Source organism: Neofelis nebulosa, chromosome 6, assembly GCF_028018385.1.
Source record: "Neofelis nebulosa isolate mNeoNeb1 chromosome 6, mNeoNeb1.pri, whole genome shotgun sequence".
In the NCBI taxonomy this organism is placed as follows: Eukaryota; Metazoa; Chordata; class Mammalia; order Carnivora; family Felidae; genus Neofelis; species Neofelis nebulosa.
Window position 1 is genome coordinate 127120908 of NC_080787.1, and position 144179 is coordinate 127265086.

Sequence of the window (144179 nt, forward strand, 5' to 3'; positions counted from 1 at the left end):
TTCTGCTAAAAGTCACAGTAAGGGAATATTTTGCAGCCTTAAAAAAAGGAAGAAAATCTTATGATTTGTTACTTTATCTAACTGAAATAAACTAGGCACAGAAGGATAAATACACATGATCTTGCTTATATGTAGAATCTAAAATAGTTGAACTCATAGAAGCAGAATAGAACGGTGGTTGCCAGGGGTTAAGGTGGGGAAAATGAGGAAATGTTGGTCAAAGGATACAAAGTTTCAATTATGCAAGATAAATAAGTTCTGGAAATCTAATGTACAGCATGATGACTGGTAGTTAACAATATTGTGTTGTATACTTGAAACTGACTAAAAGGGTAGATTTTAAATGCTCTTACCACCTACCTTCATCTACCCCATACCCACACACAAGGTAACTATGTTAAGTTTGATTGTATTTATCCTTTCACAATATATACATATATCAAAGCATGTATAAATGTATACAGCATCTGTTTATCACTTACAGTCCAATAAAGCTAAAGAAAAGACTCATGCACAATAAGGTATGAATGATAGACAATAACTCTGTGCCTTAGTCCTCTTGGCTGTGCAGAACCTTAAGGACCAACTTTATAAAACTTACAAACTTGTTCAAATATTTTTCCTCCATAAACTCAGAAGTGTCTTGATTTCCTAAGTGGTCATTCAGAAATTAATATCAATAGCAGAGAACCAGTTTATAACCATATAATTTGTAACAACCTTGCATCCCTATAATTTCAGCCTAAAACCAAAGAGATTTAGAATTTTAGGCTGGCCTCTGCTGCAGAATTATGAATGTGCGATTCTTGTTTGGCTTTTGAAATATTTAGACATCTTTATCTAATCTTGTTATAGTCTCCCTCCCTGCCCCCCCGCCCCCCCGCAGCTAGAAATGATTGATGTAGTGGAAACTTCCCGTTTACATAGGAAGAAACAAAATTCCAGGGAAAGTACAGAACTGAGAAGTAAAAGACAAATTGAAATTAAAATTCAGTATTCTTTGTTATATAGCCTACTTGCATTTAAGAGAAGAATTTTCAAGTAATCATGTACAAAATTCACTGGGAATAAATTTCTTGTACTGGAATTTCAGGCAGTCCTTAACTCAACTTCCATTGACACTTTTAGCAAACCTGGATTCCACTTGAATGGCGAGGGGTATGAAGAAAGGGAAGGGGTGGGATAGGAGAAGATAAGTATTTTACGTTTCCTATTCCACTTCTCCAATTCAACTTCAGTTGTCAACATTTATAGAAGGTTTATTATGTATTGGGCATTCTTTAAGGTGCTGGAGATCACGCAAATTAGGCCTGGATTTTATTTCAAAACACCCAAAATCCGGTATTGGAGTGCGGTTTGTTGAGTGATTGATTGATTGATAAAAATTTTTAAATGTTTTATTTTATTTTTGAGAGAGAGAGAGACAGCGCTAGTGGAGCATGGGCAGAGAGAGACACAGAATCCAAAGCAGGCTCCAGGCTCTGAGCTGTCAGCACAAAGCCCGACGCTGGGCTCAAACTCACAGAGGGCTAGATCGTGACCCGAGCCCAAGTCCGACGCTTAACTAACTGAGCCACCCAGGTGCCCCTTCATCATTCTTGAAAACCTCACTGGTGGGATGAAATAATTTTATAATATTACAGTCTTGTAATGCAAGGAAAGGAGTGGCTAATATCTCAGAGCCCCTCAGATTTTTTTCTGTGGTCAGGATCACCATAAACAGTTTACCCCAGCTGGAACCAGCCTCTGTCCTTCCCAGAGAGACCACACTATTTTTAGCTTACATTGGAAAAATCTTCTTGCACCACTCTTTGTCAAGGTTCCAGCTGCTTTGTGTTTGCTAATCTCTATTTAGCATTGCAAAAACTCCAGAATTTTCTCAGCTTACCCTTTACAATATTACAAAAAATACAGTGAGAGTTTAGGTTTGTATTATATTGCATTCACTCAATAATATGTTTTGAATGCCTATTTCAGGTTCCTGGGATATAACAGTGAACATAACAGGCAACGATTCTTGCCCTTATGGAATGTATACTCCAGTTAGTACGTATAATAAAAATCCGAAATTATTGAGGTTCAAAAAAGATAGTACATTTTTCTTGCCTATAAAATAAGTCCGGATTTAGTTGGTCCAGGACTTGATTGGTGGCTTCATTGTCACCAAGGATCTAAACTCCTTCCCTGTTTCTCCTTTCTAATCCCCATCTCATAGCTAACACCTTCATGATTAGAAGAAAATGGCTGTTGTAATCCAGCCATCACATCCATATTCCAGGCAGCAGGAAGGAGGGGAATGCCTGATTGCTAATTAGCTGTTTTAAAACAGCTTTCTTCAAATCCTCACCCATTTATGTCCCCTTAGAGAAAGGATATCTACCAGGGAGGCTGGAAACTGTAACTTTAAACCCGGGCACATATATGCAACCACCATTTTCGTAGTTTTATTACCAGGGAAGAAGGGGAAAATGGATACTGGATAGGCAACAGTCTTTGTCACAGATATCTTAATATTCAATATGAATTATGTATGCATGTATGTGTATCTATCTATAAATAGATGATAGATTTATAAGGAGAAATTTCAGATTATCACATGAAGGAATTATATATATGCATACATATATATATACGTAATATATACATGCATGCACACATGTATACATGCATATACATGCATATGCATGTATATATTACGTATATATGTATGCATATATATGATAATTCCTTCATGTATATATATGCGTATCTATGTATATATGTATGTATATATATGTGTATATATATGTGTGTGGGGGGGTTTAAGCTTTTAAAAAAAATCATATATTAAACTTTTACCCATCTATAAATTTGTAGAGTGCTGAGTATCCCACCTAGACAGTTATTATTTAAGGAGTATGGGTTATGGGCTGTCACCCATTTCATTTAGTAAAATGCACCATTCTTGGTTCTCAAAATAATCTGCAAATTCCTTAATGTATTTATAATTAAAATAAAAGAGATCTCCACTGATCTCCTAAATAAGAAAAAAAAATCCTTCTCTGAGGGGTTCTATTTTGGGTTCAGGGAAGATAGCGTGTGTCCCTAAGTCCTTGGCCTCTTAGTGGTATGACTGGGCATGAAACTGTAGTCAGTTGTCCCCTGCCCCCCTCTTTCCCATGCCCTGAAGCCCCAGGAATGAACAAGGCCTGTGGCTCTAAAGCAGCAGGTGTAATGGGAAGAGCTCTGGGCACCTGATTAAACTCAGTTCTGGCTGAGTTGTGAAGGAGCTGACTTCCTTTCTTTTGGCCTCAGTTTCCTGATTTGTAAAATGAAGTTGATTAAATCAGTGAGCATCAGAGCAATTTATTTCACTGCTAGAGTAATCACTAACTTCTTGAAAGGTTTCTGAATTTGTACTGTCTCTATCTTTTTTTTTTTGTCTTAGAAATAATTTTGAGTGAAGATAGGCATATATATCAATAAAAGCAAAAGCACATTTTCCAGTTGTCCTGACAAAGAGGAAATTCCTTCAGTAGTGCATGCATCTACTCTGGCTGCCGTAACAAAATACCTATAGTTAGGTGGCTTAAACAACAGACATTGGTTTTCCCACAGTTCTGGAGGCTAGATATCCATGATGAAGGTGCCAGCAAATTCAGTTTCTGGGAGAGGTCTCTTTTTGTCTTGTGGACAGTCACCTTCTTTTTTTTTTAATTTTTTTTTTTTAACGTTTATTTATTTTTGAGACAGAGAGAGACAGAGCATGAACAGGTGAGGAGCAGAGAGAGAGGGAGACACAGAATCTGAAACAGGCTCCAGGCTCTGAGCTGTCAGCACAGAGCCCGACGCGGGGCTCGAACTCACGGACCGTGAGATCGTGACCTGAGCCGAAGGTGGACGCTTAACCGACCAAGCCACCCAGGTGCCCCTGGACAGTCACCTTCTAGCTGCACCTTCACATGGCCTTTCTTCTGTGTATGCACAGGAAAGAGAGAAAAAGGTCTGGTGTCTCTTCCTCTTCTTATAAGGACTCCAGTCTTATTGGATTAGGGTCCCACCTTTATGAATTCATGTAATCTTAATTACCTCCCTAAAGGCTCTGTCTCCAAATATAGTCACGTTGGGGCTTGGGGTTTCCACATACAAGTTCAGGGAGAGAACACCACCCAGACAATCTATCACAAGTAATAACAGGAAGAGCGGTGTTCTACAATCATTTCTGTGTGATTGTGGTGACATACGCAATAAACTACCTGTGTTGTATGTTAAAGTCTCAGATAGCTTCCTCATTTTTGGCCTAACTTATTCAAATTGTATAGCTTAGCTGACAATAAGACTGGATAATTTCTCCATGGCTCTTTCATTTTCCTCATTTAACTGCCTGAGAAAGAAAAGACCAGCTTCCTTTCAAAGGGTATACATTTATTTTAACATTTACTCTTCAGTGTCTATGTCTTCAGAGCAGAAGTCTACTACAAACAACATAATTATAATTAGTAATAACAAAAAAACACACCTTTGTCTTTCTATTTTAGGCATTTAATCAATTTTTTTTTTCCAGTAAGCCCAGAGAGAAAAAAATCTAAACTTCACTGCGTGCTTACTCTGTGTTGGACATAATACTGGACCCTTTGCATAATTTGCTAGTTAAATCCTCACAACAGCCCTAAAGACTATTACTATATCCGCTTACAGAGAAGGAAATGAAAAGTAACTTGCCCACGATTGTATTCATAGTTAGTAATGGAGCCTGAACTTCAGTCCTGATCTGCTTAGTGCCAAAGCCTGTTCTCAGCAATATTATTTTGGGTAAAGCTGAATATATATGATTCCAAGTAGATTAAGAATCCCGTCGGGGCGCCTGGGTGGCACAGTCGGTTAAGCGTCCGACTTCAGCCAGGTCACGATCTCGCGGTCCGTGAGTTCGAGCCCCGCGTCAGGCTCCAGGCTGATGGCTCGGAGCCTGGAGCCTGTTTCAGATTCTGTGTCTCCCTCTCTCTCTGCCCCTCCCCCGTTCATGCTCTGTCTCTCTCTGTCCCAAAAATAAATAAAAAACGTTAAAAAAAAAAAAAAAAAAAAGAATCCCCTCTATTGTTAAAAAGCCTGAACTAGAACTATGTGTGGATATGGAATGATTTCCAAGATGTATTGTGGGGACTTTGAATTGATACTTGCATATGGTATAAAATTAGAAGTTAATAAAAGTATAATAGTGACTAGTAAGTCTTGATTCCATCTTATTGCTTTAGTGTCTCCATTTTTCTTCCCAGTGGCAACCACTATTAGCAGTCTCCTTGTATTTTGTTCTAGAGATAATTCTATGAATTTACAGGCAGGAGATAGACACGCATACATGTATTCTGAAAACACAAATGGTGGCATATTATAAGCACTGTTCTGTACTTTTCCCCCCCAGTAAACAATATATTCTCTCTGAGGAAAGAAATTGAAAAATTAAACGGTCTGGAGTGAGAAGGAGACTCACTTCTCGCTGCGCACTCTATGAATAATTCTTTAACCATGTGCATGTGTTAATTTTTTTTCAATTATAAAGTACACAGCAAGAAAACTTTTGCATATTCTTAACCTTTGGATGAAGATCTTAAAAACAAGTGGTTAAATTTTAAAGAAAACCAATTTGTTGTCCTTTTACTTCTTTTAATTTTGTGGCACCATTAACTTTCTTGTTGAGGAGCATGATTTTCAGCAACATTTACTTTCTGAATTAAGCTTTGGTTTGTGATGCTACCGAAACTCACTACGAAAAGGAAATGTTATTGTGTGTGAAATACAGAATCCAGGTTTTGGGATAAAGCCTGGCCACCCTCTGGTGGTCTTAGTTTGAATAAAAATAGCTTTCAACTATAATAACTTTTCTTTATAGCAAGTCTTAAAATCATGATATTAAGAGATAAAAAGGATCAGAATCTATCATACTTACTTTACAGATGAGAAAATAGAGTACCAAAGTGGTAAAGCAATATGCCTCAAAACATAAAGCAGAGTCCTGACATTCAGTCCGCTGCTTTCTGCGTTAAAAAAATACCTTAAAACTGGGGCGCCTGGGTGGCTCAGTTGGTTAAGTGTCTAACTCCGGCTCAGGTCACCGTCTTGTGGTTTGTGAGTTTGAGCCCCGTGTAGGGCTCTGAGCTGTCAGCACTGGAGCCTGCTTCAGATTCTGTCTCCCTCTCTTTCTGCCCCTCCCCCGATTTCTCTCTCTCTCTCTCTCTCTCTCTCTCTCTGTCTCTTATTCTTTCTCTCTTTGAAAAATAAAAAGCATTAAAATTTTTAAAAATACCTTAATAATTACCTTACAAATATTTTATTCACTAAATTTGTAACAAAAAAGATATGACCTGTATAACAAGAAAACAAGAAAAGCAATTATAATTCTTGCAAATTATATTAAATGCAAGCTCCTTTCAAATTTGGAAGTTAAATTTTAGAGATGAGTTAGAATTTCTGAAAGAAGTCAAGTTTTAGGGATGATTTAGGATTTCTGGAAGAAGTCAACCTTAATGGAGAATTTGAGAGAGGACAGAGAGTTGGCTTGTGGGATAAGAAGGTAAAGATTTTTCTTGCGTAGGGGCAGCATTAAAGAACACCCAGAAATGTCAGTGGGTGTAGGGAACAAAAGAATCTTTCAAAAGAAATCTGTAGGCAATGCACGTTAGTGAGATGAGGAAGGGGAGATTTTTCTTTGTTATCTTCTTGAAAGTTTTCTCTTTGAAGGATAGTCAAGAAAAAACCAAATTCTAAAACTTTTCAATTTATTTTTGAACATTAACTACTCTTAAGGTTTGTTTTTAATGCAGCAGACTTTTTTTTTATTAAGACCATTTTTTAAGAGCAGTTTTAGGTTTGCAGAAAAATTGAGGGGAAGGTACAGATCCCATACCTACCCTGTCCCCACACATGCATAGCCTCCCCCATTATCACCTGCCCCCACCAGAGTGGTACATTTGTTACAATTGATGAACCTACATTGACACATCATAATCACCCAAAGTTATAGCTTACATTAGGATTCATTCTTGGTGTTGTACATTCTGTGGGTTTAGTCAAATGTATAAATGACATGTATCCATCATTCTGGTATACTGAATATTTTCACTGCCCTAAAATCCTTTGTGCTCTGCCTATTCATCTCTCCCAACCCCCACCATCCCCACCACCACCACCATTCAATCCCAGGCAACCACTGGTCTTTTTACTTTCTCCGTAATTTTGCCTTTTCCAGAATGTCATACAGTTCAAATCATACAGTACGTAGCCTTTTCACATTGGCTTTTGTCACTTGGTAATATGCATTTAGTTTCTTCCATGTCTTTTCATGGCTTGATAGCTCTTTCTTTTTAGTTCTGAATTATATTCCATTGTCTGGATGTACCACAGTTTATCCATTCACCTTCTGAAGGACAACTTGCTTCCAAGTTTCGGCAGTTATGAATAAAGCTGCTATAAACATCCATATGCAGGTTTTTGTGTGGACATAAGTTTTCAACTCCTGTGGGTAAGTACCAGGAAGCAAGATTGCTGGATCATATGGTGAGTGTATGTTTGATTTTATAAGAAGTCACCAACTGTCTTCCAAAGTGGCTCCATCAGTTGCTATCCCACCAGCAATGAATTAAGATTTCTTGTTGTTCCATATTCTCCCCAGCATGTGGTGGTGTAGGTGTTCCAGATTTTGGCCATTTTAATAGGTGTGTGATGATACCCCAGTTCTCCTCAACAATTCTCTCAGTCATGTGGTTTCTAGATCCCTCACTGTTGTGCTTGCCCTTCATAGAAAGCTCTATTTATGAGGAAACTGAGGCTCAGAGGGAGAAATTATTTGCTGAAAGTCATATAGTCAGCAATACTAGAGCTGAAATTTCTATTCATCATTATTTACAGTGAATTGACTCATAATATAGTGACTTCTTTTTTACTGTGAATAATACTGTATTACAAACTATAATAAAGGAAAAGAAAAGAAAAGAAAAAAAAGAAAAGAAATTCAAACACCATAGCAAGTGCAAAGACTCTGAGGCTGGAGACAGATTGGGTGTTTGAGGAACAGCACAGCAAAGAAACAAACAAAAGAAAAAATACTGTATTAGAAAATATCAAGGATCTCAGGGACTCTGAGAAAAAAGCCAGACAACTTGTAAGATTTCATTTTTCAGATGAAAGCATTCCTGCCTTTCTGACTAAGAGGACTGAACAGGTTTGAAGGAAGCCAGTATTGTTTTTATTTCTTAGTCAATGAAAATGAAATGATAGCTTTTGAAGAATATGCTGTCTTCCAGAGCTAAGAAATTCAAGGCACATAATGAGCATACTAGATTTTTAATGTCTGATGTTCAGATTTAAGATGATCATACATATTCCCTATATACCTGGTAACTTGTTTCTCTAGCTAAACTTCTCTTTCTTAAGAATATATAAACAACATGGGGCACCTGGGTGACTGTAGGTTAAGCATTGGATTCTTGATTTCGCCTCAGGTCATGATCTCACAACTGTGAGTTTGAGCCCTGCATAGGGCTCTGTGCTACTAACACAGAGCCTACTGGGGATTCCCTCTCTCCCTGTCTCTCTGCCTCTCCCCTGCTTGTGCACTCTCTCTCTCTCTCTCAAAATAAATAAAAAGTAAAAATCCAAATATATAAACAACATATATAGTTCACAGAAATACCTTGGTACTCTATTGCATATTTATTCAAAAGTGAAATATATGTACTGATCTTAGAGGTTTGTGCTTATTGTAAATGGTAAGATTTATGAATTGCTGAGTAAACCTTACCAAGAATCCTAGAAATGAGTGATCCTGCTTTGATTTCTCTCTCGGGTCATTTCTAGGTCACTGTAGTCAGAGTCTTTACACTGCTTAGTCATGATGGGAATTATAGTTGACCTGGATTTCCCCATTGACTTTTCTGCCTGATGACCTCTGAAATATAGTGTGAGCTCTGTTTCAGTCTCAACTTCAGTAGCAGGAAACTTCTGCTTTTTTCCCAAACATACTCCCTCAAACTTATACAAGTCAGAAGCCACAGATCACACAACAGATGTTTCTGGCATATGATGCACCAATAGAGACTCTGTGGGCACCAGTCTAGAATTTTTCACCTGCTCCCAGGTACCACTTAACACATTAGAACCATTTCCTACTAATTCAAACTAATTAGACAAGAACAATCTGAATGAGTAAAATCTTTAGTCATATACTTAAGAAAACCTTTCCATTATAATAATTTTACACTTATAGAAATATTACAAGAATAATTCATAAAATTCCCATATATCTCTTACCAAGATTCCCAAGTCCTTTACATTTTTACCATATTTGTTTTATCAATCTGTTTGTACATGTCCATATTCCTTTTTTTTTTCTGAACCATTTGAAAGGTCATTCTTTTATAATTCCCTTTACCTTACATTATTTCCTATGTATTTCTTAAGAATAAGGGCATTTTCGTACATAACCACAGCATAGTCATAAAATTGGAGACACTTAAATTTTGCACTTAATTTTATCTAATCAACCATTCATATGTTTTCAGTGATCCCAATAATATGTGTATAACAGCCAGCAACTCTATGCCTTGCAACTCCTCTTGGGCTTGGTAAACTCCTGTTGCAGAACCTTAAAGATCAACCCATTTAAAACCTACAAACCTTTTCAAATTTTTTCATTCATGCACCCCAGAAATGTTATGATTTCATAAGCAATCAGAAGTTAATATCAGCACCAGAGAACAAGCATAAGCACCTTGCATCCATATAATTTCTGGCTAAAAACAAACAAAAAAAGTTAGAATTTTAGGCTGGCTTCTGCTGCAGAATTACAAATGTGCAATTCCAGTTTGGCTTTTGAAATATTTGGAATACTTCATTTCAGCCTGTTATAGTCTATAAGGCCTCCTAGCTAGAAATGATTGATGTAGTCGAAACTCTTCTGTTTTACAAAACTTTAGGGAAAGTATTGTAAAAGTCCAAGTGTTGTGTGACCTACTTGCATTTAAAAGATTAATATTCCAAGTGATCAATTAAAAAACCCACAAGGAATACATTTCTAGTCCTGGAATACAGGCAGTTCTTAACAGGCAAAAAATCAAATCAGTGGTTGATTGCGGACAGGGATAGGGATGAGTTTGACTAGGAAGGAGCACAGAATTTTTCTGGAAGGATTGAAATGTTCTAGATGTTGATAGGGGTGTTAGTTCCATGGATATACGCACTTGTCAAAATAGACTGAACTACATACTTAAGGTCTGCTATGAATAGGCCTTTAGTAATGTAGTGGTAAGGTGTGGGGACAGGGGAAGCATTCTATATTCCTACAATTACATCTCAGTCTTAGCCTAGTTTGTGTCTCTGGAGTGTGAACCTCCCCAGTGTTCCTCAGTATTTTTCTCCCTTAAGTAGGACAGGATGTCTAGAATGGGCTGGGATTGGCTATTTCCCTTCTTTCAGGTCACTTAGTAATCAGCCTAAGTTAGGCTAATTAGAATTAGCCTAAAATTCTAATGTGGTTAACTAGTTTTCTCTGAGGTCAGGCCTTGTTAAGAACAGAGTACTCTGGCATGTTTCAAAATGGTTCCTTTACCTTCCACCTACCAGAAGCACAATATGATTTTTCTCTGATATTTACTGTGGGAACCTAGTTGGCCTCATGGAGGTAACTCACAATATTTTGGGTCCCTCCCTATGACTACATCCCCCCTGGGGTTTTTAACTCTAAGATTTCACCACACTGTGCCTCCAGTAATTTATTAATCCTAGTTCATGATTTCCTACCTAGGCGCTGGTTCCTCTGGTAGTCTCCACTGTTGAGGCTTGACTCTGATAAGTCGTGTCTCCCTGTATTCATCTGTCTATCTCTTCAATCTGAGATTGGGCAGAGGTTTGCTATGTGTCTTCCCCTCTCTTAAAAGTCCAAGAAGAGTAGTTAATTTACAGCTTTTTAGGACAGAGTATTAACTTCCAAGCTCCTTACAGGTAAAACCAGAAACCAGAAGTTCAGGCTTTTTTTTTTTTTTTTTTAATTTTGAGAGAGAGAACAAAAGAGAATGTGCAAGTGCACATGCAGGAGAGGGGCAGAGAGAGAGGGAGAGAGAGTATCCCAAGCAGGCTCCACACTCAGCATGCAGCCCGACATGGGGCTTGATCTCAACAACCCCGCAATCACGACCTGAGCTGAAATGAAGAGTCCAATGCTCAACCGCCTGAGCCACCCAGGTGTGCACCCACATTCAGTATTATTTTTTAATGTTTATTTATTTTTGAGAGAGAGAGAGAGAGACAGAGAGAGAGAGTGCAAGGAGGGGAGGGTCAGGGAGAGAGGGAGACACAGAATCTGAAGCAGGCTCCAGGCTCTGAACTGTCAGCACAGAGCCCCACGTGGGGCTCGAACTCATGAACTGAACCGTGAGATCCTGACCTGAGTGGAAGTCCGATGCTTAACCGGCTGGGCCACCTAGGCACCCATTATAATACTCTGGAAATTTATCCAGAAAACTTTTTGATACAGAAGATCTTTTAGAATGAAAATTTGGTCATTTAATTTATCACGCTGGAAAATTCTGATGGTTCCCCATTGTTTAAATTACAGTCGAAATCCAATTCCATTGGTATGGCAGACAAGACTCTTCATGATCCAGCCCCAGTAGGACACTCTAGTCCCTCCACTCAGTATCCTTCACCATACCCCTTCTATCTGGTCAGGCTGAGTCCTGGCAGCTACGACCTCCTATGGATCATGCTTTTTCTTGTCTCTTGGGTTGCTCATGTTATTGCTGACCCTACAATGACCTCCACCTCCTTTTCTATTTAAATAAAACGTCATCATTTACACACCACAAACATTACCTTCCTTCTGAAGTTTTTCCTTCCATTCTTCCAATCCTCCTGAAAGCAGTGACAACTTTCTTTTTAAACACACACATATACTTATTTATTTATTTATTTATGATAGCACCTACAGTATTTTCATTACACTTAATTGTTGACAAGTTTATTATACTAATCTCTTGAGGGCATGGACTACATCTCATTGCTTTTGAAATCCACATGCCTAAAATTGTACAGTTAAGCTGGCCATATGACAAGGTTTGTGCTGGTTTACCTGGCTTCATTATTAACTGCACTCCCTTTCACTCTCAAAAGTGTCATATTTAACAGATTATATATAGTCACCTTCTGCATAGTACATGTTTGGTAAAGTTTTGAATGAACGGATGAGATTTAATTTGTCTTAATTAGCCCCATATCTGAACACTAGTATATACAATAGACTACATATACACAATATACGTAGTGAGAATTTTTAAAAAGTTAATTGCTTATGATGTCTTTTTTCCTTAAGCTTCACTCCCACCTGATTTAATATTGCTTCAAGTTACCTTGGGCAACACAGCATCAATTGCCTGTTTGGCTCGCTGCTTGGTTTCAGAGTTGCTGTAACTTGTCTTATTTTTTTTATTAAAAAAAATTTTTTTTAACATTTATTTTTGAGACAGAGAGAGACAGAGCATGAACGGGGGAGGGTCAGAGAGAGGGAGACACAGAATCGGAAACAGGCTTCAGGCTCCAAGCCATCAGCCCCCAGCCTGACGCGGGGCTCGAACTCACAGACCGCGAGATCGTGACCTGAGCCGAAGTCGGCCGCCTAACCGACTGAGCCACCCCGGCGCCCCTAACTTGTCTTATTTTATAATCATCAGAAATACCTCCTGATGCCAGTCTTCCAAAATCACAAGGAATAAATAAAACCCCCAAAACGCGCAGTAAAGGCTAACATGCTAAAACAAAAGTTGTCACCTAACCCTACAATCACACTGCCTTGTTAGGTCTAGTACAAGATAGGTGGCGCAAATCACTTTGTTTTGCCCAAAACAAAGATGGACTCCGTCGGAGTCAGAGCCCTTTCCTTTCCGGACCAATCGAAATCCAGCATTCAGGGCACTGGGTGTCCTCACTTCCGCCTCGTCTTCCTGGGTCTCTAATTCGGCGAGGCGGGACTGTCCGCCTCTGATCCGAAACGGCTGTGGCAGCGCCAGGGCGGCGAGGCCCAGAAGCGGCGGGCGGGATGAGCGGGGCGCGCGTCGGAGCGGTGCGGACGCTGCGGGTGCCGGGCCGCCATGGCTATGCGGCCGAGTTTTCCCCGTACCTGCCGGGCCGGCTGGCCTGCGCCGCCGCGCAGCACTATGGCATCGCGGGTGAGGCCGCGCAGCGCCGCCGGGGCGGGGGCGGGTTCCAGCCGAACCCCAGCTTCACCCTGTGGTGGGAAAGCACTTCCGACAGTAGACAGTGCCACAAGTGTACACCAGGGGGAGCCGAGGAGCGCGCGAATTCTGGCTTCCTCCTTTGTCCATTGTGGGGGGTGGGTCTGGGTCTATGATCCTTTCAGTTACGTTGCGGAAGTAGCATCTGGGAGGTGCCTGCTGGCCCATACCCTCATTCCTTAGCGCACCTCCTCCACCTCCACCTGACCCCCCACCCCCACCCCCAGGCACACACTTCCTGCCTTGAGCGGGCTCAGCGGATGTGACCCCTCCCGCCATTCGGACGCGACAGACAGCACTTGTAAGGGGACGGTCCGCAGGGTCACCTGAGTACCTTGCTTATGGGTCCACCTTCCTCACAGTCTGCATCCGGGCTGTGGGTCGTAAGAAGGACGGCCTTGAGCGGACGCTTGGAGTCTCCCCACAATTGCCATCATGAAATTGATCAAGTTCTGCCCCTACCTCTTGTTGTCTCAGGAGGAATACACACATTTGCAAGTAGTTGGAGGTTCAAGTTAACTCGTGCGCGCTCTCTTTCTGTCTCTCTCTTTTGTAATGTTTATTTTCAACGTTTTTTTTTTTTTTTTTTTTTTTTTTTTGGGACAGAGAGAGACAGAGCATGAACGGGGGAGGGTCAGAGAGAGAGGGAGACACAGAATTGGAAACAGGCTCCAGGCTCCGAGCCATCAGCCCAGAGCCTGACGCGGGGCTCGAACTCACGGACCGCGAGATCGTGACCTGGCTGAAGTCGGACGCTTAACCGACTGCGCCACCCAGGCGCCCCTGTAATGTTTATTTTCGAGAGAGAGAGAGAGAGAGAGAGAGAGAGAGAGCCCCTGAGCAGGGGTGGGGGCAGAGAGAGAGAGGGAGACTGAGGATCCTATAAGCAGGTTCTGCGCTGTCAGTGCAGAGCCCCATATAGGGCATAAACCGGGAGATCATGACCTAAGTGGGATGCTTAACCAACTGAGCCACCCAGGGACCCCAAGTTCACTGTCTCTTTTCAAGGACTAGACTGGAAGGTGGGATTCCATTCTTAAAATTTCTTCTTTTAACTTAAAGCTTATCTGTTATTTATGCGCAGAAGCTCTGTGAAATAATTCATTGCATAACGTCAGCTTTTGATAGTTGTTTTTCTTTGGCCCTAGGGCGGAAAAAAAATGGTATGATTTCTAAAATTCAGAAGGCAAGAAATATTTACTTATATTTTCACCACTTAGCTCTTACTGCTTGCACTGGTACATTCAAGTTTACAATACTTACCCACCAGTTAGGTTGAAACTCATGAGTTTGATACTTTAAATTAAATCCTTTGTAAAACTTACAAGGAGGTGTTTTTTTTTTTAATCCTGTTTAAATTGAGTGTTTTTCCTCCCTCAGTCTATATGACAAATACATCTTTTAAAATATGCTTGTCCGTTAGAAAAATAATTCATTTTGGGTAGATAACTAACCTACTCAGCACTTTACCATCTAGTATGTGGTAAATTCCACCAGGTATTTTGTTTTAAAATCCCATGCTGAATGTATTTCACATTTATTAGCAAGGCAGTGTGATGCAGTAGAAGGAGCAGAGCTTCTGGAATCTGTAAGCCAAAGGTTTCTTGCCTGGAAATAGGGATTATGACACCTATTTGGGAGGTTTATGTGCCTGACAGCCTGTCTGGCCATAGAATATTAATTCAGATATCCCCCTCCCCTCCCCCCCCCCCCCCCCCCCCGCGTTTAGGGCTGTGTCTGGATCCCAAGCATAGGTGAGATAAGTTTAATATTTCATGGTTGAGGTGCAATATAGAAAAACAGGAATGGAGCACACAGTCCTGATCAGTTTGCATGCACGGTCTCAATAACTTTAGGGAGAAATTTGTGGTAGTAAAATTAGGTACTCATTCCTCAGCAACCTCCCCCCCCACCCTTCACCTTAGCTGTTCCCCTGGCAAGTTCAAAAGCATGATCTTGATTTTTTTTTTTTTCTCCTTAGGCTGTGGAACCCTTCTAATATTGGATCAAAATGAATCTGGGCTTAGACTTTTTAGAAGGTAAGGTGGCTCTAATGATTAAACTTACAGGTATTCTCTTTTGCTACCAAAGCCTTAGTATAATTAGATTTTGAATCTTTTTGATCAGTAAAATATTTTTTCATTTTTAAATTTGTGGTAGAAAAGAAACTTCAGCATGTGCATATATAGAACTTATTTTTGCCAGTAAACTGTGATTATGTCATTTTTCTTCTAAAGCCCTTGTCTCTTAGTGTTCATTTATAAAGTAGAAAAGTTAAACATAAAAAAATGTAAACTAGTTAGTATACTGTGTGACGTTTCTAACGTTGCTGTCTTTTTCACATAGTTTGGGTTAATTCATTCAGGAGCTAATTATCCATTTTGTGAGTTATCTAGCACTGCTTTCCGTTTCTTGTTTCTATGGCTGTCTTGACTGTTGGACTCATTAACACCTCCATCTGGGTTAGTCAATGTCAGAGAAAGGAAAGGAAACTCTGTCATGAGATCATGACCTGCTCACAGCTCAGGCGAAATTTTATGTGGGAAGTTGAAATTCTTGGTCTAAATTAGTATTGTGAAGTGCTTGCTGCTCCCTCCTGTGAACCACACAAAAAACCCCAAAAAAACCGCAAAACAGTGAGCACCCAGGTATGGCGTCCTGGCCTCATAAATAGCGCCAAATTTCTAAATGGGAGACCGAATTTTAATCCAGCTCCACAGTTTTCTTGCTGTGTGACCTGGGATGTTCCTGTCACATCTCTGAACTCATTTCTGGGTCTGTCAAGTTCTAGCTCTATTTCTCTTCCATAGTTGTGAAGACCGTGTGAGATAATGGGTGTTAAAATATGTGATAAACTTGAAAGACTGTAAAATTATGGTTCCTATTTTATGTTCAGCTGCCTGTGCAACCGGATTTTTTTTTAATTTTACTTATCCTGGTGTAGCTTTGACTGGAACGATGGTTTGTTTGACGTGACCTGGAGCGAGAACAATGAACACATCCTGGTCACCTGTAGCGGCGATGGCTCGCTGCAGCTCTGGGACACGGCCAAAGCCGCAGGACCACTGCAGGTCTACAAGGAACACACTCAGGAGGTAGGAAGGCAAGTCTTTCTGGGCTGATTGGTTTTGTTTTAGATGAAATCCATTTGGGGATGGAAACAAGGGGACTGGAAGTTTAAGCGTTAGTGTTTCTTGCATATGGTAGATGTCATTTGTTATTTGATTATTCCGACATTAAGTACATCTTGCCCTAAGGAGCTAAGAAAGAAGGAAAGGTCAAGCTTCTTCTTAGGCAGTACAAACGCCCCCAGTAGTAGGTATGCTGTAGCGCTGTTTCCTCCAGAAGAGGCCCATCTCTTTCTTCCCGCTGTAGGGTATGCTTGCCCTATACCGCCGTAAGGAGGAAGTAGGCAGACTTTTCACCAAGGCGCCACAAGATCGCCTTTAGGGCCGCAGTAAGGTTCCTAGGGATTTTCAGAATATAGTGGAGCAAGAGCATCAAATGCAGATTATGAGACAGAGTTTACTGAAGAAATTTGAAATCTAAACCAGTTCATGTATCTAGGTTCTGCGTGTATGTATACGGGTAGCACAGAAGATAGTTTGGTTTTCATATCCTTTAGATAAATACCTAGTAGTGCCATTGCTGGGTCGCAGGGTAGTTCTAAGTTTCATTTTCTTGAGGAACCTCCATACTGTTTTCCAGAGCGGCTGCACCAGTCTGCTCTCCCACCAACAGCGCAAAAGGGTTCCCCTTTCTCTGCATCCTCGCCAACATCTGTCGTTGCCTGAGTTGTTCATTTTAGCCATTCTGACAGGTGTGAGGTGATGAATCACTGGGTTCTGCTCCTGAAACCAGTACTACACGGTATGTTAACTAACTTGAATGTAAATAGATAAATTAAAAAAAAAAAGAAAATAGTTTGGTTTTCAGTCATATAAAACTACAAAGGTATTTTTAATGAATGTGATGGGAAAGACATTCCCTTACGGTGTTTTGCCTAAAATGTTTCAAAATTTCCCTCAAGGTAGCCGTAGATCTTTCAATTTTACTTTCAGATTTGTGTCTAGCACAGTACCTGGCCCATAGAAGGCCTTCAAAGGATGCTTGTTAAATGCAAGAATATTAGTCGTTTGTGATAAAAGGATTAGTTGTGTGAAGATTCCAGAGTGTTAAGAGAGTGGGTTAGGAGTGACATTCAAGGTGACATATACTCAATTTAAGGTTTACATCAACATCTAGTTCCCAATGTGCTCATTACAATTTTTGAAAAGTAGTTAACATTTGTCTTCATTGTCAAATAATAGGCTTATCAATTTGCTTACCTTTTTTGAAAAAAGATTTGACCCACTTCAAGTTCTTGGTTATGAAAACTTACCTTTGAACTAAGTATGCAGCTATTCGTATTTCATTGTGGAGGAAGTGTATTTAGCTATACATTTTGTAGTAAAAATGTGCCATGTGGTTAAGACCTTGCTTACTTTAAGAAAAGCAATGAATGGAGTGTCTGAGTGGCTCAATTGGTTAAGTGTCCAACTTTGGCCCAGATTGTGATCTCACGGTTCGTGAGTTTGAGCCCCTCGCATCGGGCTGTGTGCTGACAGCTCAGAGCTTGGAGCCTGCCTCGCATTCTGTGTCCCCTACTCTCTCTGCCCCTCCTCGCCACCCCCCTCAAAAATAAATAAACATTAAAGAAATTTTTTTAAAAAATTAAAAAAATCAATGATTAACTCTTGTGATATGATAGAAGCTGAAAAGTTTACAATGATGGATGCCCATAAAAAATATTAATGCAGAATGACAGTGAGTCATGCATTTAATACCAGTTTGTTCCCTTTAGAAATTGCATTTGTGTTTATTTTTCCAACTTTTTTTTTTTTAATTTTTTTTTTATTTTTGGGACAGAGAGAGACAGAGCATGAACGGGGGAGGGGCAGAGAGAGAGGGAGACACAGAATCGGAAACAGGCTCCAGGCTCCGAGCCATCAGCCCAGAGCCTGATGCGGGGCTCGAACTCACGGACCGCGAGATCGTGACCTGGCTGAAGTCGGACACTTAACCGACTGCGCCACCCAGGCGCCCCTTGCATTTGTGTTTAAAATGGAACAACAGACTTGTCAGCTGAAGGGATCTATCTTTCCTTTTTCCCTCCCTCCCTCCCTCCGTTCCTTCGTTTCTTCCTTTCTTCCGGGGGCACAATTGAACTTGATATATTTCCTTGTGTGTATTTAGTCATGCTTAGCCATTTTTTCTGGATTAGGTTACTGCAATAAGATTTTTCTTAAAATTTAGAATAAATTTAAAGCATCCCCTCCCCCATAGAATTGTGATTATGGGGAAAAATAATTTCCAGTTATGTGTCAGTGAGTTGTTGGATTTTACTATGAATAGGATGTAATATCCTTCACTACTTTTCACTATACTATGTTTGAAAAGCATTCACTTTTTTTTTCTTTTTCTTTCTGTTTTTTGTTTTTTTTTTTTACCTTGTTTAGTATTTTAAAGTTTTAACTTGTATTTAAAAAGCTAGATCTGTCCGTACTGGTAGCACATGTTTTGTGCCAGGCATATGCTAGTCTTCAAAGTTGCAAATATGAATAAGACTCAGGTGCTAATCTCTGGTAGTAGATCTGGGACATGCAAGCAAACTAATATAATGTGATCATGTTGAAAAGAAGTGTCTAGAAGGTGCAGATAGAGAAACCAAGGACCGTCACAAAAGAGATGCCATTTGAGCTGAGTCTTGGACAGTTAGCAGGAATTCACTGGCAGCCCAAGGGGAAGAGGGCAGTTTTAGTAGAAAAGAGCATCTCACAGGTGCAGATCTGTGAAAGAGCATGACATGTTCAAGGCAGTCACAGGTCCTTTGGTGTGACTAGAGCAGAGTGTCTGTGTGGGAATGGTGGGAGATGAGGCGGGAAAGGTGGGGAAGGGCTATATCCTGATGGGCCTTAAATGCCTGGTTGGGGTTGCACTGGATGCTTTGAATATTCAGGGGAGAGATGGATTAATTTTGTAGATTTGGGGCCACACAGTATGGGCAGACAACAGGACATACACGGATGTGTAAGTATTAGCCATTTTCCACTTAATCCAACTTTTCCAGATGCTAGGTATGACTAGACTGTAATTTAGGTACTAAATTTTACTATTTGAAATGAAAACAAAGTAGAAAGTGCTTGTCTTAACTCAGTGGTTTTCAAACTTTGCCACATATAGAATCATGTAGGGACCTTTTAAAAATCTTCATGGTGGTTAGAGCCAGCCATCAATCGGCATGATTTAGATTCCCAGATTATTCCAATGTACAGTAGTGTTTAGAAGCCACTGCTTTAACTTCATAGGCATTCAGTTCTGATGACCTTATTATGTATATTGTCTAATATTTTGAGGGTTGTAGATTCAAAATGGAGATTTTAAAAACTACGTAATAAAATGCATCTTTTGATTTACCTTGTGAAGTGGTAACCTCAAAGCTTTAAAACTTTTTAAAGAAGAGAAAGTGATAGTTTTAAATAGATGGAAACTGTGATGGAATATTTTTGGGTCAAGAATGACCTTCACGCATGAATATGGCTACTATATATGTAGTCTCTCTGTCATACACTCATTGTGGGTCTCAAACACTGTGCCTGTCTCTAAAGCAGGTTGGTGAGTGAATCATATCTAGAAATTAGAATCCCATATCTCCTAATTTAGATCTAGTAGGAAACTTACGTAGGAGAATGATGCAATCTTATTTGATAATTTTAAATCATGTGAAACTAGAAATTTTTTTTTAGTTTAGCTATAATCTGATAGTCTATGAAATTATCCTATTGAATTATTGGCAGAGCTGTTTAAATATATGTAGAATTTACATTTTATGTAAATGTAATGTGAGACAGGGAGGAATTTTATATATATATCTGCATATATTTCAAAAAGAAACAATGGAAAGAGAATCCAAAGCCAATAAAAATGGTTACCTTTAAAAAGGGTGGGGAAGATATCAGGGGAGGCAGGGGACAAGGATGGCTAATTTTCCAAATATAATTTATATCACAGTTTTGGCCTTGGAAAAGTTGAAATATTTTACAAAGTTAAAAATCACTGTTTAATTAAAAAGGAAAAAAAATTGCTAAAAATTGAGAACAAGCAGAAAACACATTCATCTAGTGATGTATCAAATTGGCATTATAACCAGGTATTGAAAATAATTATTTCAAGTGACTTTAGAAATACAGTTTAGTGATTGTCCATGCCTAATAAGATATTTCTGATAAACAAAAAGAGTTGCAAGGAAGTTTTAAACTGCATTCAGAAAGATAAGTATTGTTATTTTGAAACTCTCATATCATGTAGGTTCACATATACCAGTAATTATGTTATTAGAAACCAAAACTTTTTATGTAAGAGAAAAGTAATATGAGAATAAAGAAGTTAAATAGAGACATTTAATCCTAAAACTGGGAAGTATCTGCACAGACTCATGATTTATTTTTCTCTGTTTAAAAAAGTCCATTTGTTCTGGTTCTTTGGACTGTAAAGACTGAGCTGCATTGACAACTCAGTCTCAGTGATATCCCTAGTGCCCAGATTGTTGCCTCTAAATACCATTTCCCACTAAAAGGATCTGGGGATCTTTGGAGAAATAGTTGATTCCAGGACTGGCAGGAAACGTACAAGGTGAATCCAAAACATCTTCTTGTGCCAGAAGACTGTGAAAGTCCACTGGGATCACATTAGACGTTTGGAACAGATAACCTGAAAAGGCTCTCAGTGGCCAATGATGGACAATTTCAACATCAAAAAGAATGACAGCAATGAGTTGGAACACTATACACACAGAGAGATACACACTTATATGTATATTTCTACCCATTACATGGAGTTGTAAACATTAAAAAACAACAGCTGGTCATCACTGAAGATTACTAGGACAATGGCCTCATTCTGAAAATTGATAAGCAAATATGAAGAATCAAGGCATTTATCCTGCCTTTCTGATGTGAATTTTATTGTGGGGTAGTTGAATGGTTGATGTGGAAAATTTCTCATAACTGAATTCTGACTATTAAATGCAGAAGGAATAGCACAATTATAGAGTCACCATTTAGTAGCCCGTAATGAAATAATGAGTGTAGGCAAAGATTATCTATGAATGCTAAAACATTAATTTAATATTTATACATCTTTTGAACAATTTTGAGATCACTAAAAGTGGGTCAGCCAGCAATTATACACCTAATGTAATAGGAAGCTTAAATAAGATTGAACTGAATTGAACCAAACCTCTAGACCTAACTTCTAACTTAAAGGAAATGGGAGGAGTAGAGGAAAATGTTGACACCAAGAGAGACAATTAGCCAAATCCAGAATGCAGAAGATTCTATGGGACCATTAACTTTGTTTCTTCAACAATTATAAATGTCATGGGAAGGGTGGGTGGGGAAAACAAGATGGGAGAGGAGGACTTTCCTAGATTAGATCTAAGAGACATAACAACTAAGGGTAAAATATGGATTTTGTTTAGTTTTTGATTCAAATAAACCACCTGTAAAAAGACATTTTTGAGACAGTCAGGGAAATAAGAATGTGGACTGAGTTTTGGATGATATTAAGGAACTGTTATTCATCTTGTTAGGTGTGAAAATGGCCTTCTGCTTATATAAAAAAGAAAAATATCCTTATCTGCTTAAGTATTTATGAGTGAAGTGGTCTGATGTTAAAATACTCCAGCAGTCAGTCAGTCAGTCAGTAAGTCAGTCAGTAACAGGACAGATGAAGCAAGGTGGCAAAATGTTGATAATTCTGGAAAGTATGTGATAGATACCTGGGGATTTATTATGATATTTTTTCTTTTATGCACATTTTAATGTTTCTATAATGATAAATTTAAAAAATTGTTTCACATTAAAAGAAATATGTAGCCTTTTCTAATCGCTCAGTAATTAAAAGTCAGTGTCCCTTTCCTTTGTATGGATACAGATAAGTATGAACATTCTGGACATAGTTTTTATTTGATGATTTTTAATTAAATAGACCAACTTAAAAAGGGCAGCACTATACAGTAGATTAAAAGCGAGCTCTTTGGGAATTGATTTCAGTAATAAAATTTGTTCTCTCAAACTGTGGTTTTGATGAGGTTCAGATTTCATAAAGCAACGCAAAATACTGTTCAGTGTGTTTTTTTTTTCTTTTTGCAGTTTCTCAATTTTCTTCATCACTGCCGAGAGTAATTACTTAAGATAGGCCTTTAGAGGACCCTGCTTTTAAAGCACAACTGCATTCCTCTCTTCTTTTTTATGCTTAATTGGGCCATTAAGTCATGTCCACTGTTTGAGTGGGAGTGGACAGGGGAATTGGAAATAGGAAAAGGTTGGAGGACTGGACTGATGTGAGGTGTGCTTTTCATGCAGATTTCTCTGCACCTTCATTCATTCTAGAAACTTTGATTAACCCTACTGTCTGCAAGGGACTGTGTGAAGCCTAGTGGGGAAGATGAGTGAATTGGGAATGGTCCTTGCCTGCTGGAGTCCTTGTCCTCTCTAGGGAGGGAGGCTTACGCTGCTGGTTATCTAATTTATAATGTGATAAGTGCTGTGAATGTAAGGAGTACTACAAGAGGAGAGGATCTTCTCTGCAGGAAGGGACCAGGATGGCATCCTTAACTCTGAAGGGAGAGTAGGATTTAACTATTCAAGTGGAGGGGCGCCTGGGTGGCTCAGTCAGTGGAGCATCTGACTCTTGATTTCTGCTCAGGTCATGATCTTACAGGTTAGAGAGTTCGAGCCTCACATCTGTCTCTGCTCTGGCAGCACGGAGCCTACCTGGGATTCTGTCTCTCTCTTTCTCTTTCTCTCTCTCTCTCTCAAAATAAATAAATAAATAAATAAATAAACTTTAAAAGATAACTATTCAGGTAGAGAGAGTCCAGAGGAATAGGGTTAGAGGCAAAGGAAAGTGCCCTCTTGAAGGGCGGGTACTGAGCCTGTGTGCCTGGAAAAGTCAGCATTTTGGCTGTTATGCTAAGACCAGTGGGAAGACATTGAAGATTTTGAAAAATTTACCATGAAAGATTTCATGTTTACATGAATATATGTAAGAAGTAAACATGTATAATGAATGCTTGCATATTCATCATCTAACTTAAGAAATAAAACATTACCTATGCTTTTGGAGCCCCTGCTTACAGATGCTATCTTCTATCTACTTTTTTCTGATTCCACCCTTCTTCCTCCTCTTTTCTTTCCTCCCCTCTTCCCAGAAGTAACCACTAATTGTGAATTTCTATTTCTGTTTTCTTTTCTTTTTCGTTTTACTACATATGTATGCATCCCTAAATCACTCATAGTTTTGCATGATTTCGACCTTTGGGTAATAAGCAGCAGCATGGATGAATGTCAATGTGGAGTGAAGATGGTAAGTTGCAGGAGCCACAGAGCATGATACCATTGAAGGGCTTTCTGTGGGGGAATGACGTTTGTGTTTTTATGCAATGCGGATAATGGATTGGAGGTGAGCCAGGATGGATAGGAAGAGCAGTTGAAGGATGCTATGGCCTAGGTGGTAGGTAGCTGAGGAGTTGATGGCTGTAGCCTCTTAAGAGAAATTATGTACAAACTTGGAACTATGGTCTTTTGGGATCCTGTCTCTCCTAAATAGTTGGCCTTTCTGTTCCTCAGACGTGACAAGCTTGTTTCCTGCTTCAGGGTCTTTTCCTAGTCTTCTGCCAGAGCCTTTCTTCTCAAACGTGCAGAGTTCTGTCTTTCCTGCACGCAGGTCCCTGCTCAGAGAGATCTTCCCTAACCACTCTACTGAGAAGTGACCTCTTAATTCTACATTGTTTCCCGGTCTCCTTCCTTTGCTTTATTTTGCTCCATAGCTTTCCTTTAAAATCGCATTCTGAAATTATTTATTTATAGTCTGTCTTCCTCTGCTAAAATACATGACCCATCTGGACTGAGGCTTTGTCTTGTCTAACATTGTACTCCCCTTCCCCTTGTGCCTTGTACACTGTAGGTGCTTAAGAAATACTTGTTGAATAGATTAGTGAGGTAACTTGAAGTTGGGATATTGGAATCTACTCATCCTTTTTCAACTGTCTCTCAAACATCTCTCTGACTGTAAACTTTTTTCAGAGCCTGAGGTTAATGCCCAAACCCTGCTCCCACTAGACATTTCCACTTGACTATCTTGCTGTCACTTCAAAGTCAGTATGTCCAAAATTACACATTATCTTCTTTCCTCCAGTCTTCCCATTTTGTTAATGCCACCACCACTGATAGTCCCCAGGCACAAAACCTTGGTGTTATCCGGCAGTATTCCCTAGTCCTGATCCCTTGGGTGCTGTCTATGCCTGTATATGACTTTGTGGAGTGGGGGGAGGTGCAGTTCTGATCACTGTTTTCACTTCTGCTTTCTGCTATTGACATTTTAGCCAGGCCTCAAGGTCCTGCTTGGATCCTCTCTTCTGGGCATCAAGCTGAATTTTCCATCCCAGCACCCATGTTGTACTTATGTCTGTAGTTTTATTATTATTATTTTTAATATTTATTTATTTATTTTGAGAAACAGAGAGAGAGAGAGAAAGAGAGAGAGTGAGCGAAGTGGGGGGGGGGGCAGAGAGAGAGGGAGAGAGAATCCAAAGCAGGTTTGTACTGTCAGCACAGAGCCCGACGTGGGGCTCCATCTCATGAACCGTAAGATCATGATCTGAGCCACTCAGGCACCCCCCCCTCACTGTAGTTTGTTTGTTTATTTGTTTGTTTTTTTAAGTTACTTTCCTGTATCCTAATATTTTAAATACAGTCAAATAAAATATTTTTTGAGTTGCCTTTTTAAAAAATGTTTTTAAACATTTATTATTTTTGAGAGAGAGAGAGAGAGACAGAGAGAGACAGAGCACGAGAAGGGGAGGGGCAGAGAGAGGGAGACAGAATCCGAAGCAGGCTCCAGGCTCTGAGCTGTCAGCACAGAGCCCGACATGGGGCCCGAACCCACAAACCGCGAGATCATGACCTGACCCAAAGTCAGACGCCCAACTGACTGAGCTACCCAGGCGCCCCTTGAGGTTGCCTTTATTTCTTTTTGTGTTATCCCACTTTCAACATCACCCTGGGGATCCTGTCCCTAGTTTTGTCCTAGAGTCCTACTGCTTGCACTTCGTTGTGTGACTGATAAGACAGCTGGCAGCAACACCGCCGTCAGCGTGGTTACCTTCTATCTTTTGTTCTCATTAGGGCTGGGTTCCCCTATGGGGGCTTTTGCAGTTTTAAAAGGTAAGAAGTCATAAGGTTTCGAATCCCGTGTCATACTGGACATGTGTAGAGGCAGTGGAGTGTGAGATGTTGATCTTAGTTTTTAGTTATATTTGTTCAGTTATCCTCTGAAACGAAAACAGTAGCTCTTTATAACTACTTAGCAGTGATGCAGATTGTGAAGGTAAATTCAGATGGATAAACTCTTTTAACTCCCATTTGTTGAGTGCTTATTATATTGCAACAAGCATAGGCATACAAGGTGGTTTTGCCCACATGACGGATCTTCCAGAATCTAGTAGGTATTTAACAAAAGTTGTCGTAAAATATGGTAAATGTTGAATTATAAGTTGGTGCAAGGTGCTGTTGGAGTGCATGGAAGGAAACATTTAAATCATGGAGGGTTTTATCGAGGTGAGGCTTATTTCATAAAGGCTGTGGTGGAGCCCAGTCTTGACAAATGAGTGGGAGGTCACCAAGTGGACAGTGGACAAGGGCTTTAAGTTCTTGGATAATTCATGGAAACAAAGTGGGATCAGTTTGGGCTCCCACGAAGGGCGATACTAGTAAGGGCAGGCTTTTACTTCCCTAATGTTGCAGCCCCACGTCATTCCAATTCAACAGTGCCCTCAGGTAGCATGATGTAGAGTCAGCATCACGTAGTGATTAAGGGTGGACTCTGCAGTTAGGCTGCTGAGGTTCAGAGTTCAGCTCTGTCACTTAACTAGCTTTAGGAATTTGAAGAGTTTATTTATACATTTTGGGTCTTGTTATAGTATCAGTTTCATAGAAGGGAAGATTAAATGAGATAAAATAGGGGCACCTGGGTGACTCAGTAAGGTATGTGTCTGACTTCGGCTCAGGTCTTGATCTCACAGTCCGTGGGTTCGAGCCCCGCGTTGGGCTCTGGGCTGACAGCTCTGAGCCTGGAGTCTGCTTCAGATTCTGTCTCCCTCTCTCTCTGCCCCTCCCCTGCTCACGCTCTGTCGCTCTGTCTCTCTCTCTCTCTCAAAAAGAAATAAACATTAAAAAAATTAAATGAGATAAAATATGTAAAATGCTTATGACAACATGTGGCACATAACAGGTGCTAAATAAAGGTTTGCTATTGTGGTTATTTTTGACTGTTCACATCAGCCTAGAGTAGGAGTTGGCAAACTACTACTCATGGGACAGGGCCCAACCTAGCCTGCTATCTGATTTGTAAATAAAGTTTTATTGGAACACAGCTATGCCCACTCATCAAGTATCAGCTATGGCTACTTTTGTGCTCTACTGGGCCGAAAGACAGACCAAATGGCCCATAAAGCCCAATGTGTATATATATATACACACATATATATATACACACTCTATATATACTCTCTCTCTATATATACTACTCTACAGAAGAAATGTGCCATGCCCTGGCCTAGAGGATAAAAGCAAACTCTTCAGCTCACAATGACTGCTTCCAAGCCTATCTTTTTCCATCCATAACTAACAGATGGCCATGGCAGCTCTTTGGTTTTTGTTGCCCCTTCTTTATGAGCTGCTTCTGTTGCTGGATTGTGGTTTCTTCAGTGTTCCAACTGATTTTCTCTCTTTTTCATGAATATGGACAGCAGCAGGGCCAGGACTAGAATAGGGTGGGTGAAGCACTCACTTTAGGTACATGATTAAGGAGGACCCCAACAACTCAATAGTCAAATAATATCTTAATGCAGTAATTTAAAAAATCAGAAATACTGCAAAAAAATCTGTGATGAGAAAAATATTAAAGTTTTAAACAAAGACAGGATCAGTATTACCAATTTTGTTTTCTGAAACTAAGGTGCCAACATGGCTAGGCATAGTGCCAGACAGCAGAGAATGGGTAACCCATATTTAAGCCCCAGCAAACTGCATATCCTGCTTCCTACATAAATATGGTAGCTAGAATTTTTAAGACTCAGAAGGATCTGCTGGCTGGTCACTTTTAGTGCTATGTACTCGGGTGTATGTCAGGACTACTTTAATAGAGAATAATTATGCATATATGTTGTTGAACTTAGCTTACAGTAGTGATCTGTATATGTCTGTTGTATAAAATGACAGAATGAAAAATATTTCCATAAGTTTTCAAATGGTTCATTTGAAATGGTTCACTGAAAGCAGTAAGGCCTAGATTAGAATAGCAGCATTGGGTAACTACAGCTGTTTACCAAGAGATTGGAAAGGATTACCTGGTTCCTCTAAGCTTTTTCTAAGAAAGGCCAGATAGCGTTATTAACTGAATTTTAATGCTATCTGATGGACACTGACCTGGCAAGCTTTTTTAGATGACTAGCTTTCTAATCTGCTTTGACATTTCTACAAGGTGCTGCAAACAGTGATTTGTCGATAGGTTAAAAATATATATAATTTGTTTTAGTGAAGGAGGTTGGGAAATAATCTGTAGAACTCTGTTAGAATGGAATCTTATCATAAGGAATATGTCTGGAGGAATGGACAAAATGGTCTTTCCATTTCTCAGACACCATGGTGGAGATTTGTAGGACTTCATTTGATGTTTCAATGAAGTAAATTGGTTGTTCTAACTGGCTATCGCTGTTCTAAAGAGATAAAATGTAATATTTAACTTGATGCTCTTTTTCTTTCTAAATGACACATTAAAATGTTTTTAGGTCTATAGTGTTGACTGGAGCCAGACCAGAGGTGAACAGCTTGTGGTGTCTGGCTCATGGGATCAAACTGTCAAACTGGTATGTCAGAATCATTGTATTTAAAACCAATATTCTCTTCCCCAAAGTTTCCGTTGAATTTTTTTTCTTCTCTTGAACATACTTCTATATCTTTTCAATTGCACAACTAATTTCTTTTCAAAAAACTGTATTAAAGCCTTTGTTAGAATTTAAAAATTTTTAATTTTTTGTCTGTGAACTAACAACAATTAACTCAGCATTGATTATTTTAGCCCCTTAAATACCATTTTGCTTTATATAAAAATAGACTGTAAAAAATCTTTGAGGGGTGCCTAGACGGCTCAGTCAGTTAAGTGTCTCACTTAGGCTTAGGTCATGATCTCACGGTTTGTGAATTCACAGTGCAGAGCCTGCTTGGGATTCTCTCTCTCTCCCTCTGTCTCTGTCCCTCCCCTGTATGCGCTCTCTCTCTCTCTCTCTCTCTCTCTCAAAATAAATAAACTTAAAAAAATTGAAATATGAATGTATATTACATGTGTATATGTAAATACATTTATAGAGGGATGCCTGGGTAGCTCAGTCAGTTAAGCATCTGACTTTGGCTCAGATCATGATCTCACAATCTGTGGGTTCGAGCCCCGCATTGGTCTCTGTGCTGACAGCTGGGAGCCTGGAGCCTGCTTCAGATTCTGTGTCTCCTCTCCCCCTCTGCCCCTCCCCACTTGCACTCTGTCTCTCTCAAAAATAAATAAACATTAATAAAAAAATAAATACATATATGCTGTATTGTATATTATATATATGTATATATAAACATAAACTTGAATTTACGTCTAAGTAAACTGATCTGTTAATTTATTTGTAGTGGGATCCAACTGTTGGAAAGTCTCTGTGCACCTTTAGAGGCCACGAAAGTGTCATTTATAGCACCATCTGGTCTCCCCACATCCCTGGTTGCTTTGCTTCAGCCTCAGGTAAATAATTCATTTACCAAAAAAGCCTTGTCGTGAATGGTGGCCTTACTCTCCCCAGTAGGTGGCACTGTGTACTTGAGATTCCCAGGGTAAAGGGACTTCATTACTATTCTTTGTGCTCTTTAGGATTGTTTCATTCTTTATCAACCTCTAGACAAGAATTAGCCAGGCCTGGATTACTTTTCAACTCCTAGTGAACAAATGTGGTTTGTCTTAGGCATATTATAACTGGTTATAAATCTGCCAAAATTGGGAAACGTTCTAGTTCTTTTTATTAGCTACTGAGCTCCTTTGCTTAGATGGCATTATCCTTGGTTTGTTTATCAGAATAAAGGTTGCTAAGTCTGAGTAACAGTTACAAGAGTGTGTAGTATGTGCTAATTAATGACAAATATTTGTGGTGATTGACAAAGTAAGACAATGACCCTTTATTTTTTACTTCTTTTATAACTTTCAAAAAATAAATTTATAAAGGAAAAACAAAAATGGTATCCTAGATAATCCCTATTCTGACCATATTACATAGTAAGGAAATTCAAACAATGCAGAAACATGCCAAATAAAAAATAAGCCCTCATCCCTCCCCCTCCATAGAACCACTGTTAATATTTTCTTGTATTCCTTTCTTGTATTCCTCCATAAAAATTCTTATTCTTATTTCAGAACATATGGTATAAAAATGAAAAATATTTATGGGGAGTATTCTTGAGGAAAATGTCAGATGTCTTTTGCTTAGTGGTGTTAGGCTTTGTATGCTTATAGCTATAAAACTTTTGTTGTTGAAATTGTACAGGAAAATAATTTTATTTATTTATTTTTTTAAAGTTTATTTAATTTCAGAGAGAGAAAGAGAGTAAGTGAGCATGAGCGGGGGAGGGGCAGAGAGAGAATCCCAAACAGACCCTGTGCCGTCAGCACAGAGCCCTGCGTGGAACTTGAACCCATGACCTGTGAGATCATGACCTGAGCTGAAACCAAGAGTCAGATGCTTAACCGACTGAGCTATCCAGCCCCTCAGGAAAATAATTTTATTATTGTGAGATTGTGAGTCAGAAAATCTCCTTCCCTGGGACACCTGGGTGGCTCAGTTGGTTGAACATCCTGCTCTTGATTTCAGCTCAGGTCATGATACCAAGGTTGTGGGATTGAGCCCTGTATTGGGCTCTGCATGGAGCCTGCTTGAGATTCTCTCTCTCTCTTTCTCTCCATCTGCTTCTGTCCCCTGCTCCCTCACTCACTCTCTCTCAAAAAAAAAAAAAAAAAAAAAAAAAAGAAGAAAAGAAAAGAAAAGAAAATCTCCTGTCCCAAATTCATTTTCCCCATTGAAAACATTGCTGTTATAAAACAGTTTTTGATTGTGGAGATTTCTTAGTCGGCTTAGTCCAGTATTATAGTTGAACTGAGTGAATCAGAACACCATTCAGAAGGAGTTCTTAGACTCTAGTTTTAAATAAACTTGATGGAAAAGAACATTCTCCAATTATATTTTATGAATTATACACACAAATTTATATTAAATACTTAAAGTTATGAAATTAAAACAAATTTAAGATAGAAAAAGAGGTACACTACGTTTTTTTTTTTTTTCATTTGATCTACTACCAATAAACATTTGGCTAAAGAATTTTCTGAATACTTTTTCCTTCCTAAAATCCCTGACACTTTAATATACATTGCTTCATTTTTCTTTTAGGTAATTTGTGTAATGTATTGAGTGCCATTAAAGCTGTAAAAAGTGTAGAAATGAAACAAAGGTGAACAATTAATTGGCATAGGCAACACAGGGTTGCTCTGCCAGGCTGCCTCCTTGAGTCACTTCGCCCTTGACTCAGAGAACAAGTAGTAGGAAGGAGAAACCAGTGTCTGCTCAGAGCATTCCAATGTGAGGCATGATTAAATTAGACCATTTGGGGGAATATATTCATAAATATAATCTATATGACACTAATTACTTTCAAGAGTGTTTGTTTTAGAGCAGCAACACCTTATAGATTAATTGAAACAATAACAACAACTTTCCCAGTCTAGGTGATAGTGAGAATCTGATAATGTTAAGGTAATAGTTACTTTAACATTTGGACCTTGAAATGATAAATAAATGCACCTTAGTTTTTTAAATGTTTTCCAATTTGATGAGTGAACAATGATACCTAATTTTTGTTTTGATTTGCATATTTGGCTATGAGGGATAGTGAATATTCTTTATATGTCAGTTGACCACCAGAGTTTTTCTTTTGTGAACTGCAGGTTCATGTTTTGGGCCCATTTTTCTACTGAGAGATGTTGTTGCTTTTCTGTATTGATGCATGAGCTCTTTTTTTATATTTAGGAATTAGTCTTCTGTATCTTACATGTATTTTCCCAACTTTTTGTTTGTTTTTAAACATTTTATTTTATTTGGATGATTTTTTTATATATAATTTTAGAGAGAGAGAGCAGGGGAGGGAAAGAGGGAGAGAGAGAAAATCTCAAGCAGGCTCTATGCTCAGTGCAGAGCCTGACATGGGGCTCGATCCCATGACCCTGGGATCATGACCTGAGCCACTCAGGCACCCCTATTTTCTTTGTATATATATTTTTTACTGTATATGCATTTGAATTTCTTGGTAGTCAAAGCTATCAATTTTTTGCCTGATAAGCTTCTGGCTTTCATTTAGGATGAATAAGGAGTTGGCTCAGTGAAAAGTGGGAGGCCTTGGCAGGCAAAGAAAGAGCATTCCAGGCAGAGAGAATAAGATGTCCACAAGTAAGAACTTGGTGCATTTGAGATACTGAAAGAAGGCCAGGGAGACCATCGCTTAAGAGGAAAGGGTAGTAAAAATGAGGTTGGGCAGCAGATAGGCACCCAGATCAAGATTCAAGATTTTAGATTTTATCCTATGGACATGGGAAAGGTACTGAAGAGGTTTCAGCAAGTGATTTGATTAGGCTTGCATTTTCAAAAACTCATTCTGGTCATGTGTAGAGAATAGTTGGGAGATGAGCAGGTGTGAATGCAGGAAAATTGAGAGAGAGAGATGAAGGCAAGGATAATAATGGTGGCAGAAGGGCTGGAAGGAATTGGGCTGACTGGAGTGGTATTTAGAGATGGTTGTATAAGATGTAGAAGAGGGGAAGAGAGAAGGATAAGTAAAGAGTAACTCCTAGATTCCTGCAAAGGATAAAGTAGTGGGTGGTTAATGTCATAACTGAGGTAAGAAATACGTTTGAAAGAAAAGATCTTGAGTTTGTTTTAGAGCACATCGAGCTGATGGGACACATGGGGTTGAAATGATGGGGGTTGACTTTGGAGCTGAGAAGTCTAGCCTTGTGAATAAATTGTGTCATTGGCTCATAAACGGTAACTAAAGCCATTGCGGTATGTCAGAGCACCCAGGAAAGGCTAAATAGAAGAAAACTTAGACTAGAGCCTAGGTTGACAAACTACTGCCCTCAGATCAAAAGGACCCACTGACAGGTTTCATAAATAAAGTTTTATTGGAACACAGCTATGTCCATTCGTTTACAGATTGTATGTCTTTCTTTTTTTAATGTTTATTTATTTTTGAGAGATAGAGAGAGAGACAGAGTAGGAGCAGGGGAGGGGCAGAGAGAGAGAAGGAGACACAGAATCTGGAGCAAGCTCCAGGCTCTGAGCTGTCAGCAGAAAGCCCGATGTGGGGGTAGAAGCCACAAACTGAGATCATGACCTGAGCCGAAGTGGGACCCCCAACCGACTGAGCCACTTAGGCTCCCAGACATAGATTGTATGTCTATAGCTGCTCTTGTGCTGTAGTGGCAGAGTTGAGTAGCTATGGCAGAAATGGAATGGCCCTTGAAACCTAAAATATTTACTGCTGGGTCCTTCACAGATAATTTTTGCTCACACTTTGTATAGAGTCTTGCGGGGAAATAAATAAATGGAAGCTCTTTTGTGCAGTCTGGTTGTTTAGGGGAAGAGAGAAGAAAATAGCTAGGGGAAGATATAAAATGTGTCCAATATTGTCTCCTCATTTAATTATCCAGCATCTCCAAATAGGCAATTAGTAGGATAATTTCTTGCTAATAAACTATATCAATGCCCTGAGTTGTTGAATTATGTTGAGTGGTTTCCATAGTAAATATAATGTCACAGAAATCCTTTTCTTTTATTTCTTTTCTTTTCTTTTATTCTAAAAACTTAACAAATGTCCCTGAATTCTAAAATATTGTTAGGTTAAAGACACTTGGAACTGAAAATCTTCAGGTAAATTGTATATAGACAAATATGTCCATTAGATTAAGCAATTTCTTAGATCCTAAGATAATAGCAAATAATAGTAAATTCTGTGTATTGAGGTTAAGTCAAAAAATGTGCAATGATTAAAGTTAACAGCATTGTTTTCTAGAATGAAGAACAGCATACTTATAAAGTTATTACTATTATTTAAAAAATTTCTAGGTTGTCTGAGTCATAGTGTTTTGTCCATATCTGAGTTAAATCTTTTCCAAGATACCAAGTCTTTTGGGATGGGGCCAGTAATATATTTTTCATTGGCACATTTCCTTTTCCAAACCTGAATTCCTTCTTCGATTTTTAAAATTTTTCTGTGGCGCAGCTAACTATAAGGTTGAGTGTGTATTAAGTAAGTGATAGCAATATTGATATGCTTGTTTGAGTTAACTAACCCATTAGCCTGCCTGTATATCTGGAGTTAGTCATCTTTATGCTTTTAATTTAGTGTAAATGCTAATGAGTTTCATGCTGATGGTTAATCAAGTCTGAAGATGACCATAGTTCAGCATAATGGTTATAATATTACTATTGGTGAAAAGCCCTAATGCAGAGTTCAATTAAAATTCTTTAAGGATGTGAATTAGATTGACATTAGCATTATTTTCTTCGAATAGGGATGCCCTTTGGCCTTATGTCCTGTAGTTTCAAAGGATTCATTTCAAACCTTGGATGAAATGAGTGATGTAAAATAGATCTGTCTTCAAAATGAACTGGAACATACTTCCTTTCTAGTGAAGCAGTGAAGACATGTCTACTGGGAGCTCTAATTGGCAGCATTCATAATAAACTGGAATTAATAATGAGTATAGTTTCACATGTTTGAAAAAGTATTAGTAAGTAAAACTCCTCCAACTGATATATTTTTGAAAAAATTCCTTTACCTTACTATCGTATGTAATTTTGTTAATGTATACTATTATTAAGGTTCTAAAATTGTCTTTGTTTTTAATCATTGCTTTTTTTATGACCGTGACAAAATATGATGGTGACAAAATCTTGAACTAATATAACTGAATTTATTTAAGTGTCAGGTTAAATTGTGGATATTAGCCTTTTATTTGGGCTGAATCACACACACCTCTTCCTTCTACAATGGCCTTTTGTACGGCATGGTATACATAATATTAACTCTGGATGTTGCATATAGAATATTCAGTGTATGAGACTGAATAGAAGAAAAAGACTAATTGTGTATAGACTTACCAATATAACCACAAAACTTAACTATCTGCACATCGTAGATAGGTAATACATAAAACAGTGTTTTGTCATCGCAAAGTCCATTTGGTTTAATAGAAAAAAGATGATCTGTTTAAAGACATTGCCTTCATGTGTTATATTAAAATAAATGTAAGCAGTGTTCATATCAGCCAGGACTTCTTTGGTTGAAAGTCCAAGAAATTCTGAACCAAACCCCCTTAAGTAAGAAGCTAATTTATTTGCTCACATAGTTGAAATGTCCAGAATCCCATCTGGCTTTATACACATGGCTGGATGTAGGCCTTAGTGGATGTTCTTGCCATCTCTTGTTCTGTGCTCTCTTGAGTTGAGTTGTATCAGGCATCATGTGAAAGGAAGATGGCAGCAGTTCTGAACCCTGTATTATTTCTGGTTTCTGTCCAGTAGGAAAAATCATGAGTCTCCTTCTCAGACATCTAGGAAGTTTCATTTTCTCTCATCTGATGGTCCATGTCAATGTTTCTAAACTAATCACTGTGCCTAGGAGAGGCGGGCGTGGGGGGGGGGGGTTGGGGGGGAGTGTAATATGTTGACTGGCTTGGGCCCAGCTTAGCTCCTGCAATTGGGAATGAGAAATGAGAGAGAGAGTGGTACTCAAAGTACATACAGCAAGAATGGAAAGAGTGAACAGTGATTAGGTTGAAGTGGCTGCATACATTCTAGGAGGCCGATACTCACTAAATTGTATGCACATCCAACACTTAAAATAAATCAGAAGGGATTTCATGAAAACCAAGCACTGGACGTATGAGCTATAAAATAGGTTTCTTTTTTTAAAAATTGGATAAAGTAAAGGCATTTTTCTGCCATTTTTATGGTTTTAGAAACTCATTGGAAGGTTTATTAAGCATTTGCCATTTTCCTGAAATATTCCTTCATAATGATTTTCAAATAGTAACCTATTTAATAAGGTTGAAAAAATTTATAGTTTTTCTTCCACTCTCTTAAGAGGAGGGTTTATGGTACAGTAAAAGTTGGGGCAAGCTCTGAAGCTCTCACTGTGCCTTTGCTTTTTCATGTGAGATGAGACCATGTGTTTACCAACCTATGCACAGTGTATTAGGAGGTAGATGAATTTCTTTGCATATTTCCTTTACTTGACTTGTTTTCATATGTTTCCTATAGGGCATGTGTATTCTTTTACATAGCTGAGTCCCTTATACAGACAAACACTAAAATAGCTTTTATTACTATTATATAAGATATGGGAGTAATGAGGGGTGCCTGGGTGGCTCAGTCGGTTAAGCGTCCGACTTCGGCTCAGGTCATGATCTCGCAGTTCATGGGTTCGAGCCCCGCATCAGGCTGTGTACTGACAGCTCAGAGCCTGGAGCCTGTTTCATATTCTGTGTCTCCGTCTCTCTCTCTGACCCACCCCTGTTCATGCTCTGTCTCTCTCTGTCTCAAAAATCAATAAACATTAAAAAAAAATTTTTTTAAAGATATGGGAGTAATGAAATTATTAGAAGTCTAAAAACATATCTAAGGTTAATTTTGATTGTTGAGAGGGACATTGACAGTGAGTCCATCAGATATTAAGTGAATGTTCACTGTTTTCTAAAAGATACATTGAAAGGCACTGAAGATACATTGAGGAAGAAAACAAGACAGGGTTCCTGTCTTCTTAGAGCCACAATCCAGTGGAAAAGAGAGATGCTAAGAAACAAAAACTAGCAATGGACAATGTTAAGGAGTGCGAAGTTCTTTGGAGAGGTAACACAGTAAGTATAGTGGTTACCAACATGGACTAGAGCTGGGATGCCTGAGACAAAATTCTTCTTTACCACTATTACTTGACTTTAGTCATGCTGCTTAACTCCTGTCTCTCTTCATTCCTCATTTCGAAAATAAGGGTGATAATAATACCTACATCATTGAGTTTTGAGGAGCATTAAGTGAGTGAATGTGTGTAAAAGGCTAAGAACAGTACCTGGCTCAGAGTAAGGGCTCTATACATGCTGCCTTCTATTACCAACATGTGTGCTCAGAATTCTGTGGAAACACAGCTAAGGATTCTTGAGCTTGTCAAAGTTGACTGGTCAGGGAAGCTTCCCTGAGGAAATAGTGTTCACGCTGTTACCTGTGAACAACCAAGAATCCAGAGATGAGAGCTGGAAAGCAGAGGAACAGGAGGTGGCGAGAAAAGAGCATTTTTGAGGAGCATTGGAATGGCCATGGAATGTGTATGCGCCATAAGAATTACCGGTGCTTATCTGAAGAGCTTGCTCCAGGTCGACTCTAGAATGCATGGCTGTGTAATAACATACTAGGCCGGTGATGCCGAAACCTGGTTAACCATCAGAATTATCGGGGAGGCTTTAAAAAGAAACAACAAAATTCTGAGCTTCATCTTAGTCCTACTGAATAAAGTACCTCTGGGAGGCATATTTTTCTTTTTTATTTTTATTAAAAGAATTTTTTTAATGTTTATTTATTTTTGAGACAGAGCATGAACGGGGGAGGGTCAGAGAGAGAGAGGGAGACACAGAATCCGAAGCAGGCTCCAGGCTCTGAGCCCTCAGCACAGAGCCCGATGTAGGGCTCGAACTCATGGACCATGAGATCATGACCTGAGCCAAAGTCGGACGCTTGACTGACTGAGCCATCCAGGCGACCCTGGGAGGCATATTTTTTAATCGCCCCAGCTGAATCTAGTGATCAGCCTCATCTGGAAAGCACTGTTCTAGTCTATGGTACAGCTTTGTTTGAGATTCCAGATTAATGGTTTGTTTCTGTTGGTGTAATGGGAATTTCATGTTTCTTTTAATGTTCATCTCTTTTCTATTTATTTTTTTCTTTTTTAATGTTTATTTATTTTTGAGACAGGGAGAGACAGAACATGAACGGGGGAGGGTCAGAGAGAGAGGGAGACACAGAATCTGAAACAGGCTCCAGGCTCTGAGCTGTCAGCCCAGAGCCCGACGCGGGGCTCGAACTCACGGACTGCGAGATCGTGACCTGAGCCGAAGTCGGACGCTTAACCGACTGAGCCACCCAGGCGCCCCTCATCTCTTTTTTTAAAACCCACAGAATGGTTTCGGTGCTGAATTCAGAGAGGAAGTGGTTTCTGTAGTCTGAGAATGCCTTAGCTTTTTTTTTTTTCTTCTCAGTTTTGTTAGTGATAGTTGAGTCTTCATCAATTTTCTTACTTTGTCTTCTTGCTTACAGACAGGAGCTTGTTGTAAAACATGGTATAGTCTTTGCATCAAAAAAACCCTCAAATGTAAATTTCATGGTGGTGGAGCCCAAAGTTGCAAAATCTTTGTTTTTACAAATATCGCAAATAGTAGAAGCTTATATGATAGGTCGTCAAGATGTATTTTATGTCTAATCCTGTGGCACACATATGATTAATTATGCCACTCAACTGCTTATAGCAGTTTATATTTTAGGATAATATATAAGAATATAGCATTTAGATCATTCTAAGAATTTAGTCACCTTCAAAGTTAAATGGCATTTGCAAATCTAGAACTAAATTTGTTATCATTGGCTAAGTTAACACAGGCCAAAGAGGAGAGTTTTTAGAGATTGAGATCTAGATTTCCCTTCCAAAGCAGAGTTCTCTAAAGACATTGCATTCTGTCTAGTTCATGATATGAGATAGAAGGGAAGAATATTTACGTCTTTACATAAAGAACATTAACATGAAGTAAACTTTCTTTTGAACCATGAAAACTAAGTTATTGCTATTACAGACTCCATATAATTGCATAAGTCATAGTCATGCCTGAATGAAGGGGTCCAGTAGTTAAAAAAACACAAATAAAAATAAAAGAAAAAAACCCACCCTCATTGTACTCTTAGAAAAAAGTCCTGTCACATCTGATAAGCATCTGGCATTTCAATTCAATTCAGTTATTTGGGCCCAGTATGCACTTTTTGCTGCTCCGTTCTTCGCAGTGTCAGATTCAGCATTTACGCTCATTCTCCTTACTCAACTTCCTCTTACCTGATGCAGTTTGAAATTAGACGTAGCCATAGCCAGCATTTCCTACTCCATACTGTGCACTTAAACTCACTGGTTCTGCTGCCAGTGGTGGGTCTGCAACTGATAAGAGAAGCTGGTAATTCTGGTGGGTCCATGGCACTATCACAGGGCCCTGGGAAACGTCTGGCTGGCAATGAAAGGCCAGTTGTCTGGAAAATGCAATTAAAACAAAACAAAACAAAACAATATAGATACAGATATCCTGGTGGCTAAGGGTTGAGTGAGTCATGGTACCATTTGGCCAGAAGCTGTCTCTCCTACCTGGAAAACAAAGGAGGATGAAGTAAGTAAGTGGAATTCTTAGCTCCTTCAGAACGGTTTCCATCTTTTTGTGTCCTTTGAGTTAGCTGCAAGAAGGGACACCCTAGACCGTGGCTTTGTTTGCGTGTGCGTGAATGTTGCTTGCATATGGTAGTGAGGAACCAAAATATTGTCCCAGAGTAATTGGGAGTAGTCACCCACCCAGTCTTTTTTGTTGTTCTGTTAAATCTTTTAGTGGAGTATAATACACTCATGGAGCAGTGCATGATCTTAAGTGTATGACACAAAGAATTTTCACAGTGAGCCCATCTGTGTACCAGCAGCCAGATCAAGAAACAGAACATTCTGAGAGGCTCCCCTACCCCATTCCAGGATGACCACTGTCCTGCCTTCTAATAGCATAGATTCATTTCACCTCTTATACTACTCCTCAGGTTTCTTTCATTCAACATTATGTTTTGTGAGACTCATCTATAATGTTGCTAGAATAAGTTACCTCTTGATGGCCTAGTCCACACTCACTGTAAGGCTTTGGTACTCTAAACCATTCACTGACCCATAAAATGTAATTATTAGGATGAACACAGCACATTCAACTTTCAACAGTGCTTTAGTTGTAGCTGTAGTGGACTTTAGAGTTTCAGACCTGATATTAAATATAAATTTTTGAAAGCTTCTGTACATCATTTAGGTATTTCCTATGTTTTAGTGGAAGCCTTGTGCTCAAGCAGATGTTCTTCTCTGGGGCTAGGCTTTTTCCAGACTGAAGCTTTAGGGGATTCCATTTACTCCCTCCATGATGGTAAGGGGTCTCCTTTGCCTACAGGTGTTAGAACTTGAACTCTCTTAGGTCTTTGTAGAATTTATTGAAAGGCAACCCCAGAAACGGAAGGGATGCTTGAACAGTCCCAGTACATATTTTCTGTCTTCAATCTGGACTTTTCTCTGCTTGTTAACTTCATTCTGCACGCTGGCTTTCCCCAAACAGTGAGACATGTGGCCGTCAGCAGCTCCTCAATTTAATAATCTATGAATCCTAAGAGAGGGACTGCCATTTTTCCCCAAGTACCTACCTTTCACCTGCCAGCTGTGGTCAGGACAGGGAATAAGATACTATGACTGGCCTTGCTTGGACCTGTCCCTGGGTGGTCAGCTGTGTTGAGCCATAGGCCTTTCTGGAGTCACATGGTGAGAAAAGGATGCTTGTGCTATAAGAAGTGTATTGCTAGGAAGTCCAAACACTAGATACCCACGCCACCTTGCTTTATACTCAGAAGGCTAGGGAGAGCCTAAAGATCATTTTACCAAAGGTATTTAGAATTTACAAATTCTACTGACTGGTGGCTAGATACTGACTATGACTAGGGCTCCTGAAGATATTTGAAGCTCTAGTCTATATCGATTCTGAACAGTTTCCATTTGGTACTTTCAAACTCATCATTCCTTCTCATCCCCGTCATATTTACCTAGATCCAAAAATGTAAGTTCCTTTCTTTTATCAGAGTGGTTTTCAATCTTTTTTAAAGTAAGAAGAAAGGGGTGCTTGGGTGGTTCAGTCGGTTGGGCATCCGACTTCAGCTCTGGTCATGATCTCACAGCTTGTGAGTTCAAGCCCCGCATCGGGCTCTGTGCTGACGGCTCAGAGCCTGGAGCCTGCTTGAGATTCTGTGTCTCCTGCTCTCTCTGCCCCTAACCCACTCACATTCTGTCTCTGTCTCTCTCAAAAATAAGTAAACATTAAAAAAAAAGAAAAGTAAGAGGATGGGAAGAGGGATGGGCGATGGGCAAAATGGGTGAAGGGGAGTGGGACATGCAGTCTTCCCGTTACGGAATGAATGAGTCATGGAAATAAAAGGTACAGCACGGGGAATACAGTCAATGGTATTATAGTGGCATTGTGTGGTGACAGGTTGGTAGCTATACTGTGGTGAGCACAGCATACCATATAGAGATATTGAATCACTATGTTGTACACCTGAAACTAATATGGCAACTATACTCAAATTTGAAAAGAGTATGAAGATAGTATTTTATTTTTATTTATTTGAAAAAAATTTTTTGAGAGAAAGAGCATGCATGAACACATGGGGGGGGGGTAGGGGGGGAAGGGAGAGGGAGGAGGAGAGACAGAAAGAGAATCTCAAGCAGGCTCAACACCCAGTGCAGAGCCTGACACGGGGCTCAATCTTATGACCATGAGATCATGACCTCAGCTGAAATCAAGAGTCGGACACCCAACCAACTGAGCCACCCAGGCGCCCCTGAAGATGGTATTTTTAAATAAAAAACTACAAATCCCACACACAAAGCAATGATACATATATGTGGATCCATAAAAATATAGTGGAAGTATTACAAAAACACAGACTGAAGGGATGCCAAATTCATGATCGTGATGACCTCTGAGCAAGGACGATGAGGAATGGGATTGAAACTACAATAGAGGTTTCAACCTTTATTTGTGTTACTACTTTATTTCTAAAATAACCGTGGGGCAAATATGGTAGAATGGTGTGTGTGTGTGTGTGTGTGTGTGTGTGTGTGTGTGTGTGATTAAATGTTTTGTCTCCAATTTATTGGAAAAGCATAGAAGTTAAAAGAATAATTCCTCAAGATTCAGCCAATATTGGCCATATGGCAGTTCCCCTCCAGTAGCATTAGGAAGCAGTGCAGGGTGGGTGTGGTGCACACAGGCTGGGGAGCCTGCCCGCCTAGGCTCTTGGTCCAATCCTGGTTCCATTGCTTGCTCTCTTGCGGGCATTATTTCACTTCCATGAGCTTCAGTTTCCCCATTTGTAAATCACTACAAAAATTACTTTTTATATTATCAAAATTTCTATCTCACTTGTTATGTTTTTAAAAAGTTAAGGCATATAAAATGTTTAGACCACCACCTGGTGTATAGTAAACACTCAATAAATATTCGCTGTTATTCATGTTATTATAAATAGGGGTGGGAATGACTTCTAATCATGGGTATATTTTCTGATTTTATTTTTAAAAACATTATCTCATTTAAACTTTATAAAGTAAATATTTCATCACAGGTAAGGAAAATGAGAATCAGGGAAGTTAAGTAATTTGATTAAACGTCAGCAGGGAGGGGCGCCTGGGTGGTTCAGTGGGTTAAGTGTCTGATGACTTCCGCTCAGGTCATGACCTTGAGGTTCAGGAGTTCAACTCTGCTGACAGCTCAGAGCCTGGAGCCTGTTTCGGATACTGTGTCTCTCTCTCTGTCCCTCCCCTGCTTGTGCTTTGTCGCTCTCAAAAATAAATGAACATTGAATTTTTTTTTTTTAAACATCAGCAGGGAGCAAATGACTGAGCTGGATTAGAATTAAGCCCTAGAACTCCAGAGCCCCCATTGTTAATCTCCACCTTTCATTACCACCAACAATGCAATTCTTACATTTCTTAAACAACTTCCAAAGAAATCAGAAAAAAAACCCATTGCCTAAAATTGCTATATTTAGATACATGACATATGATTTCGAATTGGGAATGTAGGAAAACATATATAAGTAAAAGACAATTTAAAATTTTAGCGTTATTGTATACCATATATTAAAATATCTACTATGTGCTAGAGATCATGCTAAGTGCTTTACAGACACTTTATTACACTAAATTCTTGTACAGCCCTACATGTAGGCATTCTGTTTCTTTTTTGGAAATGAAGAATCGGTCTGAGATACTATATAGCTTGTTCCGGGTCGCACAACTTCTAATGGAATTCAAGACCTGACTGCCATCACACCATAGACTGTGTTCTTTCATCAGGCCTTACCAGCTTTCTCTTTGCATCAGTTATTGTTTATAATTTACCGTTGATATAGATATATAGATCCTGAGTTTTGTTCATCTGGTCATTTTGTTGTTTCCTAATAGTTTATAAAAATTGAAGGCAAACAGTATATAAAACATTTAATCAGGGGTAACTTTGTGGAACTAAGCAATGTAGACCATTTTTGTAAAAATGCAAAATATAATCCTTAAATTCTTTCAACTTGTTTTTTTCCAAGGAGAAAAATATACCTCCGCCTGGCCCATTAAAATGTAGTAAACATAAAAGCTAAGTTTAAAATTTCTCTATTTTGGTAGACTGCCCACATTTAACAGTAAAACTGTTAGCATTTTGTTTTTATAGATTGTGCTGGTATAGGGTGCTACAGGGTTATTTACTGGAAGCTGAGGATTTTCAGGGCCTTTTCCTATCCTAAAGAGAAATGCACTCTTAGTTGCCACTGTGTTTGTGTCAGTGTGAAATTCAGATTTCCTGCTTTGAGTAGATCTAAAAACATTGTCATGGCGCATTACTTTTTGTAGTTCATCACTTTTAGTAGTTCCTATGCATTATAATAGTTAAAAACCGTGTGTGTGTGTGTGTGTGTGTGAGAGAGAGAGAGAGAGAGAGAGAGGAAGACAGCAGTATCCTAACAGTAAAACAGTGTATTTTTCCTCAATTTATCATCATGAGTACAATGTCACTGTGCATCCAAGTGGTGTGATGGAAAGTGATCAAGTCTTTATCTTTCATCAGGTGATCAGACGCTGAGAATCTGGGATGTGAAGTCAACAGGAGTCAGAATTGTGGTTCCAGCACATCAGGCAGAAATTTTGAGTTGTGACTGGTGTAAATACAATGAGGTACCCTGTCTGGATCTGTCCTGAGCTGCTGAGCCCTTCCTAATGTTGAAATGCTTTAGATTCTATTTTATCCTTGTTTGTGTGGACTTTGATGGTCTTTATGGACCATTAGGTTAAAGGCAGTCCCTCTTCATTTGTAATTGATGACTGTGAGCGACCCACATTAGCATTAATTGGATTTAAGTGCACATAAAACAGGCACGATAAGAAATAGAAATTCTCAAAGTTCAGCAGTGCAGCCTTACTTGCATGTTTGGGAAACTGCTTTACAATTTATGTAATTTTTTTTCCTTTATTGCTTTTAACCCCACCAATTTTTAAAGTGTTTTAAAAACTACACTGTTTTTAACTTGATTTTTAGTTTGGAAGTCCATCAGTTTTTAAATTTTGTTTCATCTTCCCATATAAGCCTGACCAAACTTGATGCTTCAATAACAGTGTCCGTTTGTGCCTTTTTGCAAAGCTTCCGTTAACCACATGAGCATACGAATTCAGAACAGAAGTGGATTAAACATGAATTGATATACTGTTTATGTCCTAAAGTGGTCTGTTGACTGTGACAGATGGAGAAAACATACGCCTGTTTTTTCTCAGTTTTAAATTTATTAATGAAAGTTAAGAGGCATTGTATTGGCAGAGTTCTTTAAAAAGAAATAAAATAGATTAAAAGTAAATAGAGTACACGTTCAATAATAATACTTGATCTAAATAAAAATTTCAGTGCTGATAACTGCAGTTCAAATTTCTGTCATCATAAATGAGTTTTCCATATAGGAAAATGAATTGTGGACTATATGTTATACTTTGGGGAATTCTAAAAAAAGGTGCTGATACACAGTTGAGAGTTGTTAATTTTTTTTTTTTTTTTTTTTTTTTTTTTTTGCTTTAAATCATTGAAATTTTTTCCTCAAATGAGCTTACACTGGAACCCAGCACATTCAGACAATGAATTGCTGCTTTGGTTGACATAGGATGGGGCTGACTTTGGAGCCAGCATGTGGCCCAATTCACCCAGGAACTGTGAGTTCACCGAGGACTCTAGATGGAAGGATTGGTAAAACCTGACTAGACAGAAGAATCACCACTTTTTACCCAAGGTCTCAGTTATGATTAGATATTATGTTAAGACATGGCTCATGAGAGTGGGGCACAATGATTGAATTAGATTTAGAAAAACATAACCTAATTTGTACCCTTTGCCCTTCCCTCATATTCCTAAGTTAGCAGGCCTCTTGCCCTTTAACACCTGGTGAAGCCTCGGAATACACTGAAGAGAAAGGTGGGCTCATTTGTCAGGCATGATTTTTAACCCCTTATGTCCTTATTGATACTACTAAAGGTAGAATGGAGACTCCACAGTGCTTTTGAGACTACACCTTGTTCTGACGTGTGCACTGCTCACCTTTTTGTGAATCATTTTGCAGAATTTGCTGGTGACGGGGGCAGTTGATTGTAGTTTGAGGGGCTGGGACCTGCGGAACATACGGCAACCAGTATTTGAACTTCTGGGTCACACGTACGCTATTAGGAGAGTAAAAGTAAGTGTTCATCTTTCTGTGGATAGAGCATAAACAGAAACATTATCAATGAAGCGTATATAAAAGGTGTTTAGAGGTTGGGAATATTGATTCTTTTTGTGCATATTTTTGTTAGCCAATTAATGATGATAAAAAATGAAAGCTAAAATTAGTTAAAATACTTGAATAATTACTGAATAAATTGGGACAATGTAGCCAATCAGTGCTTAAGTTTAATTGCAAATGTATTTTTATTCTGTCATTTCCATTCTACTATTCCTTTTTATGTGTTTTTAACTAGGTAATTTACTTTTTGGTATTTTTGTTGAAGTTTATAGAGAGGTGGCTAATTCCTTTCTCTAACGGGGTAATACGTATGGATATTCACAAACATTTGGGGTATAGAAAATTTTCCACTCTGCAAACAGCAGAGGATGAGATAAAGATAATTTTTTTCTGCTACTCCCAAGAAATTTGCCTGGTTATAAGGTGGCTTATGTTAGTTTCCCAGCTTTTATTGGTAGGTTTTGCTAAGTTATTGCGGAAAACATCTTATTAAGTGACATCTCCCAATTTCATTTTTTGTTTTATTACATTATGGGTAAAGAAGTACTTTATTGATCTTTTAAATAATTGGGTTATTCCTATTTTAAAAATTCTAAATTTTAGTTAAATTAATATTTTAATTTTTATTGGCTGCAATCCAACATATGAGATGCAGCGCCATGTTGTTTTAATGGTACACAGGTTTTGGTAGTTGGGAAATACTTTCAGTATTTACTTCACAAAGCTTTTGAGAATGAAACTCCGTATTCTGAAAGTATTTTGTAAACTATAAAGTATATTTGAAAGTAGTTTTATTTATATATATAACCATTAAAATACTGGAGAGAAAAAAACTGAAGAAATATAATTACAGTGGGAAGCCTGTTAAAGTATGTTGATTATTTGTCTAAAAGATATTCCTCTTTAAATTTGCAGTTTTTGTACTTGTTATCCTTTTCATTAGCTGTGATGTATGAATAACATAAAAATTCTTTTAAAGATGTTTTTATTTAACATTTAAATGATTATTTGATACTTGTGCCAATAGCAATCATAATATGTATTTGTAACATTGGTAAATTATATAATTATATATTTGTACTATCACATACTTAAATCCCTTATATTTGTAGGAGTTATTTTTGGATAGGCATTATGAAATGTGTTTAATTTTTCCAGAATAGCCACCCTTTGGGAATATTTTATTCTAAATAAGTGCTAAAAAGCTTAAAGAATGATTTTTCTTTGGAGAATATAAAAGTAAATGTTTTTCCTGCAGATGATACTTAAAAGACTAGAAGATTTTTGCCTTGAATTAAGGCATGGAAGGTTTGGGAAAGCAGAATTTTAAGTGACAGTCTTGACTAAACTTTAATTTATTGTAATGCTTGTGGGAATAACCTTATGAAGCAGCAAGTTATAATGACAGCTAACTTGAGAAAGTTTTGTTTTGTTTTTGTAGTTTTCACCGAAAGTTTTGTTTTGTTTTTGTAGTTTTCACCGTTTCATGCTTCCGTTCTGGCCTCTTGCTCCTATGATTTTACTGTAAGGTACGGTGGTTTTTATAAGTTACATTGTGAAATGCTAAGTAGCATTTGTATCTTTTCAACTTTTATGAAAGATAATGTGTTTATCGTACTAGTAAAATGATCTGAGCTGGGCACATTTGAATATTTGCCACTGGGATTAATACTGTATTTTTTCTGTTTTTATAACTGCCGCATACATAAATTCTTTGCTATTTAAAGATAGCCTTGCTGCTCCATTTAAAAGCCTTTTGTCCTGATAGTTATTCCTGTAATGACACCTTTCTACACAGTAGGTTGTGTAGCCAATTTCTTTTAAATTTAGATTTTAAAAATTGTGAAATTCCATTTCTTCAGGGTTAATTATATGAATCTTAAGACTGAGATTGTTATAGTTGAAAGAATCAGTATGAGTATATGTATGTTTGTGAATGTATGTAGATGAGTGTGTATATGTGTGTGTGCACATATGCATCTATGTATGAATATATATGTGTGTGTATGTGTGTCTCTAGCCATATGTCCCAGTTCCAATTCTACACTACACAGTGTTTATTCTATTTTTTCTCCTTTTCCAAATTTGTAACTCCTAATTCCCATTATCCACAATATATGGACTTATTTGCAAACCCTAGAATGCTCAGAAAGCAGTTTCAGAATTGCAAAGCCATGGCTCTGTGAAACAGAATCTCACTAATTGGAGTGTTTTGCATCCCTAACAGTTTTAATTGGGTCTTTCTGATTTGGGAATCCTATGAAGGGACATATTAAATCCATTTCTGTCCTGTTTAAAGGGAGAAACCTAGTGACTACCTGTACTTTCTTTTCAGAATTGTCATCATGATCTTAACCCTACTGGCCATTCCCTGTTTTATCCATATACTTAAGTATCCTTGAAAACTCAGTTGGGAAATGCCTGACTTTTGTAGATGTAGATTTGTCGCAGGAATATTTGTTAAGACTGGGCTTTTGAATATGAATGTATTACTCTAAAATCTTGTAGGCAACTAAACACGCTCAAAAATGATCACAATGTGAGGCTCACGGCCTTACTTTTCTCTCCATTTCTAAGAATTAGGCTTTGCTTCTTTCCTGAATCCTGAGCAAGACAGAGATTGGAAGATAGATGTTTAGTGCTTCTGGGGAGAGGAATGACTTAGGTCATGATTCTATGAACTGCTATAAGATCAAAAGTGTCACAGCTATATCTGTAAGCATTTGGAAAAAGTGAAATTATAATTAAATAATATGAGATCCTTAATGTATAGGTGGAAACGACATTTAATAGGTAGTTTTCCTATATAACTTAGAGTCCAGGTTTCTTTATATGTAAAATGGAATTAATATTGTCTGTCCTCACAAGATGATTATAAGAATTACAGAACAAGACATGCTTAAAAATACTGTGCTAATTTTAAACTGTTTCCAGCCTTTGCTTCGCTTCTCAAGACACCTCACCAACCCTATTCAGTAAAAGACCTCGTTTTTCTCTTTTTTTCAAAAAAAAAAAACACAACAAAAAACTATAGGGCTCAAGCACAAATTATCTCAGTTTCTACCGCAAGCCTGCAGATTATCTAAATCTGTACTAATCCATTCCTCTGCTACCACTGGACATGAGTGCTCTTAATCCCATATGCTCTTGTTTTTTTCAGAACTTTACTCCTTGAAATCACCCCTTCTCCCTCCTACATCATTAATCTTCAATTCCCCATTGACTTCCTCCTTAGCCTGTACCTTGTTCCTTTATCCTGTATTTTCCTTTAATTCTTCTCTTATATTTCTCTTGCCTTCCCAGCCAAGCTTTTAGTGTCTCCTAAGCTTCCATTCACCAGGGCCATTTTAAGGTCTTTGGGACTATTATCCCTAGTCAAGCCTGAAGCCTGGTATTCTTTTTATTTTTCCTCTGTAAAAATGGTAATCATTTTCTCAATATGAAGTGGATTAAAAACTTAAACCAACTTCCATCAAAGGCAGTATGTAGAAGCAACATCCTCTTTTTTCCAGAAAGAGAATTTTAATTTTAACATACATTGTGGCTACTAAATTACTGTTCTACCTTCAGACTAAATGTAACTGGAGGTTAAAAGTTGTGTATTTCAATATAGGACTGTCAAAGACTTTATTATGAGAAGGTGAATAAACAGAAGAAGAAAAAATCATTTTTTTTAAATTTCAGTTTTGAATATAGGTACTATATCTTGTAATTCTCAAAACATGCTGAGAATGCGGCTTTAACTATACTCTAATAATGTCTCGCATTATTTGTGTGTGGTGACCACTCATTGGAAATGTCAGAAAAGATATGTTTTTGGTAGATTTTCTTACCCCATGTGATATGAGTTAAATTTATCCTCTGAAGAATTTTAAATCTCATTGGATTGATGATATTTTTAGTGCCAGAACATTCATTTTAATAAAAAAAGATTTAAGACAAAAGACCACCTGTAACTTGTTTAATTTTTAGCACTGATAATTATACAGTTATTGCCTCTAGGTTGGCCGTGGCTAGTTTTTGTAACATAAACTCTTCAAATATAAGATTTCATCTATTTGCTCATTTTTATATTTTATTTAGTTTTTTAAGGCCTTAAAAATTCATTTTAAAATAGTTCCTATTGGGGCACCTGGGTGGCTCAGTTGGTTGAGTGTCTGACATCCAGATCATGATCTCACGGTGTAGGAGTTTGAGCCCCACGTCAGCACTGCGTGAACAGCTTGGAGCCTGAACTCTGCTTTGATTCTCTGTCTTCTTCTCTCTTCCTGGCCCTACCTTGTTTGCTCTCTCTCTCTCTCTCTCTCTCTCAAAAATAAATAAATATTTTAAAAATAAATAAATAAAATAATTTATATTGTAGACATTATATCCAAACTGACGATCCGATGGATATTTTAGTAACATAAAATTCAAGTTCCATACTTTTGTTTTATGTAGATATACTATCATATCTAATAGAAAGAGCTTTAAGTAGTTTACCTATATAGTAGCTCATTATTTTCACGGAGTAAATAATAAAAATCTAAAAAGTAGTATGCAACATAGCATATGAAATTATTTAGTGTGTTTAGATTAAATAAAAACTCCAGCCTTTATGAAAATACCAGAATTCCGGTTAGCTGATGGGCAATATGCTCTGTAACAGTACATGTTGGTTCTTTCTAAACTTCACTCAAGATAATAGTACTAAATCTATAATATTTTGTAGTGAATTATTCCCATTCTTCTGTGAATGTTATCACCGTAGATTTTAGCATATTATCTTCCTCTGACGTGCTGTCCATTAGGTTACTTCTTTTTCTGCTGAGCCATGTTTGCCCTGCAGTCATGCATGAGTGTGATTTGAATTCGGAGTGCTTGTTTTTGGTTTCATGCTAAGTAGATTGTTGTGTAATCCCAGTCAGAAATCAAAAGATCTGCTATGTATGACAGCCAAGCAAAAGTAAAAGCTGCTGTAATTACATTTTTTCATTAGGAAAGGCAACATTTTGTCTCTTCCAGGTGTAGCAGATCTTCTCGGATATTTAAAGAGAGAACTTTCATAAATTGATAAAAGCTAAAATGATCAAATTAGCCTTAGACGAATACTCTTCAGTTTCATGATACTTTTATAAATACTCTAACCTTCCAAACATTTTGTTGTCGATGGTCTTTGGTAGCAAGATACCAAATAACAGTGTTTCTTTTAGACTTACAGAATTTTTGGCAAGAAAAATATGAAGTGAGTTTTAATTCCAGTGTTTTCAAACTGTGCTCATCCAAGCATGTATGATGTGAAACTCACTCTGCCTGTACCAACAATGTTAATGTTTCCAACTCAACTGCTAAGCTCCTTTTTGGTTACAAAATGGTACAGCTGTACTCTGTTCTATGATTCAGGCATTTTTATAGAAGGTCTGTTATCTGACAGCCCTTGTAATAGAAGGTTCAGAATATCTTGCTGAGGAAACGATAAAAGTAAAGGCCTGCAGAGAAGTAGAAACACACTAAAGGGAGTCCTAAGCATGTCATTTGCGTTGGGGTTAGTGGGAGTAGCCGGGAGCTATGTAGTCACAGATACAGATTTGGGATAATGGAAGGTCCAAGTTGCATGGACTAATTGTGGGCTGGCACATTCCCTGATAACATAGGAGTCAGGACCACGGACTATGGAGCCCAGCTGCGTTTTACTTTCTGTATAAACTTGAGCAGACTATTTTAAAATGGCATAGCTCAAAGTCCTCTTCCTTAAAATGGAGAGGATAATCGTACCTACCATATAGGCTTGTTATGAGGATTAGATGAGTAATATACACATATGCTGGCACAGAGTAAGTGCTATGTAAGTGTTTGCTACTATGGTCAGTATTACTACTACCAGAATGGATGACGACAGAAGACCATCCCTTTGGGGTTGAGGCCCATTTCAGCTCTAGTCTCCAGGGGTGAGATAATAATTTGTATTTCATGGCAACAGAAGCAGGCAGCCTCAAACCTGGCCATTTGTTGTCCTCTGCCTCCTTGGAGTTCAGTTTCTTGGTGACAGTGTGAACCTTTTTTGTCAACGTGTTAGGCACTAGCATTTTTAGCAGTCCTTTTCTTCTTTATAAGGCCTGATAATGGTACAATTTAAATTTATTAACAGTTTGTTAATTCAACATAAAACACAGTAAGGGCTGACCAGCGGTTTCCTGATAAATGTTTAACAGCTGGCTCTCTAGGTAGGTGGGGGCAACCTGATTTGTGGTGTTGGAAATATAAGTTTAGTGGCGTAAGCCTTCCCACCGTGGCCAATATCAAGCTGCCAGAGTGATGTGACGTCTGTAAACGTAGGTCGAGGAGGTGTGCACATCCTGCTGGCTGGAACGAGCTGGCTCCAGCACTCCACTGGGGCTGATCTAGACCTAGCTGATTGCGATCTTAATGATTATTGATTTTACAAAGCTTTTATGATTGTAATATGTATGTATATGTGCATTTTCATTGAAAAGTGTCTGGAAAGGTATATACCAGATAAACTTTACTTAAGCATTCTTTACCTCCTGTCCTGTCCGTGACTTTTACCCCCTTGGAAGAACACTTTTACCCACTTATTTGTATGGAGGTGAAAGGACCTGAGGCTTAATGTGTGTGTTTTCCTAGTTACGTTGACACTTTAAATTAAACCCGCAGTAATTCTTAGTAGGGGCATATTTGGTTTTGTGGCAGTGCTGGGGGTCCCGGGTCAGTAGTGCCCTACTGAATGGATTTCAGGCAGTAGGAATGCTGAGCAGGATAGGTCCAAGAGGAGAAGAGTCTTAGGCCTCCATTTCTGCCACATCAATATCTGTTCTTATATTTAACTTCTTATTTTTGATTAGCTATGTCTAGTTTACAAAGTATGTTCACATACAGTATTTACTTTAATCCGTACAATGCTACCGTGGGTGTGTACTCCCATATCCAGAAGGCAGTTGTTCCAGGGAGGCGGGGGGAGGGGGGGTGGGCCATTATCACACGGCTGGCAAGTAATGGAGCCAAACTTGAACCAAGATCTTTTATTTCCAGATCTGGTACTTTTTATATTCCTCAATACCTGAGCACGTCTTGTAAGTCCAGGCCTTTATGTATTTCCAAATAACATAATTTTCCCCTGTTACATAAACATTATCTCCTTAGGGACTAAATTGCCAAAATACAGTATTGTTTCTTATACCTATAGCTGTTTCAGAATTGAAGTATTCGACATAATTGCGTCTTGACAGTGGTGGACACATAAAACAAGCATGGATTTAAAAACCTTTCAGAATTATGAAATATGTGTATAAAGATACACATGTAACTGTATATACAACCGAGCATACACATATGTGTACACATTTTTGTTGAAAAGTGTTTGGAAAGATCTAACCAGAATTTAAAGAAGATTACTGATAGGTGGGATTTCAGGTATCCTTACCTTAAATTTTTTTCACTTCTTTAATTGGAGTATAACTTAGGTATGTTTACAATCTTGAATCTTTCTCAACAGAAGTCTAACCTTCTCTGACCAAGGCTGACCGTGTATAAGTTATTGAACTGCCTGTGTAATGTAGAACTGTCCTGAGAAACCATGGCCCCAGAAAGTTTTACTTCATAGTTTCTTTTACTTTTTATGTTTCTCTCTGCTTCTTCACTTGCAGATGGCATGTTATTCTGCTTTTATATGTACTATTTTTAATCTCGCTTAATATAATTCACATAACTTAAAAATAGCCATTTTTCACATACACTCACTTTTCTGTGTGTGTTTTTTTTTTTCTTTATTTTGGGTTCTTGTTCCTCTCAAAAGTCAGATTCCTAAACACGTGCAGTGTTACTAGGGTAAGTACATATCAGATGTCCTTGTGTGAACTATATTACTATGTTATTGAAATATATTTAAGTCCCAAGTTACAAACAGGATCTATTCCTGGACATACAACATAGTTAAACTTATATAATTTTAAGTTTTTATTGGGAGAGATTAGACAGTCTAGGACCAAGACTTCGTAACTATTTCATTCAGAAAGAACGTTTAAGTTCAAGATACAACAGAATTGCTAACTTTTTCTAAATTATCTACTCATAGATTATAAGTTAATAAAATTCCAAATTTTCAGAAAGAAGTACTAAGTGGGAGTAGGAAATGATCTAGAACCAGCACTATGTCTCCCCATTCTTTGCTCTCTGGAGACGTATGGGAAAGCGCTATGGGTTCAAAATCCTTTATGTGGTGGGGTAAACATAGGTTCTTTTGAGTCCATTAGACTTGGTGATAGGCCATTTCCTCCATTTAGTAGCTGTGAAAAACACGAAATGATACCTGCTTTGCAGAACGTTCAGAATGTTAAATGAAACTATAAACACTCTTGGCACATAACAAGTGCTTAAAGAAATAGCAGATACCTTGAGAATTGTTATAATGAGTTTCCTATTTTAAAATGTAAGTACTGTAGGGAGAGTTAAGGTATTCATCATTCATGCCTTACCTCGCCTTACTTTAATAAGATAATTATGGTGCTTAAACCTTGGAGGAGCTCTGTGAACGGCAGTTCTCGTCACATTGTGGAGATGGGTTGGGGGAAGCACACTGTGTGAAGGTGCAGCATGAGCCAGATCAGTGCACGCTGGGCACAAATACAAAGTTGAGCACGTGTGGACCATTGTATTCAAATCCATGACCACCTGACCAGTTCTGCTTCAATTCAGCCTGTATTTTTCTCTAAATTATTATATATTTGTTTAAAAATTATTGCTTAGGGAAGCAGCATGTTGTAATAGAAAAATAGATCTGGTTTAAAATCCTGGATTTGCCATTACTAGGTATTCTTATATTTAATCTCTTATAAAGACACTTGACCTCCCATTGTTTCCTCGGTCATAAAACACATTATTATGAGATTTAAATATCAGTGTATGCAAGCCTGTTCCCATAGTCCCAAGCCCATATCAAGCACTCAATAAATTTTAGTTTCTTCTCTTTTTCATTCACATATTTATAAGCCTCAAACTTTGTACTTAGTACTGCATCACTCACTGTAAATATATGCTGTTATATTTCTGATCACAATTGTTAAAAACAAGAGCGCCTGGGTGGCTCACTCGGTTGAGCGTCAGTTCTTGATTTCAGTTCATGTCATGATCTTTTTCTTGGGATTGAGCCCCGTATCGGACACTGAGCTGAAAATGCACAGCGTGCTTGGCATTCTCTCTCTCCTTCTCTCTCTGCCCCTCCACTGCTCTCTCTCTCTAAATAAATTAAAAAAGAATTGTTAAAAAACAAGCAGAATCACAAAAAGACACTAAAGTTCTGATTTCTTCAATTTATTTTTAAAACGTTCAGCAAAAGTATTCTTTTATATGTGTATGTATAGAGAAAGATAGAAAAGTGTAAAATTTTAATAATTGGTGAGTCTAGACAAAGAATATATGAGTGTTCACTATGTTCTTTGTAATTTTTTTGTGGGTTGGTAATTTTTAAAATAAAAACATTTGAGAAAAATAAGCTGTATTTGCTCATGTAAAATAAGACACTGAAAATGTTTCTTACTAATACCTTCTCATAAATGTGATATTTAGTGATACTGTTTAATTGTGAAATAAGACAAATAGCTTTATTATGTTGCATGAGCAGGAAAATGGTCTTTAATCATATTGTAGTAAACTTAGAATCTTAACAAAGCAGCAGATGCAGAAATGCCTTTTATCTTTGTCGCATTTACTCTCATGGGACTTGCCTTTATATAGTAAGTGTCTTAACTTTGGTGTGGTTGATGGGCTTTTTTGATCCTTATGTTTATTAGCACAGAGATTTCCACAGGCAGACACTTCTCTTTCTTCCCCTTCCCCATAAAAAAAGGTCAGCCAAAGTCAACAGATAGTATAGCTGAATATGTACTCTGCCTTGCAAACCTTTCATTTCAACTTTACCTAGTCCCCCTTACCCACAAAAAAAGGTCAGTCAAAGTAAATAGGTAAGAAACGTGGCTGAGTGGGAGCTCGTATGCAGTTTCAAATGATCATTTTACCTCATCTTTAATTTTTTTTAATGTTTATTTATTTTTGAGAGAGAGAGAGAGAGAAAGAGAGAGAGAGAGAGAGAGAGGATGTGAGCGGGGGAGGGGCAGAGAGAGAGGGAGACACAAGATCTGAAGCAGGCCCCAGGCTCCAAGCTGTCAGCACAGAACCCACAAACAGCGAGATCATGACCTGAACCAAAGTCAGATGCTTAATCTTAACTGAGCCACCCAGGTGCCCTTACCTCATCCTTTAAGAGAGTTCTTAATTCCTCTACATTTGTTTATGAAATCACAAGAAATTATGTGGCTAATGATATGACACTATTTACATCTGAGGAATGGTGATTGAATCCTTAATGTGATCAAAGAGTTGTTTAATATTCTGTGCCTGTCAGATATCTTAGATGGGTCTTTGTAACTCTATCACAGGTTTTGCTTCGTGGCAAAGGTTCACTAAACTTCACCACTGATGTTAGGAAAGCATCTTAACGTAGTTGTCTCTGGTTTACTTTTCGAGAATGAGAATATTTGCATTCATATATTTGCTCGATTCTTCTAAGGATATTTTGGTACTGAATGTATTTTGTGTTAATAAAGCATATTGCTTGTTTACAGGGTAGGTAAGATTGTCTGTTTTGTTATTTTGTCCCTAGTACCTGGGACATGTATATACTAAACTTTTAGATGTAAGTGAATTTATGTTGCATGAAAAGCTAAATTACTCTTTGCTTACTCTGGATGTAAAAGCCTACAACAATTGCATTTTGATATGGCTTTCCCTTTAATTATATTTGAGGTAGTCATTAATAAAACTGAATTTAAGGTGGAAGGTTCTGTTGGGATAAGAAAGTGATATTTTTGCAGGATAAATCTTGCAGTTCTATTGCATTTAAGTCAGCACTGACTAGATCACAAAATTTTGCTACTTAACAAATTCAGGGCCATTGTATTGGTATCCTGATTATCACTTAAATTTATAAATTGATATATTTTATTTTTCCTCCTACATTCAATTATAATATGCAATTTGATAATCTCTTTAATAAATAATGATCAATTTAATAACTCTCTTTGAGCTTCATATAACTAACGGTTAAGGTGTTTGTATGTGTGAAGCAGTAACTCCCAAGTTTGTTGATAGATTGATGTTTTTATATGTCCCAAAGGGTTTTTCCATTTGACTTGTTTAAATTAGAAAAGTCTTGTGTTGATTATTGTTTATACTGGAAAGATCTTTTGATGAAATGAAGCATAATTTTACAAGTTAAATGCCAGGTGAAAAATGAAAGTAATTTTCTGTAAAATGAAACAATATACATTAATTAGAAAGAAACATATATAAGACTTTTTGATTTTAAATATCTTGATTTATAACTGCAGAACATTTTCAGAATTATTTAGTACTAAAATGTTTCATGAAGAATCAACCCAAATCCGTGTCTAATTCATAACCTAATGCAAGCACATGAAGAGACACTTAGATCTAAAAGGAGTGAGGAATGTTAAGCCTTAGCTTTATACACTATAAGTCACTGCTTTGAACTTTAAATTGTGTTGATTAGTTCCAACAGAAAATTTGTGGAGTTTGCCAGTTCATTTGCATTATAATTTTTAAAAACTTCTGTTGTGCATTTTCAATAGGCAACTGAGTGGCTTTTGTTGTGTATGTTTACATTTTCTAATGCAGATAATGTGTTGTCTCATCTTCCGTAGCAGGAGGTCAAAGGATAATATGTGAAAATGAAAATAATCAATGAATTCTGTGAGCATGTTATTTGGAAATATAGAGCAAGTAAGTACAGAGTATCAGAAGAAACAGCTAAAAGAATGTAAAGTGGGTGCCTCTGAGGTGAAGGGTTGAGAGACTGTTCAGGAAGCTGCTGTTCTCTGTCATAAGCCTTGTAGAATTAGTGGACTCTAATCCGTGTGATTACAGTTTTTAAGAAAAAGGTAATTGGGCAGAAAGCCTCAGTGTTCCCCGCTCTGAGTTATCTGTGCACATAGTGAGCCTGTTTATTTAGATCAACTGGGTACTACTCGTCAGTAAGTAGTAGTTTATTCTGTCTCCTAAAAACTCAAGGATAAATAATTCACCCTTGAGATCTGTGCTGAATCCCCAGTCTGGATTGCAGCAACACTAAATATTCTAAAATTGAATCTTAGAGATTTGACCTAATGGAATGAACCATACAGAGAATAAACACCAATAATTACTAATCTAATTGTCTCTTATAATTCAGCAGCACCCCTTATGTTTCTGCACTATTAGGGCAAGTTATGCGTGTATGCATGGGTCAAACAGAGACTATCTGGAGCTAGCTTATATAGAAAAGGTGTGATGTTTCCCGGGATCTGGGGTCCCTCGGAGCGCCAGGGCAAGAGTGCAGCAAGGGGCAAAGGAAGGTACTGAAACTGCTTTGCTCAGGTGCCTGCTTCTCATTTCTCCTCTTTCCGCACTGAGTTTTTTTCCTCAAGCTTTCATGTCCAGTCACCAGAAAACGAACAGAATTATTTGGTCTGCTCCGTGTGTTTTTCTCTTTCCCACATTTATCCCCTGTATCCGTCCTCTGCTGACAAAGGAGTTGTTCAGTAAAGGAGATCCTTGTAAGCTGTGGAGACATCCCGCAACCCGACAGCCTGAGTGGTCTTACTCGTAAATGCTTAGCTGCAGAGATGAGGATATTAACAATTTCGTAGTGATAACAGTTTCATAGCTAGTGAAGGACCGAAGCCCAGGCAAGCAGCTGCTGTCAGTTTGGCTCTTCAGCATTTAGGTACACAGTTCTCCTGCAGCCTCATCTAGTCACACTAGGGTCTGTGCTTCTGTGAAATAACCTTTTGCCACATTTTCGTAGGTAGTTAACCTAGGTAGCCACGTTTTGGTGCCAGTTACAGTTCAGTTTAACATAGACTAATCTCACCCCCGGGATACTGATAATATTTCATGCTATATAGGGTTCTTCCCACCTCCTTTGGATAGATACTTGTTTGAAACTTTATTGCAAAATTATTGCATGGCTCTTCAGTTTGTACCAGTAAGCAGTAAACAAACCCTATGAGTTTTGTTTTTTTTCTTTTTTCTCCTCTTGTTGAGATGTGCCATTTTTCAGAAAACCATCCTGTATTCCTGCAGATTGCAACCATGAATACTTTCAGAGCAAGCTTTCCATCAGCTAATGGTTTTCTTTAATTTGTCAGAATACACTAGGCTTTGTGTTATATATAGCTCCTGGACTCAAAGGTTTTTTTGTGATCAAGTGGTATAAGTCCCTCTAAAATACTGATCTAATGAAAGATTTAATTGAAATATAATGAACTTATTTTTTTTTATTTATTTATTTATTTATTTATTTTTTTTTTAAATTTTTTTTTTTCAACGTTTTTTATTTATTTTTGGGACAGAGAGAGACAGAGCATGAACGGGGGAGGGGCAGAGAGAGAGGGAGACACAGAATCGGAAACAGGCTCCAGGCTCCGAGCCATCGGCCCAGAGCCTGACGCGGGGCTCGAACTCACGGACCGCGAGATCGTGACCTGGCTGAAGTCGGACGCTTAACCGACTGCGCCACCCAGGCGCCCCTATAATGAACTTATTTTGATAGAAAATCTCAATTCTAGAATTTTGTAATTAACCTTGAAAGTTTGTAAATATGGTTTCTGGATATTTGTGAATGAGTTGTTCTAGAAGTCACCTCTAAGGGGTGCCTGGATGGCTCAGTCAGTTAAGTGTCCAACTGCAGCTCAGGTCATGATCTCGGGGCTGGTGGGTTTGAGCCCTCCGTAGGGCTCTGTGCTGATGGCTCAGAGCCTGGAGTCTGCTTCTGATTCTGTGTCTCCCTGTCTCTCTGCCCCTCTCCTGCTTCCACTCTGTCTCTCTCTCTCTCTCTCTCTCTCTCTCTCTCAAAAATAAACATTAAAAAAAATTAAAAGTCACCTTTGAAAATTGTTCAATAATTCTTCAAAATTAATCATATTTTTCATTTAGCAGACAGTATTTTTCAGTTTTAAATTTTATGTTATTACAAGTTCAAAAAATAAACAACTCTCCAATTTAGTCATGCAAACAAATGAGCATTAGCACTCAGTAAATATTCTTTAGTTAATGAATGAAAGTTTAACTCTTTACAAGATTGTTTTGCTAGTGTACGATTTCTATGTTTTAATCCCCTTCAACAGCAATACAGACAATAAAATAATAAGCCCATGATTCCATGTGTTCTACTCAGGTTCACTTCAAAAAGATGGGAATCTGTGAGGTTACAAAAAGATCTGATGGGTTGAGTGATACAAAAGTCAGGAAGGGACAGCAAAGTAGATGAGAGATGCAGTAGGTCCATATAAAAAATATTAGGACAAAGGAAAATTTCTGAACTCTTTGCCATAGGAGTTCAGATTTATTATAGCTTGTAATTTTCTTAGGGTATTGGTTTTGAAAGTAAGCTGGCAGACTAATGGAGTCTTGGCATGGGCTTTGGCTAATGGAATTTTCTATGTAGTTTGAGGAGTATGGGGAAAGCCTGACTTGGTCTAGGTCCATTTAAACTTTCAGGGCATTAATCAGAATTACCTGAAGAGCCCCAGATCCTGTCCACCTACATTCCAGATTCCTTGGCACAGCCCAGAGAAAAAGTGAATGGCAGTATGTTTCAGTAGAAAAAATACTGGGCGTAGTGCCAGTAGAATCTGTACATTGGGACTGCCATTTATTAGCTGCGTCACAATGGTTTGCTTAATTTCTAAAGCAAATTCTTGAGCCTCACTCCATACCTTCTAAATCTGTTTTTCACAAGCACTCCAGGTGATTCTGATGCAAAGGTTAAGTTTGAGAACTGTGGGTCTAGATCAGTGATTCTCAGTTAATGGGTAATATCTGCTCTCCCCACTCCAACAGAGGTTCTCAACCTTGGCTGTGTATTACAATCATCTGGAGAATGTTTGAACCTCCCAATGCCCTTGACATACCCAATTAAATTAGAATTTCTAGAGATAGCATTCACACGAGTAGTTTTTTAAAGTTTCTCAGTTGATTTCATTTAGTGGAGGTTGAGAACCACTGCCCTGTTGGTTATTCCCTTGCCTCACCTTCTGCCTGATATCAGTGCTGTTTCTTTTTTTTTTTTTATTTTTATTTATTTATTTTGAGAGATGGGGGACAGCGTGAGTGGGGATGGCACGGAGAGAGAATCCCAAGTAGGCTCCATGCTGTCAGCGCAGAACCCAACACAGGGCTTGATCTCACGAACCATGAGATCATGACCTAAGCCAACATCAGGAGTCTGATGCTCAACTGACTGAGCCAGTGAGGCACCCCTCACTGTTGTTTCTGATGGGAATTTTTCAAATCTGTATCTGGGGAAGTGCTGTTTTAGGTGGTGATTCCCAAACCTAGTTGGTTGAGTATCACCATTTCCTGGGAAGAGATTTTTGGATTCCATACAGATCTCCTCAACTGGAATTTTCAGAAAAAATTCCCTCAGCAAAGAGGAGGAACAAGTCTCTGGTCCATCATTTGGGGACCACATCTATAGGTGATTAAAAAGTTACCTCATTTTTGAGGTTGGCCATTGTCATTTGTTTATCTTGTCCTTAATATACTCATTTAATTTATTTTTTATTCTTTAGTTCAAGAAATGTTCTTTGGGTGTCTGTGTGTCAGACACTTTTTATGTGCAAGAAGTACAAAGAAGAATAGGACACTGTCCCTGAATTCGAAGAGGTTTAGTGCCTTTGAGAGGAAAATAGATCTATAAATAAACAAATGCATTGCTATTATCAGTACAATGATAGAAGCCAGAAACATAGGAATCATTATTTTTTCTGTCCCATCAGTCATTATTGTTTTTTCTGTCCTATGAATTCTTCTGCCTGAATGCATCTGCAGTCCATTAACCCTTCACAATCACTCTTGCCACCTTAAATTCAAGCCACTATTTTCTCCTTTTGGACCCATATATGGGAACTCTCTACTTTGTTCACAATTTTTCTGCAAATTTAAAACTATTATAAAATTTAAAAGTTTACTAAGAAAATGTTTTTAAAGAATGTAAAGCCCAGTAGATAAATCTCCTTCAGTGTTTTCTTTTGTTTTTTACACTTCAGAGAAAATCCCAAATTCTTCACGTGGGCTAAAAGACCTTTGTGATCCGACTCTGCTTACCCTGTGTGACACCCTTGCCCTTTCCTTGTCCCAGCCTCATGGGCCCTCTGTGTCACACACCTTTTTGCCCCTTGCTTTCTACCTGCCTAACTCCTCAACCTTCAGATTTCAGCTCAGTGTCAGTTCTTGAGGATGTCATTTGTCCACCGTCCGGCGTTGCCTTTTGGGGCACTTGTCAGTTGCAGTTACATTTATACCTCGGTGGTCCTTTAAAAAATGTCTGTCTGTCCCATCAAACTCAGAGCTGCTGGAGTGAGGTCATATCTCTCTTGCTTTTGGTGCCCAGCACGGTACCTGGCACACACGAGGACTCATAAATTGTTGAATGGATGAGAAATTCAGTGATGAGAAAAGAAGCTTCTGTGACAAAAATATTTTGCTCATCACCCTAGAGATCATGAGACCCAAGCAGTGCAAACAGGGAATTATATTTGTTCCATTTGCTTAGAATTTTAAAAACACCACTAAAATTAATGTAACTAAAATTAATTAAAATTCAGCTTGACTAAAATTAATGTACATGTAAGGCATGGAAAAGTAGCCTAAAGCTTTACCCATCTCTTTATTTGTAGGTAGGAAAGACTCACAAAGTGTTATGGACTAACTCGTAAGTTGAGAACAGGGAAGGAAAAAGAAGAATTTTGAAAAGTATTATCAACCTTCCACTGAACTCATATGTTGGCAAAATTTCATAAGTGTTAGTATAGGGATTTCAGATTCCATTTGAGTAAAGTAAAAAATAATTTCAATTTAATTTTTGAAAGAGTTTAGATATTTTATTTAACACAGTGCTACATACTTGCTTTGTTAAAGAATTGTGGAATCAAAAGGCAAAAAGGAACTCAACCAAGACATTGTACTGTGATGAATTTTTCTCTCTCGCCATTTCCAATTTAAATGAAAAATGTTCCTACAGTTCTGTAATATTTTTAATCATTGGAGGCCTGTCCAGTAGATTTACTTCCCAAGAGAGAGCTTAAATAGTCAGTGATTTCATCAGCAAAGAGACAAAAAGGCACCAAGTAGTTTATGTGCTGGACCAAAACAAACATTACACTTAACGATAATATGCCTTATTTGACCAAGTAGTGATATATGTAGCCCGACGTCTCCAAATAAAAGGAGCCTATTTTGCTTATGCGATAGGCACATGAGGGCCCTCAGATCTATGGAAATGTACTGGACCTCTGAATCCAGAAAAGATCGCAAGGAGACACCTTGCACGCTCCCTGAGTTGCAAATGTGAGAAAATGTGGAGAAACGCTCACCTCCCTCTTACTGCTCACCCCTTCTTGGTGGAACTGGAATGGAGAAACCTAGAACAGTCCTGGAAGTGGCCACGTCAACGCATTAACAATGTTGGAGGGTGGGAATGAGGAAATGAATCGTATATTTCTTTTGTAATTCAAAAAACCATTAGCAACGGAAAAATGAATTATTATTGTGTGTAAACACATTGCTTAGCTTTTGATTTTCTCAACTTATTTAGCTTGTGCCATTTACTGTATTTAACTTGATAGTACTGATATTTTAGCTTACTGAAAATTATTTTTAAATTATAAATATTAATATTAATCTTCCTGATTGTTCTGGCTCCTGATCCCCTCGAGGTTAAGAAAGTCCAAGCCCAGGTCCTCCCTGTTCAGCAGACCCTCTCAAGGCAAAAGCTGGCTCACTTGTTGATGTGCTGCTCTGGGTTCAGTCTAGTTTTTACTGGAGTGTTCTTTACTGATGGTCTTAGTTTTTGTGGTGATGTTTGTTTTTAGTGTTACCTAGGATTTTTTTTTTCAGTGAGAATGTTGATCTAGACATCTAGGTAGCCATTCAACTGGAAATGAACCTCTCATAAGTTTTGTACCATAATTTTTGTACACTTTGTGTATTACATAATTTCTATCCGAGCTGTGAACTGGATGTAATAAACTGATAGCACTTTTATGACTTTTGCTGGACTAACACTCCCTTCACCAAATTGTATCCTTAGAGTTTTAGCTTGCATCTCATTTGATGAATTTTTTTGCAGATTGCAGGTAGATACCAGATAGTTTTTCCCAGGTTAAAGTTATGATGAGTGTGACTTTGTGGTGTGGAACTGTGTGATGCCATGACTGCCCGTCAAGCTATGTATTAGAGCAAATTCAGCTGGACTTTTTTTTTTTTTTTTTTTAGTTTTATTTATTTAAGTAATCCCTGCACCCAACATGGGGCTGAAACTCATGACCCAAACAAAGATCAAGAGTCACTCCCTCTACTGAGTGAGCCAGCCCCGTGTCCCCAGCTTCAGTTTTTGAATAGAGGTCCAGCCCTTCTGTATATGGGACTTCCCTTTTTCATACTTTCAAGCTGAAGTTGGATGGTTTCACACATGCATCCTTATTGGACATCCCCATTTTCTTAAGGCCCACCTGTCTTGCCCTCGGGGCAGCCTTTGCGTCAGCTGGTTCAAAACAACAAAAATAGTAACAAAAGCTGCATCCCAGGAATTTGTCAGGAGGGTACAAATGAATCCTTTTGCTTTTTTTTTTTATCCTTAAAAAGTTCTACTGAAGTTTGGAAACTAATTTTCATGCTTTGTCTAAAGACAAATGCCCATCCATTCTATTGAAATGAAACCTAAATCCCAAATGAAGTCAGAAAGCTAAATACTCTAGATTAAGATGACCTTCCCTTAGAATGATTCTACTAACCTGTCCTTGGGATAAGGCCATTGACTCGTGAGTAGCAGCCTGTGAAACAACGTCTCTGTGTTTCCTTAAGAGATGTTGAGGATGCTTTTCATTTTTGTTTATCAATCTCCTTGCCAGTTCAAATTCACTTCCCTGTCCTCTTCCTCTAACTCATTTTTTTTGCCATATTAAATACATATTTTTAAAACCACTTTGAATATTTTTTGGAACATAGTGGGCATATACAAAATCATTTGATTACCGTATCAAATAATGCAAATCAGTGAATAACCATGTTTTAGAAACCAAATTACATGATGACTTATTTACTCTTGCTTATATAAACATTATCAAAATCTAGAAAATTAGATTTCAGTACAATATCTATCTCTTGACCCAAAGGAACAAATATGCAAAGACAGTGGCAGCCGCTGTCATGATTTCTGAGAAGGACTGCAGCTTGTTCCCTCATTTATTTGAACAGGAAATTTTCAAAAGTAAAATCTCCTTCAATATTTTGTAGATTTCAGTAATCTGATAAATGAGCTATTTATTCATTGTCTCTCTGGTACCCACACAGTGGTTTATCCATAGCAACAATCCTTTTCAAACTTAATAAGACCAACCCTGTATTTATTAGGGAAATAATACGACCAGGTAAAACAAACTATGGCTGTTGGTTCTGTGTATTTACTCTCTTTCAAAGAGATCCGCTAAACCTTCAGTGTGTTCCAGGTTACAGATCATTAGGGAGGCTGCATTGGAGTATGACTCTATGATTCTGAATGTGACATTTTTATGGAGTGTTTAGAGTCAAATAAGAAAGATGATGAGCAAATAAAGCTTTAGAAATAAAGTACTATTCTGTGTATTGAAAATAGGGCCAAGTTCCTCTGTACAGTAGAAATCAGAGACATATTATGGTAAATATTACCACTCCCTGTCTATAGAGGATAAATAGGATACTTAATATTGGCCCAGGAGAACACATTTCAGTTTTTCTTGACTCTAGAAATTACATTGATATGGAATTTATAAGAAAGGCTGCACCTCAAAAAGAAACAGTTTCAGAATTACAGAGAACAGATTCTTCTTAAAGAATCTGAATTGCTGTTGAAATGTAAATTAAACCTAAGATCTTTTCATGTCAGTTGTTGAGAAATGAAGTAGCATTTAAAATCATAAAATGTTAGCGTTCATGTAATCCAATATCCTTATTTTACAGTCATGAATGCTTTTAGAAATTGCTACAAAAGCCTAGTGTCTCTCATCTTAAATGTCCTTGTGCAATATAAAAAAAAATGTTTTAACTAAAATTTGTTAAGCTTCTATCCTTCAAGGTATACTAATGGAAATATAATAATCTTTTACAAGGGTAGGTTGATTAATAATTTCAGTTCTTTATGTAATAGAATGGAGTACATTTTTTCTTTATTAGATTTTTTAAAGTAGATCAGTAGTGGGGCTCTGTATTTATGAATTGGTTGAAACTGTTTTGATCAAAACTCTGCTATGGTAAATGTTTGTTTTTTCTTAGATACACTTTTTGGTAGTTTTAGCACTTAAATTATTTCCTTCTGTTTATATTCACAGATTCTGGAACTTTTCAAAGCCTGATCCTCTTCTTGAAACAGTAGAACATCATACAGAGTTTACCTGTGGTTTAGATTTAAGTCTTCAGAGTCCTACTCAGGTAATGGGTGCAGTCTCTGGATTTGTTTCTACCCATACAGTTCACAAATAGCTCTATGTGTGGCCTGTGTTGCTTTTAGGAACACACTTTTGCCTTTAGGGCAGTACAAAGTACATTTACTTAATTAACCTGATCTTTTTGTTCGATAAATATGAGCGTTTGAGTAGGCCTCTCCCAATGGATAGTGTGACAAGAGAAGAATGAAATGGGGAAGGATTGTCCTCAGAGGTTGGTGGGAGTCAAGACTGTCCCACTAAGCAGTTGAGATGGTGGGTGGGTCATTTTTCTGTCGGGACTGTCACCCTCTTCTCCACATGTCAAAAGAGAGGCTTCTGGTGGGGGAACCAAGTAGAGTAGAATGGCTACTGTTTTAATTAATAAACTTTATATTTTCCCCCTTTTGTTCTCTTAAGGACTTGAGAGTCAATATTTTGGACTTTAAATATACTTCAGGGTTTTCTTATGCTGTGTCAGTTTTGGAAATTACAAACTTAGGTCAGAAACACAATAGTATTTTGAGTGATTAGGTGCTTTATAACACAGACTATGTGAAAACACCAACATATTCATGAAACAAAGTATTATGTGGAAAATGTAGAATATGACTAAGAAATTATGTTTTTATGATGAATTTTATAACTTCGACAAGAAGCAAATCCAATTTCTTATTACTGTATTCTTAAATTTAAATGGATACTTGGGTTTTTTTTAATTTTAGGAACTTAAGACATAATTCTCAGTTTAAAATATTCTCAGATAAATAAAATAATCTCATTAGACATTAGAATATTCTCATTAACATTATAATAATTATTTTTACATGACTTAATGGCATCTAAGAAGAAAAGAAACTGAAGTAGTCATGGGCAAAATAGCATTATCTTTAATGTAAATACAATGTGCTTCAAATTAACTAGTTCCTTTCCTGAGAAATACATTTTTATAGATGACTTTTAATAAAATAACCATACCTGTTTGCTGTCCCAGTTAAAACAGTTGTAATGTATGTATTGAAATGTGGCGATACCAAACAAAGGATCCTGAGTAAATACTTTCCTTTTCATATGTTTCTGTGAACCCATGCCACAGAAGTCCCAAACGGTGGCCTCCTTGACATACACAGTCACGGCAGTTCCTCCCCCAGAGTGCCAAGTGTTTTCCAAATTCTCCACACATGAACCACCTTATGAAAAGGAATTTTGGGGGCGCCTGGGTGGCGCAGTCGGTTAAGCGTCCGACTTCAGCCAGGTCACGATCTCGCGGTCCGTGAGTTCGAGCCCCGCGTCAGGCTCTGGGCTGATGGCTCGGAGCCTGGAGCCTGTTTCCGATTCTGTGTCTCCCTCTCTCTCTGCCCCTCCCCCATTCATGCTCTGTCTCTCTCTGTCCCAAAATAAATAAAAAACGTTGAAAAAAAAAATTAAAAAAAAAAAAAAAGGAACTTTGTTTTCAGAGGATATATTAACCATACTTCTTAATCATTTCATGTTTATTAATCATATTTTAAAATCACTTAAATAATAAGAGATTTATTCCATGGCCATATTTGTGTGTGTGTGTGTGTGTGTGTGTGTGTGTGTGTAGGCTGGTGACTGCCACCCATTTCTTCCAATTGAATAACCAAATTCCATTTGTGCTAAAGAAATAGTTGCTATTGAGAGCAAACAGGAATGGAGAAGCAGTCGTCTTTTAGCTCTAAATAAGCATCAGGTTCAATGCCATAATATACAGTTCGATTGTACTAGAAATTTCCACTGAGTTAATTCACAGTGGCTCAGAATCTTGGGATTAGAAGGGACCTTAAAAATAAGACCACTCCTTCTCATTCATTTATTCTTTGTACAGATATTATCATGTCAGACGTTGTAGTAGGTACTGGGGATTCAGTGAGGAATGAAAATAAACATGGGCCCTGTCTTTATAAAGCATTTAGTCCACCATTGTATCAACTACTCTCACAAATGAATGTGAATAGACAGCTGTGACAAGCCTATGAAGGAGAAGTACATTGTACCTCAAAGGTTCATAATTAGGGTAGATATTTAACTTATATAAAAAATCTGTAAGGAAGTGAGGCTCATCTTAGACCTGTTGGATGAGTAGGCGTTAACTAATGAAGAGACAGAAGGGATATCCTAAATAGGCAGAAGTAATATTATATCATAGACCCTGTGACAGGGCAGCAGGGTAGGGGGGAGCATGGCTAGTACTTGAGAATGGAAGAAATTATTTCTTCCTGATTTATGGCATATTTCTCAACATTAGAATTTAAGAAAAATATGTCTGTTTACTTGTCATATTTTTAAAAATTGAGCGTTAAGATTATCAACTAAAGTTTATGTTTCTCCCTATTCTTCAAGGTCAGCCAACTTTGCTTTATATAATTTTTGCTATATATTGTAGGTCATACAAATTAAATATTGAAAGGTTTTTATTAATAGATCTTTTATTAATGTATTTTTAATGTTTTGAAAATATTACATAACTATTTTTCTGTTTCTCTTGATTTTCTTTGACATTCATTGATTCTGTCTTTTATTCTGTCACATTTATTGAGTATCTACTACAGCTGTGCAGGACTTAATTACAGTGTAGTGTGATATGTGCTAAAACAGAGGGAGGCAAAGGATGCCTTGGGAACATATGCCTTCATTCATATTTGTCAGGTGCCTACTAAATGCTGGGTCTTGTCCTAGGCACTAAGAATAAACCAGTGAACAAAGCAGACTAGATTCCTGCTGTCGTGGAGCTTCCATATTATGGGAGAAATCAAATAATAAAGATGATTCAGAATAGGAGCAATTTGATAGAGAATGATGGGGTGCTTTTGCTTGAATGGTCTGGGGAAGACTCTCCAAGAAAAGTGAAATGTGAGCTGATAACTGAACAGTGAAATGAAGCCAGCCATCCACAAATCTAAAGCAAGAATGTTTTTCACAGGGGAAACAACTGTCAAGTCCTTGAGATGCCAATGGGTTTGTTATTATTAAGGGACAGAAAGAAGGCCATGGTGGCTGGATCCTACTGAATGAAGGGGAAAGTGATAGGAACTAAGTAGGGGCCAAATTGTGTGAGGACTTTTAGGCCACACTGTGTTTGATTTTCTTTGTTATTGCCATTAGAGATTGAAAAGCAGAAGAATTATAGAAATTGATTTGTGGGTTTTCTTTATTGAGGTATAACTGACATTTCAGATGTACAGCATAATGATTTGACATTTATACATATTGAAAAATAATCAAATCTAGTTAACACCTGTCACCACACACAGTTACAAAAAAAGTTTTTCTTGTGATGAAGACTTTTAAGGTCTCTCTTAGAAACTTTCAGGGGCGCCTGGGTGGCTCAGTCGGTTAAGTGGCCGGCTTCGGCTCAGGTCATGATCTCGCGGTCTGTGAGTTCGAGCCCCGCGTCGGTCTGTGTGCTGACAGCTCAGAGCCTGGAGCCTGTTTCAGATTCTGTGTCTCCCTCTCTCTGACCCTCCCCCGTTCATGCTCTGTCTCTCTCTGTCTCAAAAATAAATAAACGTTAAAAAAAATTTTTTTTTAAAAGAAACTTTCAAATATATAGTACAGTATTATTAACTATAGTCACCATGCTGTATATTATATACCCAGGATTTATTTATTTTATAAGTGTAAGTTTGCAACTTTTGACCCCTTTCACCCATTTCTCCTACTCCTCACTCCGTGCTTTCTGGTAACCACCAATCTGTTCTCTGTATCTATGAGCTTGCTTGTTTTGTTTTTTTGGTTTTTGAATTTTTTAAGATTCCACATATAGCAAGATCATATGGTATTTGCCTTTCTCTGTCTGATTTCTCTTAACGTTATGAGTTCAAGGTCCATCCATATTATCAAAAGTGATAAGATTTCATTCTTTTTTATAGCTTAATAGTTTTGTATATATGCTTTATTTTCTTTCTCCATTCACCCATTGACAGACATGTAGTTATTTTTATATTGTGGCTATTGTAAATAATGTTGCAATGAACATAGGGGTACCTGTATCTTTTGAAATTAGTGTTTTCATTTTCTTTTGATAAATACCAAGAAGTAAAATCACTGGAGGGGTGCCTGGGTGACTCAGTCAGTTGGGCGTCCAACTTTGGCTCGGGTCATGATCTCACAGACCGTGAGTTCAAGCCCCACATCGGGCTCTGTGCTAACAGCTCAGAGCCTGGAGCCTGCTTTGGATTCTGTGTCTCCCTCTTTCTCTGCCCCCTCCCCTGTTCATGCTCTGTCTCTCTCTGTCTCAAAAATAAATAAAAACATTAAAAAAAATTTTTTTTAAATTGCTGGATTGTATGGTAGTTCTATTTTTAATTCTTTAAGGAACTTCCATACTGTTTTCTATAGCAGTTGCCCTATGTACATTCCTACCAATAGTTTACAAGGGTTCCCTTTTCTCCACACTTATTGCCAACACTTACCATTTCTTGTCATTTTGATAATTGCCGTCTTTCTTTTTCAGAAAAATGTCTGTTCAGAGCTTCTGCCCGTTTTTTAATTGAATTATTGGTGGTTTTGCTATTGAGTTGTAGAAGTTCATTGTTTATCTTGGATATTAACCCCTTATCGCATATGATTTGCAAATACTTTCTCCCATTCTGCCTTTCATTTTGTTTAAGATTTCCTTTACTGTGCAGAAGCTTTTTAGTTAGATGTCATTCCCCTTGTTTATTTTTCCTTTTGTTGTCCTTCCTTTCAGAATCAAATCCAAATTCTTGTTGCCAAGACTGATGTCAAGGAGCTTACTGCCTATGTTTTTTTCTTGGAGTTTTATGGCTTCAAGTCTTTAATCCATGTCGAGTTAATTTTCGTATATGGGCTAAGATAGTATCAGGTTTCATTCTTTTATATGTGGCTGTCCAGTGATTTGTGTTCTAATTTTATTTTATTTTTTATTTTTTTAAATGTTTATTTAATTTTGAGAAAGAAAGCAAGTGGGGGAGGGGAAGAGGGAGAGGGAGACAGAAGATCCAAAGTGGGCTCTGTGCTGATAGCAGAGAGCCCAATATGGGGCTCAAATCCACAAACTGTAAGATCATGACCTGAGCTGAAATTGGACTCTTAACTGACTGAGCCAGCCAGGCACCCCTGATTTGTGTTTTTAGGAGATCGTTCTGTCTGCTATGGGAGAATAGACGACAGGTAAAGCTGGGAGGGCAGCTTAGAGTGACTTGATGTAATCCAGGCCAAAGATAATGGTGCCTTAAAATCTAAGAGATTTTGAGATGGAAAGTTTCAGCATATATTAGCTTGAACCTTATAAAATTGCTGGAAATTTCACATGGTTTACTTTGGAGATAGTAAGTAGGATTTGTTGATAGATTACAAATGGCCATCAAAGAAACAGGAAAATCAGTGATTACTCCTAGAAAACAAGGATCTAGAAAACAAGGTGGACAATGGCTTAATTTGCTGAGATAAGGGAAGAAGAGGTAGCTGAGATAAGGGAAGAAGAGGTAATTTGGGATAGGAAACAATCTGGAGTTATACTGGAGATGTCTCCTGTTAGACATTCAAATGGAGATGTTAGGTAAATAGATTTAGGCTTGTCTACCTCAGGGAAGAGTTTAGGGTAACAGATACAAATTTGGGAGCTTTTGGCATAAAAATGATATTAAGACTCGGGGGCAGATTAAAATTCTCTAGAGAGAGTATATAAATAAAGAAGAAGCTCAGAAGGAATTCTAGAAGTTTGAAAGAAGAGAATCCAGTAAAGGGGATTGAGAAGGAATGGCCAGTAAGATAAAAGAAAAACTAGAAAAGTATAGTGTCTTTGAAGTTGAAAGAAGAAAGTAATTCAAGAAGGAAGACACTCCCACGTATTGCTGGTAGAAATATAAAATGTTGCAGTCACTTTAGAAAAGTTGACAGTTTCTTAAGAAGTTAAATGTAGGGGCGCCTGGGTGGCGCAGTCGGTTAAGCGTCCGACTTCAACCAGGTCACGATCTCGCGATCCGTGAGTTCGAGCCCCGCGTCAGGCTCTGGGCTGATGGCTCGGAGCCTGGAGCCTGTTTCCGATTCTGTGTCTCCCTCTCTCTCTGCCCCTCCCCCGTTCATGCTCTGTCTCTCTCTGTCCCAAAAATAAATAAAAAACGTTGAAAAAAAATTTAAAAAAAAAAAAAAAAAAAAAAAGTTAAATGTAAATATTTACCATACATTTCAGCAATTACACTCTTAGATAACTAACAAAAAGAGATGAAAATATAGGTCTGCACAAAGACTTGTGTGTGAATGTTCTTAGGCAAAAAGTGGGAGCAATCCAAATGTTTCCAAATGTTATCCAGCTGCTGAAAGGATAAACAATGTGGTATATTAATACAATGGAATACTATTCAGGAGTAAAAAGGAACAGTTTGATACATGCTACAACATAGATTAATCTCTGAAGCATTATGCTAATGAAAGAAGCTAGATGCAAAGACCATATGATGTATAATTTCATTTATAGAAAATGTCCAGAATAGGTAGATCTGTAGAGATAGAAAGGAGATTAGTGGGTTATTTGGGGTAGGGGATGAGAATGGGAATTGTCTGCAGATGGACACAGAGGATTTGGGGGGGAATGATGGAAATGTTCTAAAACTGAATTGTGGTGATAACTGAACAGCCCTGTAAAAGCACTAAAAATCATTGACTCGTACACCTAAAATGGGTAAATTTTATGGTATTTAAGTTTCACCTTGGTGAAGATGTTTAAGAAAAAAAGAAATGGACATTCTGATATTCCCTAAGATATAAAAAGATGAAAAAGCATTCTTCCACTGTAAAAATAAGAAAAAGTCAGACAAACTACAAAATCAGACTTTGAACCCATCAGAGACCTGAGGTGGTAGGGCAAACAAGTGGTCTGAAGTCCAAGGAGGGATAGACCCCTCCTTCCAAGGAGAGATGGGACACCAGGACTGCTTTACTTGTGGCAGAGCACAGGAAGAAGATACAGCTGCTATACAAATATGAGATCCAGTGGGACAAGAGGACATTGTGTGAACAGATGAGGGATTTCAGCTGAGAGATAAAAATATAAGAAAGAGTCCAATGAAAGAAGTAGTTTATTTATAGTATCAGAGATGCAGTCCTTCAGTGTTCCCATCAGAAGACTCATCAACGAATTTAGAGACAGATAGGTCACTAGAAACTAGCCAAGCTGAAACAATATGAGGAAACAAGAATGAGGGAAATAAAAGAAATAAAAGAGAGCGTCTGGCATCTGTGGGATAATATCACATGTTCTTACACGTACGTAATTGGAGTCCCGAAGGGGAGAAAGCAAATAGGGAAGAAGAAATATTTAAAAACAATTTTCCAAAAATAATAAGAGTCAAACTACAGATTTGAGAATCCCAGAGAGGATTTAAACAAACAAACAAACAAACAAACAAAACAACACATCAAGGTATACCCATATTCAAACTGCTAAAAACCAAAGATAAAAAGAAATTTTTAAAGGCAGTCAGAAAAAAGAAATATCCAGGAGAATCTAGATAAGTATTACAGCAGACTTTGTGTCAGAAACTATGTAAGCCACAAGACAGAGGAATGTCTTTTTAAAGTACTGAATGAAGGATGTAAAGAGGGATCTTTTGACTATAAAGAGGAAATTTCAGACAAAAGCTGAGAGCACATCTGTGTTACAAGCAATGTTAAAGGAAGTTCTGTCAGAAGAAATATACTCAGACCAAATGAAAAGAAAGAGGCAGACAGAGGGAAGAGGGGAAGAAGGAAGGATAAAAGAAAGAAGTGAAGGCAGGAATGATGAGAGGGAAGGAAAGGAAGAAGAAAAAAAGAAAATACAGTAAAACCTTGGTTTACGAGCATAATTCATTCCAGAAATGTGCTTGTTAATCCAAAGCACTTGTATATCAAAGCAAATTTCCCCATAAGAAATAATGGAAACTCAAGATGATTCATTCCACAACCCAAAAATATTCATATAAAAATGATTACAATGTTGTAATATAATACATAAAAAATACAAAATATAAAGAAAAATAAATTAACCTGTGCTTCCCTTTGAAAACCTTTGTGGCTGGTGTGATGGAGACAAGAGAGAGGAGGGTTATTGTGTAGGATAACTTTCACTATCACTGACAGAATCACTGCAATCTATTGGCTCAGTGGAATCTTTTTCTTTTCATGCAGCTTTCACAAGGAACCTATCCAATGACACTTGCTTTTGCCTTCTTTTGAGGATTTCACAGGAATGTGACATTGCATTGTCATTAAACAGATTTATTGTTTGCAATGTCACAGCCTTATTCAGGTGGTGCTTTTCTACAAAATTTTGCACTGTTTCCCACATTTTATACATCTCCCTAATATCTTTTAAAGTGAGGGATTCCTCCACCTTTTTCTCCTCCTCCTCTGCAGACAAGATGCAGACATAGACTTCTTACAAAATCTTGCAGTTTCAGCCATCACATACCTCATTTGTACTTCTCGATGATTTCCTTCTTAGCTTCCACTGTAATCGTCTCCTTCTTACTGCCTTTCCTTTCAACCTTTTTCTGCATGGGGCCATTGTATTTGCTAGCACAGATGTTGACGACAGTACAGTATTAATAAACTCTTGTCATATACTGGATTTAATGTAATTGGCAATAAGGCAGCAGAGGAAAGGGCCTATATCTGCAGGCAGCCTGACCTAGAGTGAAGCAAAGCATTCCTAAGCTTATTCTTGTATGGAAAAGCAAAGGACTGTCCATAGGTACTTCAAAGTGACAAAAAATACACTAATGCCAGTTGTGGGCACCTTCCAATGTTCTGAAAAGTCACTGATTTCTGCCAAACACCATGGCCTGAGACCAAGCATCTGAGCATAGGAGATGATCACCCACAATCCCACAACGAGAGAGAGAGAAGAACCATTGACTCAGTTGTGATCATGTGATAATGAGCATCACGTACTACTCCTATCGCAAGACATAGCTTGTTTATCAAGTTAAAAATTTATTATAGGGGCGCCTGGGTGGCGCAGTCGGTTAAGCGTCCGACTTCAGCCAGGTCACGATCTCGCGGTCCGTGAGTTTGAGCCCCGCGTCAGGCTCTGGGCTGATGGCTCGGAGCCTGGAGCCTGTTTCCGATTCTGTGTCTCCCTCTCTCTCTGCCCCTCCCCCGTTCATGCTCTGTCTCTCTCTGTCCCAAAAATAAATAAAAAACGTTGAAAAAAAAATTAAAAAAAAAAAATTTATTAGAAATGTTTGCTCGTCTTGTGGAACACTCACAGAACATTACTCGTAATCCAGGGTTTTACTATAACTGGAAATGGCAAAAAGTAAGTAAATGTACAAGACAGTTTTAAACTTAACATTAAGTTTTGACCTAAAACAAAAATAGGTTTGTATGCAATATATTTGCATACAGTATATTATATAATTCATAGTATATGCAAAAGTTAAATGTATGACAACAATAAAACAAGAAAGAAGAATTGGAAGTACACTATTATAAAGTTATTACTATATATGAAGTCATATAATATTTGAAGGTAGATTGTGATAAATTCAAGATGTATATTGTAAACCCCATGTTAACCTCTAAGAAGTTTTAGAGAAGGAGCTATAACTATTAAGCTAATAGTGGAGATAATTATGAAAAATATCAATTATCTCAGCATAATGAAGGCCATATAGAAAAACCTACATCCAACATTGTGGTGAAAAACTGAAAGCTTTTCCTCTAAGATCAGGAATAAGACAAGGATGCTTGCTTTCACCATTTCTATTAAACACAGTATTGGAAGTTTTAGTTAGAACAATCAATCGAGAAAAGGAAAAAAAATGCATCTAAATTGAAAAGGAAGAAGTAAAATTAATTTCTTTTTGCCAAGGACATGATCTTGTATGTGGAAGCCTTTAAATCAAAGTATTCAAAATTATACTAAATGTAAATGTTCTAGGTGTGCCTGGATGACTCAGTGAGTTCAGGCACCATGTTGGGAATTGAACTTACTTAAATAAAAAAGGAAGGAAGGAAGGAAGGGGGGGAGGAAGGAAAGAAGGAAGAAAGGAAGGAAGAAAAAAGAAAAGTAAATGATCTAAACATCCAAATTAAAAGACATATTAAAAGTGGTAGATATGTGAGAGATTTTGAGAAACTCACTAGGTCCAGACTATTGGATTTGGGATTCAAAGAAGTTTTCTAACTCCCAAGTTCTAGGATCTAGTTACTTTCTGTATATTTTCAGTGATGAATTTGTCTATGTTTCTCCCTGTGAATTTGTCTTTAAAAATTTATTCTTTTTTTCAAACTAAGATGATGACCTCAACCAATATATTTTTTACGTATCTAGCATGAGCACATTTAACACAAATATTTGTATTGTTTATATTATTAATTTATGTTTTTGCCAAGTAGAATTTAACTCCTTTGTAGGGAGATACTAGTTAAGTTCTTGGTGCATGTCCCTATTTTTCTCACACTTACTTTATCTCAGTTATCTATTGCTATAAAACAAACTCTCCCACAACTTAATGACTTAAACAATAATTTTCTTTGCTTACAATTCTGTGAGTCAGCAATTTGGGCTGGGCTCAGCCAGGCAGTTCTGTTGGTCTCACCTTGGGTCCCTCATGTGACTCCGGTCACCTGGTGACTTAACTAGAGCTGACTGGTCTAAGGTGGCCACACTCCCGTGTCTAGGGTGTAGTGCTGGTTGTCATCTGTGTCACGTGTCTCCAGATGAGCTCAGGCTTCTTCACTTAGCAGGTGTAGATTTCCAACAGGGCAAGAGTAAAAGCTGCCAGGTATCTCCAGCACTAGATTTAGAAGTTCACACAGCAGTCCACCTGTTGCAAAGCAAGTCACGAGGCCAGCTCAGAGTCAGAGAGTAAGAAAAATAGATTCCATTTCTTGGTGGGAGTAGCTGCAATGAATTTGTAGCCATTTAAAAATCCATCACATTAACCTTTTGTTGGTATAGTTGGCAGTTTAAGTTATTTTTGACATATTTATCCTTTATTCTCACAATATGTGGTCAGGTTTACTGATTGCATGTTAATTTCACCCTTTGTTCATATTTTATTCCCTTAGAAAGTATCTTTCTCTCACCTTTTAGAAAGTACCTTCCCATCTGTTTTTAAAAATTTGTTGTCTCTTGTGATCTTAACAGCCATAGGACTTTGCTGACGTTATTTTAGGTCTTTGTGTCTTAATATATTCTTTATCTTAAAAGAGATTTATCTGAGTTCTTGTATTTCTAATGCCTTTTTCTTTTTTTAGCGTCTCTTTTCTTAGAGATCTGAAAAATGAGATTCAAAAGCATTCTTGTGTTATACCTCCTTTCTTCTTGACAGACGTAAGATCTTGTCTTTAAAGGTTTAAAACTTGACAAATAAGTACCTAGGGTCATTCTTTGAGGATAATTGCTGAAAAATGCTCTATGCCCCCTCTTGTTAACCAGGCTGAAGTTATCTTTCAGTTCAGAAAATTTTTCTTTGATTTTTTCCCCTCTGATCATGATTTGTACAGCTCTGGCATTTTCTCTTTTCTCTCTTATCCTTATTACTTCTAAATTAGATACCCTTTTTCTGTTTTTAGACATATGATCCTAGACCTGTAATATTCCCGTTTGTATAATTAGAATTTTCTGTATTAATATATTTTTAGAATTCCTGACTTTGTGCTCTGCAGTATCAACCTTGCTCCTTTGAATGCTCATTGACGTTTAATTTAGTACTTATAATCTGAGAATAGGTTTACATATTGTTACACATTCCTTTTGGGTGACAGTTACTTCTCTTTTTAATGTCTTCTAAGGTAGACATTATTAGTTCATTCCAAAATATAATCTCTATGTTTCATGAAGTTGATCTTTTTTTTCTCATGATGAAATTGGGAAATAACATTCAGAAGAAAGAGAAAAGATTTCCATAGTCCTACCACTTTAGAAAGAATCTCTGTGATACCATATTAGTATGTTTCTTTCCAGTCTTTTTTTTTTTTTTTTTTTTTTTTTTAGAAATTTTTATTTGAAGTGTAACATCCCTGTTGGAAAATGCATTTATTTATTTATTTATTTATTTATTGAAAATGTACATATTTTAAGTAAGCAGCTCAATTAAGTTATCAAGAAAGGACCACACCTGTGTAACCTCATTCAGGTGAAGATATAGAGCAGCATCCAGCATCCTAGAAAGCTCTCTTGTGTTTCCTCTCACATCTGGCCCCCTTATCCTTCCCCAAAGTAACTACTCTTCCAGTCATTTTCCATATATATGCATATTTTTCATAGTTGTGGTTATATTATATAGGTAGATTTATCTTCTGGGACTCCTAAAATTCTTGATAAATATAATCTCAATTGAGTGGATACCCTAGGCTATCCATGATAGGAACATGTATGCACTAAAAAAAATTTTGTTTAATTGGGCAAAAGAAATTTTGTATATTTTCATTTTGTTTCAGTGGAAGATGCTTAGATTTGGTTCTGATTTAAACTAGTTCTATAGATGTGTTTTTAAAAGTACCTTTGACTTTGTTGACATTTTAGTAAGAAAATATTAGGAATACATACATATATTGAAACATTATGTTGTACACCTAAAACTAACATAATGTTACATGTCAGTTAATCTCAATTAAAAAATAAAATTATAATGAAATTTTTAAAAATTAGGTGTCATTTAAAAATTCAGCTCAGGAGCGCCTGGGTGGTTCAGTCAGTTGAGCGTCCGACTTCGGCTCAGGTCATGATCTCACGGTTTGTGAGTTCAAGCCCCACATCAGGCTCTGTGCTGATATCTTAGAGCCTGGAGCCTGCTTTAGACTCTGTGTCTCCCTCTCTCTTTGCCCCTCCCCCACTCACACTTCTCTCTCTCTCTCTCTCTTTCTAAAAAATAAATAAACATTTTTTAACAATTAAAGAAAGATTCTTTCTCCCCTTCCCTCAGCCCCTCTCTCCTACTCACATGCTCTCTCTAAAATAAAATTTAAAAAAAATTTTAAAAAATATTCTTTCTCTCTCCCTCAGCCCCTCTCCCCCACTCCCCAGCTCTCACTCTCTCTCTCAAAACTAAAAATAAATTTAAAAAAATTCAGCTCATATTTTGATTCAAACTTTTACGTCTACAATCTTAGATGTAGGTTGGTAGTGCATAAAAATATTTTGAAATTCTCAGTATGAGGTTGGAAAATTTGATTTTAGAAGAAGACCAGCATTATTGGTAGTAGGATAACCATATCTTTTTCACTTTTTATCTGAGGTGATATTTTCTACATTTGTCACAGACTGGCTTTAGAATTGAAAAAGAACATGTGCCAGAAGCATCCAGTGTCCTCAGGCATTCGTCTCTGTTGTTTCCTTTTTGATGCTTTCATAGTTGTGTGACTTTTAGCTTAAAATTCTGGGGGCACCTGGGTGACTCGGTCGGTTGAGCGTCCGACTTCGGCTCAGGTCGTGATCTCACGGCCCGTGAGTTCGAGCCCCGCGTCGGGCTCTGTGCTGACAGCTCGGAGCCTGCAGCCTGTTTCAGATTCTGTGTCTCCCTCTCTCTCTGCCCCTCCCCTGTTCATGCTCTGTCTCTCTCTGTCTCAAAAATGAATAAACGTTGAAAAAAAAAATTAAAAAAAAAATTCTGTAACAAGGGCCAGTTTTCCCCCAGGTGTAAAGCATTCCCAGGCTCAGCTTTGTAGGTTCTTGGATGTGTTCCTAAGTCGGATGTGTTACCCTGTGTCTACAGCCTACTGTGCTTCATAGACAACCCTTAGCAGTGAGAACTTCCAGAATTGTTCCCACCTTAGTCTCTGCTGCCTCTGGGATCCCAATCCTGAATCATGCACTTTTCTTACCTCCTTGTCATTGTTTCTGAAAAACCAGGCAAAATTGCTGACTTGGCACACTACAGTTTACTTTTTCAGAAAAAAATTTCATCTGGGTTCTTGGTCCTACTCAACTTACCTTTGAAGTCGCTTTGATTTTTTCAAAAATCACATGTTTTGTGCACATTCTCCACGTCTTTTCTCAGCCTTCCACAGTATCATGAACACTCTGAACATTTGACTTTACTTCCTACTTGATTGTAAAAATAGACAAGAATGAATAAATATCTTCTTCCATCTCTATGACCTCAAAATATTTATGTTCTATCTCTGTTTCCCCTTCTCTCCAGCCGGTGCCTGATTTTCTCACTGGCTTCCTCATCCAGGTCTTTCCTCCCTCAGTTGTACACTGTGTTTCAGATCTTCATTCAGTTCTGTTGTCTATTTTCAAAACTCACTTGGCCTCACTGTCATATCTCCCTACCAGTAAATTTGGGTTTTCTTCCATTATTAGACATCAAGAATTAGTAGGTTTACCTGCTGCTTTTAGTTTCTCAAAATCATCATTCTCTTTTTATTTTTTTATTTTATTATTTATTTTGGGGACAGAGAGAGACAGAGCATGAACGGGGGAGGGGCAGAGAGAGAGGGAGACACAGAATCGGAAACAGGCTCCAGGCTCTGAGCCATCAGCCCAGAGCCCGACGCGGGGCTCGAACTCACGGACCGTGAGATCGTGACCTGGCTGAAGTCGGACGCTTAACCGACTGCGCCACCCAGGCGCCCCTCTTTTTAAGCCCCTATGTCAGTCTGCCTCTCATCATTCAATTGAAGTTAAGCCCAAAGAGGTCACCAGTAAACTCCTAAAAACCAAGTTAGCCTTTTCTCACACTTCTTTCTTCTTTATCTATTAAAGAAAAATCTTCCCCTCCTATTACTTTAATGCTAATTGTGCTAACCTCATCTTCCTAACCCCTTTGCCAAATGTCTTTATCTCCTTTGCCAGTTTCTTCCTTATAATCCTTACAAAAGTAGACATTCTTCAATATCCAATTCTTAGTCCTCTTACTTGTATGTACCTTTTCCTTGAAGCTGTCATTTTATTATACGCTAGTGATTCTTGTCCCATTTATCCAATCGTGTTTACTGTATGATCTCAGTAGATGTCTTACTTTTCTTCCTCTGGTATTCTTAATTGATTGTGTGATGGGCTAGACCTGAGAGTCATTCTAGTTTTCTTGTCTCCCTAAATTCAAGTGTGCATCAAGTTGATGAATTTTTCCTCACCAATATCTCTGAAATCTGGACCATTCGTTCCCTTCTAGCTCTACTGCCTTAGGTAAGCATTTATTAGTATCTCTGCTGTGGTTACCACAGTAATCTCCTAACTGGTCCCTAAACTCTTTTCATCATTCCATTGATTCTCAACGCTGCTTCAGGGGAGAGCTTTCCATAATGCAAATCTGTCCTTTGTCGGTGGCTTCATTAAAGGTAGGAACAAGACGAGAATCACCATCTTTACTACTGATCGTCAACATGGTTCTAAGAGGTATAGCCAGTCAGTAACAGAAGAAAACAAGATAGGATATAAATATCTTTAAAAGGTAGAAATATTGACATGGCGTTCTTCATATTGACTCCGTATGATTGTCAGTGTTATAATCCAGAACATCAGCTTTGAACCTATTAAAAACAATGAGAGAGTTCAATAAGATCAGTAAAAATGTACAAAAATGAATACTGTGTAGATGTCAATAATCATCAGTTAGAAAATCAAATGGTAAAAATTACTTTTGTGGGGCAACAACTGTGTGTGCATGTGTGTGCATTTGTGTGATGATACGCAGAGGAAAACAAATTTTAAATGTGCAGGATTCTAGGTAAAGAAATTATGTGTATTTATCAAGAGACCTTTAAAAAGGTTAGAATAAGTGAAAAGACCTACCATGTTCCTGCAACAGAGTACTTTTTTTTTTTTTTCCTCATCACTGTCCTGTTTTATGTGTTTCTCATCTCATAAAGATACTGCATTTGCCTCCCAGCAGGTCTTTCTCATTTTGGCACTCATGATCAGCCACTCCTGCGACGCTCTTAGCTACTCTGACTGTTATCCTTCTGCCACCCTACTTACATGCCTGCTTTAATTTACAAATCAGCACAGTTAACTTATCACCTTTAGCATGTCATCTAGAAACCTGCAAGAGGCAGCCCATTACCTTCAAGATAGAGTCTGAATTTCTAATCTTGCTTTTAAGATTCACTATAATCTGTATTGCTTTCTGTTTTTTTTTAATGTTTGTTTTTGAGAGAGAGAACACATGTGGGGTAGGGCCAGAGAGAGAGGGGGACAGAGGATCCAAAGCGGGCTCTGCACTGACAGCAGAGAGCCTGATGCAGGGCTTGACCGTATGGACCATGAGATCATGACCTAAGCGAAAGTGGGATGCTTAATGGACTGAGCCACCCAGGTGCCCCATATAATCTCTATTGCTTTCTAATTTTATTTCCCACTATCCTATGTAATCCCTCTATTACCTACCAGTTGTTATTTGTCATCTCCATATTTCTTCTGCCTGTACAAAGTATTTCTGCCTTTCAAAGTCCAGAACAAGTTCTTCTCTTCCTTCTCTTCTTTCCTTTTTTGCTTCAGTAAATATTTGAGCGCCAACTCTCTACCAGGAGATACATAGTAGATTAATGCAAACTACTTGATGTGTATGTACTAAATAAATATTGAACTGAATGAGCGAGTGAGTGAATGAATGAATGAATGAAAAGAATTTGTTTTAGTATATCCGTCAACTCTTTCCTTACTTTTACTTAAACTCCATAATCATTAACATGATAAACTATGTTCTTCTCTATAGTCACTTCCTACTATAAGTTGGTAGAGTAGGTAAAACGTGTTCTTTCTCTAGCTCATAATTTAATACACTTCAACATAATAACCAGTCTGCCTTTTCCAAATTTAGAATTGACTGTTAGAGATTTTTTTTCATTCTCTCTATATCCTTCTGCCTGTTTCTTTTGTTCGTTTTCACTAAAGAGGCCATATGTCATACAGGTAATTACAATAAATTGAACAAGTTTCCCAAGGGCAAAAGCAATTGTCCACAAAATTGAGAGAAAAGAGTATAATGAGAGAAAAGAGTATAAATAGGAAATGGGAAACTTGTCAGTACACTAAATCTCTTACTGGGACAGTAGGAATTCTTTCTTATATTAACAGCCATATTACATCATTTGAAATAAGTTACCTTATCAGTGGCCTGTGTAAACATTTTAATACAATGGAAAGAATTGATAACATTAAGGACTATAATGCATTTTCTAAATTATATATGTATTTAAAGCTATTTTCATTACAAGGTTTCCTTTTCCAAAATTTGCATTTCTATAACCATTATTATTCTGGATGTTCTATAAGAGGTCTTATTTGATCCACCAGTGGTATATTTTTATTATAAACTTTCTATCGACTGGATTTGTTTATTTAATATCCTTGGGCCTGCTGTAGAATCTAGCCAGTACTTTGCACATAGGAAATGCTGAAATATTTGTATAATACAGTTGCTCCCAAGCATTCTGTGTGTGACATTGTCATGATGTGTATGCCATAACTGTATTTAGAAATTAATAGGCTATATTGATAATACATTTCTATTCCATTTTTAAAGAAGCCTTCATTATATGTTTTAAAGAAACGACATAGCAGGAAATTCATATTTCTAATTAGTGTGCTTATTCCTCAAACTTAGAAATACTTGTTTTGCTATCAAAAGTGAAAATAAAATAACTAAAAATATAACTTATATGGAACTTTATCCTATTAGTTATTCATTATGTAGAAGATAGAAGATTTTAAAAATAATGATGAAGAAGATTCTGTCTTCAAGTTTCACATTAAGTAAAGAAATATAACATTTTGACAGACTACTTTTCCTTTAACGTTGATAACTATAATTTTGAGTTTTAATGAGAAGATGTGCATTTTGATGTCAGATTAAAGGGAATTCAGACAGCCTAGGGATGACACATACTACGGTAGAAGCTTGCGGGTTAAGGAATCAATTTTCCGCTTGAATATCCTTGGGCAGAAGGGGCTGAGTCCGCAGGCTCCGACCCCATGGTGTCCACATACACACTCACCGTCAGGGGAGAGGGTCAAACGAGATGGGCCTTGGCAGCCAGCCTTCATGAAACCCTAGATGGGAGTCAGACACGAGTCAGAAAAAAAGCCTATCTCGAAAGATTAAGAGTTTCATTAAGAGTTTCAATGCAATTTAGCTGTCTTAAAGCTAGAACTTTTAGTCCTTCATTTATTTGTATTTATTCCACTGCCTAGAACACGTCCCTTCTCTCCAATGTGTCCCCACCCCCACAAACAACAGCAACAACAAATGCTGTCTGTCTGAGGCACACTTCTCCTGGAAGCCTCAGCTTAGATGATGTTTCTCCCTGAATACATCCACTTTCCTCACATTTGGTTATAGTGACCCCTTCCCTACTTGTCCTGGACGCTATAATTCCTCTATCGTTGCCCATATCTCGCTGCATTGTCTGTGTCTGTTTACTTATTCATTTCTCTGCTGGACTCCAGATCTGTGGAGTCAGAGATCAGGACCATCTTGTTTACTGTAGTGTCCTCAGCATACTTCTGATGGAGGACATGCTCAATAAATATTTGTTAAATAAATTAATATATGTGTGTGTGTGTGTGTGTGTGTGTATATATATATATATATATATATACATATGAATTATGTTTTTTATGGCTTTGTCATGCAGAGGAATAGTTGACGAACAGTTCCTGGGACATAAAAGAAAGCTGTCTGTGAAGTCTCTTTAAATAATATTCATGACACTCAAAAATCCTGTAAAACCTATACAACCTATTGCCTTCACCGAGATCTCTAACCTCATACCTGACTAGGTGCTCCTCCCCATGAATGAGACTCTACCCCAGAAAATCCTTGGAGGAGGAAAACCAGTGCTCAAACGTGCATTCATTCATTCATTCAACAGGATTTACTAGTTTTACCATATATAAAACGTAAGGAATACAGATTCGGTCAAGATAGATAATTTCTGACTCTAAAAAAAGAAAACCCTCTTCAGGTTTAATTACACAGAAAACCCTATTCAGGTTTAATTACACAAAAATGTTTACATCCATATGTGAATGTTGTTAGAAAACAGAAACCGTATTACCCAGCATGCCTTCATTTTCTTCCTGGTCATCATAAAGCAACAGGGCCTGATTTATTGTACAAGTGTTGTAATGTGTTCAGCTCTAATGCCTGAAAGCTTTTGCTCTATTTGTCCCTTTTATAACAGACTTTTCCCCCCTAAATCTGTATTTTATTTTGTCCTGTGCATTAATCTCTAAACCACTTCAGTCCATTTAGAACTCAACAGGATGGGGTGTCTGGGTGGCTCAGTTGGTTAAGTGTCCCACTCTTGGTTTCGACTCAGGTCATGATCTCAGGGTTCATGGGATCAAGCCCGGCTTGAGGTTTCTGCAATGGACGTGGAACCTGCTTAGGATTCTCTCTCTCCCTGTCTGTGCCCTCCTCACTCACACATTCTCTCTCTCTCAAAATAAATAAGCTTTAAAAAAAAAAAAAAAAAAAGAAACCTCAACAGAGTGCAAATATCAAATAAAATAAATAAAAATATTGGTTTTAAACATAGCTTACATGATTAATACAATTTTCTCATGTTTTTAAGTAGAAATTCTGGATTCTGGCTCATGCAGAACAGGATCACGAAGCTACATAAACTCTGGGTGTAGGAATGCTTCAGGGAAGGCTGGTGTTTTTCTTCAAAGATAGTTTAGTCATGTTTCTTTTTCCTTAGTTCTCCTCCCAATTCGCTATCTTCCTACCACATATCAACCTACCAGATTTGAACCTTAAATTTTAAATAAATGTGAAAATATGGCACAAGATGTTTTCCATTATATTAGTGGCAGATGAACTTTTTCTTTCTCAAGAAAGGAAGAGAATTCTCCCTCAAGAATATTTGAACCTGGGGCACCTGGATGGCTCGCTCAGTTAAGCATCTAACTCTTGATTTCGGCACAGGTCATGATCTCACGGTTCATGGATTTGAACCCTGAATCGGGCTCTAGGCTGACAGTGTGGAGCCTGCTTGGGATTCTCTCTCTTTCCCTCTCTCTCTGCCCCTCCCCTGCTCACTCACTCATGCTGTCTGTCTCTCTCTCTCAAAATAAATAACAAAAAAAAAAAAAAAAAAAGAAGAAGAAGATTTGAATCCTACTAAATTTGGGATTTTTTTTTAATCAGCAGCAAAAAAATTCCTGCACTTGACAAAAGCCCAGTTAAGAAAATTGATATACATCAGGTGTTCTCTATCTGGGGTTCTCCATTCTGGCTACATTTTAGAATGTTCCCTAGGTGATTATAATACTCAGTTGGGGAATGCTCTGGATTAACTTCTTTTGAGAATCTGAAGAAAATGATTGATTCTTTCTACCCTCCCACCAAAATATATATACACACAAAATGTTGCATTTACAGACTCTGAATTCCCTCTGTGAGCTTGATTTGGAAATCCCAGGCTGTACGTCAGCCCTGGGTGATACCAATGAAGCTGACCCCCAGTACCACACTTTGAGAACCAGTGCTTTGAGGATAGGGACCAGCCCTCTGTGTTTTCACAAGTCTCCCAGGTGATTTAGTGTGCTTTAGCACACTAAAGCTTAAGAACCACTGCCCTAAAGAAAGACTTCCAGAAAACAACAGTTGAATAGAATGCTTTTGGCTTATTTCAGGGTTAGATGTTTGAAAAAACAGCCATATGAAGAATGACTTTGTATTTTTTGTAAAACCACTTTTTCGGCACTGAATAACTTTTGTGATGGAAGCATGTTATATATTTCTCTTATAGCCAGTCAAGTGGTAGGAAAAATTTTATCTCTTCCAATGAACTCGTAAAATGATCATGATATTTGCATATCTTACATTATCGTTAGCTTTTTTTTTTTTTTTTTCTGCCTTTGCTGCCAGGAGATGTAGAGCTCAATTTCATGCCCAATTTTAGCAATTATTCTTAGCTTTGTTTTCTAGCATAATTATCTGCCTATTCTTTCATTTCATGTTTGTTCTTTTAATGAAATGGCTTTTCTGTTACCGTGTTATCTCCTGTGAGAAAGCAAGGGTCGTTACGTTCTATAGAAATAAATAACGGTTACCCTGTCGAGGCAAATAAGCTATATTCCTGTCTGTGGCCATGTTAAAGAATAATTTCAAAACAGTGATCATGACTCTGACACAGATGTATTATGAACATGGGTTAAAGATTTATGCAACTCATGATAGATTTTACAACTAGCTCAGAAGAACCAAAGAACAGACATATATAGACAATCACTGAATGCTGAGATGCACCTACTAATAGGTGCAAAACTGGTCGATATCCACAGGGCAATAAAGTGTAATGGTTGGAATTCACTCTGGGGGGTAGGAAGAAGCATCAGTTGCAGGTCCACAGGACAACATTCACTTGCAACTTTAATGGATGAGAATCATTTGATTACTATCAGTTTTCTATGACTTTCAGAGCTGTAAAATAATCCAGTCAAAGACAGTGAAAGGCATAGACCCCTATAGACTCAGGAATCCTGTGGGGCCCTAGGACAATGCCAGCATTTCCCCAAAACAACACCTAGCAATCTTTTTGCTGATGGCCGTCTTTCAGTTTTCCTGACAGCAAGGTAATGGGCAAGGAAGTGAGTCCTCATATCGGAGACTGAAACTGAGAAAGAGGATCTTTAGTAGATGAGAAAGGAGATACCCTATTATCGTCTTCTTCTCATTCTGTATCCCGGGTGTGGCCTTGAAGGAGTCATCATAGCCAAGAGTGCCTTCCTGGAGACGGGAGGGAAAGATGGCTTTTGTCGTGAAAAAGCAGGATAGGAGCTAGGAAAGATTCCTCACTTTGTGTGACCGGCTAAAGAATGAGTCAGTCTCTTCCTGTAAAGCAGATTGTTTATTTTCATGGCATTCGCTCTACTTTTCTATCTTTTGGTCTTTTTGTTAACCCTTATTTTTAGCAAAGTATTTTTTTTAATGTCTTTCAGGCTGGCCTCAGATGGGTAATCAGGGACATTAAGAAAGAGCCTGTGTTTCCTCTCAGTCACAGAATTAAGTGGGAAGCAGAGCCTCTAGAGGCCATTGAGGTGGTGGTGGTCATTAATGAGAGCCCTACCCACCACCGCCAGGAACCACACTGTCATCTTTCCTTACCAGGAAATCTGCTGTGCCTGCCTACCTCAGAGAGTCAGGAGCCTCTTTGTTGGTTTAGTAAAGTGCTTTTCTTCTTACATCATCATTATTATTATTATTATTATTATTATTATTATTATTATTTTAAGTAGACTTCACACCCAGCGTGGAGCCCATTGCTGGGCTTGAACTCACAGCCACCCAGGCATCCCAGTATTGTTTTTTATTGTAAGCTTTTTTAAACTTGTAGCTGGGGGTTAATTAATCATTTAATGGAGAAATATTATTTGCATTAATTTGAATCATCTATTCATTATTCTGTATCATTGCAGTTTGGGGTCTTTTTGATATGCCAATTAACTTATAGATTTGTGAACATTTACTGATTCGTTGGCCTTGACATTTTTTAGTTATTGTAAGTTGAGTAAGTAACATATGGAAAGGTCTAGCACTTGAAAAAGTATACATAGATCAGATAGGGGTAAATTAATATAATGATCTTTGTATCCCATGATATAAAAACTTATAATTGCAGGATTAGACAGGTAAGAAATGTCAGTTGGCCTTTTATGAAGCACTGTTTATAGTGGACAGACTCCATTGATTGAGGTTCTGGTTCCAGCTCTGCTACTCTAGTATGAACATGAGAACACGATAATCTCTATAATCTTAATCTGTAAAATACATTATTTGAGCTAGTATCTATTGAGTCACTATTGTTATACCAAGACATGATCTATGCCCTCAAAGAGCTGAAGACACATAGCAATAAATACATACAGCCGAATAGTGCAGGTGCTATGGAAGACAGAGAAAGTGATGCTTAAATGATTCTTCAGAAGAGAGATATCATCTCCAGGCAGAACAAGGCAAGGAGGAGACAGAAGGAGAGGGAGAAGAGAGGTTACTCAGGAGGGGATTGGGAAAAGGACAAGAACACAAGGACAAGAGGCCCAGACTTGACTGTAGGCTCTGCAATAAGAAACAAAAGAAGTAGGTAGCAACCAAATGTTGAAGAGTCTGGTATTTAATGCTGAAATTAAAAAGTTTGACTAAAAGGTCTCTACTATTCTCTATAGTTGGGATTCTGATCTAAAATACTGTTATTGAGTGATAAGGAGTTAATATATTCAGATTAATCTGAGGGGTTCCTGGACGCAGTTGACAGCCAGATGATTAGACTGTCCACTAAGACTTTGAGTTCCCTTGTGAAACTTGTAGCCTTTGTAACCATTAAAGGATGGGAAATTGAGTGAAAATACCTTTAGTCAAAATCTCTCTCATGCCACTTCATCCTTCATGTCACTGTCTACATTTTTTCTTGTATTGTTTTTTTTATTGTGAAAAATTTCAAGTGCCTAAAAAGTAAACAGAATAGGATAATGAACTTCCATTACCCAGCATAACGATGATCAACGTTCTTGTTTTATTTATTCCACTACTCATGTCCCATCCCCATTCAGTTATTATTATTGTTGTCATTATTATTCTTACTACTTCTAGGTATCATTCACATACATCAAAATGTACAAGTCTTAGATATATGTTTTGACAGATACACTCTGTAATCTAATCCCAATGCAATAGAGAACATTTACATCTTCCTCCAAAATTCCCTTTTATCTCTTTCCAGTCTCTCCCTATCCCCATATCCACCTCCAACTAAAACAAAACAAAACAAAACAAAACAAAACAAAACATGACCCTATTTTTTTTTTTACCTTAGATTAAGTTCTGCCTGTTTTAGAATATATAAGATATATATATATGATGATATATATTATGTTTTCTTCTTAAAGGTTTATATGTTTAGCTTTTATGTTTAGGTTTATGGCCCACCCACCGGAAATTATTTTTTGTTTATGGTGTGAAGTTGGGGCTGAGATTCATTTTTTTTTTTCCCATATGGATATCCAGTTCTAGCACCATTAGTTGTAAAGACTTTCCTTTCTCTATTGAATTGTTTTGGTACATTGGTTGAAAAGGTATTTTCCAAGTCTGGAGTCTATTCCTGAACTCTCTTCTGTTCCTTGATCTACTTGTATATCCTTATACCTATATTGCACTGTTCTGATTACTATAATTTTATGGTAACTCTTGAGTCATGTAGTGTAAATAGTACAGTTTTGTTGTTCTTTTTCAAGATTCTTTTGGCTCCTCTGGGTCCTCTACATTTCCACATAAACTTTAAAATTCATCTTGTCCGTTTTCATTAAAAAAAACCTTCTGAGATAATGAATTATTTACAAATTATTGGGGGGGGGTAGAATTAAATTGTTAATGATATGGAATCCATGAACATAGTTCCTCATTTATTTAGGCCTTCTTCAATTTCTCCTAGCAGTGTTTTCATTTTTAGTGTGGCTCTTTTGCACGTCTTTTGTTAAATGTGGTATTTTGTTATTTGATACTATTGCAAATGAATTTTTCAATTCTGTCCTGCTAGTACATAGAAATACGGTTGATTTTGTATGTTAATCTTATACTCTGATACATTGTGATACTCACAAGGTTTTTAACACAGTTCCTGAGCACCATGGACTTTCTTCCCTTCATGTTTTTATGATTTTTTAGACCTAAATTTCCTTGTCTCCCGTGTCTGCCCCTAAAGAGGGCCAGTGTGAATGCCACAGCATTTGTGAAGTCTTCTGACACCACCCCACTTGGATTCAGATAGTTCCTCCTCTGAGAGTCTCTATTAGAGGACTTTCCACTTTGGGTCTTGTGTGAACCATTCTGTGAAGGCAAGAGCTATACTTTATCGCCTTTCTATCCCCATAATACCTAGCATGGTGCTTTGGTTCCCAGTTTACGAGTGGGTTTTTTCAACATTTACCTTGGGACACAGAGGGGATTATTTGGTTCGGAGGTGAGGTGGGGCCCAGGTAAGGTCATAGGGGCAGGAAATCCTTACAGGCAACTTCTGTCAATTGGAAACAATCCGTGAAGTGTATCTGAAAAAGGGAAAATAGACCTTCCTATTTAAAATAATGGCTCCCAGTGGGTGAATCTACTCCCACTTTAAATGACTTCCGCATTTGCTGCCTATCTGGAACATTTGTAGATTATGTTTCTTTTCTTTCTTTTTTTCATTTTTTTAATTTATTCTCAAGTCAGCTAACATACAGTGTAGTCTTGGCTTCAGGAGTAGATTCCAGTGATTCATCACTTATATACAACACCCAGTGCTCATCCCAACAAGTGCCCTCTTCAGTGCCCATCACCCATTTTCCTCACCCCCATCAACCCTCAGTTTGTCCTCTGTATTTAAGAGTCTCTTATGGTTTGCCTCCCTCTCTGTTTTTATCTTATTTTTCCTACCCTTCCCTTATGATCATCTGTTACGTTTCTCAGATTCCACATGAGTGAAATCAAATGATGTCTCTGACTTATTTCGCTTAGCATAATACCCTCCAGTTCTATCCACGTTGTTGCAAATGGTAAGATTTCTTACTTCCTTTTTGTTTTCTAGGTGGCTGATTGTGCTTGGGATGAAACGATAAAGATATATGATCCTGTTTGCCTTACTATGCCTGCATGAGATACACTCCTCCAGTCAGAAACAAAGGAGATTGTCTGAGAACTACTTAACAGGGAATAAATTAACTATTAATGACATAGATATGCTTTTGTATGCTATGCAGATTTCAAATTTTAAAAATTGACCCTGGAATCAGTTTTGAGGCAGCTGATAAAGACTTTGGCTCACCATATAAGCCTGGTACATAAGCCATATTTCTTAAAATCCTAAGAAATAATTGATGTGATGGAATATCTTGTAGTATCCATTAAACTATAATCTCTGTGTTATAAAGTGGTTTAAAATATGGGAGGTCTGTAGATTATATTGTTAGTGATATATTTCATTTTTAATCTGCCACTTTTGATGTAAAATATAATCACTGCTGTTGGTAAAAATCAAAATAAACTACATCTCTTGATTACTTATGATTTTATGACATCCTATCAAGGTTGCTTTTTCTAACATAGTATACATATAAATATAGTGCTATATGTAATATAGAGTTTATCTATGGTTCAGTAACAGGGCTCTAATATAGATTTGATTTATTCAGCAATATTTATTGTGTGTCTACTGTGTTCTTGACATAGAGACTGAATGAGACTGTCTCAAGGATGGGTGGCATGCTTTAAGAACATGGAATGCTATGAGTTAAGAGCTTACAGGGGCGCCTGGGTGGCTCAGTCAGTTGAGCGCCGACTTCGCTCAGGTCACGATCTCGCGGTCCATGAGTTCGAGCCCCGCATCGGGCCCCTGTGCTGACAGCTCAGAGCCCGGAGCCTGTTTCAATTCTGTGTCTCCCTCTCTCTGACCCTCCCCCATTCATGCTCTGTCTCTCTCTGTCTCAAAAATAAATAAACGTTAAAAAAAAAAAAAAAAGAGCTTACATGTTTTTTATATTTATTCACATCTTTTTAGGTAGTATAAGCTTTGCTCTGTATTTCTCTTTCCTACTTTTCTACCATCAAATTTTTTAAAAAATTGGTCACTGGGAAAAAAGTGTTAGGTCCTAATAAGTTTCAAGCAGTTGCCCTTGAAAGTAGCCCTAGGTAATACTATAGACCCTCCTTAGTACCGCCCTAAATCTCCTTGAAAAATCCGTAAGTGCAGATGACCTGTAAAAACAAAATGTGTGGAAAGGGAAAAATTGGTAAAACAAGCAACTGTATAATATGATATTTTGTCATTAAGTTTTTAGCAAGGTTTTGAGGATTCTTAATTTTTTTAATGTTTATTCATTTTTGAGAGAGCACAAGCAGGGGAGGGGCAGAGAGAGCAAGACAGAATCCCAAGCCGGCTCCAGGCTCTGAGCTGTCAGCACAGAGCTTGATGCAGGGCTCAAACTCACAACTATGAGATCATGACCTGAGCAGCAGTCAAAGCCCAACCCACTGAGCCACCCAGGCGCCTCACTGAGGATTTTTAAAAAGCAAAATACACTTGCAGTAATCACAACAAAAATAAATCAGAACCTATGTATATTGCCTAATTAACATATTTACATTGCACATTTACTTGTTCCAGAAAAAAAATGACAGCTTACAACATACAAAAACAAGATGACACAAAAGATAGAAGAAAAGGAGACATAAAGTGAAGCCATGAGTGGAGCTTAAAAATCTATGCCTTGGGGCGCCTGGGTGGCTCAGTCAGTTAAGCATCTGACTTTGGCTTAGGTCATGATCTCACAGTCTGTGAGTTTGAGCCCCACATGGGGCTGTGTGCTGACAGCTGAGAGCCTGGAACCTGCTTCAGATTCTGTGTCTCCCTCTCTCTCTGCCCCTCCTCCATTCACTCTCTGTCTCTTTCTCTCTCTCAAAAATAAATAAACATTAAAAAAAAATTCTTTTTAAAATCTATGCCTCAAAGTGCTTTAGAAAGTTGCTCCTTGGAGCACCTGGGTGGCTCAGTCAGTTAAGTGTGTCTTGATTTCAGCTGGGGTCATGATCTCCCAGTTCATGAGTTTGAACCCTGCCCCAGGTTCCTTGCTGATGGTGTAGAGCCTGCTTGGGATTCTGTCTTTGCTCTGCCCCTCCCCTGCTAGCTCTCTACCTCTTTCTCTCAAAATAAATAAATAAACATTAAAAAGAAAAGAAGAAGAGAGAAAGAAAGAAAGAAAGAAAGAAAGAAAGAAAGAAAGAAAGAAAGAAAGAAAGAAAGAAAGAAAGAAAAGAAAAAAAAGAAAAGAAAGAGAAGAAAGAAAGAAAGTTGTTCCTAGAAACATAAATAGGAAGCCTGGTTGAGTACACAGTTCAGTGCCCAAGACCTAAGGCAAGGACTTCATCCTAGTACCATGCCTGGTACCTAGAAGGTGCTCTGTAAATATTTGTTAAATGAATTAATGGTCTGGGGAAAAAGTACAACTTTTTTTAAAATGTTTATTTTATTTATTTATTTTTTTGAGAGAGAGAGACAGAGAGCACGTGAGCAGGGGAGGAGCAGAGAGAGAGGGAGAGACAGAATCCCAAGCAGGCTCCATGCTGAGAGTGCAGAGCTCGACTCTGGGCTCTGTCTCATGCATGACCTTGAGATCATGACCTGAGCCGAAATCAAGAGTCAAAAGCTTAACCAGCTGAGCCACCCAGGCATCCCAACTCTTTTTAGTCTTAAATTGTTTTTGAGAAGCCCCCTAATGAGGACACTGCTTTCTTAACATGAATACAATGTAAGGAACAAGGAGCTCAGACACATCCTTACAGCTGTCACGATGATGAGGCTCATCAATCTGTTTCTCGCTTCCCTCCAGAACTAGTGACATCACACTAAGTACAGTTCAGTAAAAGCAGGTTCACAGTGGGTGCTCTCCGTATCAGCCAAATTTAAAATAGACCTTTAAAAACACCTAACCAGGGGCACCTGGGTGGCTCGGTCAGTTAAGCGTCTGACTTCGGCTCAGGTCATGATCTCACGGTCTGTGAGTTCGAGCCCCGCATCGGGCTCTGTGCTGACAGCTCAGAGCCTGGAGCCTGTTTCAGATTCTGTGTCTCCCTCTCTCTCTGCCCCTCCCCTGTTCATGCTCTGTCTCTCTCTGTCTCAAAAATAAATAAACGTTAAAAAAAAAAATTAAAAAAAAAAAAACACCTAACCAGATCACATTTACCATGTGAATTTACGTTCACAGTAAAATGAAATTACATATTTATTTTCCTTGTAGAATGCAAGAGAGTTTATTAAAATAATCTGTCATGTATCTTTTGAAGCAGATACTTGTGATTTAAAAACTACCACCTCTCTTGATCTTTCCCCCTCAATTTGTAGGATGTTAGAGATGTGTGGAACAGAAACTGTAATACTGAACTCAGGTTCTTAGAGTCTCACAATATGAGAGAGTTTGGGTTTATCCAGTGGGTTCCCTGGGGCTAAGATTGGAAAACTAGAAGGAAAGGGGCTGGATTCTCTCCTGAAAGAGAATTCCCGAGATTTTTAACTTCTTGGTAGTTCACAAGCTGGGCGGTCTCTGGACAGCACTTGTGTCTTGGGTGTTGAGCTCTTAGCTTTCATCCCTCCTGCCTCCCCAACTTCTTCTGTGACCTGGGCACAATGTGAGATGATTTCTGTATGTTATTTCTTTGATTTTTATAATGTCCCTGAAAGGAAGCCCTCCCAGTTTTCCAGACAGAGAAATGAAGGCCCCCAGGAGTCCTAAGAGCCAACAGGTATGAAGCTGGAATGTGAAACTTGCTCTGACTGGATCCGAACCCATGGTCCTGCCACCTAGCCTTCCTTTCCTAGGAATAACAGAAATTGGCCCACAGAGAAGTAGTAAACGTGTGGAACTCTCTGGTGACTAGCTTTTGATCATTCCTGAGAGAAGCGACAACATGGAGTTTTCCAAGTCGAAATTGCTAAGAAGCTGCCCCAGGGTCTGGAGTGACCCTACCAAGGTATGTCACCCCCAGGGAGATCCAGGCTGAGAGCCTACTGTCTCTTCTGCCCATGGCACTTTTTAACTGGCCAACTTGGCTATCCTTTGGCTTCTCCCAAAATGAACTCAATGATTTCTTAGCAGGCCTCTTGTTGAGTGAGATAATCCACTTAAATATTTTTTTGCTTCAGAGATATGCTGAAGTCTATGTCTCCTGCCTCCCCCAGCCAGGTCTCCCCACAGCTCAGTTTCTTCTAACCAAACCCAACTTTCTCAGTAATGGGCTCCTCTGGCACATGCTCTCCCATGTGCCAATACTCTCCACCCAGGCGCTCAAGCTAAAGACCTAAATCCCATTCTTGCGCCTTCCCTTTTTCCCACCTCTCCACTCGAAGATGCATCACATAAGTCCTGCCCCTTTTCTCCCCTAAAATACTTCTCCATTCTGTCCCCTGCCTTCAATCCAACCACTGCTGCCCTGGTTCATGCCATTGTTAAGTTTTCTCTGGACAATCCCAGCAGATGATCCAATCCCTTCCCAAATGAGGTATCTGTTTCTAGTTTTGTGCCCTTGGAGCAATCCTTCCCAACACAGCTACTGGAGATGGATCTAGAAATGCAATCTGATGACATCAATTGGAGTGTAAAACCTTTCTCTGCCTGTAGGATTGCCCTCAGGAAAAAGTTCAAGCTCACTCATCAGACTGTGGCCCCTGCCCCTCTGCAGCATCGCATCTGTCCTTGTGGTCACCAACTTTGTGCTCCACACCCGTGTGCTCACAGGCTCCCCTGAATAAATAATGCAAGTTTTCATTTCTGCCTTTGTTCAAAGCAGTCCATGTGCCTGGATTGCCCTGTTCTTGGCTCAGTGAATCATTTTTTATTATAGTTGATACGTGATATTACATTAATTTTTAGGTATATATTGGTTTGATAAATTCTTATCCATCATTTGAAAGTCATGTGAAATCACTAAAGAAAAGGACTGATAACACACAAAAATTAAAATAACAAAACACACCATTAGCAAAGCTAAAAGAAGACACAGTAGAAGGTGTATTTGTAACATATGTAACAAATTGTTTAATATCCACAATTTAAAGAGCTCTCAAAACTCACTGAGACAGCCAAATGTAAGAGTGGACAAAGGATATCAATAGATAATTGACAGATGTAAAAATGCAAATGTTTAAAACAATTAAAAAAAAATACCCAAACTTTGTCTAATTTGATGATAAAGAAATGCAAATTAAAAGATTTGATTCTATTTTTTTGCTTATCAGTTTGGCAAACAATAAAATATTGCTAACATCCAATATTAGTGAAAGTGAGAGCACTGTTACATACCTTTTTGGAAAGCAATTTGGCAATAAAAAATTTAATTTTTTTCAACTTTTTTACTTAAATTCTAGTTAGTTAACATAGTGTAATATTCTTTTCAGGAGTAGATTTTAGTAATTCATCACTTAATATGACATCCAGTGCTCAACACAAATGCCTTCCTTAATGCCCCCCCCCCCCACCTCCCTCCATCAACCCTCAGTTCTCTATCGTGAAGAGGCTCTTATGGTTTGTTTCTCTCTCTTTCTTTTTCTCCCTTCTTCCTATATGCTCATCTGTTTTCTGTCCTAAATTCCACATATGGGTGAAATCGTATGGTATTTGTCATTCTCTGTCTGACTTATTTCACTGAGCATAATATCCTCTAGCTCCATCCACATCATCGCAAATGGCAAGATTTCATTCCTTTTGATGGCTGAGAAATATTCCATTGTGGGTATATATGCCACATCTTTATCCATTCATCAGTCGGTGGACATTTGGACTCTCTCCATAGTTTGGCTATTGTGTTTGTTTATTTTTGAATTTTTTAAAATGTTTTATTTATTTTTGAAGGAGAGAGAGACAGAGCATGAGTAGGGGAGGAGCAGAGAGAGAGGGAGACAAAGAATTCGAAGCAGGCTCCAGGCTCTAAGCTGTCAGCACAGAGCCCGATGCAGGGCGCGAACCCACAAACTGTGAGATCATGACCTGAGCCGAAGCTGGACGCTCAACCGACTGAGCCACCCAGGCGCCCCAATGTTTGTTTACTTTTGAGAGAGAGAGAGAGAGAGACAGTGCGAGTGGGAGAGGGACAGAGAGAGAGGGAGACATAGCATCTGAAGCAGGTTCCAGCACAGAGCTCGTCGTCGCATGGCTTGAACTCACTAACTGTGAGATCATGACCTGAGCCGAAGCTGGATGCTTAACCAACTGAGCCACCCAGGCGCCCTGGCTATTGTTGATAATGCTGCTATAAACATTGGGGTGCACGTACCCTTCAAATCTGTATTTTTGTATCCTTTCAGTAAATATCTAGCAGTGCAATTTCTGGATCATAGGATAGTTCTATTTTTAACTTTTCGAGGAACCTCCACACAGTTTTCCAGAGCAGCTGCACCAGTTTGCATTCCCACCAACAATGCAAGAGGGTTCCCCTTTCTCTGCATCCTTACCAACATTTGTTGTTTCTTGTGTTGTTAATTGTAGCCATTCTAACAGGTGTGAGGTGGTATCTCATTGTGGTTTTGATTTGTATTTCCCTGAGGATGAGTGATGTTGAGCATCTTTCATGTGTCTATTAGCCATCTGGATTTCTTCTTTGGGAAGATGTCTATTCATGTCTTCTGCCCATTTCTTAACTGGATTATTTGCTTTTTGGGTGTTGAGTTTAATAAGTTCTTTATAGATTTTGGATGGCAATAAAGATTTTAAGTTACAGACTCAGCTGTTCCAGTCCTAGGATTCCCCGTCTGTACCCTGACACCCCAAATACTAACAGAGTATGTAAGAACAAATGTCCAAGGGTATCCATTACATCATTGTTGGGTAAAATCTAGATGCTTGTCTACAGAGGAAAGGTGATACTATAGAACAGTCATTTAAAAGAATAAGAACTATGGAAAGACACCCTGCTATTGATATGTGTATTAGTTATCTATTTCTGTGTAACAGATCACCCCAAAACATAGCAGCTTAAAACAAACATTTATTTATCTTAGAATTTCTATAGGTCAGGAATCCAAGCGTAGCTTAGCTGAGTTGTTCTGGCTCAGACTGTCTCAGGACAGTGCAGTTAAGCTGTCACCTGGCTCTGCAGGTATCAGAAGCTCAATAGGGGCTGAAGGATCAGCCTGGATCAACCTGGTCGTTAGCAGGCCTCACATACTCACCAGGTGGGACCCTCCACAGGTGGCCTGAGTGTCCCTATAACATGGCATCTGGCTTCCTCCAGACTGAATGATAAAAGAGAAAGAAAATTCAAGACAGAAGCTTCAGGCTTTTATAACCGAGCCTTGGGGAGTGACACCATCACTTCTGCTGTGTCCTATTGGTCACACAGACCAGCCCTGGTAAAAAGTAAGAGGGTTAACCAAAGGTGTGAATACGAGGAAGCAGAGATCTTAGGGGCTTGTTACCACAGTATCTTAAAAAAATTTTTTTAATGTTTATTTTTGAGAGGACAGAGAGAGCGTTCACGAGCGAGTGGGGGAGGGGCAGAGAGAGAGAGGGAGACACAGATTCCGAAGCAGGCTCCAGGCTCTGAGCTCTCAGCACAGAGCCCGATGCAGGGCTTGAACTCATGAACCTCGAGATCATGCCCTGAACCGAAGTAGGATGCTTAACCAACTGAGCCACCCAGGTGCCCCACAATATGCTTTTTAAAATAGCAAATTATAGACAAATATGTAAATGTCCTAATTTTATTATTTTTTAAAAGGGGATTCTGTTTGTGTAAATATATATACATGAAAAACTTAAAGGTTTACACCAGTACCCCCCACCCCCCCAACTCTGCGCAGTGGGGTTGGTGTGGGGTTGGTGGTGGGGAATATTGAAGATAGCATGTTTAGTTATTGTTATAAAGTTTGTTTTCCTTTTACATACTATAACGTGAATGGGTTACTTTTTAAAAATTTATTTATTTATTTTGAGAGAGAGAAGGTGCACAGGGGAGGAGAAGAGAGAGAGGGAGAGAGAGAATCGCAAGCAGGCTCTGAGTGGAGCTCGATCTCACGAATTGTGAGATCATGACCTGAGCGAAAATCAAGAGTCTGAGGCTTTAACTGACTGAGTCACCCAGGCGTCCTGAGAATGGGTTACTTTTACAATTAAAAATAATGAAATAAGAACACATTTCCTCCCCCAGGAAGTCTTCTCTGATACCCCCTTCTAAAGCTGATATTATTTCCCTCCTTAGCGGTCTCTTGTTTCTGCCACACGACCCCACTGTTGCCTATGCATCATTGTGTTGCCTCACCTGCACCTGCGAATTCCTGAGAACTAAGATGAGCGCTCATCTTTGAATCCTCTGTGGCTAACCAAGTGCCTGGCCCAAAATACTTGCTTTGCATGTTTGCCAAATGAATGAACTGAAGGATTTATTTAATGCGATCAGTATGTATTAGGTAGCTCCAAAGATAATGGAGCTTGAGTCTAGACCCTTGGTACCAGTAGGTCAAATAGCTTTTTGACCTTCAGATCTACATTCTTGTTCAATTAACCTTGCTAAACATAGTATTCTTGTTTTTCCCATTTTTCTTTAGGAGATATCTAGTAATTGGTGTGGCTGATGGTATTAATTTTTTTTAAATAAAAGCCCTAATGGAAAAGAATTATATGCAATAAAGTGGAGAAAATGAACTGTTTCATGCCAATGTAGGTTTCAAATATTAAGCAAAATTTCCTTGCCTAAATGAGAAGGGTGAGATAGCTGAATCAGCCCCAAATCTTTTACCTAATGTTAGTATCACAAATGGAAGCAATTATAATTGCTGGCAGAAATGAATCATTCCCAAACTAGGTCTACGCAGACAGGTCTTTATTATGTTCACTTAAGATGGCTTAAAGAAACCATCCTTTAATTGGAATGGTCCCCAGAAGCAGAGATCTGTTATTTGCTGATTTCTTTAAAGAGTTAATCTTCAAAGTTTTTTTTAAATCTGAGTATACTTTGTATATATGCTTATACTACACACATGGGGTCCCTTGCTTCAGACCTGATTTCCTCAAGAAAAGAACATCCCATGAAAAACAGAATCCATGAAATAGCCACTAGTGTGTAACCATAGCTATTAGCAACAAAAACAAAGAATTTCCCAGGGAACCGGAAGCATAGGTTTCAGTACATTGCTTTCCAGAGGTATTCCTGGAAAGTTGACACACTGAGCCATTTGTAAGCATTTTCTTGAGTGTCCACCTAATGGGGGGGGGGGGGGCGCGGAAAGTGGCCCTACCAGGCGCTGGGCACGTGAGCTGGAGGACTGGTTGAGACCTAGGTCTCTCCCACCAAAGTGAGCTCCCAGCTCCTGGAAAGCTGGCCCAGAATAAGGACTGTGGTGATGCTGCCAATACCCGATGTAAATTATTTTTCTGCTCTGGTAAAAACTGTCGCGGCTTCAACATCTGGGCTGGAAGTGTCTCCTTCAGCACAGAGGTGGAAGTGTGGAGGAGAAAAAAGAATCACGAAGGAAATGGTTCGTGCATATTCGTGCAGCAGTTCAGGGTTAGGAGGTTGGGATCCTGCTGCAGGTGGGTGGATAAGAGAAGTGAACGAAAGGGAGAGGTGGTTCGAAGCAATTTGGAGCTCTCTTCCTCGCTCCCAAACCCTAGCCAAGTCCATAATTTTTAAGCAGCGCGAAAACTGTGCCTGGCTCTTGGCTGTGATGTGGGCTGAGCGAACCCCTTTGCCGCTCCTGAGTTTCCGGGTCTAGGAGTTACTTTCCAGGGAGCGAAATTCAGATCAAAGGGTCACAGAAGCTTTGTACCCGCAGCAATTGAGAATTCCCTTTTTCTTCCGGCCGGACGAGACAAGTAAATAGTTCTCAAGTCCTGCCGGGAAGCCGACCTGCCCTGGCCGGGGGTGGGGGAGGTAGGAGGTAGGGGTTGTCCTGCTCTCCAGAGCAGTCAGTCAATGACTACCCGTTAGGCTGCGTTCGGTTCCCGGGGATCCAGAGAAAGCTACGTCCAGTCTCGGCTCTGTCTTGGTCCTGGGTTCCTGCCCCCGCTACGCCCTCTCTCCCCTGCCAACACACCCCCTCCACCTCCGAGCGAGGCCAGTGGCTCCCGCCCACCCTGGGGCACCGTCGCCCCCGCGATCCACCAAAACGGTGGATGGTTCTCCCTCCCGAGACTTAGGTTCTGCTTTTATGCTCATTTCACGGCTTTGCCCCACTTGGAACGTACGTGTGCCCTTGCCTCCGCCCCCAGGCTCCGCAGCCCGGCGAGGCCACGGACCCTCCCCCCTAAAAAAAAAAAAAACCTCCTCCCCCACCCCCCACCCCCCGAGCCACTGGAGTAATCCCAGGTCCCTCCCTGGAAGGCGCACTGACTGGGGAGCGCGTTGCCCGCGCCGGGAAGAAGCCAGCCCTAGCGCCCTAAAGCACTCCGGGGCGGCGTCCTGGGGCCGTGGGTTCCTTCAATGTGGGGGCGTTGGCGCCCGAGCACCGGGAAGCCCCGCAGCCAGCTGGCACCGACTTTTTTCCATTTCCTGGCCGACAGTTGGACATGGTCCGGCGGCTGCGCCGGGAGGGACTGTGGATAGAAAAGCGGCTGAAGCTGCGGGTGTGGGGACGGGGGAGGGTTGCTGGGGGTGCTGTCACTTGTTGCGGTTCTCGAAAACAGTGCTTGACCCTGGAGGGCTGTTGTTTCTAAAATCTTCTTTGGCTGTGCCCGGCATCCCCCAACCCGCGCTCCTGGGTTCGGGGCTGGAAAGAAGAGGCGAGCGGGAGCCTCTGGCTTTTGCGGAGGCGGGGCGGGGGGGGGGGGGCGGCGCCCAGGGGTGGGCGCTGGGGTGCCCGAGAGGTGCGAGTCCGGTCCCGCGTGCGGCAGCGGCGGGGGCTTCCAGGCGCAGAGCGTCCGCCCTGACTCTGAAACCGCGCGGGACACAACCCATTGCAGCTCGTCACATACTTACAAATCGCTGTCGCTAGGGTTCCCGCCACTCCTCTCAGACCAGCCCCCCCACCCCTGCCACTTTTCGGAGTCCCCCGCCCCCGTCACTGCCTCCCGGGAGCTGCGGGGCAGTCGGACGCGGAGCGGTGGAGCGGCGAGGACGCCTGGCTGGAGCTGCCCTCTGCGGGGAGCCGGCGCCCCCTGCCCTTGGCCGCGGCGTTGGGCGGGCACCCCCGCCGCCCTCGCTCCGCTGCTCCCGGCTCTCTTCTCCGCTCTCCTTCCGCAGGTCCCGGAGCTCCGCCACCGCCGGGTGCGGCGCGGCAGGCGCGATGCGGCAGCTCTGCCGGGGCCGCGTGCTGGGCATCTCGGTGGCCATCGCGCACGGGGTCTTCTCGGGCTCCCTCAACATCCTGCTCAAGTTTCTCATCAGCCGCTACCAGTTCTCCTTCCTGACCCTGGTGCAGTGCCTGACCAGCTCCACGGCGGCGCTGAGCCTGGAGCTGCTGCGGCGCCTCGGGCTCATCGCCGTGCCCCCCTTCGGCTGGAGTCTGGCGCGCTCCTTCGCGGGGGTCGCCGTGCTCTCCACGCTGCAGTCGAGCCTCACGCTCTGGTCCCTGCGCGGCCTCAGCCTGCCCATGTACGTGGTCTTCAAGCGCTGCCTGCCCCTGGTCACCATGCTCATCGGCGTCCTGGTGCTCAAGAACGGCGCGCCCTCGCCCGGGGTGCTCGCCGCGGTGCTCATCACCACCTGCGGCGCCGCCCTGGCAGGTGAGCCCGACCCCCGCCCGCCCGCCCCCGACCCACCCTACCCCACCGGACCGAGGCTACGAGGATCGCTTAGTGCCAGGCCCGCACTTCCAGTGGGGAGACCGAGGCAGAGAGAGACTTTGAATGTGGTTGCTCGGCTCGCGCACGGGACTTCTGGGACCCCGCCGAGCCTTTCGGCGCTCCGACTTCCTGCTTCAGAGCGTACCCCTCCCCCCAGTCCTGGCTTCCGACCCCCGCCCCTGCCTAACTAGCTATCGCCCTCTCCGCTTTCCCAGCTCACCGCCTCCCCTCTCCACCCTCCCCTCTCCTCCGCCCCGCACCCCTTCCTTCCCCCGGGAAGGGTCGAGAGCCGCCGGAGCCGGAGCAGACTGGGTTTGCAGGAGGCGGAGGCGGTGAACTTCCCTGGGTCACGCGGGGCTGGAGTGGTGGGGGGCGGGGGACGATGGAAACCAAGCTTGAGCCGCCTGAGCTAGTTTAGGGTCTCTGGCCCCACGCGAGGCGCTCCCGGCGCGAGGAGGGGTGGGGGCGGGGGTGGGTGGATTAAGACCCACGTGAGGGCCGAGCTTGAAGGACTGAGCCGGGTGGGAGCCGGCGGGAACCGGGAACCTTCACACGGAGGTCGAGAGGGAGGCATTCGCTTGGCGACCAGCCCGCCTGGGGTTAGAAGATACTGGCTGGGGATCCGTCTTCCTTCCGCGGCCCAACAGAGCGGGGGCAGCGTACGACGCACCTGGGTGACCTCCGTGCCTACCCCGAGGGCATCTGCTCCCTCCCGGTCCTTTGTCGTGCACAGAACTAGACAGGGTGCCCCCCCCCCCGCCCCGGATATGCAGGAAGGCGCCTCCGCTCATGCTTGGAACTGGGCATTGGCTGAGCCTGGCCTCTCCGATTTGTGCCCGTGGGCAGACCTGGGACGCGAACCCTGTCCACTCTCCAAGGCTAAGCGTTGCCCCAGTGAATACCCACCCGCGCCAACCCGGTGTCTTCTCTTTTTCCTTCCTGCCCTGGCTCCGTGGTTCTCTGGGGCGCTCCAGGAGCCGGCGACCTGACGGGCGACCCCATAGGGTACGTAACGGGCGTGCTGGCAGTCCTGGTGCACGCAGCCTATCTGGTGCTCATCCAGAAGGCCAGCGCCGACACGGAGCACGGGCCGCTCACCGCGCAGTACGTCATCGCTGTGTCCGCCACCCCACTGCTGGTAGTCTGCTCCTTCGCCAGCACCGATTCCATCCGCGCCTGGACCTTCCCCGGCTGGAAGGACCCGACCATGGTCTGCATCTTCGTGGCCTGCATCTTGATCGGCTGCGCCATGAACTTCACCACGCTGCACTGCACCTACATCAACTCGGCGGTGACCACTAGCTTCGTGGGCGTGGTGAAGAGCATCGCCACCATCACAGTGGGCATGGTGGCCTTCAGCGACGTGGAGCCCACCTCTCTGTTCATTGCCGGCGTGGTGGTGAACACCCTGGGCTCCATCATTTACTGTGTGGCCAAATTCTTGGAGACCAGAAAGCAAAGCAACTACGAGGACCTAGAGACGCGGCCTGGGGGAGAGGAGGCACAGCCAAGTGGAGATCAGCTGCCATTCGTCATGGAGGAGCTGCCCGCGGAGGATGGAAATGGAGGGTCAGAAGGGGGCAAGGCAGCAGGTGGCTCCACTCAGAAGGGTGGGCCAGAGGCAAGGGGTGGCCCCAGAGGAGTCCCGCTGGTGGCTCGGAGTTCGCAGATCACACGCGGCCCGGAGGAAGTGAGCAAGAGGTCACTGAAGGATGCTTACCTCGAAGTGTGGCGGTTAGTCAGGGGAACCAAGTATATGAAGAAGGATTACTTGATAGAAAATGAGGAGTTACCCAGTCCTTGAAAAGGAAACGCATGTATGTATATATGTACATACGCTTATTTTGTATGTTCGAGATACCGTATTTTAATGAGGGGCCGCACAGTTTTATTCTTTGAGGAGTGGGGAAGGGAAGCAAAGAAAGAAGCTGAAACGCACTGGCAGCAACAGAATTAGCAGCTGCGTGAATTATTTAGCCTGAGTTTACCTGAGGCATCACAGAGACAAAGGAATGTGGAGGTGCTGAACAAAGTGAGGCGGCGGTCTCAGCTGCAGGCGGGATATGTTCAGTGCAGGCTGCACGTGAATTTTCTGTCTTTATAACCATAACCGAACGGTGGCATGCACTAGGAGTTCCTCAACCCACCCCCTCCAGAGACGGAGTGTAGACAGATGACAGCACTTAATAAGCTCAAAGAGGACATACGGGGATACATCTTCAGTGATAGAACTGCACTGTTCATGGCCAGCTGAGCAAGAGTATATTACTGAAGTTATTATACACATGCATATATACGTACGTATACACGTATACGTACATATATACACACGTATATATTGAGTTGACGTTTACTGTTTATAGTCATCTAAAATATCAGGTTTACTCTCATTTTTCTTCACTCAAAAAAACAATTAAGTGCTCTGTTACTCTATTATATATTGGTAGAAAATGTTAAAGCTGTTTTGAATATATGAGTTCATAGCTTCAAACCTGAAGGTCGAAGTTGGCTTTTAGTAATTATAAAAATATTTTAAAGGTTGTTTGGGTTCATGGCTTCATAATATCTATTATTGAATGCCATAACCTTTTGAGAAGCCAGTCTTACTGCGTCCTATATTCTTTCAAGCAAATGCAAAGGCTGAGAAATAATTCCGTGTTAACTGAAGCCCAAGCAGACGTGAGACCATCCAGTTAAGCCGGCTCTCCCGAGTCACCCTGCACATCCCAGACCCTGTGACAAAGACAGCAACTGCTATATTCACTTTATGATATTTTTCTATCTTAAATTTGTCAAAATAAAGTATGAGTCTCTCTGCTAAAAGATACATTGTTATACATTTGTTTTAGACACATTTGGGCTCTATTGTTGTGGTGTAGTTTGTGCGTGTCTTCAATGTGTGGTGTCTGATATCCTGTGTAGGGGCCACCCCATGGAGAAGTTCCTAAATTAGCTTGGCAGTCCACTGTAAAAGTACCAACAACAACAACCACCAGGAAAACATTCTCATTTTCCAGTCAAGGGAACTGTTACAAAGTAACATAAAATACTGCCTCCACCGGAGGTAGGAAAAGTCCCCCACAGCCAACATCAGTTAATATGGAGCCTGGGTTGTAATGGTAAAGAGAGCACCCAGAGGGAACTCTTTCTTTCAGCTCCCTCCAGAGAGGTAATTTGAGAGAAGGCACTTTCATTATTTGCCAGCATGTTCCTGAGGCTCTCAGATGGCAGTATCCTCTATGTTTCGTTATTTTCCAAAACATCCCAACAAAACGCAAAGCAGACTCAAAAACGGAAGTCTCAGCTTCATCAGCTTGGATCCACGCGCTGGGTAAGCAAGTGTTAATTATGGCGGTTTGTGATTGGTGCTGGTTTATTGGTTGTCACAGGCAAGTCATCATTTCCATAGGTACCTCTACAAGCCATTTAAGATGTAAGAGCCCTCATATATCTGCTGTTAAAGACAGTTGGCTAGGGTTAGAATGACTTCTGTAAGACTAAGCATGAATTTTAATGTCAACATGCCACAAGACCATTTCCTGTTGCATTTCTGTGAAGTAGAGAATTAATGAAAAGCCCCAAAGTTGAATGAAATATGTGTATATATATACACACACACACACACACACATATATATATACATTTAGTACTATTAAAATGCCATTCTCAGAGAAAAAGATAGCATGATTGGTTTTCACTGAAAAAAAATTCCCTTTTGGTCAAAACTGTTGATTTGCATTTATTGCAGAAAGATGAACTCTTTCCTGTCAACAAACTTGAAGAAATACTCTATCAGTTAAGAGTTCTCGGAGAAACAGGACCAAGAATAGATACATACATATACAAACGCATATGCATATACATATATACATATATTTATATATTCATATACAAATGTATCTGTAGATAAACAGAACCATGAAGATTATATCTGTATCTCTCATATCTATCTATCATCTATCTATCATCTGTCTCAGAGAGGGAGAACAGGGAATTGGCAATTGTGGGGATTGGCAAATCTAAAATCTGTGGGGCAGGTTGGCAGGCGGGAAACTCGGGCAGGGTGTTTATGTTGCAGTCTTGAGGCAGAATTGTTTCTTCTGCAAACCTGATTCTTTGCTCTTGAGGCCTTCCACTGATTAGATGAGGCTAACTCACATTATGGAGGCTTTATCTTCTTTATTCAAAAATCTACAGACTGTAAATATTAATCACATCTAAAAGATGTCTTCCTAGCAACAACTAGATTATTGTCTGAGCAAACAACTGGCCCCACAGCCTGGCCAGGTGGTTATATAAAAGTAACCATCACAGGCACTTATACTGGGAGGGGACAGTGGGGAGTGTGCAAGGATAGGAAAAGCCCAGGAAGATCAAAGGTGGACGTTCTGTCACATCCATTAGTTTGGGCGAAGCTTGAGAGTCTCTATGTGATCAAAAAAGTAAGCCATAGCACAGGGCAGAATGTGAGTCAGTGCTTGGAGATCAGCTACAGGAGGGCATGGGCAGGTGACAGGCCTTGCCTGGCTTCTGAATCCTTCTTCTATTGACAGTAACACTTGCGCCCAACTACAGACTCAGGTCCACTCTGACCTTCGGGCTCTGGCAAGGCCTTGAGTCAGGCAGGAACAAAGCTTCTGAGTAGCACTCCAGGATATTACCGTGGGACGGACCCAACTGGAAATCCCCACTGTTGCTCGACTAACCCAGTCTTTGTGCCCCATTTTGGACAACTTGGAGTCTCCTCTTCTCTGAGATTATGCCCCTAGTTTGCATGTATTTGGGTGTCTGGTCTCTGCTTTTGGACAATTCGGAGTCTCCTCTTCTCTGAGATTATGCCCCTAGTTTGCATGTATTTGGGTGTCTGGTCTCTGCCTTGACAATCTGTTCCTCTCTCAGTTCTTCAGGATGGAGACCCTGCCTCACACTCACCTGCCATTTATCAACTGGAATCTGTCTGTGGACTATATAGCACGATGTCAGACAGGCGTTCTCAATGCTCACCCCACTGCTGGCCTCGCCCCCTACTTGCTGTCTAGCCGTCTATTATTGAGGGACAGATCGTCCAAAACACTGGGGGAATGATTGCCCAGAATGTGCAGGTGAGAGGGTGTGTATGTGTGTGCTACTGTGGGTGGCTAAGCAGAGCTGAAATAGTGGCCTAAACTTCTGGAAGACTAGCCATCCCCCAAAAGTGGTCATGTGTTGTCAGAGTGCCTAATAGTCTGTGTGATTAATTGCAACACTTCAGGGAGCTGAAGGTAGGTGAAACTTACGAGTCCTCGACTGACAGAAGACTCTTTTTGCACTGTAGTTTGGGAAGCTTCTATTGACCTATCTTTAACCTCACTGGTTCTTTTGGGGGGCATGTCCAGTCTGCTGATGGACCCACCAAAGGCATTCTTCATTTCTGTCGCAGTGTTTCAGTTTTTGAAACTACTAGCATTTCCTTTTGATTCTAAGAATTTCCATCTCCCTGCTTAAAGTTTTTTTTTTTTTTTTTTTAACATTTATTTATTTTTAAGAGAGAGAGAGAGCTGGAGAGGGGCAGAGAGACAGAGAGACAGAGAATCTGAGGCAGGCTCTAGACTCTGAGCTGTCAGCACAGAGCCTGACATGGGGCTCAAACTCATGAACCACAAGAGTATGACCTGAGCCTAAGTCTGATGTTTAACACACTGAACCACCTGGGGGCCCCTCCATCTCTCTGGTTAAACTGCCCATCTGCTCTTGCATATTGTTTACTTTTTCCATTAGATCCATTAGCATATTAATCATAGTTATTTTAAATTCCCCGTCTGATCATTCCAAAGCCTGTGTCATATCTGAGTGTGATTCTGATGCTCGCTTTGTCTATTTAGGCATATTTTATCTTTGCTATTTAACATGCCTTATGAATTTTTTTTTTGAAAGCCGGATGATGTGTGGGATAACAGAACCTGAGGGAGATTTCATGTTAATAGGGCTACAAGGTGGGCTCTGTTTAAAGTTTGCCGCCCGTGTGGATGCTTCTAGTGTTCTTGCTTTTATCTCCCTGTTTTCTTTGGGCTTCCTCCTTAGATAGAGTTTGATGTGCCTCAGATCTTTCAGCTGTAAACTGCTCTTATCCTGGAGCATTGTTGGTGTACGGTAAATGATACAGGAAAGGTGTTCTTATTATTGTCTTTTAGTGGCCTGTGTCCCTGGATTGTGACCAGTGTTTCTTAGTCGTTTCTTTTTTTCTCCTCTTAGATGAGAAAGGTGGGCCAGAGGGGCCTGCGGTGGGAGAAAGCAGAAAACCTTTCCCTGGGGTGGGATAAAGCTCTGGTAAGTCTTTGCATCCAGAGAGTAGGCCTTTTATGAGAACCTTCTGGGCATATTTCACAAGGATTTCTCTTTCCCTCCCTCTGCCGGAGGGCCAAGGTTCCTGGAAGTCAAACCCATGAAAATGTGGGTATCCCGCTAACACTTGGCCCCCAGGAGTTTCTCACTCTCAAGATAGTTCATATTCAGCCTGCAGGAATTTATAAAATTTACTATTTAAGTGTTCCTACCAAATTTACAGCTCCAGTGGCTTCTGCTCCAGGTCAAGACTCCACTGTAATGTTCTGGATTCATCTGTGTGTCCAGATTCCGGGGCTGGCAGCATTGCCTGCAACCTCAGTTCTCCAATGGGGCCTAGGAAAGCCATTTATTTTCAGTTTGTTCGTCTTTTTCTCATCGTCGCAATGGTAGTTACAACCTCCCAACTCTTTACATGTTGGAGCTGGACCCAGAAGTCCTGCCTGATGACTTTTGGCGAGCTGCTCAATTTCTGTAGAGACACAGGTTGTGAAGGGGAAGCTGGACATTCCTAAGGAAGGCTCCTAAAGAAATGAAAACGTCTACAGCTGCTGGCCCTTCTTATAACTCCAGGCCTCCTGCGCCTCGTGTTGAGTGTTGACCGCTCCTGCGCTTAAGCTGTGGTGGTTTCTTCATGTGAGTGTGGGAAGCTTTTGAGTCCAAGTGCATTGTGAGCAAGAGTCAATGCACATTCAGATTGGTGCATCGTGGTAGTTGTCATTAGTATCACTCCCCCTTTCTCTGTCTTGGGGTCCTTCGCTTCTGCACGACAGAAATTTCTCCTAGTTCTAGTTTTTATTTTACCATGTTTCAACTACCTACTATGATATCTGAAACTTCCACATTAGCCTCCGAGTGATCATTACTGACCTGACTCGTCAGTTGCCTTTGTCTCTAGATACCATGGTACGTCTGCCAAGCTGAACTTCACTATAGCATCTGCTGAAATGGTCCCTTCTCCCTGGCCACGGCCCTCACCACCCCTTACACACATAACAAGTACTTCTGATTCTGCATATATGCCTCTCTGCATCTGCTTCGTTTTGTTCCCGAGATCCAACAGCAGGGTTTGGAAGAAAGCCTGCGAGCAGAACAGGCTAGAACATAGAATAGATGCACAACTAGTAAAATGAACTCGCAAATCTCCCCTGGGGAACCATCCCCTCTCCACTTCTGGGTTCATGTAATTCAGATAGTGTCGAGCCCATCCTTCTACCCTCAGTGTGTGACTCCAGCCAATGCAGTCAAAGCGTTTCTTGGAAGCACAATTAGTTCAGGATGGTCATGGGACCTAGTCAGAGCCAAGGAGATGCAAGGATACTTTTGGCAAGACTTCAGTAGCGTGTTTTTGTTTTGTTTTGTTTTGTTTTGTTTCTTACTGGACTTGAACCTGGGAGGATGGGGTGGGGCGGGGCACATGTGCTGTTGCCACTTCGCCGCGAAGAAAAGATATAATAGAAAGGAAACAATACAGAGTCCAAGTAGACCAGGGAGGTAGAAAGAGAAAGAAATAAACTGAGTTCTGGTGACCCCACGTGGCCCTGGAATTAAGCTTTAACTTAACACTGACCCTCAGGTTGTCAGCTACATACTACAAAACCTTTTGTTATGATTTGCTGACATCATTTCAAGTTGGGATTTTTGCCACTTGTATCCCAAAAAGTCCCAAGTGGCACAAACATAAATTAATGGTTCCCAGCCAACAGGGAGAGTAAAGGACCCGAAGAGGTTTTTTGTTTGTTGCTTTGGTTTTTGTTTCTGATTTCTCACCGCACAAGCTATGACGCCCTGCGCCCAACTAAGGATTAGACATACCTCTCTGGTCTCCTGCTAATTACCATCTAGCATATGCATGTACCTCCCATGGTCTTAAACAGCCATGGTTGTATCTACCGGCTTTCTCTTCAGTTTACAATTCAGTTGATTCCTACATTCACGCTTCACAAAGTCACTGGACATTGGAAGAATTTGTGTATTGCAGACTGTTAGAAATACTACCACTTGATGCTTTTGTTATAGTGCTTCCTATTTTCTAAGTGTTTTACATGTACTAATTCATTCACTTCTCCCAACATCCCTAGAAGTTGGCATGGATATTATCCCATTCTTACAAAGGGTGAACTGAGGTATGGAGAGGCTGAGTAACTTACCCTGGTCTCATAGCTGGTAACCTGTAGATCTGGGTTCAGATTTGAACCCAGAGAGTCTGGTGCCAGTGCCTGTAAATTTCACGGACATGCTATTCTCAGTGACAAGCTTTCAATCTGACATCGTAAGGCTGGAAATGGTGGGAGTTCTGGTGAGCGGCCACAGCATTCGTTGATTCTGCTGCTCAGTGGGGATCCTGACTCTACCCATAATTCTTTTCTGCTGTTCTCAAAAAGGAGAAAGATACAACTTTATTTCTAGAACAACCTATACGTGTGTGTATGTATACATCATTTTCTGCTTGTGAGCGCTAAGGGACCCAGGGAGGCCCCATGAAAAGCAGAGTAAAGAAAGGGGCTCAGATGCTATTACAACAAAGCATCCCCAAGCTACCCAGCCTTTTGGGCCAATCTCTTTCTTCATAGTCAAATATCCTTTATATATAACCTTGGAGAGTACGGACCTTTACTAGTGTTTCCGAGGATTCATTGAACATGATCAGTGTAGCTGATTCCTTCCTGCTCCCTGCTGCTGTGTTGATCACTTAAAAAAAATACAACTTTATTGAAATATAATTTACATACCATCGAATTTGCTCATTTTAAGTACATAATGGTCTTTAGTATATTTATAGAATTGTACAACTGTTACCACTGTCTAATTTTAGAACATTTTCATCATTTCAAAAAAGAAATCCTGTACCCGTTAGAAGGCATTGGCCATTCTTCCCCAATCTCCCCAGCCCTTGGCAATCACCAATTTACTTTCAGCCTCTGTGGATTTGCCTCTTCTGGATGGATGCTTCTTACCATCCTGAAAGTGTTTCTTCAGACTGCTTTTCCTAACTGGCCCCTGCACTCCTGTTTTGTTAATATAAAGGTATTGTTAATACAAAGCTGACATTGAGATGCAGTTGACAAGATTTACTGAATACTTGAAACTACCCATCATAAGGGCATTTCAGTGTGAAAAGGAACATTTGAAAGTCAATATCAGAAGTCCCCAGTCTTGGAGTCTCTGAGTGTCCCTCTCTCTCCTTGGGCACAGCCTGCTGCTATGTGGCAAGGCCTTCTTCTCTCAGAACAGTCCCTTTTCCCATAGGCACCCCTACCCCACATTTAAGCCCCCTCAGTTCCTTATTTGCTCAATATGTTTCTCCAGAAGTAACTGGAAGAGCTGTAACACTGTCTAGAAAACAAAAGGGCAATCATTCTCCAATATACTTTACCACTTCCTAGAATGTGGAAAAGCCATAGTTATTAAAACATCCCCTCCCTCTCGTTCCACTCCAGAGAGAGAGGGAGAGGGAGAAATTATTCTGGAAAATTTTGTTAACTAGTGCAAAGCTGGTTGCCTGCCCACCTATCATTCCCCCATCCCTCCCCCATTCTTCCTTACACAGAGAACTCTAACTTTGATCACATAAAAGCAATAGTGTGCTCAGAGAGGGTGGGCCAGTCCCCTAGTACATTAATCATCATTCTTCGAAAGCCATCATGGTCGACCCGTATCTCTTTGGCAGTCATTGGTCAGGGCTGGGCCTGTGACCCAGCGAGCAAATGAGATGAGTAAGTGTGCTAGGGAGGGGTTCTGGGCAAGTTCACCGGGAAGAAGAAACTCCCTTTATCCTGCCTGTGCCTGCAGTTAGTGAGGATGTGATGTCTGAAAGTACAGTAGTCATTTTGCAACCAGAGGGGACACAAACCTCAAGATGAATGGCAATGTGCTGAGGAAACCAAAAAAAAATGAGAGAAAGAGCCTGTTCACTGATGCCTTCCTTGTATTGCTGGATTAACAACACAGAACTGCCTGTGTCTGCATTTCTTGTTATAGGAGAGAATAAATTCCTATTCTAAAGTGCCTTTTAGTTGGGCATTCTTTTTCTTTCAATCAAAAGCTTCCCAACTGATATAATATCAATTTGATAATGAATCTTGCTTCAAAAAGAAAAATACTTGAAAAGTAAAACTTTTTTTTTTCCCATTGCAACACTAGTTTTCATCCATCCATCTATCCATTATCTATTCCTTGATTCAACATTTATTAGGGATTATATATACCAATTTCTGAACCGTCTATTTCCTTTTTAATATTTCTGTATAGTAAACGTAATGAGTGGTTTTATATACACGAAGAATTATGTCTAAAAAGGCTAGTTTGATAAAGACTCATCGAACATTCTTTGAAAGGGCAATACAAACCCTAAAGATCCTCTTCGGAAGTTTATCTGAAAGACCAAAATGGACCATGCTTCCCATATTCACCAAAATTTTAAGAGTGAGCCAGAAGCCCTATCAAAATTGTCAAAAGATACGGACAGAAAACTTTTAGCAAAAGAGATCCAATGGCTCTTGCATGCCTGAGAAGATCCTGAACTTCATCTAAATAGGAGAAAAACAAATTAAACTACAATGAAAATATGTTTGTCAGTGAGGGTGTAGGGACGTTTACAATCTCATAGGTTGCTCATGAGTGGGCATGTCTGTGGGGCCTCTATAGAAAGTAGAGCACTTGTTATGGCTCAATGTTTGACTCCCCCTCCCCATTCATATGAAATCCTAGCCACCTCCCCTCACCCCGCCCCCAGGTGCTGGATATTGGGGCCTTTGGGAAATAAATAGGTCATGAAGGTGAAGCCCTCATAAGTGGGATAAGTGCCTTTATAAGAAGAGACAGGTGAGCTTGCCTCCTCTCTCTGCTCCGCCATGCGAGGATACAAAGAGGCGATGGCCATTTGCAAACAAGGAATCAAGCTCATGCCAGACACTGGATCTGCCAACACCTTGATCTTGGACTTCCAGCCTCCAGAATCATGAAAATCTGCTTCAGTTTTTTTTTTTTCTTAATGTTTATTTATTTTTGAGAGTGAGAGTAAAAGCAAGAGCAGGGGAGGGGATGCAGGGAGAGAGGGGGACAGAGGATCCCAAGAGGACTCTGTGTTGACAGCAGAGAGCCCATTATGGGACTGGAACTCATGAACCCTGAGATAATGACCTGAGCCGAAGTCGGATGCTCAACTGACTGAGCCACCCAGGTGCCCCAAATTTCAGTAGTTTTTAAGCTACCCAATCTGTGGTATTTCGTTATGACAGCCCAAAGAGATGAAGACAACGATTTTGTTTTAGATGAATATCTTCGATGGGAATTGCATTTTCCCCGGGGGGGGGGGGGTTCCTACTTCCTTCTTCCTTTCAGTACTAGAGCACCCTGTGCTTTAGCTGAGCACCTGCTGCTGACCTTGGACTACTCTTCTGTCTCTGCCATGAACTGCAGCCAATGGAAAGGGAAGGGAAGGGACGTGGACAATGCCCACATCAGTTGGTTACAAGAAACTCGCTTGTTGATGAAAAAGTTTTGGAACAGACAGAAGTGATGGTTGCACAAAATTGTGAATGCGATTAGTGCCATTGAACTACACTTAAAACAAGTTAAAATGGCGAACTTTTATATCCTATATATGTGTTAGTCTGCTCAGGCTGCTGTAACAAAACACCATAATAGTGGCTCAAACAGCAAACATTTCTCTCTCATCGTCCTGGAGGCTGCACATTCCAGATCAAAGTGCCAGCATGATGAGAACCTGCTTGCTGGCTTGTAGACAGTCACCTCTCACTGTGTCCTTACACAGCCAAGAGAAAGTTCTGGGCTCCTCATCCCCTTATTTGGGCACCAGTCCCACTTGGGGCCTTCAACCCATGACCTCATCCAAATCCAACCACCTCCCAAAAGTCCCACCTCCAAACATTGCCACATCAGCGATTAAGATCTCAACATATAAAGCATGGGAGGACACCCTCAGACCACAGTGATATATTTTAATCACAATTTGACAAAGTAATAATGCATAATGAATTATACCAAAACCCATAAATATGTGCTACGTGGGTGGATTGTGTGGAATGTGAATTATGTCTCAATAAATTTGTTTTTTAAAAAGTCCAAAGAAACCTGCTTGTCCCTACCTCCCTCTCTTTCCAGTCTCACAGCTCCACTGTGGCTGCAGCATGAACTCAGCTATGACAAAACGTGGGGATGTCAGAGCACGTACAGAAGAAAACCAGGGCGCTGAATAATCCTGTGCATGAGGCTTTCTGCCACTGCAGCCCTACCCTTCACACTATTACAGGAGAAAAGTACACCTGTTTGTTGAGCTTTTGTACTCAGAGTTCTTTGTGGTTCGGCAGCTTAGCTGGTATTCGAACCAAAACACTGGCACCTCACTTCACTTACGGAGAAAGACAATGGTTCACTTAAAAAGAGAGAAAGAGTGGGGCGCCTGGGTGGCGCAGTCGGTTAAGCGTCCGACTTCAGCCAGGTCACGATCTCGCGGTCCGTGAGTTCGAGCCCCGCGTCAGGCTCTGGGCTGATGGCTCGGAGCCTGGAGCCTGTTTCCGATTCTGTGTCTCCCTCTCTCTCTGCCCCTCCCCCGTTCATGCTCTGTCTCTCTCTGTCCCAAAAATAAATAAAAAACGTTGAAAAAAAAATTAAAAAAAAAAAAGAAAGAGATAAAGAGAGAGAGACTGAAGGCCTTTTCCTGCTCTCTTTCTTCTACTGCTCCCCCAGGGTTCCAACTTCCTCTATCTGCTACGTAACTTTGCTCTTAATTTACAGAACTTCTGAAGGCACGGTACTGTATATAAGAATGAACTACACTATTCAATATTTTTTTTATTGATTTCATTAAGAGCTGAAGAGGGTTTCAGTGAGGACAATATTCTACGGCAGAAATCAAATAAGAATTAGTTTGTGGGTTATGCCAACAGTCAACTGATGATATCAGCTATGTTCCAGAGAACAAAAACAACTTTTTTCCCTAGCTATCTGAGGAATGCCTATTTGTCATTTGTTTCTTTTATTGCACCACGGAAAAGATTTTAGAAGATGGAAACAAAAGGGAAGAAGCCATCATTTTCATCAAATCCCTCCTTTATACTGTAAACTAATTCAGTAGGTCTATAAAGCTTGCAGATTGTAGCAATGGATTAACCTCAGTGATATGTTCAGAAAATAATTCATAAAATAAACATGATGCAACAGAAAGAACAATTACCTCTTAGCAAAGGGCATGCCTTTGATTTTGTCCTGTCACGTGATGTAATTCCAAATGTGTCTGACCCATACCTGCCTCTGAATCAACCTTCTCATTTGGTGTGATGAAGAGAGAACGCTTGACTTTAATCATTTGATGTTGAAGTACCCGGTTGAAAAAAAAAACAAAACACAAAAAACCAATCATCTTGATGCTTTTGTGCCTGGATGCAGAGCACCTTATCTAGAGTTATCCGGACAGTGGAGCAAATTTCTTGCTTTTTGTTTGGCTCTCTGGCTTCACAGAGAGAGAGAGAGAGAGAGAGAGAGAGCAAGAGAGAGAGAGAGGATTTCCTTGTATCAAAGATCTCTTCATGAATAAGAGGTGCTGTTAGTCTTGGAGCTGGCTTTCCACTGCAATTATGATGAGTCTAGAGTGCTAATCTATTGTGTGATATAATACAACACTAGCAGTTATAAATCTCTGCTGTATGGCATCCCTGTCTGGGCTTAGTGGGAGTCAACACTACAAGTCAAAAGTCCTGGCCGTCTGTGGAGGGCTTTCACACTGATTGCCCAATTCTCCAGACGGCTACCATTCTTTCTCACCAGTAATTTCTGTACCCAGTTGCCTTTAAACAGCCCATAAGCAGCAACCCAACTCAAATAGCTAGTCCCCTATTTTTCTTTAAGGAATAACGTCCACTGTTCAAATGAATTGAGTAGGCAAATAGGGAGAAGTTTTACATTTTGCAATTCACCTAGTGGCTGTCTTCCAAAATGTGCAATATATTTTATGAATGTTATTACCCACTTGGTGAGTGGCCATTTCCAGAGACACTTCCAGTCATTGCGGTGGTATGAAGGGACATTCACTTTGCCCAGTGTTACCTAAGCTTTCCAGAGAGCTGCTGTAATCATAGGATGGCACTACGTCTTTCATTTGCTGAATGACTTGGGAGGCAAATACCATCCCCTTCAATTCCACAACCACATGGAGGGATGATTGCGGGAAGGGAGACAGTCGGCCAGACGGCTCACCGCACAAAGACAGGCATTCCACTGCCTTATCTGCCCTCCTCCTTCCCACTGCCCAACACGGTGCCTGCAACGTGGACCAGCACTCAGAAAGTACTTTTTGACTGACTGACAAAAGAAATCCAAGTCATGAAATCAAAGTATAACTTCAGTATTCTCATTCGATTGGAAACTACAGTGGATTATAAACTCCTTTTAAGATGGTCTGATAGGTAAGCCTGATTTCCCTATAGTGCCATTCTTGGAAAATAAAATGCTGCAAATTGAATCTGCCAGATAAGGAATAAAAGGCAGAGAGGCAGGATGGCTTGGTGCAGGCTGTTCGGAAGTCTGCTCAGCTTGGACAAGAGCAGTTGCCTGGCATTCTTGGTGCCCCGGGGCTCCAGGCAGGCAGGTTTTTAGGAGACCTGCCTCTGCTCAATCCAATAAAAATGTTCATAAAGAAACTTTCTTCTGGTTTTTTTTTTTTTTTTTTTGGTGGGCGGGGGCTAGGATACTTGTCTTGAAAAATAATATGGAACATTTTTAACAATTCAGACAGGGAAAGTAGAAATAGGTCAGACAAAAAATGGAGGGTGAAGTTGTCCTGCCCTTTCTTTAATCTTTTGAACAGTGTTTGAAAGAGCTCTTGGCAGATGAACAAATTTGTTCTGTATTGTGGAGTCAATATCTGTGCCAGGATTTCTGTCATCCCTCTGGGGGTGGTGATCAATATAACTAATAAATAGCAAATGACTAGACGGGGCCCACTGGAGGCCAGCAGTCTCCCTAATGGGGTAATATAATAGATGATGCCCTGGGATACTAGTCATGCTGAGTTTGGAGAAATGTGGGTCTTAGTGGAACAGTTAGCAGTTACTAAGTTAGCAGTGAGTTGTGTTAGTGAAGTTTGGCAACAGACAAGAATAACAAGGAAAAGAGACAGTAAGAAAGTAAACCAAGTGAATCAGGAAAGAAGAGGCCATAGAAGAAGGTGAATGAGCAGCAAACAAGAGACTCCCCCTCTTTTTAGACTAATTTTTAGAGCAGCTTTAGGCTCACAGTGAAATTGAGAGGAAGTTATAGAGATTTCCTAAGTTCTCCCTGCCCCCCACCACATGCACAGCCTTCCCGATTATCAACATACCCCACCAGTGGTACAGATGTTACAACTGATGACCCTACACTGACACATCATGATCACCCAAAGTCCATAGTTTACATTAGGGTTCACTCATAGTTGTTCCAAGTGCTGTGGGTTTGCACACAGGTATCCATCATTATGGAATCATACAGAGTATTTTCATGGCCCTAAAAATCCTCTGTTCTCTCACTATTCATCCCTCTTCCTCCCATCCCCCAACCTTTGGCAACCACTGATCTTTTTATTGTCTCCGTAGTTTCACCTTTTCCAGAATGTCATATAATTGGAATCATTCAGTGTGTATATCATGCAGATTGGCTTCTTTCACATCGTCATATGCATTTAAGTTTCCATGTCTTTTCATGGCTTTCATAGCTCATTTCTCTTTAGTGCTGAATAATATTCCATTGTCTGGATGTACCAGTTTATCCATCACCTACTGAAGGACATCTTGGTTGCTTCCAAATTTGGGCAATTGTGAATAAAGCCGTTATAAACGGCTATCTGTGTGTAGGGTTTTGGGCAGACACAAGTTTTCAACTTCTTCGGGTAAATGCCAAGCAGTGCAATTGCTGGATTATGTGGTGAGAGTATGTTTATTTTTATAAGAAACTGCTGAATTGCCGTCCAAAGGGGCTGTAGCATTTTGCATTTCCACTAGTGATGTTTGAGCGTTTCCGTCCTCCCCATCCTTGCCAGCATTTGGTGTTGTCAGTGTCCTAGATTTTGGCCATTCTAATCGGTGTGCTGTAGTATCTCACTGTTGTCTTAATTTGCATTTCCCTGATGACACATGATGTGGAGCGTCTTTGCACATGCTTACTCTCCAACTGCATATCTTCCTTGGTGTCTGTTAAGGTCTTTAGTCCTTGTTTAAATGGGGTTGTTTGTTTTCTTATTGTTGAGAAAGTAAACTTTTTTTAAAGGACAACCGAAGAGTTTGTTGAGTTGGGGGGGTGAACCAGTGACCTGAAAGATGTCTAAGATGCCTTACAATGCACCAGTGCTACAGGGTATGTATCCGGTGCTAACAAAATTCTAAATCCTACCCAAGAGAACCTCTGATTAAAACACAATGATAAAGAGAAAAATATGTAGTCCCTAACTCAAATGCAAGGAGAAAAGGTGCATATGGCTAGAGATGTTATTTGAGGATCCAAAAGAAGTTCTGGGTGCAGGAGAATTCTTTTTCTTTTAATTTTTAATGTTTATTCATTTTTGAGAGAGGGCGTGCGCGCGCGGGGAGGGGGGGCAGAGAGCGAGGGAAACCCAGAATGGGAAGCAGTCTCCAGGCTCTGAGCTGTCAGCACAGAGCCTGACATAAGGCTCAACTGATTTTTTTTTCAACCAGAAAAATTAAGGAGATCTTTTCCTTTAGAAGACAATTGACTAATTGCTGAAATAGGAACCAGACCTGATTACCAAGTCCTCCAGTGGTGTTAGCAGGAACTTCAAGAATTGTATGGAGAACTGCAGGCCATGAATATATGCTTTGCAACAGGTTCACACTATTACCCAAGTGGGCCTCAGTTTTTCTCTTTGAAAATTGGCATGGCTAAAGAGCTTCAGAAGAAGGTTGCTTTGTTTTAAAACTAATGAGTACACCTCTGTTAATTTTTAGAACCTAATATATGAAAATGTGACTAATGAAAGAAGTAAATGATTTGCTTTATAGGGGTGTTCTGAACACACTTTCTTTTATTTGAATAGCCTGTCCAGCTGCCTCAAGCCTATCCTAGAAGGGTCTGCCTCAATACCTGTTATAGGACTTTCACGCTGTGTTGTATTTTTATCTATGTTTGTGTCCCCACTAGGCTGAGCTGCCACAGAGCAGGGCTTGGATTTGTCCATCTTCGTATTCCCAGGGACTGCGATTTCTAGTACGTAGTGAGCATTTATTTAGTACGTGCTCGCTCAATGCATGAACCCCTTCTGGCTCAGTGATAATATGTTCTGGCTTAGTGAAACTATTTGTTTAAACCAATCTAAATTTCAACAACACATTTACCATGAAAATCAAAGAAACACCTGTAATGAAGAAATTCACAGGCCCTTTAGTGGCAAACCTTGAAAAAAGGTGATGCACTGAAAATCCGTCCTGAATTTCCTGCTATTGTATTGTCAAATATCAAAGCCAAATTATACTGCAGACATCCAGTTAATGCTTTTTCTCTTTTTATTAAGTTGGCCTTTTATCTGTTACTTGCAAATTATGTTGTCCTCAATCCTGGGCAAGTCATTGTTATGTAAGCTGGCCAGTTAGGGACAAAAAACTTTGTTGTGTTTTCAGGTTCAGTAATGGAAAAAAGATCCTTGGGGAGACTAGCATAGCTGGACAAGTAGGGATAATCCAGCTATGGAAGGATAGTAAAGGTGGCTTTCTAACAGTGGCCTATTTGATGGAGCTACTTTTATGTGGCTGAGGATGCATTCAGATGCCTGCCAAAGCATGCCATTAGTTCTGGATGAACAATAAGACCCGTAATTTTTATTGGCTTAATTTTGGGGATTTTCCCAAAGCTGGAGGTACTCCATTTAAATCTCCAAATCTTTTAATTAGCCAACATTCCTAAGCAGGCTACAATTTCTCCTGACTGAACGCTCTGAATATACAACATGGAATTGCAATATACCTTATTAGATAATTACTTAAATGAGATGCCCATACTTGTGTTGAACAGACATCTTAATTAGCAAAACAGATATGTCCATATTTTGCATCTAAAATAACTTAATAATACCATTGTTCAAGCTCTATAAAGACTTTCGTCTCTGAGAAGGTCAGTGAAATCTTTACATTGTTCATTTGCATGCATCCCAGAGTACATTTCTTATTCCTTCTACTCATGTCATTCTTAGGGGTTTGCTTAAGAGAGGTGTTGCACTTTGTTGGGAGGATAATTTTCATTGTCAGATACATAAAATGATGTCTTTCTGAGACAGTGCAAATTAGTAAAGCTGAGAATAAGAATTTGCTCTAAAATATTTTGTAGAGAAGCATTTAGCCTGGTTGTGATGGTTTTGATAGCTGCCCACAGGAGAAAAGTCTTACCTTTTCTAAGATGGATTATGATTGATCCTTGTCTGAAGCTATCAGTAGAATTATTAAGGGAGAGTTGTCGACCTCTCTGAATATACTCAACTTTACAGAATGGTTGGTTCATTTATTGTCTGCAATGGTGGTTTAAATTTGAAAAAGACTATTTGAATTTAGGTAAATACATAGTAAAATTCAGAATGATTTACTGTTGTAAAGGTAGGTAATCACTTCTAAAGCTAATATGAAGATTGACATACAAAAGTTGTAAAAATAGGTGAAAAGACAACGATTTGTTAAAGGACACGCAATATAAAAAAAGCTTCTTTGAATTTATATAAGTACTATGACAGATCAAAATTAGGTGGTATATTCCTAAATGTAAAAAACATTAATATGGTCTATTAGGCTTTTCCCTTTTCTTGGACCAAACATCCAATTAATAAATATTTCTGCTGCATTATGTTGTGTAAGGCACTTTGGACAAGCAAAGAAGTGTAAGACTTAGTTCCTGCCCTCAAGGAGCCAACATTCTCCTTGGGAAGATAAGACATATGCACGTGGCAAGTCGCCTACCAAATCCAAAATGCCACATAAACCAGTATAAAAAGCAAAACAAAACAGAACGGCCCTTTAATTTGCTAACTACAGATGTTTGCTCCAAGGCAGGATAAAGTTAGTAACTACCAAAGCTGGGTTAATTTCACTCCCTCGGTAAGTCTCTAAGCTTGAAAGGTTGGAGGCATGTAATTTGGGAATGAGAACTATCTGTCTACAGATAGCACCAATCTAGATCGGGAGCCGGATCTTTCAGATAGGTAGCTGAGAATAAGCTTTTACTTGCATAGAAGAAAAACTAATTTCCCATTATAGACTAATCTAGTCTATAATGACTAGATTTATCAAAATGACTCTTGGAAAGAGAACAAATCGTTGCAGCAATTCCCAGGCATGCTGGAATGGTTGGCTACAAAGCATGGGTAAATATAAATAACAAAAATGAGACCACTTTCCACGTGCCCAAGATGCATTATTATTGGTTTATATCATTGTGACCTAACCACCATGGCTGATGTGCTATAGACTTTCTGGGACCAAAGTCTTGTTTTCCTTCCTTCCTTCCTTCCTTCCTTCCTTCCTTCCTTCCTTCCTTCCTTCCTTCCTTCAAGTCTTGTTTTCCTTCCTTCCTTCCTTCCTTCCTTCCTTCCTTCCTTCCTTCCTTCCTTCCTTCCTTCCTTCCTTCCTTCCTTCCTTCCTTCGCTTTCTTCTTACTGTTCCCCCGGGGATTCTCTGGATTTCGCCATTGGAGTCCTACTCACATAGAGGGTCCTCCCTTCCTCCTTCCCCAGCAGGTAAATTCACAGTTCTCAAAAGCAGTTGCTCTCCTGCTCATTCTTACCCTGAGATTAGCTCAAGAGCTATTTCAAACCATTGTCCCTTCAGATTAGAAATGGTTTAGAACAAGATTGGGCTCTGAACAGTGGTCTACGCCTGGAGAAAGTTAGAATCCGAATACAGCTTTGTACAAAACATCATTACTAATGCCTGAAAACCAAGAATTGAGGCTAAGGGCCAGAGGTGGCTAACCATACGACCAGTACATAACACATGGAGGTATTGGGGACCACTGCTACTTTCAAACACAAAATTTCCTATTGTTCCAGAAAAAGGAATGCAGAAAAATTATGGGAAGAGAATGAGGCTGCCTCAGAGAACTTAAACAGGAGTAGTTCAGGTTCCAAGCCACCAACAGTTTTAAAAACTCACGAGTCTCCACTAAATTGAATTTCAAACATATCTCTACCCTGATCTATTAATGAGGACAGTTTGACATTCACTCAGGTGAAATAATTTAAGTAGAAGCCATGTGACATTATAATCAATTTAAGCAGCTCTTTAACTGCTTCAAGTTTGTCAAAGTGTTTTACAGTTAAGCTATAATTAGCTAGCCCTTCTAAATTCACTGTGAGGCAGAGAGTTGAATCTCCAAGCAAGCTTTATATCTGTGGAAACGAAGAGCAAATAATTTTCAAAAGGAGGCAACCACTTGGGCCCTGGCTTCAGGCATGTGTTCGTCTTATGAAATTCATCAAAGCTAAATATTTAGGGTGTGTGCACGACCGTGAATGTGTGTTGCATATCAATGAAAAGTTAAAATAAAAAAAATACATCTGAAGAAACCTGGTGTAAAGAGAACGAAGAAAAATCTCCCTACCAGACTAGCTCTTCTGAAACTACCCAGGAAGGGCCTTTGTGTAATGGGCCTTCAGGGTGCTGAGCCAGGCACTAAAGGTGCTAAAACGAACTCAATTCCTCCTATACTTAAATTAGAGTTTGAAAATAATAGAATTGTGTGCTCAGGTGTGTAGATGAGATTAAAGTGGCAGGAAGAGAAATAGATGGATTTTCACATGGCTTATTTACCAAGTGGTTTGCTTCTTCAGTGGAACCATGGGGTCCTGACTACGTGGTGCTCCAGAGGGAGTAAGCGAGCCATGACCCCGACCTCCCAGACCGAAGCTTTCATTTCCCTGAGGAGGAAATAGCCTCCACAGGTGAAAGTACAGGAGGGTTGCAGACTTTCTCACTCCCCAGGCCTCAGCGCTTTGGATCAGATAGACCCGGAAGCAAAGTCCAGCTCTACTGTTTACGTACCATGGGCAGTGGGCAAACCAGTGAACCTTCCTGACTCAGTTTGCTCAGTTGTTCAAAGGAAGAAAATGCAATAATGTCCGTGTTGTAGAACTTCTGGGGTGATGAAAGACAAAACACATAAAACTACTGATATGTAGTAAACATTCCATAAATTTCTACATGACACACACCATTCTTTTTTTTTTTTTTTTTTTTAGGTAGGTTTCACACCCAGGGGGGAGCCCACCCTGGGGTTTGAACTCATGATCCTGAGATCAAGACCTCAGCTGAGGTCAAGAGTCAGACACTCAACCGACTGAGCCACACAGGCACCCCAACAGACACCACTCTTTTTATTTAAAACCTGAGAATTGGGCTAGATTAATTCCAGAGTTCTTATTGGGCAGGAAGTAGGAGATGGTGCATTCTTGAAGCAAAGTTCAAGTCTCTTCCTCTCTCTCTCTCTCTCTCTCTCTCACACACACACACACTCTCTCTATCTCTCTCTTCCTTTGAACTAGATCTCCTAACGATTTTCTGTCCTTTCTTCCTACTTGGTTTCAGTGTTGAGTGTCTTGAAATTCAAGTCTGCATTGCTGTTTCTGTCTTCCCTTCTCCCACTGGTCATTCAGTCTTTGAGACCAGGGTTCTACCCAGACCACTCCACTAAGACTTCTCTGCCAGGATCCTCAAAGATGCCATGCTTACAAAAGCCAAGTCCCTCCTGTTGATCACTCTCTTTTAAAACACACTTCTCCCCTTGGCTTTTACATGGCTCTCCTGGCTTTCATTCTGCCCCCATCTGCCCATTCTTTCTTGGTCCGGTCTCTTTCTCAGGGACCCTTACAGGCAGGTGTTCTCCAGGGCTCCGTATCTTTCCTCAACCACCTCTTTCCCACCTGTGACTTCTCCTACCCACTGGATGGCACCTGAATGTGTCTTTCTACCTTGCCCTGTCTCTCGAGCTCTAACTCTAGATTAATTGCCCATGGGATGTTTCCAGTGATTGAACTCACCTCATTTCACCTGTGCCCACCATTGTGGCTCCCTCCACTGCCTCCTACTCTGCCAGGAGACCCCCTGTTCCTGAGCCCTGACTGGCACCAGAATCTATGCTGCCGCCTTAACTGTCACTCACTTCCGGCATCCGATCCATTGAAATGTTTGGTATCCTCCTTTCTTACAAATAGTTTTGAATCACATGCATTTCTTTGTCCTCACACTCACTGCTCCAGCTGTACCTTTTATCCTAGTTGGTTTTCCTGATTTGAGTCACTTAGAGAGGACGTGGCAGTCTATGCACAACACTGACGCCACGGATGCGAATCCGATTATTGCCTTCTTAACATTTCTAGTATTCACTTCCCATCTACTTCAGAATGAAATGCAAACTCTTAGCATAGCCTCCAAGACCTTCTGTGACTGGCCCTGCTTTCACTTTCAAACTCGACTTTTCTGTTCGATGTCTTCTGTCCAGAAAAGTCCTTCCTCTTTCCTGGACAGCTCCCATCCACCTTTCCAAACACAGTCAGCTGTCAGCCCCTCTGGGGAGGCTTTCTTCACCCTCCACACCCCATCCCCAGCTGGGTCGGGTGCCTGGCTCACGGCATCATAGACATTCTGCTCTGTGTTGTGATTGTCTATGTGTCTGAATTTTTCATCAGACACAGGGAATGTGTTCCTTCATTGGTCTTCCCAGGGCATAGCACGATGGGCCAGTCCCTCCTCAAATGCAATCTGAGTGAGTGACGAGTGGTTACGGCGAGTCTGCGGAAAACTTCCGTGTGGCTGTGGAGATAGATGTCGGGAGGTATGAGTGTGTGTGACCAAGGTGGCTTATCGACTCCTCCACAGTCTAGAACTAGCTCCAAAGTCATTTAAATTAAAAAAAAAAACACGAGAAGTTCATTTTCCCCCTTATCCACCCACATTAACATTTCACTGCGACCTGAAGACTAAAAATCATATAACTTTCTGTTGCTTGCATGACCGTGTCAAATGATCTGAAACATGTCACGCGTGAGCAGTCTCTCGGTGGGTTTGACACCCACGGGATCAGATTCCTCCTCCCCTTTCCTTTCTCCTCCTTACTTTTTCTGAAACATGTTATCTATTCCTGCGAGCTTTTTCATCCTGGAACAATTCTCTGATGAAAACATCCCCTTCGTCTTGTTCCAAACCTCCCTCTCCTCAATAAACCTCCGCAGGGAGAACAAAGGTGATGACTTTTTAAAAATGTTAATGAGGCACCTAGAGGAGTGACATAGAATGAGATTTTAATATTACTCTTGAAAGAAAAAAAAACCAGACAACCCGTCTGAAGCTTCCTCTGGAAACGCATCAAAGGAAACTGTTTGGGATTTAAATGTAAATTGTGAAACAGAAGACAGTGTCCATTAGGATGAAGTGCTCCTGAACAGAAGCCCAACAATCCCATCGAAACAAAGAGTTTTGTTCCTTTGAAGTAAACTGAAGGCTAGTTATATTTTTCACCTCATCTGTTTTCCCTCAGTAATACTAATAGAGAATGGAGGGTAAAAATCCAAAGGCAAATGATAAAACTTAATCTTATCTTTGTTACTAAGTCTATTTATTGTTGTTTTACATCAAAGTCTAGATCAATTTAATTTCCAAGGAAAATGATGTTCATTTCATGACCGGGCTATGAAGGAACTCACTGAGTGAGAGAAACAGATAACGGCAGGGGAACATGCAATGCTAAAGAGATTCTGTACCTTTTGTGGAAATCAATGTCTGTAAGCAGCTTCCACACAATTATAAAATTCATTTTGCCCACATGAGAGAAAGCCTTTGGGAGCTTCTATTTAGTCACAGAGTTCCTCCATGTTTAGTGGGTGTTTACTAATAAAATGGGAATGAAACAGTGATTATTGGCATCCAGTGTGTTTTACCGCTGATTGCCAAAAGCCCAGTTTTCTCTACAGAATTAAGATCTCTTCAAATTCTCTCTTTCTCTCTTTTGTTTTCAGTAAGCATGGCCATTAATGCCTCAGCTGCTGTGACCAGGCCCTCTGTCACCTGCTGCTGTGGCCAGTACTGTTGAGATCATTTGCCAGGGAGGAAATAACGCAGAAGAGGATTGAGAGTGGGCAAAGGGTCTCTTTGGGAGGTATATTTGACAGGGTCTCTTCCCTGTCCCTTCTTCTTTTTTTTTTTTTTTTTAAATTTTGTCTTTTAATGTCTATTTATTTTAGAGACAGAGAGACAGAGCACAAGTGGGGGGAGAGGCATACGGAGCCAGAGACAGAATCCGAAGCAGGCTCCAGGCTCTGAGCCGTCACCACAGAGCCTGATGCGAGGCTCGAGCCCACGAACCATGAGATCATGACCTGAGCTGAAGTCGGACACTCTACCGACTGAGCCACCCAGGCGCTCCCTCCCTGTCCCTTCTTATTTCACATTTGCCCAAGTTCCAGTCCTCCAAAGAGGCCTTCCTTGCCTCTCCCTCTGAACGTGCTTTGGTTCTACAGCCCTCAGCAGCTGCATCTATACCTGTACTTACTGGTGGACTTTTCTTTCGTTGTTCTCAGATGATTGACCATCGGCAGATTTGATTTCCTCAGGTTACTTATATATTCTCTAGGAGACTGGGTTTCTTAAGCTGGGAGTGGAGACATAGATAACATCACCTCTCTATGGACCATCATTCTCTATCAGTTAAAGTGACCCTTGCATTGGGATAGTGTATTTATCATGAGTTTTTATACTATTGGTTTTGTGGTCGAGGCAACACCATTTTCTGGAGGATGAGGTCATTGATGGGATCAGTCATTAGAGGAAAATCTGTAGCGTGTGAATGTCCGTGGGAAGTGTAGAGAAAAGAGTCACGGGAAAACTGCGGAATTGGGAGTTGGTTGGGGTTTTGACCAGTAGGTCTTAAGGTGTCCAGGAAGTAGCTCCCAAATGGTGGATCACGAGACGGCAGTCTCCGCACACAGCTAGGCTGGAAGGAGAGGAGATTATGAGTTTGCAGCTCTGGGTTTGCCTTTGGGGTTAGGTTAGATTATAGAGACTAAGGTCATGAAGAGCACACAATGCTAAGTCAACTAGGACAGGGTCAGATATCAAAGTCCAGGGGCAGAATGTTTGTATGCTTAGTCTCTTCTCTGCTTTTCATTTCCATTTTGTTTTATGAAAATCTTTAGTAAATTTTTTGAAGGTTTGAGCCTATTTCAGATATGCTAGGGGGAGCTAAGAAAAGGTACAAGCTTGGGTTACCACACTAGGCTAGAAGTTAATCTTTTCTCCTAAAGGGTCAGAGAGTAAATATTTCAGGGTATGTGGACCTGTCAAAAAATGGTCTCTGCCACACCTACTCAACTCTGCTATTTTAGTGCAAAAGCAGCCCCAGAACACACATACATGAATGAACATGGCTGTGTTCCCATAAAACTTTATTTACAAAAACAGGCAGCAGGCTGTCTTTGGTCTATTCGTCTTATGATGCTATAGACCGATAAAGGGGGTATAACCCATCCCTGGGGCCAGGGTAAATGGTGGTCGAAGTAACAGAAGAGAAACATAAGGCCCAATAGCTCAGGAGACAGGCTGGGATCTCCCTCGCTGCCTAAGCCTTGACGGTTTGAGTTTTAATTAATTAATTAATTTATTTATTTAACGTTTATTTATTTTTGAGACGGAGAGAGACACAGCATGAACGGGGGAGGGGCAGAGAGAGAGGGAAACACAGAATCGGAAGCAGGCTCCAGGCTCTGAGCCATCAGCCCAGAGCCCGACGCGGGGCTCGAACTCGCGGACCGCGAGATAGTGACCTGAGCTGAAGTCGGACGCTCAACCGACTGAGCCACCCAGGCGCCCCTTGAGTTTTAATTTTATTAAGACTCCATACCTCCCCAACTCCATCCCTCTCAAAACAAAAATAATAATATTGAGGTCAGGAATTTGTTTTCCTATTTGGTTTCTGCTTTATCCCCTGCGTCTACATAGTTGCCTGGCATATAGTAGGTACTCCAAACATTTGTTAATAATGAATATTTGAGTCAAGAGAATTCTTTTACACCGCAGGGGTGAGTGAACATTTAGCATCTCTGCGACTCTGAGCATGACTCGGGACTTTATCTTTTGTCGTTAATAACAAGCAAATAAACAAAAATACCAGTTTTGGTGTTGTGAGACTGGAGAAAATACGCAGAATAAGAGAGGAAGAAATCAAATATATCTTCTTAATTTTAAGCTAATTAAAGGTGAGCATTGTGTTTATTCATCTCTGCATCTTGTACAGAACTGTGCCCTGTGTAATCCACACTCAGTGTCAGTAACTGGATGCTTGGGGGGCAGAACTAAATCTCGCAGACAGACCCGAACGGGGGCAGTGCATGGTCTGAAGGTTTGTCCCCCAGAATTTGGATGTTGAAACTTAATGCCCAATGCAATAGTATTAGAGGTGGAGGTCTGGGGAGGTGTTTAGGTCACAAGAGTAGAGCTCTTATGAGTGAGACTAATTATCTCATAAAAGAAACCACAGAGAGCTTGCTTTTCTCCTTTTACCATGTAAGGTGACAGCAAGAAGGTAGCCATCTATGGGCCAGGAAGCAGATCCTCGTCAGACACCAAATCTGCTAGTGCCTTGACCTAGGACCTTCCAGCCTCCAGAACTGTGAGAAATAAATTTTCATTGTTTATAACCCCACCCCTGCCAGCCAGTCTGTGGTATTTTTGTTGTAGCAGCCCCAACGGATTAAGACAGGCTGGGGAGGAAAAGGAGATCTTCACTAGGTTTCTCACAGAATTATCCATCGCACTCATGTGGAAGCCAGCCTTCCTGCACATTTTAATATTGTCACTAACGATGCCCTTCTGGAGGCCATGCTGTTAGGTCACACTGTACTGCGTCCAAAGTATTCTGGGGACCAAGGGCTTCTCTCCGTGCTTATTGTCTTGGAAGGCAAGGTCATTGCCCTTTTCAGGTTGGTTTTGGAAAATAGGGCCATTCCTGAGCACAGAAAGGGCACATCGCAGTGTAGGTAGAGGCAAGAGGGCGGCAGGAGAGGACAGACAGGAGGAGAGGTAAAGCGTCTGCCCCAGCTGTGTGCATTTGCACACGTGTGTTCTTGCGTGTGTGCCTGCTTGTCTGAGTTCATGTGTGTGCACATAAGCTAGACGACATGAATGCGTGTGAAAATCCTGCCTCTCCTTCTCACATCTGACCTCTGGGACTGATAATGTGTTTCAGTGACTACTGCCTTATTATGAATCGGTTTATCAGGTTCCCTCTTCGGTGTCTGAACATAGCAGTGATTCGACTGGCGACCGTTTTGCCAAATACTTCACATGTTCCCTACTTTAACCTCCCCGTGCACCTCTGTAAAGCAGCATTATTTTTTACTGTTCATTCCTGGGAACACAGGCTCAGAGAAATAAAATAGTTTACTGAGATGACTAAGTAATAAGTGGAAAGGACTAGGGTGAGGCACCTGAGGCACAGGGGCAGCAGACTTGAAGGAGGCAAACTCTCCGGTCTGTGCAAGCACAGGTGGACGCACGTGAACCTGGGGGTGAGTGTCTCAAGTATTTGCACCCTGACCATCCCAGGAATTACGCTTAGTTCTTTCTGAATGCAGAACATGTGTTTCTGACCACTGCACCATAGCTGAAGGCAGACATCCTGGATGGTAACACTAGGGACGGAAGAGGTGTAGGTTGGAATAAGGCAATCCAGTGGTCTTGGAGCTTTTTGCTTATATGTCCCCAAAGGGAATTTTCAAAAGCTATGTGTTCTTTGCATCTGTTTAAGTTGATATCTAAACACTTTCAGCTTAAGTTTACATAGTTGCAATGAATGTAATTTCCACTTTTATTTTATTTGAAATAAACTTGACATGTAATTTTCAATGCATTTAACTGAGCCCAAATTCCACAGTGATAAGAAAGACATGGGCATATGTGAGGGGAAATTTTATATCATCCCTTTTTCCCCCTTAGCCCTTTTGAAATCATATTTCTATTCTATTCTTGATAGAAATTTTATCCTAGTGTTTTCTATGCTTGAAAATGTCAAATGTATTTCTGAAACAAAAGTATGTATGTAAATTGAAATTAATTTTTTATAACATGTTTTTAAGTTTATTTATTTTGAGAGAGAGAGAGAGAGAGAGCATGAGCATGAGCTGGAAAGGGGTAGAGAGAGACGGAGAGAGAGAATCCCAAGCAGGCTCCATATTTCCAGCACAGAGCCCTATGCAGGGCTCAAACTCATGAACCATGAGATCACAATCTGAGCCGAAATCAAGAGTCAGACCCTTAACTGACCGAGCCATCCAGGAGCCCCAGAATTAATTTTTTGACCCCAGAACCCTAAGTGTAAAGACTTTCTTCTGCATTTATGGCAATTGTTATTAGTACGCAATAGGTCCTCAACATCCTTATATTACAAAATAGTTACTAAATATGAAAGTAAGATGCTGTTAGAACTATCTCTTAATGACATAGATGGGCATTTATGAAGTTATTTCATGTGTTCATAGATGATTACTTATGGTAGAAAAAGATAGGGTTCAGTTCCAATTCTCATGACATTTATTATTTGTATAGATGTGTTGAGAAATTTTGTTCACTGAATAAGTAGATGGTAATGGAAAGATTTTTGTTGCAGGAAAGTCACTCGCTTCTCCAAGATATATCCTAACAAAATCATAGAGTGATCTATCATGAAAATGATTTTTTTTTTTTTTGAGAGAGAGAGAGAGAGAGAGAGAGAGAGACAGTGCAGGCATGAACTGGGGAGGGACAGAAGGAGAGGGAGAGAGAAAGAGAATCTCAAGTAGGCTCCAGGCTCAGCGAGGGGCCTGAAGCAGGGCTCAATCTCATGACAGTGAGATCGTGACCTTGGAGAAAATTATGACCTGAGCTGCAATCAGGAGTCAGATGCTTAACCGACTGAGCCACTGAGGTGTCCCTATCGTGAAAATGATTTTTAATGATTTATCAGCTCTTCTTTTAAAAGAATCAGAAGCCACTTGACTTGCAAAAAAAGGATTTGTTAGTTGGCCATCAGAGTCTCCAACGCTACTATTTCAAATTGATTTTATCTTTCTTGCCTCAGAGTGTTAAGCCCACAACTACATTGAGTCCTGATAGATGAGAGATGTGCCTTCGTTCTTTTAGGTGAGAGAAGGGTGCCTGTGAAAGGGGAGATGGGAACAGAGAATCAGAGGACATGTGGACCACAGGCTCTTTCTCAGGTAGTAAGCTTTTAATAAAAAACCCATATGGCTGCTGAGGATCTGGGAACTGATTCCCACAATACTACCTGTGCACATTTTGAGGACCACTGGGAATAGGGCATGATGAACATCAGTTGAAGGATGAAGGCGAGGTGTGTAGGGCATATAAGTAGGGTATAGAAAGGACAGTATCGGGGGAGGAAGGAAGCACCAGTCAAGTGGGAAAATAGGGGGAACTCAAAGGGCACAAAAGAATTCACATTATGGGCGCCTGGGTGACTCAGTTGGTTAAGCGTCGGACTTTGGCTCAGGTTATGATCTCACAGCTTGTGAGTTCGAGCTCCACGTCGGGCTCTGTGCTGACAGCTCAGAGCCTGGAGCCTGCTTTGGATTCTGTGTTTCCCTCTTTCTCTGTTCCTCCCCCTCTCGTGCTCTTGTCTCTGTCTCTCTCTCTCAAAAATAAATAAGCATTAAAAAAAGAAAAAAAGAATTCACATTTTGATGGCAACTGGCCCCACTGTGTCATAAATTGGGCATTGACTGACCCTCACCAGCATGTTTAGAACCTAGTATTTTATGTCTTGTGTGCATTGGACAGGCTGATTTATTCTGGGTTTCAATCAAAAAAGGAATAAAGATTAAAATTAGAATGAGAGGTCTACAAAATAGGTCAAGATTAGAAGATAGAAAGGGTACAATTTGGAAGGAGGAAAAGGACTTAAGATAAAGACCAGGGAGGTTGCTGCTCTGTCCCTGGTTTCTGTTTGCACTGCTTTAGCAGCAGATGTTGCTTTATGCGTCTCAAATTAAATTAAAGTGTCCTTAGAGCCGGAATAATGCAGTTGTTATCTTTCAACCAGAGCCTACGATCTCTCGACACTTTGAAAACTGCTAAGTGTCTTTATTTTGTGCGTAATACACACGGAAATTTCAAGTGTCATTCAGCAACAGGCCATTTCTCTGATCAGTCTATTCATTGGCAAATTGACAGGTCTGTACAAATTCAGGGCAATGTTTGCTATCGAGCTTATTATACATTATTATCAATGTAATTCAAAATAATCTGTGTTAAGATTAGGCTCTTTAGGTGGAAAAGCAATGAAGCTAATTTTTAAAAACCATCTTTGAATAGATAAAAAAATAATAAAATTAAGTTTTGAAATCTTTGCTGTAATTCAAAGTATATGAAAGCCGTTAACTTATTTTGATACTTAACTTTAAAACTGAAGGAAACATCTAAAATTAGTCTTATGTTGTTGAGCACACTGCTTTCAGCTGTGTCCACTGGCGTTGTGAAACTCATCTGCCTGTTTGCAGAAACGCTGCTTTCTCCTAAGCATAGGTGTTTATCTGGTCATCATATCTTCACGAAGGAAAAAGCAAATGTTACATTCACACAATTATAAAAGTATCCTGCGTATAGGATTTCTACTTAAATGAGAAGTCAAAAAAAAGTCCTGAGACAGATCCTTCCCTTATTAAATTCTATAACCTGCTCCTTGCTGCTGCCAGTTATCCAAACTGATAATCCAGCTCTTAATTCATAAAATACAGTAGATGGGGAGAAGGTTTCTATTTTGGCTTTACGTTCATTACTTTAACAACTTTTTTCTTTCTCTCCCCAAATACAACTCATTAGCAAATGCCACCTAAATGGTACTTCCTTTGTGACTTTGCAGCTGTCATTGTTAATGCATTCATCAGCCCCGAAGTGCTCTTGTGTATTTCTGGAAAGCTTTTCATCTGTTTAAGCTTAACAAACGGAACTGTTTAAGCTATGAAAATACAGTAGCATAGTTACTTGTTTTTTGTTTTCTTTTTTTTTTTTTTTTTTTTTTCCCATCTTTAAGTTGCATCTAAATGAAAGGTTCTGGCTAATTGGTTCTAGGAATAGTATGAAAAGCAGTTCTAGAGAATTTCTCCCGGTAATTAAGCGGAATGCACTTCTGGCGCTCTCGCCGACCTCACACAAAAGGCATGCCTTTCCTTGTGGCGGCCTGTGCTTATCTCAACCAGCTTGGTGGTAAAGGGCTAGGGCGGTGAGGGGAGGAGGAAAAAAGATAAATGTGGCACAGAACACGTCGACCCGCGCTCAGGGAGGAAGGAGGTGCTCCAACAGAAAGCGGAGCCAGGGCAGGGCTGTCTTCGTGGCCGTCGTGCGATTCTGATTTATCTTCGAATTTGTGTCTTTTAAGGGAACTCCAGTAGGACAATAGATCATAGCCCGGGAGCCCGGAGCCTCTCACCGCCTCCCGCCTCCGGGAGCCTGAGCGTCCGGAGGCCAGATGTCTGGGGTGGGCGCACCCTCCGCAGGCCGCCCCCTTCCCGCGGGCCCTGGCCTGGGAGCTGGGGGGTGGGCGGGGGGAGGCGGGGCGAGCGCATGCTCCGTGAGTGCGTGGAGCCCCCGCAGGGTCCCTGGGGCCACCGAGGGTTTGCAGTCGCCCTGCGAGTATTCCTGTGCTCTGGGAGTGTGGTATCAAGTAGCAAAAACAAAAAACAAAAAAACACAGCATCGCGAAGGGGCAATAGAGAAACTGTGGGGAAAAGGGAAAAGCCTTTTTGTCTGTAATTTTGTTTTGCTTTTTCCTTTCTTTCTTCCGTAAGGGGCCCGCATTTTCATTTTGCACTGGGCCCTGCAAAGTAGGTGGCTGGCCCTGAGCCAGGGTACTGAGACACCACCAAAGCCGACTGCTCATCGCAAAGCCCAGGGTAAAACAAGCTAACCAACGACCAGAACGCTCTGTCTGCCTTCCGGGAGGCTGGCATCCGCTGGTGAATTCAAAGTTTCCTTGGCCAGAGTCAGAGACAGTGAGGAAATCATCTAGATGTTAAACCAAAACGACAAACTGAGTGAGGATCAGAGCCATGGAGGTGCGGGGATGGAAGACGTGAAGTTCGGTTATGTTGAGCTCGGACTTTGAAGCCAGGTGGTCGGGGTTCAAATTCGTTTCATCAATTAATTATACTGATACTCTAGCCAAGTAATTACTCCGAGCCTCCGGTTCCTCATCTGGGAAATTGTTTCTCTACCGGTCTGATATTTTGCTTTCCCCCATATCTTTAAAATTATTATAAACATGGGTCTTCAACTTAGGAGTCTTTTTGTCTGGTTTTGGTTAAGGTAGGCCTTCCTTCCTTAATTGGTGTCAGGTCTTCTTAGATACACCTGTAGTGGTTGTATGAAAATCTTAAGTTTCAAAAAGCCACTTCCTGAAAAGACCAAAAGAATATGTAAGTGGACAGGGCTCCTGGGTGGCTCAGTCGGTTAACCGTCTGACTTCAGCCCAGGTCACGATCTCCCTGTCTGTGAGTTCGAGCCCCCCGTGGGGCTCTGTGCTGACAGCTCAGAGCCTGGAGCCTGCGTTAGATTCTGTGTCTCCCTCTCTCTCTGCCCCTCCCCTGCTTGTGCTGGCTCGCTCTCTCATTCTGTCTCAAAAATAAATAAACCTTAAAAAAAAAAAAAAAGAATATATAAGTGAAAATAGAAGTCCTTTAGAACTGAGGAAAATGTTTCGACATCTGATATTAGACAAATTTGAATACATAAATACAAATTACAGTCAATAAGAAAGTTTCACAAACTACCTTAGAAAAAGGCAAGACAAGGCAATTTTCAAAAGAATGATTAATGGTAACTAACTAATAAATAGTCAATTATTAATCAAAGAAATAGAAATTTGAAAAGCGATGATATTTTCACTTAGCCTGAGGAATATTTTATCAGTGTTGGCAAAAGTGTGAGGAAATAGACACTCTCATACCCTGCTGGCTGGAAGCCTCTTGGAGGGCAACTTGGCATCAACCTTTGAAAGTATTAAAAAATGACTCTTCGACCTGGCATTTTACTTACAGGAATTTATCCTGAGGAAGTAATTAGACTTGGATATATCTGTTTATAAGAATGATGGTCACTGTTTACAATGGTAAATGGCCTAAATGTTCAATAATAGGAGACTGTTAAATATGTAAATATATATGTACATATATATTTTTTAAATGTTTTATTTATTTTTTCAGAGAGAGTGCAAGTGGGGGAGGGGCACCTGGGTGGCTCAGTCATTAAGTGTCCAACTTCGGCTCAGGTCATGATCTCATGGTTTGTGGGTTTGAGCTCCTCATCGGGCTCTGTGCTGACAGCTCAGAGCCTGGAGCCTGCTTTGGATTCTTTGTCTCCCTTCTCTGCCCTTCCCCCACTCTCTCTCTCTCTCTCTTAAAAATAAATGTAAAACAATTTACAAAAAGATATAAATAATAAATACTATTCTATAATAAATAACATAAAAACATATGAGTATATATATGATGAAATGTTACAAGGATTATTAAATTATTAAATTGTAAATATATATTAAGAAATGGAAAGAATTTTTCATTGTATTTTTAGGTGAAAATAGCATGTGTAGTTTGGAAAAGCAGTACAGCATAGTGGTTTCGTGCATGAATTCAGAAACCAGACTGGTTGGCTTTGACTCATGGCTCTGCCCTTTCCTGGTTCTGCCCCTAAATAAAGCTATGAGTAAATTATTTAATATCTCTGTGGCTTGGTTTCCTCCGCTGTAAAATGAGATACTATTGGCAGCCTATTTCACAGGGTTATTTTGAAAATTAAGTTAGTACATGTACACCACTTAGTATAGTGTCTGGCGTATGATAAGTTCTCATTGTTAACTTATATTTTACCATTTTATTAATTATATATGCATAAAAATGCATGGAGGGATATATATGAAAATGTTCCTAGTTGTTATTTGAATTGGAATTTTGAGTTATTTTTTTTTGCCTTGCTATATATACTTTACTGTATTTTCCAAAAAATTTATAATGAACATGACCTATGATCAGAGGGAATAACGAAGTGATTCCATTTTTTTTTAAGACAGTGCAAGCTTCCTTGTCTCTAAAAAAGACAAAATGAGGTTGCCTGGATATCTACAAAAGTAGGATAGGAAACACCCACCTCCAAGGACTCAGAAAATCTTCTCCTGACACAAGGGATAATAAATGTGTAAAGAAACATTCAACTTCTCTATTAGTTAAAGCAAATATCAGAATTGCAACTAATGTGTTTCAGTTACCTTCTGACATCGTATGATTGTTCCAATGTTGCCTTTCTAATCTCAGTTATACGTCTCTAATGAAGATGAAATGTAAGATAATGCCATTGGTGATGGCACAAGAGAACATGGTATGTTAGGAAGAAGAGCTAACACATCGCATTCATTTAACATCTTGTAAGCACCTTGACAAAGTAGGAGCTATCATTTCCCCTACTTTGCATATGAGGAAACTGAGGCCCAGAAATATTAAGTAACTTGCTAAGTAACATGCTCAGAAAAAGTAGAGGAAGGATTCAAATCCAGTCTGAGCCCAGAGCTATATGATAAAAAAATTCAAAAATAAACAAGTGGGAAAAAAAGAAAGGTAGACCTGGAACATTGGGGAGGGACTATCGAATCAGCTGTTTTAAGTGCTTTCAGGGCAAGAGTTTATCTTAGTTGTCTTAAATTCTCAGAATTTTACTCCACATCTGATGCATAACAGACACTTATAAATGAATGCCTGAATAGTTCATAGGCCTGACACAGAGCAGATATTCTTAGGTTCTTAATAATAGGGACATGGTTGGACACTCAGATTTGTAATTAAAACAAACAAAAAAGCTAAAGACTCTTCTAAAATCAAAGGAAGACACTAACAGAGAATGTAGAATATGGCACATGAAGGGATCACTTCTTCCAGACCCATACTCTCTTCTCTTTGAGACTGCTTAAACTATTTATTAGTGGTTCCTGGGTCTCTAATTAGAGTCCCAAGCATTTCCTTCTGTTTCCCAAAGGGTTGGAGTAATGCCCTGAGGGCTTGTCACCATAGTCCTCTACCCCTTCTAATCAGCCAGATGGCAGCTGCAGGAAGTGGCCACTAACAGCAACAATCCAACAATCGCAGGGTTGTGTTGACAGTGGAGGTCTTCAACTGAATGGGGACTTGAGGAAGCATATGCCCTGTTTCTGAGCCTGGGATGTTAGGATTCGCTTTTGTCAGTTGGGCTTTATATATTAGTTGTGAATATTTGCTGTTTGATTATGCTAATTTATTAGGCTGAAATTGAACACCACTTTCAAAATAATCCTTCTAGATGATAATTTCATGTTAGGAACATTGATAATTTGTCACTACTCTTAGTATTCTAAAAATTTTACTCACTTTATTTTTAACGTTTATTTATTTTGAGAGAGACAGAAAGTGCAAGCTGGGGAGGGGCAGAGAGAGAGAGAGAGAGAGAGAGAGGAGGACAGAGGATCTAAAGTGGGCTCTATGCTGACAGCAGAGACCCTGATGCGGGGCTCAAACTCACAAACTTGTGAGATTATGACCAGAGCCGAGGTCAGATGCTTAACTGACTGAGCCACCCAGGTGCCCCATAAAAATTTTTACTGACTTTATAAGTGGCTCAAGGTGTGGGTATATTTGTGCTTGTATATTTATTTATTATTCTTATGTGGGAAATTGCATAAAAAGAAAACGCACTCAGACTCTTTAGTAGCAATTTGTAAATCTCATAACCCTTAGGGGAAAAGTGACCAGAGAAATGTGACTACCCCCAGAGATTTTCCTGGCCGTTGTAGACCTCAGTGTGGTCTTGGCTTCCCTCAGCAAAGGGGCAACATACTGTTGAGATGTGTTAATAAAGAGCAGAGAGTCTAATGAAAATGCCAGTAGGCTCTTTGGGAAGCTGGCAAATAGAGTATGTTGTGAATGTGGACACAAGCGGAAGAGGTATCCACAGGTCTATTATTAGAATAGGGACAATATCCAGTGTCTTTAATTGCTGAAAGACATACACCTGCCACTTAGTTTCCTCAGTGTCACCAGTGAATTATACCTAATATTAGACAGCAAGAACATTTGTTCATTAGTTGCCTGTTTGTTCATTCATCTGTCTATCCATCATCCATCCATCCATCCATCCACCCATCCATCTATCCATTCATCCATCTATCCATCCATCCAAACAGTTGAACAATTGAATGTGATCATTTAAAACTGTTTCCAACAGGCTTCTTTTGTTACTACAAATATTCCCTCTTGGAAACCATGATGTGACATGATTTATGGTTAAATGGATTCTCTTTTCCTATTAAAACAGCATTATAATTGAGAGCTTGCTTCTGTTCACAATGTCAAAAAATTATAAACAGGACTTAAAATATTTAGCAAAAACACTGATATAATAAGTAAAACCCTACAAACCTCTATAATCTATTATATAGTAGAAGTATATTCCAAGGTGTTGAATCTTAGGGACGGAAGAGACTTCGGTAATCTTTATTGCCAAGAAAACCAAAGTTCAAAGAGAGAAAAGAACTTTCTGGGTGTCACCCACTTAACTCAGCAATGTTAAAAATATGACCTATGGTTCTCAGATCCATGTTCTTTTTCTGATACCATATGCCCTCCCTCAGAAAAATCCCAAGATTTATTTAAGGTTGCTTAAACAAGAGACCACAATATATTGCAAAATATGTATATAACATATAACATGTAAACATATAACATAGTTATATATCATTTATTTCCTGTGTCTAAATTAAATATCTAGCCAAAATAAATATGATCAAAATAATTAATTTATAAATTGTGTGCTTTGTTAAGATCCATTAAAATATGGAAGGAACATTGTGGTAGCCCATTTCTTTTAATAAACTACTCAGGAATATCTGAGTCAATAATTAAGTGAACTCCATCGTCTGTCTGACTAGCGTCCATCGGTTCTCTCTTCCTCCCTCACAGTTGTGGGCCCCTTCCACTCCTCTGCACCCGTAGATTAATAATATACTGGAGGGAGCAAGAAAGGGAGGGAGAGAGGGAGGGATGAACTCTAGGGCTGGTCAGGTCAGGACAGGTCTAAGGAGGAGTGTACCCCTTTGCCTGAGGTGGCTCTGGAAAAGTCATGTAACTCAGGCAAATTGGTCAAGAGTAAAGGCTGTTGGAGGCCCTAGGGGAGCTTCTAGAAGATGCCCTCTCTCTTGAGATTATTTTTGTCAGGACTGAGGTTTGCTGAAGCATCTCATTACCAACCCAATGAACTAACAGTGAAGTGAGCCAATGGTGTTTATTATTTAAGCCCACTGAATATTGTCCCTTGTTTGTAGCTCCAGATGGATGCAAAATGCAGGTGCTTCCCTCTTTCCTCCCTCTCTCCTTCCAGCCAGTATATTGTTATTAATGCTTACTATGCATGTGCACTCTTCTTAGCCTGAAGGATATCACAGCGAAGTTCAGAATCCTTGTCCCCAAAGTGCTTACAAGTGTAGAGCAGCATTTAAACTTTGTTTTCTCATTATCATCCTCTCTAAGGAGCCTTTTGAGATGTATTTTTATAATGCCATTTCATGAAAATTAAAAACTTTTAATGCTTATTTACTTTTGAGAGAGAGAGAGAAAGAGAGAGAGAGAGAGAGAGAGAGAGAGAGAGAGAGAGAGAGAGCATGAGTGGGGAGAGGCAGAGAGAGAAGGAGACACAGGATCCGCAGTAGGCTCCAGGCTGTGAGCTGTCAGCACAGAGCCTGACGTGGGGCTCGAACCCACAAACTGTGTGATCATGAACTGAGCCAAAGTCAGATGCTTGCTTAACTGACTGAGCCACCTGGGCACCCCATTTCATGAAAATTTGATGTTACAGATACACTCTATATCTCTGTGTGTAATATATATATGCCTTATATATTAAAATAGTAAGATTGTTTTTGTTCCCCAAGAAGCAATTGTTGCCTCCTTGGGGTGATATACCTCCATGAAGAATGATTTAGAGGGAGAGATGGAAGAAGGCCATCACAATGAGATATATTACGAGTAGAATGTCTCCAGGATGGGGACACCTACTCATTCACGGAAAGCAGTGACTTTGCAGGTTCTTTTAGAAAATAGCCATTGCAACAGAGAAGAATTCAAAAGAATCACCATGCACTTTCTTTGGTCTTAAATTCATTCTGTTCCATTTGTTTCTTTCCTTTCCCTTCAGATTCTCCTGCAGCGGCAGCTTCTGACATCCCGAGAGGAGAAAGCAGAACAAAAGGGCAGCCAGGGAAGGTGAGCCGGTGCAGGCCAGGAGGCTTCGGGTCGGGAGCCTCAGTTTTGGTGGCAAGTCATCTTACTTTCTGTCATGTCTCTGAAAGGTCTTTCCTGTCTTTCTCTTGGTTTTCTCCGCTACTATCTTCATAAGCCTGCAGTGCCTCTGGCCTGGGCAATCATCTTTCTATTTTTTTATTTATTTAGGACCAACTGAATTTCAAGTACTTCCTATTACAGTCTCAATCCACACAATAACTCTGCCAGTTACATATTAATGCCTCATTTTATAGACAAGGAAACTAAGGCTCAAGGGTTTTAGTGACTTGCCCAAAGCTAGACATTGGTAGGAAGAAATAGAGCTGATACCTAAACCCAACTGGGCAACCTATGCTCCTGCTCCTTCTACTGGAGCAAAAATACTGTATATTTTTGCAATACACAGTAAAACCTTGGATTGTAACTTGTTCTATGAGTGTTCTGCAGGATGAACAAACATTCCTAATAAATTTTAACTTGATAAATGAGTGCTATCTTGCAATCCCAGTAGTACGTGGCACTGAACGTCACATGATCACAACAGAGCCAATGGTTTTTGAAATTCGCTTTGATAGACAAGTGCTTTGGATTACAAGCATGCTTCTGGAATGAAATACGCTGGCAAACCAAGGTTTTACTCTATTTTAATGCATTTAAAAAGTATGCATGTGATAAATGAATACTTTCTTTTTGCAAAAAAAAAAAAATATATTACAGGTTAATATTCCCATTAATCACTCTTCTCTATTCCTATTCTCCCCGCCCCTATGCCCCAAAGGTAACCACAGTCACAGTTTGCATGGATCGTTCCAGTTCTTACTCTAGGTATTTCATATGGCTGTTTGTGCCCCACCACACTGGAGGGACCAATAAAGTGCTCTCAGACATGGGACCCACTGCATGGGTCACCTCCTGTGACGCACACCAGCTCCTCATGTGGCTGAGGAGCTCTGCTTGGTAACTGGTTGGTTTGCAAATCCTTCTCATTAAACTACAAGTTTATAATGTGCAGGAGGTTCTAGCCTCTACTCCAGACCAGGCAGTGAATTTTCGGTGTGTTCCATTTGGTTTGTGTTTCCATCTCTCCCCTCTTTACATGATTTCTCCTCATCACCTTTAACCAGAACACTTGGGTCCATTTCTCTAAGATAGCTATAGTTCTCTTTGTAGAAGATACTTCAGTAAATATCACTTTGTGCTGTAAAATAAGCTTACTATAGCACTTTTGTACTACTGATTAATTTACTACCTTCTTTTTTTGCACCTTGTTTTCAGTTAGTAGAACTTGTGAGCTAGCAATGGGGAAAATAAGTTATTCTGAGGTTGCCAAACTTCCTGAAATCAGCCCTGGGGATTATCACTAGACTAGATATACACGTTCACCCCTGCTCCCTGTATTCTGAGTCTCCAGCCCCTTCATGGTCCTGAAGTAGGACGTTCAAGAAGGAAAGGGACACATTTATAAGGGGAGAGGCTGGCATTGCTGACCCTCATGGAGATAAGCACTTGGGGCTTGGAATCTGGACAGCCCAACCTGGGAATATGTGGCTGTGTGCCCCAGAGTCCCCATCCAGCGTGCAGATATTTAGGTAGAGTTCCCATGCAGACCCTACGTGACATGGATTCCATGGCCGTAATGCTAAGGTAGGGGGGTGGCTCATCTTGGCCGCACAGATGGAAGTCAGACCCCAGGGTCTTCCTTGTCGCACTTAGCAGACTATGGGCAAAGACATTTGCTCTACATTAGCAAATGTAGATGAGACACCTGACCAGGGGGTTAAACTAACTTGAGGAATGTGGAGAATAATGGAAAAAAACTGCTACTGCTTACCCCTCCTTCAGGTAGGGGCAGGGAGATGAGAGCAAGCAAGCCACTGTGGTCTGAAATTGCCCAACACTCTGGGAGTCAGAGGTGGGCAGTCACAGATGCGCCGCCCTCTACCACAGGGGTAGACACCACACTTTGGGGGCTTGTCAGAGCACATCTGGTTCCTGAGGAAGGAGGGCCGAGAGGAAGGTGAGTGGTCTGAGAGATGAGAAGAATAGAGTATCTGGGGGTGCCTGGGTGGCTCAGTCGGTTAAGCGACTGACTTCGGCTCAGGTCATGGTCTCGCAGTTTGTGAGTTCGAACCCCACGTCGGGCTCTGTGCTGACAGCTTGGAGCCTAGAGCCTGCTTCAGATTCTGTGTCTCCCTCTCTCTTCTGCCCCTTCCCTGCTCACACTCTGTCTCTTTCTCAAAAAGGGAAGAAGAAGAAGAAGAAGAAGAAGAAGAAGAAGAAGAAGAAGGGAGTATCTGGATGCAGCTTTGGTCAAGTGTGCTATCTCCATTAATTTTCTCTGTCTCAGGGCTGCTCGTAGTAAAACCAGCCAGTATATATTTTATTCAGTGATTGATCACGAAGTCCAGTTTATAGACAGAGATGTGCTATAAATAGCTGCTGCCACAAGGTGGCAGCAACATCTTCTCGGCTGTGTTCACTAGCCTAGTGGGTGCTTTTTCTTTAACTGCGAAGAAATGGTTTTCTCCCAGCTTGTACTTCTAGAGACAAGTTGCTCTTTGAGAAGCTTAGAAGCTTCACAATACTTATTGCAGGAGTTTTCTTAAAGTTTCTCTTTTCTTAAATCAATGTCTGGGAAAATGTGAGGCTATGCATTAGTGGGTAGCTTTTCTCTTTTCCTAATGGCAAATATTTTAAATCTAACTCCTTGTGTCTGTGAAGCCAGTGGTTTTGCAACGGGAATAGG

General features: G+C 40.0%; 2 protein-coding genes across 2 annotated transcripts; both read left to right on the top strand.

The window, feature by feature from the left end:
- Positions 1-12726: 12726 nt before the first annotated feature.
- Positions 12727-91584, top strand: PEX7 (peroxisomal biogenesis factor 7). Its single transcript, XM_058735402.1, has 10 exons — positions 12727-13190; positions 15238-15295; positions 16201-16351; positions 28147-28224; positions 29030-29138; positions 43425-43531; positions 44956-45069; positions 46588-46643; positions 65532-65631; positions 91116-91584. The coding sequence occupies exons 1-10, from the start codon at positions 13061-13063 to the stop codon at positions 91182-91184; spliced, it is 972 nt and encodes a 323-aa protein (XP_058591385.1). The 5' UTR covers positions 12727-13060; the 3' UTR covers positions 91185-91584.
- Positions 91585-101673: 10089 nt separating this feature from the next.
- On the top strand, positions 101674-105617 carry SLC35D3 (solute carrier family 35 member D3). Its single transcript, XM_058735403.1, has 2 exons — positions 101674-102732; positions 103767-105617. Exons 1-2 carry the CDS (start codon positions 102294-102296, stop codon positions 104594-104596), a joined length of 1269 nt encoding a protein of 422 aa, XP_058591386.1. The 5' UTR covers positions 101674-102293; the 3' UTR covers positions 104597-105617.
- The last annotated feature ends 38562 nt before the right edge of the window (positions 105618-144179 follow it).

Coding starts and splice junctions, on each gene's coding strand:
- SLC35D3 (XM_058735403.1), top strand. CDS start 102,294: ATGCGGCAGCTCTGCCGGGGCCGCGTGCTGGGCATCTCGGTGGCCATC. Junction 102,733..103,766: donor CTGCGGCGCCGCCCTGGCAG/GTGAGCCCGACC, acceptor GGGGCGCTCCAG/GAGCCGGCGACCTGACGGGC.
- PEX7 (XM_058735402.1), top strand. CDS start 13,061: ATGAGCGGGGCGCGCGTCGGAGCGGTGCGGACGCTGCGGGTGCCGGGC. Junction 43,532..44,955: donor ACTGGTGTAAATACAATGAG/GTACCCTGTCTG, acceptor ATCATTTTGCAG/AATTTGCTGGTGACGGGGGC. Junction 45,070..46,587: donor ACGCTATTAGGAGAGTAAAA/GTAAGTGTTCAT, acceptor TTGTTTTTGTAG/TTTTCACCGTTTCATGCTTC.